The sequence below is a fragment of the Hemicordylus capensis genome, chromosome 3, assembly GCF_027244095.1.
Source record: "Hemicordylus capensis ecotype Gifberg chromosome 3, rHemCap1.1.pri, whole genome shotgun sequence".
NCBI lineage: Eukaryota > Metazoa > Chordata > Lepidosauria > Squamata > Cordylidae > Hemicordylus > Hemicordylus capensis.
This window is the reverse complement of record NC_069659.1, coordinates 169,807,246-169,951,424: the sequence shown is the minus strand read 5'-3', so window position 1 is coordinate 169,951,424 and position 144,179 is coordinate 169,807,246. Positions and strand designations below refer to the sequence as shown.

At 43.9% G+C, this 144,179-nt stretch overlaps 2 protein-coding genes and 1 long non-coding RNA gene across 9 annotated transcripts; 2 read left to right on the top strand and 1 right to left on the bottom strand.

Annotated features, from left to right (window-relative positions):
• The first annotated feature begins 48,421 nt into the window (after positions 1-48,421).
• LOC128348896 (uncharacterized) lies at positions 48,422-50,118 on the top strand. Its single transcript, XR_008318410.1, has 2 exons — positions 48,422-48,510; positions 49,835-50,118. It is a non-coding gene; the product is annotated as an uncharacterized LOC128348896 (long non-coding RNA).
• Positions 50,119-101,088: 50,970 nt separating this feature from the next.
• MZT1 (mitotic spindle organizing protein 1) lies at positions 101,089-111,540 on the bottom strand. Its single transcript, XM_053310696.1, has 3 exons — positions 111,103-111,540; positions 109,699-109,844; positions 101,089-102,480 (listed from the first exon to the last, which is right to left on the bottom strand). The coding sequence occupies exons 1-3, from the start codon at positions 111,149-111,151 to the stop codon at positions 102,457-102,459; spliced, it is 219 nt and encodes a 72-aa protein (XP_053166671.1). The 5' UTR covers positions 111,152-111,540; the 3' UTR covers positions 101,089-102,456.
• A 132-nt stretch (positions 111,541-111,672) lies between these two features.
• BORA (BORA aurora kinase A activator) lies at positions 111,673-143,871 on the top strand. 7 transcript variants are annotated; one of them, XM_053310690.1, is made up of 13 exons: positions 111,674-111,830; positions 112,739-112,779; positions 113,671-113,835; positions 115,759-115,865; positions 116,068-116,113; positions 117,649-117,730; positions 126,593-126,658; positions 127,747-127,803; positions 128,435-128,655; positions 128,985-129,138; positions 131,496-132,079; positions 133,102-133,233; positions 142,983-143,871. In XM_053310690.1, exons 3-13 carry the CDS (start codon positions 113,686-113,688, stop codon positions 143,070-143,072), a joined length of 1,689 nt encoding a protein of 562 aa, XP_053166665.1. In that variant the 5' UTR covers positions 111,674-111,830; positions 112,739-112,779; positions 113,671-113,685; the 3' UTR covers positions 143,073-143,871. The 7 variants fall into 7 exon arrangements, with proteins under 7 accessions (XP_053166667.1, XP_053166665.1, XP_053166668.1 ...); XM_053310689.1 differs by lacking the exon at positions 111,674-111,830 and adding an exon at positions 111,832-111,890; XM_053310688.1 differs by lacking the exon at positions 111,674-111,830 and adding an exon at positions 111,897-112,124.
• Positions 143,872-144,179: the final 308 nt, after the last annotated feature.

Genomic DNA, 144,179 nt, shown 5'->3' with positions numbered 1-144,179 from the left:
CGGGAGTAGGAAGTCTTACCACTGTACAAAAAATCATGACTTCGGATGAGAGTTAATAAACTTAATTTTTAAAAAAACAACCAAGGCAAGGATACTATGAAAAAAATAATTGTGCCCTAACATTGATTGTCACCAAGGTGACTAGCATTAACTGAAAAGCAAAGCTGAATAAAGGAGCAACTGGTAGTCCTGAAAAGAGGACCATCTAATGATATTTGAAGAATTTTGAGAGAGCAGCCAATAGGTCAATGACTTCCAAGGCAAACTCACCTTAGAGCCCCAGGTGAGAAGATTTAGCCAATCTAGCAATATACAAATGGGTTCATGAGGACAACATTTGAGGCCAGGGTACCCTCCAGAGGTTGAGGCCCCTAATGGCTTTTGAAGACCATCCTGATTGGCACTAATGGTCCTTCTTCCCATTTCCTAGGGGTGGAAGCATTCAAAGGCATCTAATCCACTCAAACAAGGATCTTTTCTGGTTTATTTCTATGGTGCCAGTGGTTGTCTCTTCCACATACTTAGAGCTAGGAAGGGAAGGCAAGCGCAGTTTTCTCTAACCCTCAGAGTTTGATGCGCACACACCTGCTTTGAGAAACCCTTGCTCATGGAAATGAATAAAGGCAGGAGACTAGACTTTTGAAGTGGAAAAGACAAATTAGGTGACAAAAAGCAGGGTGAAGTACAGCCCAGGAGCTGTCTGCACTATAACAGAGAGATGAGTTAGAATACTTGTGCATTTCCATTTCTACAGGTGGGGGGCATCAAATTATGCCTCTGCCTGGGCTCCAAATACATCTAATCCAGCCCTGCCAAGAAACAGCAGATATATTTCCAAATTGTCAAATAGGAGGAGCACAGGGCACCTTTAAATCTATTTGTTGCGCTAACACCCATTTGAAGTTTGGACTACTTGAAAATTCAATGGTTATTACAACAGATAAATTGTGTCAAGTTCTCTTAAGTTATATTTTCCACTGGAAAGGAAAGTTTTACCCTTGCTGTTCTGAAAACTACTCCAGGAGCTCTGTAAATCCAGTGTAAACTAGGTAGGGCTCTTACAGAGGTGGTTCACACAGTCAGTTTGTCACTTGATTTCTTCATCATCAAGTGGTGACTTGCATATGTGAAGTATGCAATGTTGTGGTAACTAATACAGATGGCTTTCATTTCATAAATTACGTGCTGAGGCTCTTTCTCTATAGTACATCTCAGGATTGTCCACCTTCAGCTATACCAGACTGCAGCCTGAATGCCATCAACTGAGCTTTGCTTGACATTAATTAGTTTGGCCCCACCCTTTGAAGGAATTGGGTGTAGAATTTCTAAGTGCCAAGAGGTTGAAGGGTAAAGGATGTCATTTATTTATTTAAGAATTTATAGGAACATAGGAAGCTGCCATATATTGAGTCAGACCATTGGTCTATCTAACTCAGGATTGTCTTCACAGACTGGCAGCGGCTTCTCCAAGGTTGCAGGCAGGAATCTCTCTCCGCCCTATCTTGGAGATGTTGCCAGGGAGGGAACTTGAAACTTTCTGCTCTCCTCATTTACAGCTATCTGATTTTTAATTCTCAAAACAGATAACAGCAATAAACTGATAGTACAAGTCATACAAAATAAGATCAAGCTATAACTGGAAAAGTTACACAATGTATTAAAACAAGGATTGCATTATAATAAATGCAGATACAGCTCCCAAACTCACTCATAAGTCAAAGGCCAAAGATCTAAAGGTTTTTACAGTTCTTCTGAACTGAGTAGTCAAACCTGACATAGATAAATGGAGTTGTGCAAGTGGGAATTAATTACTGAAAGGCTGTGTCCACCTTACCTCTGATGATGGTGGCACTGGCAAGATCTCATTATTAGAGCACAATGTTTGGTGCTGCCTGACTCAGGCCATATAGGCCTTTAAAGATCAAGGCTGGCACATTGGATTTACTCCAGCAACAGATTGATTGGTTGGTTGATTGACTGACTGACTGACTGACTGATTACATTGATATTCCTCCCTTACACCAGGTTTGCACACATGGTTCTCCCGCAACTCCACCCCCCCATTTTATCTTCACAACAACTCTGATAAAATGGTAGGTTAGGTTAAATGGTAACCTTCCATAAAATGGTTAAATGGTAACCTACCATTAAAAAAAATGGTTAAGGTTGAGAGACATTGATTGACCCAAGCTCACCCAATGGGCTACCTAGCAGAGTGTGAATTTGAGCCTGAGTCTCCCATAGCCCTAGTCTAATCAATATGCTACACTGACTCCCCTGGTGACCAGTGCTAGTACCAATGAAGCTGCTGAAGTTTCAGACCAACTGCAATTTTCTATGAGATGTGCAGAACAGGCTCTGTGTGTGATTCTGGATAGATCTGAGAAGGGGTAGAGTTGGATCATCTAAAAAATATCTTTCAGTTTCGGGGAGAAGGGAGGGACTCGATACACAGGGAATGTAACACTGTTCTCAAGTAATTCCCTAAACATTAAGATGGACAGAGTGACCACACCTTTTGGACCTGCTCCCAGATGTCAATGCACCCACTGGCCATGTCCTCCTGAATTCCCATTCACATGGAGTAGATGGACAGGGCCCCCTTCTCATGAAAGCCGGTTTGGTTCAATTGTTAGGGGTCGAACCCAACCACCCTCTGTTCGGTCCGACCTCGGACCGAACCACCACTCCCCAGGAGTTTGCTAGTTGGTTTTTTAAAAAAAATTAATTAATTTTTTTACACTTACCCCCTCTGCAGGAGTTGTACAAGGCAGGTTCTCCTTCCCCCCGCCAGCTTCCCTTATTCCTGAAATCAGTCATACAGCGCTCTTTGGCCAGTTTTCGGCCTTCCCCCTTGGTGCAGTGGCCATTTTGGAGGCTGCCGTGCCTGTGCAATAGACCTCTACATGACCTAGGTCATGCCGATTTCAGCAATAAGGGAGGCTGTTGGGGGGACCTCCGTGGACCCCTCCCTGCTGCTTTGGACAACTCCCCTAGAGGGGCTAAGTGTGATTGATAAATAAATAAATAAATAAATAAATAAATAAATAAATACTCACGGGAAACCCACCCCCAGACTGAACTGAACAAGGGGGGATTTGAGAGGGTGCTGGACCGAACTGGCCTTGTCCAGTTTGGGTCCAGTTCAGACTCAAACCAGACCGGACCAGCCGGTTCTGTGCACACCCTTAGTCAGATCTGGCTTATGAGCCACCCATAAGTGGCCATCCCTGCTTTTCATAGTATTTGCTGTAATAAATTTTGACAATTTATTCATTTGGTGGTTATAGCAAATCTAACATATGAAGCTACCATCTACTTTGGCCGACTATTTGTCTATCTAGCTGGTATTGTTTATATCATGGATTCTCAACACTGGGTCCCCAGATGTTATTGGACTTCAACTCTCATAATCCCAGGCCCAGTGGCCTTTGGTTGGGGATTATGGGAGTTGAAGTCCAATAACATCTGGGGACCCAACGTTGAGAATCCCTGGTCTACATGACTGATGGCAATTCTCCAGGATTTCAGATGAGGGTCTTTCCCAGCCTTATCTAGAGATGCCAGGAATTGACCTTTGGCATGCAAAACATGTGCTCGACCACTACATTCCAGTCTCTCTGACAGTAAAACATAAAAACTTACCTTACCTACATGTTCTAATTTACCCGCTACTCTTTATCTTAAAATAGCTTTAAAAGAAGAAGAAGAAGAAGATCCGTTCATGTCTATAGTTCCACAAGCAATAGAATTCCTTAAGGAAAAAAATCACTGGGGGTGGGGGGAGGAAGGGAGGGAGGGAGACAACAGACGGCAACATGTTTTACATTCATCTCATTAATAAGCAAGAAGCAAACTGTTAAAAACTTTCTCCAAGCTGTATCCCCCTAAGCAGGCACCAAAAGAATGTTAATGTTGGGTGCAATGTATTAACAGACTGCATAAGCCTCTGGTTGCTACCACAGAATATCCTAGATGGAGAAGGAGCTACTATATGCCGAACAAATGCTATGTATTTTAAAAAAGAGAGCTTAAAATGTACATCTGTTCCTGAAGCCAGACACTATATTCTCCACAGGCCCAGTTTGGAAATGCTAATGTGGGCAAGATGTTCATGACTAAATAAAAATGCACCAGGGTCGTGCATCCTATTAAAGTCAGTATTTTTAAAACTGCTTGCTTAAAACATTTACCTTGACATCGTAAATTATATTTAATACCAGAGCCACCTCTTGTGAAGTCAACCTCTATTTGAAACAACTGTATCTGATGTATGATTGATTTTTTTTTATTTGCACAAAAAATATGAAGCAAAATCAAATTTCAGTCCATTTAAAATTTATGCTTGCAGAGACAACCTTTGGCAAGATGCAATATTAGATGTGCATTACTGTTAGAGGAGATCCTACAGGTGCCTTGTTTAGAGTCCTTCATCAGATAACCTTAGATCCCACTTGTGCTTTTCATTTAAGTTGGCCAAATTAAAAAATATATAGCATCCTTGGTGCATCTATTGAAGTAAATTGATGTTTTCTGTGCTAGCCTGATATCAGCTTTATTTCTTGCTGAATTGAGAGTACAGTTGGGGGGAAATAGGCTAATTTGAAATTCATATATATTTCAATGCTTCACATATTAGTTCTCATCTTATACCTATATTCCACAAATGCTAACACCTCAATTAATATAATAATTTTACTACAAACACCCGCCTCCTGATCAAACATCGCACTCTGGTATAATAGCCTTCCTAGTAAAAATGCCCCTTTATGGCCTACATCTTTGACTGCCAAAGGCTATGTAGAAGCCCCAGTTGTCAGCTCTATAGTTCTTGCCACCATTCTATTAAAGCTCAGGGGCTACGGCATTATTCGAATCATTTAATCTTAACCCTACTAGCCACAACCCTCTGCTACTTGTTCAAAATTCTTGCCATATGGGGACTTATTATAACCAGTGCCACATGTCTATGCCAAACAGACTTGAAATCACTCATTGCCTATTCATCTATAGGCCATATAGGATTAGTAATTTCGGCCATACAACATCCACTTGAGAAATCCATGAACTCCTCTCAGAACAAAATAAACTTCTAATACTCCCACTGTTAGAACTATTATTAGCAGCAATAGGAAAACCAGCCCATTTCAGCCTCCATCCATGACTTCCTGCCACCACAGAAGGACCAACCCCAGTGTCGTCATCATCATCATCATCTACATTTTTTATCCTGTTCCTCCTCCAAGGAGCCCAGAGCGGTGTACTACATCCTTAAGTTCCTCCTCACAACAACCCTGTGAAGTAGGTTAGGCTGAGAGAGGAGTGACTGGCCCAGAGTCACCCAGCAAGTCTCATGGCTGAATGGGGATTTGAACTCAGGTCTCCCTCGTCCTAGTCCAGCACTCGTAACTTACTCCACGCAAGTACCATAGTAGCAGCTGGCATTTTCCTACTAATCTGACTTCACCCGCTTCTAGAAACAAATACAAAAATCTTATCACCGTGCCTTTTCCTCAGGGCAATCACAACTCTATTCACCACCATTTGTGCCCTTACCCAAAATGATATTTAGAAAAGCATTGCCTTCTCAACATCAAGTCAACTAGGGCTAATAATAGTAGCAATCGGACTAAACCAACCACAACTAATGGGAACTGGATTTTAAAAATAAGATAATTACTGAACAATAAACATTAGGTATGCACAAACTGATTTGGGTACAAATTGGTTTGTACCCAAATCTAGCTGATTCAGGTAATTTGGAGACAGAACAAATCACCCCTGTTGTCCATTGGCATGATTCAGGTCCAAATCAAATAGTGCCTGATTCAATTCAAATTGATTCGAGATTCTGATTCCTCCTATTAATTTCCCAGATTCCCAGCTTTCTTTAAAAAAAAAAAAAAAAAAGCTAAACTCTAGCCCTTGTAGAAGTAGAGTTATGGTGCAAAATGTGTGGTCACTATTTTTCAAGTGTTTGGAATCTTCGGTGCATAATAACTTTTCCTCAATGAATTCCTATGAGGATTCATTACACACCTTCATTTCTTCTATTCATTATGACTGTCTTTGGACAGTGCCAACTGTCAACTGCCATGTGCCAACTACACCTCCCTCCCAACCGCAAGGCAGTGAGGCACTACTCAGTTTATGCTCCAGGAATTTTTTCAAGTGTTTAGACTCTTTGGTGTCTAATAACCTTTCCTCATAATGAATCCCTATGAGGATTCATTACACACCAAAGAGTTGAAACACCTCAAAAATACCTAAAATATAAATTTTAGTACCCAGTACCCAGTAGCTTGCGGGTTGGGGGGTAGTTGGCACATGGGATGCCACTAATTCCCCACCCCCACCCACAAAGCAGGGGGGTCAAAATGAAAAGAAGAAATGAAGATGTGTAATGAAGACAACAAAAAATCTAAACAATCTAATCGAAACAGGCTGATCCTAACATACACACTTGGACAAATGTGTTGGTACCCCTCCACGAAGAAAGAAGAACCCACAATTGTCTCTGAAATAACTTGAAACTGACAAAAGTAATTGGCACCCAGTATTGTTTATTCCTCATTTAACAAAAATCAGACTTTGCTTTAGAGTTTTGATGCAATAGAATATTTCAAATAATAACACAAATGAAAATGGCATGGACAAAAATGATGGGACCCTTAACTTAATATTTTGTTGTACAACCTTTAGAAGCAATCACTGCAAACAAGCAATTCCTGTAGCTCTCAATGAGACTTCTGCACCTGTCAACAGGTAGTTTGGCCCACTCTTCCTGAGCAAACTTCTCCAGCTGTGTCAAGTTTGAAGGGTGCCTTCTCCAGACTGCATGTTTCAGTTCTTTCCATAGATATTCGATAGGATTCAAATCAGGGCTCATAGAAGGCCACTTCAGAATAGTCCAATGTTTTGTTCTTAGCCATTCTTGGGTGCTTTGAGCTGTGTGTTTTGGGTCATTATCCTGTTGGAGGATCCATGACCTGCGACTGAGACAGAGCTTTCTGACACTGGGCAGAAATTGTGGGACACACGATGATACCAAAGAGCAGAGTGACTACTTTTCTCTATTTAAATAGGCTGAATGACTGATTGCATGATTGGAGACATGTGTGATACTAATTAAAGAAAACAGCTAATTTGAAACATCACTCTAATCCAATTATTTATGATCTTTTCTAGGGGTAACAACAAATGTGTCCATGCCACTTTAGAATATCTTTGTAGAATAAGCAATACTTTATATCTTTTCACACTTGCTTTACTTTACTCGATGACATATCAAAGGCATGCAGGTATACATGGGACAATTGCTTTTCATTTAATCACATTTCAGGAGGCATAAAACACTTTTTCAATGAGCTGTAAGGGTACCAACAAATTTGTCCACGTGTATATCAATTCAGAAGTAGGTCCTACTGAATTCATAAGCACAGTTCTCCAGGACTGATATGAACCAAATCAGGTATAGTTGTAGAGACAGATAGGGACACCTCAATAGCGTCATTTGTGATGATGTCATCCACGCTGATCTAAGATGGCAGATGCGTTAATCCTTTTGAGGCACATGTGGGCTAACTTGTGAACTGCATAACCAATTTGAACCAAATTTGATACAGCTGTAGGGACACATAGGGATGCCCTAAGGGCATGGTGTGTGATGATGTCATCCACTCCAATTCAAGATGGAGACTGTGTGAACATCTGAGGCACAAGAGAGCTAGTTTGTGGACTGTCTAACCAATTTGAACCAAATTTGGTACTGTTGTAGTGAGTGACACACAGGGACACCTCAATGGCATAATTTGTGATGATGTTATCCACCCTGATTCAAGATGGTGGAACCATAAAACTTTTGAGGCACAAGTGGGCTAACTTGTAAACTGCCTAACCAATTTGAACCAAATCTGGTGCAGCTGTAGAGCCATATAGAGACACTTCAACGGTGTAGATTGTGACAATGTCATCCACCCCAGTTCAAGATGGCGGACACATAAACTTTTGAGATGCAAGTGCATTAAGTTCTGGACAGTCTAACCGATTTGAACCAAATTTGCTACAGCTGTATGGACACATAGGGATGCCCCATTGGTGTAGTTTGTGATGATGTCATCCACCCCAATCCAAGATGATGGATGTGTGAACTTTTGAGGCGCAAGTGCGCTAACTTGAGGACTATCTAACCGATTTGAACCAGATTTGGTACAGTTGTAGTGAGTGACTCATAGGGAGACTTCAGTGGTGTAGTTTGGATTGATGTCATCCACCCAATCCAAGATGATGGATGTGTGAACTTTTGAGGTGCAAGTGCACTAACTTGAGGACTATCTAACCGATTTGAACCAAATTTGGTACAGTTGTAGTGAGTGGCACACAGGGAGACATCAGTGGTGTAGTTTGGATTGATGTCATCAACCCAATCCAAGATGGCGGATGCATGAACATTTGAGGTCCTAGAGATCTAACTTGTGGACCTCGATTTGGACCAAATGTAGTTGAGTTGTAGAGACAGTGAAAGGAAAGTAGGCTGATTAGTTCTTACTCGAACAACTTGTTTTCATATGTGTGCGGAATGGGTTTTGTTCTGGGTGGCAGTATTAAGTGTGTGAGCACTTATATTCAGCATGGGGCCTTCCTGATTCAATCTGAGCAGGATCTAAAAATAACTGAGTGGACATTAAAAAAAAAACTTGTGTCCATGTGCACGCCTTAGAGAGAATACTGCACAGGATGGCTTAAAGCATACCATTGGGGGCTGGTATGCATGTTCCAGCACCATATGAACTGATCAGAACAGCAGCATTCTTTTGCTCTCCACACACAAAAGGCCACCACTTTGACAGCTCATCTGAACTGACCCATAATATCATTCCAAGGGGCTTCTTGGAGAAAATGATGGCTGTCAGTGGGCTTATTTTTTAAAAAAAAATTAATTTATTTATTTTTATTGTGAACCATCCTGAGCCATTTTTGGATGAGCCAGCATGGTGTAGTGGTTAGAGTGCTGGACTAGGACCAGGGAGACCTGAGTTCAAATCCCCATTCAACCATGAGACTTGCTGGGTGACTCTGGGCCAGTCACTTCTCTCTCAGCCTAACCTACTTCACATTGTTGTGAGGAGAAACTTAAGTATGTAGTATACCGCTCTGGGCTCCTTGGAGGAACAGCGGGATATAAAAATGTAAAACAAACAAACAAACAAATAAATAAAATAAGTGAAATAATAATAAATAATACTAGCTGGGCCGGGCACACAGCATCTGTACCTCTAATTCTCCCCCGCCGCCACCTTCTCCTTTCCACCCACCGCCGTTTTCTCTTCCCCTGCCGGCATTTCCTCCCTCCCCCCGCTGCCGCCATTTCCTCCCCCCGACCAACATTGTTTTCCCTGCCCGCTGCTTCCTTCTCCCCAGGCACCCACCCACAAGCCTCTCCAGTGCAGCCGCTTTCCTCTTCCCCTGCTGTCAGCTCACTTGCAAACTCTCACGAGAGCTGCCACACATGGGATTAGTGGTGGGTATGCCTAAGAGAAATATATATATAGATTGACCCAGCTTTCAAAGGTTGCAACACTGGCATGGAGAAGCGCCAGATAGGCTCTTCCCATATGACCCAGAGCTTCTAAGTATGTGTACAGCTCCAAAAGGAACTGTCCTGGAGTAACTCCCATGCCATCATAAAGGTTATATGAGAAAGCAATCTCCATTTTTACTCGTAAAGCTTTAGTAAAGTACTACAGCTTTCTTCTCCAACTGTCAATGATGCCTCAGGGTGGCTGAATGATGGCAAAACAGCAATACTAATACCTATTACTATAAATCCAGTTTACAGCATCTTAGAAGAACCTTGAAAAAGATAGTACTATGGATTAGCTTTTGTGTTATTTTCCATACTGGTTTAAAAAATTTTCATGAGACCTTTAATTATCTCATTTTCCTTTTTTTTTAAAAAAAAATTATCTTTGTCATGCCAATGTTTTCAAATAATTCACCCCCATCAGCTCACTTCAAATTATTCTGCAGAAATCAGAGCACTTTGTAAAGAATATTTTTCATTGAGCGACTAAGCTTGTAAAAACCAAATCTACACAGCAGCAACTCCATTAACAAAAGAAAGGTGATAAGCAAGTATGTTATAAAGTTCTCAAGCCCTGGGCCATCTATTGTACTTTGATAAATTTGTGTTACGGCACAAGGCCACTTGACTAGAAAACTCCACAACTGTCAAGGGATGAACCAATATTTCTTCACACTATATTCATGATATGACAGAGAACGAGAAGATTGTATACTATGACAAATGCTTAATGCATCCAGCTTGCCTGTTATTTTCTCAGTAATCCTCCATGTCCAAAATAAGAAATAGTATTGAAGCTGCTTGGGAGGTCGAGATGGAAAATGAGTCATGAATGTCAGAAGGAGCTATCCATGTAAAGCAAAAATAGAGCCTTCACTCTTCAATGCAACATTCATTATTGTCCAGGATTCCAAGGGCTCACTTATCCAGGCTATCTGTAGCACCCCGACTTTGCCAGTTACTCTGTAAGTCCTCATAGCTGTACGTACCCATACAAAACCAGTAGCTTGGCATCCAGTCCACTTGTAACAGTTGGTGAAGACATAGGAGTAATAACTTTGCTCGGAGAAAACGATGGTAGGGCAAAAGAGACAAGGACTTTCACTCCATCCAGTCTGCTTGACATCATTAAGAGGCCATCTGGGTGCCAAATAAAATGAAATATTATTAATATGACTGCAAATTCTAAAATATTGGCTAGGCTCTAACAAGCAGTTTCTTGATATAAAAGTTACCTGTAGCTTTGGGGAATGAGAAGAAACCCAACACAAAGTAGGTCAACAGGATCTTATCTGCCTGCCTCCCAGGCCTGCCTCAAATCTAAGGAATATGCTGAAGGAATATGCTAAGGAATATGCCCTATACAGATATTACGTTCTATGAGTGTACAGAGGGAAGTTTGTGTACTCATGCATGTTTTTCTGTGGATGACTCAACCTGTGTTTATTTTAAAAGTGAACATGTGTACAGGCCCCTCAAATGCATGGTACACACAGGAAATGTATTGCTGTACCTATGCTCAACATAACTGGTGAATAAATGTATCTGTGTAGAGATCTTACTTGCATACACTTTACACATATTATACTAGTGTTCAACACAACGGGGCCATTCAAATAACCTACCAGGCTGGTGGGCAGGCAGGGAGAAGATTCCCAAACTTTGCCTTCCCCCCCAGATAATCCTTGTTAGCTTGGTGGGAACAGGCTCTGCGTTCCCACATGATCCCTGGTGCTCCATGCATCGTGAAGCAGCATGGATTGCTCTGAGGCCAGGACTCATTCAGCCTTCAGGAATCCCACTGCACACCAAACGCAGTTCCCTGGGCAATTCCCCCAGGGGACGGGCGCCTAGTCTCTGTGTCAGCACAAGCTGCTGACACACATTTCTGGAGCTGAGGTTAAGGGTGTATTTGTGCCCTTAACCTCAGCTACAAGCCGGACTGCAGTGCTAGGTTTAGTGCTGCAGCACCAATGGGATCCTCATGGATCCCGGCGGTTTTCACAGACAGCCAAGCCCAGGGTTTGGCTTGGCTGCTTGTGAGAACAGCCTCAAAGTCTGAATAGGGCTTAAGTCATGCCCAATATGTGTATACATAATAACACAATTAGGTAATTCACACAATCAAAAAATGTGTTCCACCCAGGTTTGGGAGCTGTGTGTGCTCCCAGCTTTTGGTTGTGTGGAAGCAAGATAACAGGGAAACCTGGGTAGAAGTGATTGTGTGGAAGCAAGGTAGCAGGTTTTCCTCCTACCTTGCTTCTACACAACCAAAGGTTGGGAGCACACATAACTCCCAAACCTGGGTAGAATACAGTTTTTGATTGTGTCAATGACCTCAATATGATGTATCAGTTGCACACATGGCAGGAAGCTGGCATATAAGAACTTTCATCTCCCTTCCCACAACAGCTTTCTGTATCCCCCTCCTGAGGGTCAAGGGACCTATCGAAGGGGTGGATTCTGGCATGGGCACAGGTGTTCCAAGTAGGCAGTCTTCCTGTATCTGCCTTCTAGCACAACCGAAGGAAGGGCACCACAACGGGCTAGGGTGAAGGCCCTTCTGGGTTTGGGGGCTTCTAGCTGTGTGAGATCTACAGCAGGATATGGAATGTATCTTAGTCTTTCATTGATGAGGAAGTTCAGAACCCTGTCTAAATCAGTTTGGCACTCTAGGTCTGTTATGCATTGTTTGATGAGTGTTTTTGCCTTTTTTTTTTTTTTTTTAGCCCATGGAAAGTAGGAGGGGAGCCCCAGGGATGACATTTTTTTGTCAGAAGTGTCCATTTCCAGGTGAACTGGTAGTTGTCCTCTAGTGTTGTGGAGGCTAGACCAAGTAGGATACGGGATAATCATAACCAGTAACTGAGTATGGCCATCCAAACTCTGGCCTCTGCTTTCACCAGACCTGCTTCTAGATATCGAGACTCTCCACATGAACAGTGTGGAGAGCCTTACCGGGCTCTGTGGGAGAGTGGGCTTAGCCTGCTCTCCCTGCAGACGAGCAGGGAGCCATCCCTGGGCAGTTGGACCGGCTGCCCACTACTGGCTCCATCACAGTGCCAGTAGGGGTGGTGGGGAACAGGACCGCCTAGCCCCCGGAAGTGCCAGAATGCCCTGCACAAGTGCGCGGGGCATTCTGGGGAGACCCCTGAGCCTGCGAGGCTTGTTGGAGCCTCCCGGTCGGGGGTCTTCTCATGGTCGCCATGGTGCGGAGCTGCGCTGCAGCGTCTCAAGATCAGATAAACCAGGCTAACTCACTCCATTAACCTGGTTTAAGGGGAGGGGTATTTTTGGAGGTTTGCTGTCAGCACATGACCACGCGGAACCGGAACCAACTCCCTTAGCCCAGTTCCATGCGGTCATGGCCTCCCTTAGCACAGTTCCATGCGGTCATGAGAATAGTCTTGTAGGCTAGTGTTAGAGACACACCATGGTACTTTGAGAACTGTTCTTAGGAATTTGGGCACCATCAAGGAGTTGCACCAGCGGCTTGGCTTCAAACAGTTTAAAGGCCAAAGGTATGTAGTGGCCTCCTCTTCATTGGAAGAATTTTAGGATGGCAGCAGCACTTTTCTGTGCATTTTGGTCACTGTGAGAGCCATGACCTTTCTGGCTCCAGAAGTGTGGAAGACCACCCACAGGCATTTAAAGCATGGGACCTGCTCGATTTTGTGCCCCTTTATATGCTAGTAGGGTCTCTTAATAAAGGGCATGATTTTGGTTTTGTGATAGTTGATTCCAAATGGTCTTCTTTGCAGTATTGGACAAGGGCCCTCAGAGCTCTTCTGAGACCTATGGGGGTCCTATAGAGAATTGCTACAACATCTGCATAGAGCAGAGTAGAGATGTGTCTCCCTGCGAGCTTGGGAGGGTGCAAATCTGGTTTATTAAGGTGACCCACCATGGCATTAATGTGGAAGTTAAACAGGATCAGGGCAAGAATACAGCCTTGTTTGATGCCCTTACAGGTTGGAACGGCACTTGATAGATGACCTTTGGGGTTGCACCTTGCTTTAAGGGGTGTATCATCATGTGAGATACGGATGAGGTATAAGAGGCGCTGGTCAGTTGAGGAGGCTTCCAGTTTTTCCCACTGTCTGAATCATGAGATAGAATCAAATGCAGCCTTGAGGTCTATAAAGGCAGCATAAAGGGAGGTTGGAGTGTGGGTGGAGTATTTATCAATCAGATGCTATAGAATTAGACATTGGTCAGTGATGGATTGTCCCTCCCTAAAGCCGGCCTGCTTTTCCACGAGGAGTTTTTCTTGGTCCAGCGAATCTCTATGCTTCCAGTATAGATATCTAGCATAGAGCTTACTGACTGTGCTGAGCAGGCTGATTGGTCTGTAGTTTGCTGGGTTGTCCTTTCTGTCTTTTTTGAAGATGGGGACAATGACCACTAGTTCCCAGTCCTTAGGAATACGGCTATGTGTACTGATAAATGTGAATAGCGAGGCCAGGATAGGGGCCCACAATGCTCAGTTGTTGTTTTATTAGCTCTGGGGGAATTAGTCATCTCTAGGGGCCTTCCCGGTTCTTAGCTGAGAGATATGTTTCTTGATCTCAGATGTAGTCACTGGTAGCCATGTGGGCAGGTCCTCTACATAATTCTGGGGGCAACCATGTTCTGCAGCTTCCATGTTCATACAGATCATAGAAGTGTTTTTCCTCAATCTCTGGTGCGGGGTAGCTGTCCAGGTGTGTCGGGCCATTGCTGGGAAGATTCACTGTAATTCACCAGAATGAGGCTAAGTCATTGGATCTGACTGCCTGGATGAGGTGTGACCAGGTGGCTTTCATAGCGTCTCTTTTATTGCGTTTAAGTAGCTGTTTATATGGCCTCTTCTGCTTAAGGAGATCCTGTGAGGACACTGATCTTGTATTGGTTTTGTAGGTTTAGTACTTGGAGATGAGCACTTTTGAGGCATTAATGCAGTCAAACCATTGCTTAGAGTGGTGCACGTGCTGTTTTGGATGAGTGTTGGTTTTGCAGGTTAGGCGCTTTTGTATTACCTGCATTTGATTTTATAGACCTTGACGGTTGAGTCAGGGGGTTCTGCTGTGGTCAGGGAGAGTCGAATAAGCTGGAAGTGTTCTGCAGTAAGTCTTTTGGTTATTGCTTTGTCTAAGTGTGTGGACCATTTGGTGTGGCAAGCTCTTCCCGCTGGCAGAATATGAGGCTGCTATAAGTCCTCAGTGTGGGAATGCTGGGTGAAGGGTTTTAGTCATAAAAAGATTGGAAAATGGTCACTGTCAAACTGGGGGATAACCTCAAACAGAACAGCAAATGGGAGCCAATGACACTCATTCTGGACCCGGTCCAGAAAGTGAATTCGGTGGGGTGATCATTTTTGAAGGAGCCATTTAAGATAAAGCGATTGAGTCTGGTAGTCATTTGGGCCAGGCAGAGTCCTGCATAGTTTTCCTGTCCGAGTGGCAGGTGAGAGGGAGTCTATCTGCTTTGGGATTTGGCAGGCAGCACTGATGTTGTGCATATAAGGCAGGCCTGCTCAACTTCGGCCCTCCTGCAGATGTTGGCCTACAATTCCCATAATTCCTGGCTATTGGCTGCTGTGGCTGAGAATTATGGGAGTTGTAGTCCAAAAACAGCTGGGGGGCCTAAGTTGAGCAGGCCTGATATAAGGTGTCATCGTTGGGGCCCAGCCTGGAGTTGAGGTCACCTCCTAGTACTATGTGCACATTGGGATTACAGGAGAGAGGAAGGCTCTGTGGGGAAAACGGCTAGGCCGCTCTCCCCACAGGCAAGCAGGGAGCCGTCCCTGGGCAGCCAGATCGGCCATCCACACAATTTCCAGCTCCGTCATGGAGCTTGTAGGGGCGGTGGGGATCAGGAGCCGCCCGGCCCCCAAAAGTCCCAGGATGCCCCTGGCTTGTTTTAGCCTCCCTCCCAGCAGGGGTCTTCTCATGAGTTGCCACGGCACAGAGCCGTGTGCTGTGGCGTCTCCCAATTGGGTAAACGGGGTTAGTGGAGCACGTGCTCTGCTAACCTCATTTAAGGAGAGGGGTATTTTTGAAGGTTTGCTGCCAAGAGCTGCATGGCTCCTGTTGCAGCTCGCAACTGGGAGAAACTGGGCTAGGCTCCCTTAGCCTGGTTTCCCTTGGTCGTGGGAATAGCCTCAAGTTAGTTTCCCAGTTCAGACCATAGATTTCTGACCTAGGATTTCTGATACTGTGGGGGAAGGGAAATGTTACTTAGTAGTAGGGAGCAGTGTCTGAAATGAAGTGTCTGCTAGAGCATAATGCTTGTATGGAGGGAATCTTACTGGTGTGGCGTGCAAGGCAGAAGAGATTAGCATCCCCAGTCCGCCTTTGAGTCTGCCCCATTCTGCACTGGCTTCTGCTGCTAATGAGTAAGATCTGTTAAGTGTGAAATCTTCAGTTGTCCAGGCTTCCTGTACCATTATGATGTCATGATGGGAGATGTAGAGCTGGGTCTCACGATCTGTGAGACCCGGTTTTATCGGGTGAGTGGGGAGGGAGCCCTGGGCGGCTGGACTGGCCACCCACATGATTGCCAGCTCCATGGCGGAGCCAGTGGAGGCTGGGAAGCTCGGGGCCACATGACCCCCAGAAGCTCCAGTATGCCCTGCACGAGCGCGCAGGGCATACTGGGGAGACCCCAGGAGCCTGGAGGCGGCTTTTCACCTCCCCTCTGGGGGTCTACTCATGAGTAGGCATGGCGCAAAATCGCCACTCACAATCCAGAAGACCAGGTTTGCAGAGCGCTCGCTCCGCAAACCTGGTTTTGGGGCAGGGGTTCTTGAGCGGGTTACCCACTCTAGAACCACCGGGCTCGCAGCCAAGCCCGGTGGTTCTGACGATCAGAAAAAATCAGTCTAGAATTTCCTAGCCTGATATTTCCCGATCGTCAGAATGGCCCCATAATCTGTGAAGGAGACATCTCTGCAGCTGGTGTGCCAGCCTGCCACGTTCCAGGACAGAATGGAAACCTTATGCTGGTCACTTGGATGTCAGAGTGTACAGGTAGTGCTGTGAGCTGGAGCCAGTGTGGTAGGTCGCAGTGGGATATCCTGGGGAGAGTTGGGGTGAGTGTGCAAGCCCCAAGGTCACTGGAAGTGTTCACATGGTTGGGTTCTGGGACTATTGACTCCAACTGCATTCTATGGTGTGCACTGGGCAACTGTGCTCCTGAAAAAATAGGAGTGGTGATGTGCATGCATGTTCTTGCACTCTTGAATCATGGGCTGCCAAGCCTTTCTCTGAGCATGCAAACTCCACAAAGGGAGCCGGCAGCTCCTGCGACTTGGGCAAGCAGACTGGGGAGATTAATGCAGTGATGTCATCAAAAAGGGGTTGTTGGCGAGCAACATTTCAGGGCCCAGGGCAAACGAGGCGATGTCCCTGGGGGTTGTGTGTGTGGCGACTGTTGCTACTGGGGCGGTGAATGTGATGTTTGGTCCCCTTCCTCTAGGGTAGCACTTTCTGTATGTGAAGGCATAGGTGGCTGCCTCTTTGGCAGATCCCCTGGAATTGTGAGTAGTGTTTGCAGCTCATGGGAATGTGCAGATGATACGAGGGCCTCATCTTTTGGGGCTGCAATATCTGTGATTAGTGGCTGGGGGAGTGGCTTGTGCAACATTAAGTCTTATTCAGACATTATTATTTGTTATTTCTCTTTGTAAACCGCCCTGAGCCATTTTTGGAAGGGCGATATAGAAATCCTATTATTATTATTATTATACCACCCAGTTGTAGCCATGTACAACAGGGTGAAGGAGGAGGAATCCCTCACCCTGCCACGTCAATCAGCAGTGCGACCCACCACTCATGTATACAGTAAGGCTTGTTTGAAGAAGGAAGAGCTGTAAGCAAGATGACAGGCACTTCCATGATTGCAAGACTGGCTCAGTCCAGTCTTACAATCATGGAAACGCCCACCATCACACTTTGGGTTTTTCACTCTTCAGACAAGCCCCACTGTGTGAGTGGCGGGACATGTTGCTGATTGAAGTGGCAGGGGTGGGACTTCCTCCTTTTTCACCCTGTTGTACATGGCTACCCCTGGGTGGTTTTATAATGTCTGAATAAGACTTTAGTGTTGCACAAGCCACTCCCGCAGCCTCTCTTTACCCCACTGTACACAGCAACAGAGGGACGATTTTATAGCATCTGAATGAAGTAAAACTCATAATCCTTATCCCTTAAACTCAGTGAGTAAATATGCCATGTTTGGGGCCTATGCCCCTTCAATTCTTTGCACATAAGCATCAGGTAGAATTTAAATTTGGTGCATGGAAACAAGGTAGGCACAGGTTCTGGTCATGCAAGAACATAAGTGGAATGGGCAGGCATGAATGTCACCACCCTATCATATTTTATTTTAGTTATTTAACATATTTGTATACCGACCACTACCAAAGTCTCTAAGCATTTTACAACAATAAAACCAAGAAATATAAAAACAATTCAAACATATAAAAAGTTCAAATTAAAATAACCACCCATAAAAACTGCTAAACAGCTAAAAAGCTTGGCAGAAGAGATGTTTCTTTAGTTGACTGAACAGACATCCCCAAATGTGTCTTCATAAATCTATAGTAAATATGTTAGCAGAATTAGAGAATTAATTGCACTATGGTGCCAAAACAGTTAAAGAGGAAAGTGCACATAAAGTAATATATATTTGTTTTGACATTTCTTCATTATTTGTATTCTTCTCCAGAGAACTTAAAATTAGAATGATTCTAATTTTGGCATTAAAAGTTGAGCAAAATCCATTTTTCCTCCATTCCTCATCCAGCATTCGCTTATCAAGTTAATTATTCATCAAGGAAACCCTTTATCTTGAGCATTATGTGTCATTCTGAGAAAGTGAGTTTATGAATTTTGTTTTGTAAAATATAGGTGGCAAATGTGTTGATGTTCTTCACATTAGTGGGCTGTCATATAGTATGCAAAAGCACTGGGTTTGGAGCACAAATGAACTGTTAGAAGCAAGGGGGGAAGCCATATACAGAGAAGCTTTGTCTCTTTAGCACAATGGAATGTGGGACAACTGTTCCATTCAAAGGAAGTGTATCGGTCCAATATTTAAGTCTCAAATTATGGAAGGATGTTTCCAAAGAATCATGCACACAGTAATCGTGTCCTGTTTCCAATCGTCTTTTGAAGTTTTAATCTCAGTTCGTGCTATTCATGCACCATGAAGGTCTATTTTTAACTTGTTCTCAACAAAGGGGTTTGTTTTGTTTTTTGGAGGGGAGAGAGAGAGAGAGAGAGGATAGAAGTATCCATTTTGGAGACTGACATATGTCATTAGGAATGTGGTTGTTTGTTGTCTACTAACTTTTGTCTACTAAAGTGTTTTGTTTGAAATGTTTTTCAGTTTCTGTTTTTCGGTTTCGTGTTCTGTTTCCCCTCTCTATAACATTAAAAACAAAAGGCAGCTAGCTTTTTGAAGACTAAGGGCACAATCTAGGGGTGTGCATGGATCAGAACTCGCAGTTCAGTTTGAATTTGACTGGAACTGCATGTGGCAGTTTAGCTATACTTGTAAAGGGGGATCCCGTGAGGGATGTGGAAATCTACAAAGGGGAGGCTGGAGGGGGCAGTGAGAAAAGTAATGTAAAGTCTTTACCGGTTGGTAAAACTTGGTAAATACAAATCGCTTGGACAGCTGGGTGGGGGGAGCGGCGGTAAGGATGTCACATTACCTTTCTCAACCCCTACAATGTGGAACCAGGCCACTCGAACCAGGCTTGGTTCAGTTCGATCGCGGACCGAACCAGCCTCAGTTCAGTCTGCGATTGAGCCACCAAACCGGCCCAGATCGATGTGAACCAGTTCATCATCAAACAGTTCATGCACACCCCTAGCACAATCCAGGGAAGTCACGCATGTTTGTGTTCCAATGACTGCAGTGGGAGAGAGTTAAGGATGTGTGTAATTTTTCCTTTGAGGGGAATGGGGCTTAAAAGAGCCTAACTTTGACTGGGTGACATGTCCTAAGTGTGTTAATGTTTACATATCTGGGCCCCAGCATATGTTTTAAAGTCACTTTCTTCCAGAAAAGAAAGAAGACAAAAAGCACTCCTGGCACTGCCTCAACCTGAGGTATGAGAGAGATGTTTGGATCCAGGAGAAACTCCCAAACTGTGCACTTGTTCTTTATTACTATATGCTTGGCTTGGTTCACAAGTATATTTTTCACATGATGATTATAAAATCAAGTTATGATTTACACGTGTGAATGAGACACCCTAGACATAACTTTCACATTACTTTGCATGATCTCACACACAAAAAGGCTATACTCACGATTGCAAGGTGGGGCAGAAGGCAGGGTGGAACCTACCTTACCCCCCAGATAATTAATCTTTGTTCCCTTTGGCATGCTGCTGCACACCCACACAATCCACACTGCACAGATCTCCAGAAGCTGGAACTCATCCTGGCCTCCAGGAATCCCACAATGCACCGTGTCACACGGTCCCTGTGACAAGATCTGTGTATCGGGGGACTCCCCCAGGAGTCGGGCTCTCTGGGAACCTGTGCATGCTCAGGCTGCAAGCAGCCTAAGCATCCACACGGCCCTGGCGCCAGGCTTAAGGGCTCACTTGGGCCCTTAACCCTGGCAAAAGGCGGAGATCAAAAGTAGAGTTAGGCGGGCGGGCAGAGCCGGGATCCATGCAGATCCCAGCACTGCACATAAGCAGCTTAACCCAGGCTGGGCTGTCCTAGCCTGGTTTAGGCTGTTCATGAGAATAGGCTGATTGCGATTTCATGAAGTCAGCTCACACATTTAGCTGCCTGTTGTCACAAGTGTAAAGTAAACGTAAAGTGTGCTGTCAAGTCGATTTCGACTCCTGGCACCCACAAAGCCCTGTGGTTGTCTTTGGTAGAATACAGGAGGGGTTCACCATTGCCTCCTCCCGTGCAGTATGAGCTGATGCCTTTCAGCATCTTCCTATATCACTGCTGCCCGATATAGTAGCAGTGGGGATTCGAACTGGCAACCTCCTGCTTGTTAGTCAAGCATTTCCCTGCTGCGCCACTTAAGTGTACAATAATCAAATGTAGAGAAATCAAGTGATACATAGGAACCAGCCCTAGATTTCTATACACAGGTTGGGCACCAGTTGTGGCCCATACGCTGCTGGTTGGCTATCTCTGCTGTAAGAGAAATTTTTTATCTGTGTTCCTCTCATTTAAACCCACTACTCCTTTTTCTTTCCTGTATGTGTAAGAACAGTTATTTTTTTTCTTTGTGGATCACTTCTAGACTAGGCGGAATTACGAATTATAGGCTTAGCCAATCAGAATTCTTAGCTTTATTTTCTACTTATGAATCTAAATATATTTTACATAGATTTCTAAATTATATGCCTAGTTGCCCACAGGAGCCTCTCAAATGAAATAAAAACACCCAGGAAAGCTGATAAGAGTCTCAGCTGGGAATCATTCGTTACATACGGCAGTGACTCTAATCCGCTCTTGTCACATACTTCCCACTCTTTGGGCAATTACTACATGTATTTTTCATCCCATTTGACTAACAATAATAGGTAGTACCAGTTGTTAAATGGTGGTACCATTTTTCATACACAGTAGATGTCAAAATGCAGTCCTGGTGGTTAATTGAAGAATCTTCCATTTGAGTTGATTCTATGTACTAATATGTACCTTCTCCTCCAACCCAAGAGAGTGAATTTCAGTCTTAATACACTCTTTGTCTCTTTTTTTGACGCTTTGAGCATCTTCTTCTTGAATTACAAAAACAAAAATGATACCATCTCTGGGGGGTAGGAAACAGATTGCAACATCTGTCTTTTGATCTAACTTTGCAACTTGGTGAGCCATCCTTACTTGTTAAATTTGTAGAATTGCTAATAAAAGGCATAATGTACCAAATGGTGGTAATTTAGATGGAACAAGCATATCAATCACTGTGAAATGGGCTCAGAGCTCTATATTCAGGCAGAATAATTAAACAGAATTATGAGACTAATGCACGTACACTGAAAAGCAAGCTTCCAAAAACTTATTCTACAGAGGGAAGAGTTTTCTGACATTTGTATTGCCGAAGAAAGCCACATGAGATGGACTTTCAAAAGTTCTGTGGAAGTTACTTCAAATACAGTCTTTCATTGCAAATCAATGACTTATGGAAACATTAAAAATAAATCCTAGCAATCAAAATGTTTTAATGTATTCTTTGGTGTGTGTGTGTGTGTGTGTGAGAGAGAGAGAGAGAGAGAGAGAGAGAGAGAGAGAGAGAGGAAGGAAATGAACCATGCAGTGTGTATATGTTGGTCAAGGAGACATTTGCAAATATTCATTCCTAACTTATCTTGTAGTATGTTCCTTGTTTCTTCTTCATAGGGAAACTGCAACAAGAGAAAATAAGAAGTAACATCCACAAATGTCCTTCTAAACACCACATAACTCCACACAATATGGTGTTCCACTATCTAGTTCCAAATACTGGAAGAATAGAAGACACATAAAAAGAGGCCTAATTACAAATTATTTCTTCAATCCAGAAAGACATTCAAAAGAACACCTGAATAGAAAATAACACCGGCTACCCAATAAAATTCTGTACATTTTTACAATGTCTAATGCACAATGTATCTTGGAGAAGCCGCTGCCAGTCTGTGTAGACAATACTGAGCTAGATGGTCTGACTCAGTATATGGCAGCTTGCTATATTCCTATATAATGATGCCAGTATTTGTTGCCTAACATTATCCTTGTGTTCTAATTTCACTCCAATACCTATCAAATGGTCACCACTTTCCCATAACATATCTGTTGTAGATGCCTCCCATAAATATTCAAAAATCAGTACATTTATTTATTAGTAACACTAGTCAAATGCTCCTGCTCCAGATTTCTATTGCAGGGGCTTCCTTGTTCTTCCCAATTTTGGCCATTATTATTTGGCTGCAATTAATAAATTGCCTATAATGTATCTGTGCTCTTTCTATCCTTTACATATCCCAGTAGAAACACATGTAGATTCATTAGAATTTATAAGCAATAATCTTTGCCAAAATTTGCTTATGATCCTACAGTGCTACCGCATATGAATAACATCTGCAGTAGTTTTTGCAAAAGGAATAGGGACTTTTTGAAGTCTCATGTACATGAAATAAGAAACTGAAAAGCAGAGTGCATATCAATGAATTTGTCATTTTAAAAGGTCTTCTGGATTCAAGCAAATATTAAAATACTAATATGTATGAGCAACTCCAGGGTGCCAAAAACTGTATCTTCATTTAGAAACATATTCTTCAGAAATGTAGAACTAACGACCTGGAAATCTGAACCAGAAAATAATTTTGAAGGGAAAGGTCCAAATAATTTTAATTTTTTTTAAAGAGAGGGAGATGTCATTGACTTGATAGTATCAAGTTGATACTAGTGATTGTTAGAAATGGCTTTAGAATTATGACACTAATGTAGTGGTACTGATATGGCCTTAAATTAGGCATGCATAAAGTTGTCTACACCAGTTAACCTTACCTACATGCTCCAGAAGGCATGGCTGGCTTTGTTTGTTTGTTTGTTACATTTATATACTGCCCCATTCAAACAGCTCTGGGTGGTGCACAGTAACAAAAACAAAATCCATGAATAGGTCATTTTAAAAACAATCAATACAAAACAATTTTTAAAACAGTTTGAAAAACCATTAACAATTAAAACATTTAAAATAGTTTAAAAACCCTGGAAGACCAGACCAAACAGATGGGTTTTAAGGGCTCTCTTGAACGCCAGTGCTAATGAAGAAACCAACTATAGGCCCACAGAGGGTGGTTCCTTCCAGTCCATTGAAAAGCCGGAGCTCAAAAAACGTGCACAGAATTCAAACCAGGTAAGAGAATAAAAACAAGACCACAGAGTCGGCCATCACAACATACATACATGATGCAGAAGAGGAACAAAGAATCTGGAGAACGAGCAAGCAAGAGGAATGAACCCCTCCCTATCCCTCCCAGGAGGCAAGTCTGGGTCCAACCCCAAGTGGGCATGAGTGACCTCCATAACACTGGCAAAAAAAACCCCTTCATGGTGAATACCGACATTCCATTTTCTGCCAGGGTAGGAGATCACCCATTATGGGTAATACCACAGCTCACACCCATGAGAGGGAATGAGCCTAGACCAGAACTGCCCTGGGAGGACCCTTTGCAGGACCCTCTGGCCAAATGCCACCCTTGAGGAGGCATGCGTATCCAACTTATAATGTCTGGAGAATGTAGACAGGCACTTCCACCTCTCAGCCTTGTAGATCTCCTCCAGAGAGGCTCAAGAAGAAGGAGTGGCTGAGGTGGATATGGATCGTGTAGAGTGCACTATCATGCCCTTCAGTGAAAGTAAGCGCTGAATTTCATATGCCATTGTGATACAGAAACGTACCCAATAGCCAATGGTAGATGCGGAAACATTCTGTCCCTGGCTACGGCCTTGAAAAGAAACAAAAGATTTCTGTCTAGACAGACACGCAGAGCCCTACACACATAGAGCTTGTGCCACTGTTTCTCCTTCGCATGTTGAGGTATAGGAAGTCAAGAAAATATCAGGAAGGCAAGAAAATATCAGCAAAACAATAAAAAGAGGAATTCAAATTCGGGACAAACAATGGTTCAAGAAACAGGCACATGGTATCCTTGGAAAAAATACATAGCTCATCCTTTAATGACAGAGCTTGCAATTCCGACACCCAGTGAGCAGATGTTATAGCCACAAGGAATGCCACCTTGTATGAGAGAATGCAGAATGGGGTCTCATGCAGCTGTTCAAATGGCTGCTGGTGCAGAACTCAGAGCACCATGTGTAAATCCTATTTTGGAAACCTATGGCAAACCATTGTATAGATATGTGTTGCTCCTCTGAGGAACTTCTGAAGAAGCAGATGACAAGCAGACCTACCCAAATCATCTGGAAACACCATATGTGAGAGACAAGCAGCGTGTGGCTTCAAGGTGGCTGCCTTCAAAGCTAGGGAGAGGCCTTCCTGAAGAAATGCCAATCGACCATGCATCCTACAGTTCGTGACTGGAATCTTCTGCTTGGCAGCCCAACATAGGAAACTCCACTATGTAGTTTGCTAAATATGATTGGTGGAAGGCTTGCATGAGGCCTGAACTGTCATGACTACCTCCCTAGAGAGGCCCTGGGAAGTTAGTAAATCTGTTTCAACTTCCACACAGTCAGTCTTAACCAAGCTGAATCCAGATGGAAAATAGGCCCCTGTGACAGCAGGTCCATCTGAAGCGGCAGGTGTATTGCTCCTTTTATGCACAGGTTCACAATGTCAGGGAACCAAGGTTTCTGAGGCCAGTTCAGAGCAATTAGGAGAAGGGTCGTGTTTGAATCCCTGAGGCATCAGAGGCAACGTGCCAGTAGTGGAGTAGGAGGAAAAGCGTAAAGTAGCAATGGAGGCCATGGTATTGACTATGTGTTCAGCACCTCTGCACCCCATGTTGGACATTGAGAAACAAATCTGTGTAGCTTCTTGTTCTCTGGGGAGGTGCATATCAATTTGGGGGACTCCCAGCTGCTGCATTACCCACTTGAAGACCTGAGGATGGAGACTCCATTCTGCTGGAAGAACGTCCTGACGATTCAGCCAGTCCACCTGGGTATTGGCTACTCCGCTGCATGCTGGGCTGCGATAGACTCCAGGTGTTCCTCTGCCCACTGGAGTGTGGATGTTGCAAGAAGATGCAAGGACTTGGAATGTGTCCCGCCTTGATGATTGATGTGTACCTCCATGGTTGTGTTGTCCTGACAAGGACGTTCTTCCCTTTCAGGACCTACAACAAAGCCAGCTCTAAAAAGTTGATACTGTCACTTCATTCTGTCTCAGACCACCTGACCGCCTGCCCTGTTTATGAAGATGAAGGCAATGAGCCCTGCCCCCAAGTCAGACTTGCATCTGTTGCCATGTAATTTTGGAGCTCAGAGAATGATTTCCCCTTGGAAAGCTTTCCGGAGATTGGCCACCACCGAAGGGACTGTCTCAAATGGATTGGAAGACGGACTAGGTGATGGCATTTTGAATACAATGTGCAGTTGGAAAGGGAGTAGGGCAGACTGCAAGGGTCGGAGATGTGGCCTGGCTCAAACCACTGCTTTTATGTTGGCCACCATCAGTCCCAGGACCATGCCAATGGAAGAAGTTCCACCATCTTGCTGCACTAAACGTCCCTGGTTAAGTTCACCACGGCTCCAATTCTGTCCGGAGGTACTGTAAAAAGAACCTGGACATAGTTGTATCAATAATCATCTCCAGATTTGGAAGCCTCTGGGATGGGGTGAAGTTACTTTTTTCCTTGTTTATGAGAAAAATATGCAAACTGGTAGTGCTTTGTCCTATAACAGAAGTGAAGTGGGTGTCTGGATGCATCGGAATATGAAAGGAAGGCCTCCCTCAGGTCAATACTAAGAAATCGCCCTCCTGAAGGGCCTCCACAACAATTCTGAGGGTTTCCATTTGGAAATGTCTCTTTACTACATATTTTTAGATCCAGGAACGCCCTCAATAATCTGTCCTTCTTTGACACCATGAAAATGATGGAGTAAACCCATTGCTCTGCCTGAGTCAAGGGCACAGGTTCTACTGCCCCAATGTGAAGCAAGTGTTGAATTGACTGAATCAGACTGAGGTCCTTTATGGGCTTTCTGAATCATGGGGTCAGGCTGAATTTGTTCCCTGGAAATCTGATGAACTCTATTTTGTATCTGTGTTCCATGACAGACAGCACCTACTAGTCTGTGGTAGGTTCCTCCCAGATGTGCCAAAAGTCCCTGAGGTGTCCCCACCACCACTGGAGGGGTTGTGGCATCAGGATTGCTGTTTAGGGCCTTTGGCCTGGGAGGAAAAACAAGGCCTTGCTTGTGCATGGAATGATTGACAGCCCTGACCTCTAGGCCTGTTCCAAGAGGACCCGCCAAACCTTTGGGAGTCTCTGTTGCGAAAGGAGGGGCAAAATGCTCTAAAGGACTGGTTAAATCTGTGTGTAGGCCCCCTATCCTCATGTCTGGAAGACAAAGAGAGTGTTTTGCATTTGTCTCAAGATACGTCCAAAATGTCCTTAAGGGCTTCGTCCCTAACAGTTTGGCCCCCTTGTGTGGGACTGCAGTAAGATTAGCTTTGGAAGTGTTATCGACCTACTGGTGCCTGAGCCATATATTGCATCTGGCTTAGACGTTGGAGCGTATGGCTCTAGAAGAGTACTTTATGCTATCCAAGTTTGCATCAGAAGTGAAAGCGGCTGTTCTCTGTAAGCACCTGAGCTTATGTCTTAGTTTATTAGGATCTGAAGGGTAACTCAGATTCAGTAACTCATCTAACCACAGTATAGAGGCTCTAGATACTATAGATGCTGCGGTATCCACCCTGATAGCCAGGGCTGAGGGCTGATGTGACCTGCACATAGCAGACTCAACGGGGTTTTTTTGTCCATTGGCTCGTTTAATGTGGAATCCCCATCTCTAGGTACCACCTCTCCACTGAGAAGAGCTACTATTGGTGTATCAGTGGGAGGAACCTGCAGCGAATCAATTACAGACCCCTGAAAATTATAGCATTTGTTGGCAATGGTGTGTGTGCACTCTGAAGAAGAAGGCTTCTCCCATTCCTGTTTAATGGCACTAATGAACCCTTCTGGCATAGTAGTTCTGGCACAAGTGGACAGAGGGGCTGGAAAGACCAATGATCCTTTAGACTATTGGTCCTGAGGTTCAGGTGGTAAGGGCCTCAGTCCCAACACAGCAGCTGCCTGGGACATCAAAGGGCCAAATTCCTCTTGTAATAAAAGTCTCTGACTAAGCATTGCTGCTGAATCATCTAGCAGCTTTCCATCTTCTGAGGCAGAATAGTCCTGGCCTGAATCAGCATGCTCTAGAGGCTTCATGGGTCTCAGGGGTTGGAATACATCTGGGAATTCTCCCCAGATGAGGCAGATGAATGGTGGGTGGGAGAGGCTTTAGCACACTTCCCCTTCTCCTTTGCTGACTCCCTTCTCCTCTTTACAGGTCCAGAAGCACTGGATGATAAAGAGGAACTGTGCCCCCACCTCCTAGATTTGCCATGGCCCTTATAAACTGCGAGATTGGCCTGGACAGACAATTTAATAGTACTAGCCACCCAGGACTGCCAGTCTGGTGGGGGATTGAATGCCCCCAGTATGGTTAGAGGAGGGGGGTTACCCTGGCATGGAGGGCCCATTGGAAGGGACAGTTGTGTCTCTAATTGAGAAGCAAACTCTCCTGGAGAAAGAGCACACTGGGTCTTTGGTGGGAGCTTGTTCCTTCTCTGATGCTCCTCCACTGTCCACTGGGAGTCTGTACCTCCCAAAGTGGCAATTGTGTCTCTGGAACCCCCTCTATTGGAGCAGAGGGCATCCTGGGGCAGCAAGAGTCTGAGGTCACCCTCCCATGTGGTGGGCTGTTCCTGCTCACCATCATCAGGATCTGTTGTTTTGTTTTTTATGTACTACATTTCAGATCCTTCACTTTGTTGTTTTGTTGTTGGGGAATTCAGGACCACCAGTGATAAGGCCTGAGATCTAGCCATGCTTATGCCCTTCTCGCGTAGAGAGGCTTGCTTCCCCTGGCTGGGAGAGGAGTGGGTCCACTTATGCTTCCAACCAGCCTGCAAGCCATGGAGAGGGCTGCATGCAGCAGTGGGGCCACCTCTGGCATCCCCTAGTGGGAAGTCCTCCTGCAGTTTGGGCAGGAAAAGCTGGTGCTTGACATTCTCGGCCCAAAAGGCCAGGACGGTGTTCTTCCATTGCTTGCCCTCCATCAGGGAGAATTAGAGAGGTGGGGAGCAGTGGCAGAGAATCAGGAGAACAATAGAGAAATAATCTAAGAAGTAGTAATTTTAAAAAAAAATTAAAGGAGAGCAGAGATAAACAAAAAAAACAGTGAAGAGACTAAAGAATAACCAAAAGATGGAAAGAGATCGGAGGAAGGTAGGAATTAGAGCGGAAAGAAAGAGAAAGAAGGGCTGCAGGCGACCAGGGGCGTAATTATAATAGGGCAAGGGGAGACAGTTGTCTGGGGGTCCAATGCCTTGGGGGGGCCACCAGAGGCAAGTCACATGACTGACTTCCCCAGCCGCAAACCCGCTGAAGGGCTTCCTTCAGTTGTATTCATCCTCCAAAATTGATGTGAGTGTTAAGACCTGGAGCTACCAGAACAGCATGTCTTTCTCTAGTACCATTAAATGACTTGTAACATCCACAATTTACAAAACCTTTTCAAAAATAATTTAGGATGATGTTCTAGGGGGCCCATTTTAAAATCTTGTCTCTGGGCCCACTCCAACCTTCCTACACCTCTGAGGTGATCCATGTCTTGCTGGAGCAAAGGTAGGGCATAGACTGGAAGGAACCGTCCTCTGTGGGCCTACAGTGGTTTCTTCATTAACATAAGCCCTGCCTTCTGGAGCATGTGGGTAAGGTTAACCCACAATGGGTGACTTCCTACACTGGCAGGAAAATTAAAGGTTCACTGAATTCAAAAATTTCTCTCTACTTTTGCAAATGGGAGAACATTAAACCTGGCCATTAAACCCGAAAAAGCTCACTTCAGGTTTTTGCTGCCCTAAGCAGGCAGCAAAAAAAGGAGCTTGCTTACACCCTGGTAAACGACCATGCATGCCTGGTGGGCTACATCTGTCTTGGTGTATCAGACCTTATGCAGGCCTGGTTTACATCTACTCAGCTTCACATAATGACATTCTCTCTCTCTCTCTCTCTTCTCTCTCTCTCTCTCTCTCTCTCTCTCTCTCACACACACACACGTAAACATTTGCAAAGCAATGGTGTTAAAATATTAATAGAACATTTTCTATTCCAAATGGAAATATTCCTTGCATTAAATGTTTCATTTAAGTAGCAAGCAATGTGGCACTCCACATTTTACATAAACATGTTTTTAAGCTTCAAAGACAAACAATTACAATAAAAAATGATCATGTTTAATCTGCAAAATAAATACATTTGATTTTAATTGCTTGGATAATGACCAAGCCAGTACATCAGACTCATCTCTTTCTAGAGATAATGAAAGGCAAAGAGGCCCAAACAATATCCCAAGAATAGCCCAACTGAGAGCATCTCTGAAGATGGCTCTGGTAATGAAAGTCATTCTTTTGCAAATGACTCTCCTTCTGAAGATCCTTCTGAAGAGAGGCCAAAAGATGCTGAAAACAGAATGATGCATGTGGAAATGGAGTTAATCAATATGAAGATGAAGAACAGGGGTCTATCACTGAAGAGCTGTTTGATAATAATGGGACTGAACAAATTGCCAGTGCTACAGAAACAAATGAAAACGGATAAAATGTCAACGATAATAATGAATCCAGAATATGAACATGAACAGGAATAAATATAAGAGCTGGAATGTATCAGAAAATGATACCCTTTACTAAAGGATAGCTATATATTTCCTTGTTGTAGCAAAACTGAGACCTGTTGCACCTTAAAAACAAGAACACAATGGCCAAGATTGCTAGGTTTGGAAGACATGCTCAGTCTCAGCATATCAGAACTTGGAAAGGAAATAGAGGTTCGCACAGGGATCAGTGACAGTGTGTATTCCTGGGGCTGCAAGTGCTCACGTGAACCTCAGGTGCTGCCATTGTATGCGATGCTGCCCATTGTCTTCACTGTGAATGAAGCTTGAGTATGTTGATGTGTTCAAGTTCAAGTCATTTATCATTACCTATTATTGATCACGTGTGTATTTTTGCTTTAGAGCAAACATATGCACACATATGCAGTATTTTTAGGACAATTTTTAGGTGGAAGGGGAGACACAGCTTTTGTACCTTTAATACAGAGGGAGAAGGGGGAGTTCCTATCCCTGCATGACAACATGCTGAACACATTGAAATTCCATCCTCTGCACAGCTATTAAAACCACAGGAGCCCTGTCCTCCTTTGCATCTAGACACCTTGAGGATTATTTTGGAAGCAAAACCATGGTGCTGGAAAGCCGCTATCATCACAGTTATTGTCATGCATTTGTCATGGCAACTTTGGGAAGACATCTGTCATTATGAGCAAAGGGAAAGCAGAAATTGAGCATTTCCCCCATTATGCCATGTACATGCAAAACCCAAAAGCATAAAAGCTTCTCTCTACTCTTTTGAAGCACTAAAATGCCTCTAGGTCTTTGCATTAGGAAACACAACATCCTTACAAGGATCAGAAGGCAACATCCCATGGGGAAAGCCGATACCTCGTAATGGAGTAGCACTTGCCTTTTGAACAAGTTCAGTATAAAAACGCATAGGACAAAAAAGATCATTTTACATCTCTTAGAAGGGCAGAGTCAAAAACAGAGGAGCAGTGTTTTATCTGGGAAATGATTTGCAATTGTAGACTAGCCCTCTCTTAGCACAAAGGCAACTTGCTAAAGAAGGATGTCCTCACTTCAAAGAGACGGAGAGGAAACAGATACCCCAAACCAGTACAGGTGTGTGTAGTAGCTATGGAACTGATCACATAAGAACATAATAACAGCCCTGCTGGATCAGGCCCAAGGGCTGTCTAGTCCAGCGTCCTGTTTCACACAGTGACCCACCAGATGCCTCCGAGAAGCCCACAGGCAGGGGGTGCCATTGCTCCACTGCAACTGGTATTTAGTGGCATATTGCCTCTGAGGCTGGAGGTTGCTTATAGCCACCAGAGTAGTAGCCAACGATAGACCTGTCCTCCATGACTTTGTCTAAGCCGCTTTTAAAGCCATCCAAGCTAGTGGCCATCACCACATCCTGTGGCACAGAATTCCATAGGTTAATTATGCACTGTGTGAAAAAGTACTTCCTTTTGTTTGGGATGTGCAAACACGTTCAACATCTAACGTGTTCGACATTGAACCAGTCCGGTTCGTCTGTTTGGGGTCAAACCAAACTCCCCCCTGTTCGGTCCGACCTCTGGACCAATACCGCCCCCCAGGGTTCCCACTCCCCCTGCTTCCCTCCCTTATTTTTCAGTTTTCAGCCTTTCCCACTTGGCACAGTGGCCATTTTGGAGGCAGGCTCTTGAACATCAAGAACCTGGAAGAGAAAGAACATTACAAATACTTGGGCATTCTCCAGGCTGATAACATCGCACACACTGAAGTTAAAAGAAAAATGGGAAGTGAATACATCAGGAGAGTTAGAAAAATCCTCAAGTCCAAACTCAATGGCGGGAACACCATACACGCCATAAACACCTGGGCTATACCTGTTATCAGATACACTGCAGGAATAATAGACTGGACCCAGGCAGAGCTAGAAACGCTAGATCAATCATGCTCTGCACCCCTGCAGTGATGTAGATAGGCTATACCTCCCTCGTAGTTCAGGTGGAAGAGGAATGCTGCAAGTCCATCAAACAGTAGAGGAGGGGGAAAGAGGCCTTGAAGAATATATCAAGGACAGTGAAGAAGATGCACTTCAAATGGTCAATAATGAGAAGCTATTAAACCCCAATGAAACAAAGCGGGCCTACAAGAAAGAACAAGTCAAGAACCGAGCAGAAAAATGGAAAAATAAGCCACTGCATGGTCAATATTTGCACAATATAACTGGAAAATCAAGCATCACCAAGACCTGGCAATGGCTTAAGAATGGCAACTTGAAGAAAGAAACAGAGGGTTTAATACTGGCTGCACAAGAACAGGCACTAATAACAAATGCAATAATAGCAAAAGTCGAAAAATCCACCACAAACAGCAAGTGCCGCCTTTGTAAAGAAGCAGATGAAACCGTGGACCACTTAATCAGCTGTTGTAAAAAAATCACACAGACTGACTACAAACAAAGGCATGACAAGGTAGCAAGGATGATACACTGGAACATCTGCAAAAAATACAAGCTACCTGTAGCCAAAGATTGGTGGGACCATAAAATTGAAAAAGTTGTAGAAAATGAAGATGCAAAATTATTATGGGACTTCCAACTACAAAGAAATATCTGCCACATAATACACCAGATATAACTGTAGTCGAGAAGAAAGGAAAACAAGTCAAAATAATTGACATAGCAATACCAAGGGATAGCAGAACAGAAGAAAAAGAAAAAATCACCAAATACAAAGATCTACAAATTGAAATTGAAAGGCTGTGGCAGAAGAACACCAAAATAATCCCAGTGGTAATTGGCGCCCTAGGTTGAATTCCAAAACAACTTGAAGAGCACCTCAACACCATGGGGGCCACAGAGATCACCATAGCCAATTACAAAAAGCAACATTACTGGGAACAGCCGATATTCTGCGACGATATCTAAAATAATAACAGCAACAACACTGATAATAAAATTCAGTCATCCCATGTCCTTGGGAAGGACTCGATGTCTGGATAAAACAAACCAGTCAGTAACACCTGTCTGACTGTGTAAACAACAGCAACAACAACAACAATAATAATCACGTTATATTCAACACATGTACAAACTATGTACTGTACAGTGTGTGCACATACAGATCTGTATGCATGTCCACAGGTTGTGTTCAATACAGTAATACATTTCCTATCTGTAGCCTACATTAGAGGAGGCTTCTACCCAGGTTCACTTTTAAAGTGAGCACACATACAGCCATTCACACAAACACATGTTCTGTAGCACATACAATGCAATGTAATGTCTGAACAGGGTATTCTTCTTTGTGAATGTCAGTATTCTGCAGATATTCTCTGAATGCTTGAACATTTGCAGAACATTCTCCAAATATTTGATATCTGTGTTTGCCAGTTATATTAGCTTTCAATATTTGATATCGGATCATTGATATTTGACATTGAATTAATAGCTGACAGTATGTTGCAAGGTTTTTATACCTTTCAGTGACACTTCTTTTATACCAGTCTGTCAATCAACAAACCAAAAATAGAAAATATTTGCCTCATATGCTACAAAGGATTGTGGTACGGTTCACACTCCAGTCACATAGGGCACTGTTTTAAAACTTGCCCTCCATTGCAGATCTTCTCATTAGAAGGCTCTGATAATTTTTTAAAAAAGAAAAAGGAAGGAATAAACCCCCAGTTTACCTGAAAGTCATTTTGAAAACTACAAACTAATATTTGATGATATTTGATTACTGATATGTAATGATGTATTTTGTCTTATAACATTTGATAGACAGCAGGGAATGGTATAGTAGTATCAGTCAGTGTTTGATACATGCAGTGGTGGTTTGCATTTGTCCGGTTACAAGATCTCGTATTTAAACCCTGTCAAATTCTAAACTATTAAGAAATGCTGATGAGTCTAATGCGTTGACATTCCAAATTTTGAGGGAATTTCACATTTAAAATATGGATTTGACTTTTGGATTTGAAATCTCTCATTCAAAATTTTAATAGTAAATTGGAAAGTTGGTGAATTTACAATATTTGCCAATATTCATTTCATCACTAACATATGAATGTTCTTATGCCTGTTGACAAGGCCATTAAGATCAAGCATTATTCCAGTTTTGTTTGCTTCAGTTATCTAATTTGAATATACCATGAATCCTTACTAAAGAAAACCCTAAGAATGTTTCTGATTGTGTAAAGTATGATCAGAATAAATAGCCAGGGTTGCCAGGTCATTAGTGTTGGATGCAGGAAACCCGAGACTAAATGCTAGATCAGTTGCAGTAGCAAATCCAATTAAAATGGCTAACCATTTTTCCCACTCGTAGCACCCTACAAAATAGATACAAGGCTAGAATATTGCTCTGAGCTTCCAGGAAGTTTACAAATGGGACACAGATGAAATTCATGAAATTCATAAGGGTTTCCTTATATTCTTGTGGAACCCCAGAACTGGGCCCAGGATGGAACTATGCAAATTCCCATGGACCTCTTCAAGACAAAGTCAAAGAGTAGCAATCTGGACTCAATGATGATCCCACATTTTGCTAGCCCTCTTATTTTCTCCCATATATAGGCGAATGACTGCCATTCATGCCTGTGGAGAAATTAAAGCACTGAGGACACCATTGCAGTGGATACCAAACTTGTTATTAAGCTGGGTTGCCAAGCTTCCAACACCTCCACTGACAGGAACTCGGGGGTGGCGGATGTGGGTGGCTCAGTGCGCTAATACATTTTTTAAAAACCCTCACTTTTATGACAGAGAATTGAGGGCAGCAAATTACTTGAGAAGTCAAATGGAACTAGTTTGGTTTCTTTCATCAGGGAAGGGCCTTTGTGAGAGAGAAAATGTAATTGTCTTTTAGTGCACCTGTTGCAACATCAAAGAGACTATTATTTCCAATTGAAGCCCATTCAGGATTACATCACAGACAGCTGGGATATTTTAAAGCACAGGGCAGCTTTGGAGGGAGTTTGCACAGGAGTTAAATTAAATTTCCTACTCGCTTTGATAGAAAGAGGATGTGTTGTCATCTAAGTGCCCCAATTTTAAAAAAAAAATCAGCAAAAATACAAAAAAGTTTCAGTTGCAAACATATATTGAAAGGATAGTAAAATAAGAGTTCCAAAGTAACAAACGACTCTCAGACCTGGTTGTAACTTAGCTGCCTATACTATCCTTCATTTATTAAGCATTATTCTCTGTGTATCTAATGTGTTCATCTCTCTACCATTTCAGTTTTCAGTGGCTGCATCTTTTATCATGTACCTTTACTGTTCATGACTGAGTTATGTAATGCACTCTGTGGGCCTGACTTTAAAGGCAGTTTGGAAACTTCAACTGAAACTTTTACACACAGCAGGATCTATCTATCTATCTATCTATCTATCTATCTATCTATCTATCTATCTATCTATCTATCTATCCATCTATCTATCATATTTTTATACCTCCTGATATGTACATCTTTACTGCGGGTTTACTGGGAGACTTTACTGCGAACCCGAAGTTGTCCCCCAAAACCAATGCAAATAGTGGACTTTTTTACCCCAGATATATATGTGCCGTAAAAATGTACTCTAATGTGCAATGAAAAACCTGAATTGTATGTGAACTGCTCTCCAATTACTCGCAGGGACTTCAGGGTAAATCTGGATGATATATGAACACACCCCCTCCATTCCGGAGGAGATGCAAGTTAAAGGGCTTTAAACGCCCCATGTCAAAAACTTCCAGGTGCGAAATGTTCTGCATGAAGTGTTATGATCATGTCACAACAATTCTGCACCAACTACATTGGCTACCTATTTGTAACTGGGCCCAATTTAAAGTGCCACTATTGTCCTTTAAAGCCCTATACTGACTGGGATCTGGTTACCATAAAGACCACATTTGCCCATAGGAGCCTACCTGGGCCATGTGATTGGCCTCTCAAGCTCTGATCTCTGAGCCTTTGATGCATATTCATTTGGTGAGTACCAGGGGCAAAGCCTTTTTTATGGTGATGCTTTATTCCTTCTTAGGGATAACTGTCTGGCTTTCTCCCTCTCTGTTTTTAGCTATTGATCTTAGCTGGCAATTTGGGACTGGTTGCTGTTCTTCTGCCTTTATTTATTTATTATTGTTGTGATTTTGTCTATTTTGTTGTTTTATTGGTGGTTGTTAGCTGCTCTGAGAGGAATTTTCCTAAAGCATGGGGCACAAATGGTTTAATAAATAAATCATTGCGACTGACTGTTGATAATACACAAAGGGGTTAGTGTAGGTTTGATGAAGGGATGTGGCAAGGTTGCTGGTAGCCCGAAGACAGGCTGCCAAGGCCACTGTCACCGAGCACTCTGTCCCATGTCAGCCACACCCCTTCCCCCTGTGTCAGCATGCCAGTGCAGGGGGTGTGGCCAACACAGGACACAAAGCTCTCTCCAGCCAGGAATGTCCTATGTTCACTGGCTAGGTGCTTCCCTTTTCTCCTTTGCTCGCTATGTGTGTGTGTGTGTTTGTGAGAAACGGAATAACTGGACCAACATAACAAGGAGGAAGGTGCTGTGAATACATCGGGACTGGAACTCGTTATCAATCAAACTAAATGCTGCTGACCAGTCATAAATGGCAGCCCACCAGGGCCTTGGGAAATTTGGCTCTTCTGCCTACATGGGAGGGACTCAAAAACTGGGGCAGGGGTGCACACGGCACAGCTAGGACATAATATATGGCTGATGGTGCATTTAGCGTGGTCATCACAAGTTATGCAGGCCTGCACTACATCCTCTCCTGCTTTTAAAAGCGTAGGCAGAACATTTTCCTTGACAACTTGGAGTAATGGTAAAGGTATACTTACTTTATTTTGAACCAAGTGGAGGTGAGCTGAAAAGTCATGTCACCATCAAGGAAGACCAGCAAAAGGAATCCCTGATCCACCCTCTGCAATAGAGGGTGTTGTTTTCAGCAGACTTTTATTTATTCATTCATTTCTCTTTAATTTCCCATGCATGTTAAAAGCCATGTATGACCATAAATTCTATAAAATTCCTCCATTCATCCACTGCAAATGACATAGAAATGTCCTCAGAAATTTGGAAAGTAAATGTTGAAAGTAAGACAGGCAATTCCTCCATTAAGAGCATGCTCACTCGCTCTCTCGCTCTCGCTCTCTCTCTCTCTCACACACACACACACACACACACAGAGGGACAGTCTAGTGTCAATGAGGCTTCAAGGACATCCTCCCTGTTCACTTTTTAATAGACTCACACAGGGTACATATCACAAATCCTGAGAATTATATCTAGTTGATAACATACACATCCCATTACCATATCAAAGACTGGATAATGAACAAAAGCATGTTTTGCATTGTTTACTTCACTCACAGACAGTTGTGAACACTGTCACTCTGACTGCTCTTTTCTGGGGGAAAACACTAAGCATCTTCCATTAATGCTAATGATATAAGGATTGTGCTTCTATTTTAGTTTTGCTTTTGGTTTTTTTTGTTATTTAAATTATCTTAGTGTGCACTGCATTGAAAGTTTTTGCTGAAAAGTAACATGGAAATAATACAAATAATAACAAACCACACCATTGTAACGTCCTACCCTTTAAAAGGATATATTGATAAGTTTGTGTTTCTGAATGCACCTTTAGTGAACTCATGCATCACATATGACTTTGTATCGTAAGATATTATTTTGAGAAAGTAGTTTCAATGAACGGTTATACCTCTGCTAGCTGGACAGAGGCACCTTTTAAAATGCTGGTTCTCATATTTAGCAGGGGGAGAATAACTGTCACTATTCAGCCCAGCATATCGTCTCTCCACTGGCTGTTGCTGGCATCTCTCTTGTATCACAATGGCCGCCGCCAGCCTCCCTACACTGTTGCTTCCAGTAAGTTTGTTCTGCTTGTGTAAATTAGGATCCAATCAGAAACCCACATATATAAAGGATTTGTCTCTGTTGCACTTTTTCATGATCAAGAACTGGATCCTAGGCTGGGACTGTACAGATAAAAGACCAGTTCTATCCAGATAGGAGTAGGCTTAATTCTCAGCACGGTTATTGGGGGAGGTGAAACCTCCAAAAATGCTAGGATCAGCAGGGACAAGGAACAAGCCACTGCCAGTCTGTGTTACTGAGCTAGATGGACCTATGATCTGACTCCGTATTTGGCAGCTTCCTATGTTCCTATGTATACCCTACCCCATTTGTGGTGGCGCAAAGGGTTGCAGTGGAAGAGGGGAACCCCAGGGAACAGAAAAGGTAAAGGCACCTTCCAGTCAGGGGCAGAGCCACCATTGGGCAAATAGGTTCAAAATAGATTCTTTGAACCAGTGCATCAACCTTTTGCACCAACTATCCTAATGACCTCATTGGGTGTAGAGATAGTGAGTAAGGGTCTCCCTAACTGTTCTACCTGTCTCTACTCTCCGACCCCTGATATGACTCTTCTGGTATTTCCTGTGCTGAGTTAGAATCCCTTCCTTTCCTCTTAGAGAGCAGATGGAAACATCTATCTACCTATTCATTATGTAGTTCTATAGATTAGGATTAGGTCCTTCCTATCCAAAGTGTACTTCACCAATATATTTACTTAGTATTTAGTTCTACAAGAATCTCCATGTGTCTTCTCTAAATAGCTGCAACAACTAAACTCTGCATTCTACTCTGTAACTGGGTAGCTTCTTTAGTCAATGCTAATTAACTTGGGGCTAAAAATTACAACCCGCAACAGCCTTGATTCCAAGGGCATCCTGGGGACAGGACTCAGCTACCCAGGGCTCAGCTACTTCAGCCCTCTCTGCTCTTTTGCTCTATGGTCCATGCCAAATTCAAGATTCATAAGGGGTCGCAACCAAGACAAAGCCTGTTGCAATCACAATATGTTGGATTATGCAGCAGTAAAGTGAAGAGAGACCATAATATGAGAGAGTGAGAGCTATACTCTTCTGTCATAGGCAAAACTCCTCTGTATTTTGGGAGGGTGCTGAGAATTTTGTTAGGCATCTGTAGCCCCCTTCCATTTAACTACAGTTCCCAGAGTTCCTTGGTGAGACAGAATGACTCTATATGCTGTTGGAAGCTGGCTATCATAAAAAATAAAAACTATACAGTTAAAAAGAAAAAGCACTGGAAATAAAAGCCTGAAATAAATAAATAAATATATATATATTTATATTTATATATATATAATATACATATATGATATACATATATGATAGACATTTATATATATATGATATACATATATATCTCAATGACATTCTCTCTCTCTCTCTCTCTCTCTCTCTCTCTCTCTCTCTCTCTCTCTCTCTAATGTCCTTAAGTTTTTTGAATTGTTCTGAAATCTCAGCTCCATTACATTATTGCTGGCTTAATAACATTTGGTTAATGCTGTATAATTTTATGTCAGAACAATATGCTGTAGCACTCCATTGACACAGATAATAATTGAACAGAAATATGAGCCTTTCTTAAGTACACATGGCTTTGCTTCATAAATATCAGAACATACACAATGGATCCACATCCATCTACAGTTGCAATGTACTCCCTGAATTAGGCTAATCCAATAGTCAGTGTACAGCATATTAAGCAATTATTTGTGCATGGGAACATTAGAAAATTGTTTTTATTATATTCTGTTATCCATGGAGTTTATAGATGTCTGTGAGAACTATCCAAAGACAATCAGTTGTGTGTAAATCTCCACTGGAAGTAATAGCACTTAAGCTCTTAATCATGTTCTTAAATATTATTGTTTTCAAAGGGACATGTCTTCATTTCTCTAGGTTACACCCAGTCACTCTGATGCAGATCTGTGTGCCAAAGCAGGTTTTTTTCCATGCACACACTCCCTCATTGCATACATAAAAGGATGCTTCAAAAGGTGAGCTCTCACTCAGCCCGTTGCATTGATGGTTCTGGTGCTAGTACAGAGGTCCATAAGCTCGACACTCTAGTAGGATATATGGTCATGTTGCTCTTATAAAGTCTTCACCACTTGCCTTTCATGTTGATGGGGTGAATTAAGAGCAGGCACCCCTTTGACCTTCTCATTGATAATTTGTTTAGTGAAGGAGACAGGGGCCCCATGGCTGCTACAGCTGTTTGGGTTTGTGGATCAGGGCCATTAATTACAATTGCATTGGCCATTTTTAAGTCTGTCATTCTAAAGCTCGTGGTATTTTTCCCAGCAGCAACAAAATGTGAAATTTGAGCCAAGATTCAACAAAAATGTTTGTTCATTATATTTCTGTACCATCCATCCAAAATATTCCTGGACAATTTACACAAATTATTAAAATCAACAGTTAAAAACAAAATTAAAACAGTTAAAACTATTAAAACTATTAAAACAACCCAGCACCAAATGTCTTGTTCTAAAAGTTATGTCTTCAAGGCTCTTTTTAAAACTGGCAGGAAGGTCAAACCCCACATCTCTGCAAGGAGCACATTCCAAAGCTCAGGGCAGCAAACAAGAAGGTCTGTCTGTGAGTCAACACCAGACAAGTTGGTGGCAACTGCTGGTGGACCTCCTCAGATGATCTTGATAAACAAAGAAATCTTATATAAATTTAACTAAGAGTTTATTCAGAAACAACTCCATTTTCTCCTTCTCCTCTCCCTTCCTTTTCCTTTTTGACTCCAACCCCTACACACTCTACAGGATCTACACTGGGACAAACTTCTCAACAACAAAACATAAAAGATTTCTAGATAGAATACAACAATGCAGAAGAAGAAGCTCTCTTAAGAAAGGCAAACATGGATCCCCCTGCCCCCCGCAAAAAAGTTAAAAGGCTTTCATTCCCGCAATGTTTTCCTATTGCTTGTCCTTTTCAATTAGCCTTGATATACTTCAACACAAAATTGTTTTATTGATCTTTTCATTTTAGTTTTTCTTCTTTTTAAATCTGTTGTACCTATTTTAAAAAGTAAGATAAAAAGAAACATCTTACAGCAATCTCTAATCTTTTAAGCATATCTTCATTTTTTTTAAAGTATCTTTCTTTTTTCCCAGATGCACTCATGATTTTGATGAATATGGAAGAAAGAGAAAAACTGGTCTTTTAACTTAGACTAGGTACAGGTTTAACTAGGAAGAGACTAGTTTCTCTCCATAATTACCTCTTCAAATGGGATCTGCCCTGTCAGGCTCTGAATGCACATGCTTAAAGGAGAAAATAAATAAACAGGATCAAAGAACGTTCAAGAATTAAGAGCATGCCATTTTAATCTCTGAAAATTGCACTACATATCAAAGGCAAAACATTAGAATGGTTAATACCGAAAAGTTTAATATCTACAGTTTGAACACCATCTAGAGGGCCGAGGTGACATTGTGTAACATGTCTGGCAAAAACTTTAAATGCTGGGTAAAGCCATTTTGTTTTATGTAGCATTACATGATAATGAGCTTGGAGTCCATCTAGACATTTTGACCCCAGTCCAGTTAATGTTAGTCATATCTAAATCACAATCAAGGTCAGTTGCTTTCAATGGGATTTAATCACAACAAGATGGACTTAAGATGGACTAGGACCTAACTATCTTTTAGTTTGGTAATAAAGAGTGTGCAAAAGCATCTGGCTATATATGGATTAACATTACAAGAGCAGAGCAAAAGCTCCATCCTCACAAGGAGCAACTAAAAAAGGGCCACTGATGGCTTGGCTCCGCTACTGACAAGATGCCTCTGGGAAGTCCACAGCCAAGATTTTAGGGCATGCACTTTCTCCTACTGTTACTCCCCTGCAGCTAGTATTTACAGAATCTTGCCTCTGAAGCTTCATCTTGCCTCTGAAGCCTATAGCCCTCAGACTAGTAGCCATTGATAGACCTTGTCCTCCATGAATTTATCTAGGCCCAACTTAAAGCCATCCAGGCTGTTGGCAGTCACCACATCTTATGGCAGAGAATTCCATGGGTTGATTATTCATTGTATGAAAAAGTACTTCCTTTTGTCCATCCTAAATTTCTTCTCAATCGGTTTCATGGGACGACCCAGAGACCTCGTGTTATGCAAAAGGGAGAAAAATTTCTATCAACTTTCTCCACACCATGCATGATTTTATAGACCTACAGGTGAAACTCGGAAAATTAGAATATCGTGCAAAAGTCCATTAATTTCAGTAATGCAAATTAAAAAGTGAAACTGATATATGAGACAGACACATTACATGCAAAGCGAGATAAGTCAAGCCTTAATTTGTTATAATTGTGATGATCATGGCGTACAGCTCATGAAAACCCCAAATCCACAGTCTCAGAAAATTAGAATATTACATGGAACCAATAAGTCAAGGATTGAAGAAAAGAACAATATCGGACCTCTGAAAAGTATACAGTATACTGTGCTTGATTGGCCAGCAAACTCGCCTGACCTGACCCCATAGAGAATCTATGGGGCATTGCCAAGAGAAGGATGAGAGACATGAGACCAAACAATGCAGAATTGCTGAAGGCCGCTAATGAAGCATCCTGGTCTTCCATAATACCTCATCAGTGTCACAGGCTGATAGCATCCATGCCACGCCGCAGTGAGGCAGTAATTGCTGCAAAAGGGGCCCAAACTAAGTACTGAATACGTATGCATGCTTATACTTTTCAGAGGTCCGATATTGTTCTATTCTTCAATCCTTGTCTTATTGGTTCCATGTAATATTCTAATTTTCTGAGATTGTGGATTTGGGGTTTTCATGAGCTGTACGCCATGATCATCACAATTATAACAAATTAAGGCTTGACTTATTTCGCTTTGCATGTAATGCGTCTGTCTCATATATCAGTTTCACCTTTTAATTTGCATTACTGAAATTAATGGACTTTTGCACGATATTCTAATTTTCCGAGTTTCACCTGTATATCATGTCTCAGTCATCTATTTTCTAAACTAAAAAGCCCCAGGTGTTGTAGTCTTGCCTTGTAAGGAAGGTGCTCTAGGCCCCTGATCATCTCGGTTGCCCTCTTCTGCACCTTTCCCAGTTCTACAATGTCCTTCTTTAGATGTGATGACCAGAATTATACGTAGTACTCCAAATATGGCCACACCATAGTTTTGTATAAGGACATTATAGTATTAGCAGTTTTATTTTCAAACCCCTTCCTAATTATTCCAAGCATGGAATTGGCCATTTTCACAGCTTCCACACTCTGAGTCAACACTTTCAATGAGCTGCCCATCACAACCCCAAGATCTCTCCCCTGGTCAGTCACCAACAGCTCAGGCCCCATCAGTGTGTATGTAAAGTTGGGGGGTTTTGGCCGAGTATGCATCACTTTATACTTGCACTTGAAAATGTATTAATTGCAGCTAGATCACTACTTTCCAAAAAATAAAAATAAAAAATAGAGAAGCAAATTGATTCTAGTAGTATAAAACTGGGGAAAGGGAAGAATGGCATGTTATACTATGACTAGATTTGCTTATGTTAGATATATATGAGAGGGTTAAAGGTACTCTAATATGTATTTTTCTAGCAAGAGGCAACCTTCCATCACTTTTCACAGTAGATTCAAACCAGATCAAGCCTCTCCTCTTCTCCAGGAGAGGAGAGCTGGTCTAGGTAGGAAGATAGGAAACTGCCATATACTGAGTCAGACCATTGGTCTATCTTGCTCAGTATTGTCTTCACAGAATGACAGTGGCTTCTCCAATGTTGCCAGCGGGAACCTCTCTCAGCCCTCTCTTGGAGAAGCCAGGGAAGGAACTTGAAACATTCTGCTCTTCCCAGAGAGGCTCCATCCCCTGAAGGGAATATCTTACAGTGCTCACACTTGTAGTCTCCCATTCATATGCAACCAGGGTAGACCCTGCTTACCTAAAGTGACAAGTCATGCTTGCTACCACTGGACCAGCTCTCCTTTCCTCATAGACCCTTTGAGGATTTCCAGTGTTTGTTTATCATATGTTTATACTGCCTGATATGCATATCTGTTTAGCCAACTCCATCTCAGCTACTGCTAGCAGCAGAGTTATTAGATCTTTATGAGGTATATTTTTGTGAGTACTTTTGTAAATGGATAAAAGTGCTAACTCTTGATCCAACTGAAGATCAAGTTGGACTGTTTCAGAGATTATATGAAAAATTAGCTGCCAATGGTCTTTTACGTGTGTTTGTTTTTAATCTAGCAGAATCTTTTCATGGGAAAGAAGATAACTGTGGAAGCACATTACACCATTTTTGCAGATTTTTTTCTTTTCTCTCCCTTGTACTTCACAACAGAAGGGTCTGTTTAGTATTTGTTGAAATGTTATAACCAAAGAGAAAATATTTAGAAAAAATGGTGTAGGATTCTGTCTCTGCTATATTTTCAAGGTAAAATGCACGTGGTGTGTGTGCATAGATAAATCCCAGTTTGAATATTATGTCAGGGGGAAACTGCTATTTTAAATCTAAGCAAACAGCAGGTCACCTGCTGAGTCCGATGTTAGTCTAAAGTTTTCTGTCATTTAAAAGCAACCTTCTGACTTGACATACAAAATCAGCAGTTTATTTGGTGAATCACAAATCTCCTGCAAGCTTTTTAAACCCTTGGTCAAGTTTGAAATGCAATGGGGTTGGAGAAGCTTTGTTCAGAGGTCTTGGAGCCTCACTGTGCAGCAGTATATAGCAGATCAGTGATTGTGTACTGGGCTGGCTCTAGCGTCCTGTTGACCCTCAGGCAACACTGAGCCCCCCACTCTCTGGTGATTTAGTGCCCACAGGAGTGGCTGGGCTGAACTTGGATCCAAACAGAGAGGATAGGTGAGCACGTGGCAACTTCCAAATATCAAAGATCTACTTATAAGTGACTTAGAAGTCAATACCCACCCATATTTCATGAAATACAAATATCATATATATTGCAAGTTAAGACACTGAGACACAATCCACTGGGAAATTCTCTGGCACAATCCCCTTCAAAAGTAACTCTATTTTTCTCTGCCATAAACCTTTCCACCCGGAGACAACTGCTTGTGTATGTCCCATAGTAAAGGATACCCTCCTACACTGGGGAAGAAAATAACATTGATATTACTTACCATGAAGGTTCTTTCTCCACAGTGTATGGATGGTATCCTTTACTATGGGTTGTGTCACACCCACTTGTTCCCAATAGACAGGATTCTCTATGCAGATTAGAACCCATCCCAAGATGCCCTGGTCAAGCTCCTCCCAGTTCTGGGACTGTCTTGTGAAGCTGCCATTGTGGGAGGCTCCAGATGAAGAAATGCAGGAATATAAGGGAAAGGACACACAAGAAAACTTACAGAAACATAAGGACATACAAAAAACACAGATTCAAGGTCAGCCAGAAAGGCAAATGTGAGGACAACTGCCAGAGGCAACAACAGCAGACAAATAGGAGACATTTCCCAAAAAGAAAAAATAAGGTACGATCCAAAATAGACCAAATCATACCTAGGTGTATGAGTATACACCTAGGGTGGGTTGGATACCCTCCATAAACTGTGGAGAAAAAACCTTCATGGTAAGTAATATCAATGTTATTTTCTTCCCCAGTGTAGGAGGGTATCCTTTACTATGGGACATACACAAGCAGTTGTCTCCGGGTGGAAAGGTTTATGGCAGAGAAAAATAGAGTTAAACAGAGACCACATGTTGCAATGAGCCCAAAGCTGGCTTGAGCTGATTGGTGAATGTCTAGCTTATAATGCCGACAAAGGGTGATACTGGTGACCAGGTAGCGGCCCTGCATATTATGGAGATAGGTGTAATCACCGAAAAGGCAGCCAATCTAGCCACACTCTGTGTGGAATGTGCTGTGATTGTGGATGGAAGATGCAGACAAGGACTCATAGGTAAGAGAAACGCAAGCCTAAATTCAAAATACTAGGGTAGTTTTAGATGGCTACATTCCCATAGATACAGGATGAAAGGAGATGAATAAGGTGTCAGTCTTACGCAAGTCTTTAGTGCGCCTGAGGTAAGTCGTGAGTGCTCACTTCACATCAGCATATGCCAGACCTTCTCCTTTGGATGATGAGGAGAAGGACAAAAGGTAGGCAGGATGATGACCTGGTTCCTATGGAATGGAGTGGACCTTCAGGCAGAAGGTAGGGTCTGTTTTAAGGACTACTGAGACCAGCTAAAAAAGGCAGAGATGTTTGCCAATGGAGAGCGCCCTCAGTTCCAACACCCTATGTGCCGATGTTATGGCTACAAGGAATAAGACCTTATTAGTCAAGAGCTTGAGTGGAGCCGTCTTAAAGGGTTCAAACGAGGGCATCATCAGAGTGTTAAGTACTTTATTTAAATTCCATAAGGGGAAGCTATGCACTGAGGTAGGTGTAACGTTAGATGCCCTCTTTAGGACCCTCTGGGCATCAGGATGGGAAGCCATAGAGGTCTTGGATGATGGATGAAGAACAGATGAGAGCCGACAACTGTCAGCAGAGTGTACTAGGCCATAACCTCTTGCCTAGGCTTGTTTGGAGAAAAGAAAGGTCCTGAGATCTTGATGCTTTCAGAGGTGGAATCTTTTTGTACTTGGCCCACTTGAGGAAAACCACCCATTTAGTCTGATATATTCTGACCATGGACTGGCACCTGGAAGCCAGGATAGTATCTTGGATATTCTTTGAGTAGCCCTTGGCAGCTAGTAGGATATGCTCAGTGAGAGCTGGTCATGTGGCAGCAAGCATGATTTATCCTCTTAGCTAAGCAGGGTCCACCCTGGTTGCATATGAATGGGAGACTTGATGTGCGAGCACTGCAAGATATTCCCCTCAGGGGATGGAGCCACTCTGGGAAGAGCAGAAGGTTTCAAGTTCCCTCCCTGGCTTCTCCAAGATAGGGCTGAGAGAGATTCCTGCCTGCAACCTTGGAGAGGCCATTGCCAGTCTGTGAGGACAATACTGAGCTAGATGGACCAATGGTCTGACTCAGTATATAGTAGCTTCCTATGTTCCTGTATTCCATGTGTGAAGCTGAAGCCACGAGGGTCCTGGGTGGAATAGAGGACCCTGTTTGAGCAGGTCTGGATGGTCTGAACAGGGTCATGGGGGTACTACAGCCAGGGCCATGAGATCTGAGAACTACAAGCGTAGCCACTGAAGGTGTTTGGAATGCCATTAGACCCATGGGAACATGTCTATGTGCGAGACCATGGTGCCAAGCAGCCTGGCCAAGGTCATTAGGTCTGCTGAGGGCTGGGCTAGGATCTGTTGTGTCTGATCTTGGAGTTTGTCTCTGCTTTCCTGAGAAAGTGTTATCCTGGATTGTTTTGTGTCTATGGTCACCCCCAGATGGTCTGTATTGAAAACATTTCAATATGTTGACTAAGAAGCCATGCTGGGCTAGGATGGTGGTGAAGTGGCTGATATCTGATTCTGCCGACTGGAAGGACTTCAATCTGATCAAAAAATTATCCAGGAAAGGATAAATGTGCAGCCCCTGCATCCACATATGAGCTGCAAGGGCCACCAGGACTTTAGTAAACGCCCTGGATGCCGATGAAAGGCCGAAGGGAAGGGCCCTGGACTGGAAGTGTGTGTATGAAAATATGTGGAAGCACCTGTGTGCTGGAAGAATTAGGAAGTGGAGGTAGGGCTCCATCAGATCCACAGGAAGTCATTTGGTTGTATGGCCAAGAGTATGATGTGTAGTTTTTCCATTCAGAACACATGCTTCATGATGAGCTTGTTTAGGTGCTCCAGGTCAAGGGCCACTCTCCAGGATCCGTCTCTTTTGGGGGCCAAGAATAAAATGGAGTAGATGCCTCGACATGCATCTGTCGATGGTACTGCCTCTATCACGTGGATTTGAAGAAGTTGGTGAATCGCCCACGTCATGAGGAGGTGTTTCTTGGGATTCCTGGAGAGGCGTGGATAGTCTGGAAGTCCAGTGAGTAGCCATCTTTGATAGTGGAGAGGACCCCAAGGTCCTGAGTTGATTTTTGCCAGGTTGCAATGAAATCTACGAGCCTTCCTCCCATGGGAGGAGCGGGATAGTCATTGTTGTTGCTGCTGCTTGTTGATGTTTCTGGAGAAGGCAGCACTGATCAAGTTGCAATTAGCTGTCTGCTGTCTGAAGGGCTGCCGGGGCTGGAGTTCCATGCTGGACGCCAAGGTGCTCATGTGCTTCTGTTGTCCCTGGATTGGGGGGTGGGGGGGAGCCTCTGTTATTGCAAAAATTAGACTGCATACATCTGAAGGACTGTCTGGTGAATGGCATGGCCTTTTTCTTATCTCTAGTCTCTACAACCAGGGACCAGAGATTCCACAAATAGTTTGGCTCCCTTAAAAGCTGAGGGGCCTAAGCTGAATTTTGACTTTAAATCCACATTCCAAGATTTTAACCAAAGGGACCTCCTAACAGCTACATTGGAGGCCAGGGCATCTGGGGCATCTACAAGAGGCACAGAAAGCACGGCTGAAACATCAACAGGTATGTTGTAAAATTGCTTGAGTTTAGGAGGGGAAAACCTCTGAAGCTACAGATTCCGTGGTAGCCGTGGTGACAGAGTCAGTATTGGTTTGCAGGGTCTGACAGGCCTTGGAAAGGAGGATTTCAAAATCTTCATGTTTGAAGAGCTTGGGTATAAAAGCAGCTGGTGAGTGCCTTCACCAATGAGGTAACCCCTCCTTAGTAGGTGGTAGTCTGGCTGAGTAAGCCCATTCATTAGCACTGGCGATGGGGTGTGAGCCAAGTCTGCTCTGGACTGAGTAGTCTGAAAAGATATTGTACAGAAATAGGCCTAGCTGGCAAAGGCAGGTCTGTGGGTGGAAAAGGGTGGGTGGTAGCTCTAAGCTGCCTGGCCACAGTGGTAGGAGAAGGCCTGGCCAGTCTAAGGATATCAGGAGACCTGTCCCTGCTACACCGCTTCCTGGAGACCTACACCTGTTGTGAGATTTGGAATCTCTGGTGGGATCTGGAGACTGCTGGTCCTCAGAATCAGATTATCCATTTCTAGTTCTGTGCTGCCTTGGAGATCTTGGGCGGAATCTACCTCTTTCACATTCTGGTATAGGTCTAGACAAAGCTTTCCCACCTAAAACTGGATTGCCCCCTACTGGTAACTGGAATAACCCAGTACTGGGTAACTGGTGCTGGAGGGAGTGTTGGCTCTGCTGGCAAGATTGGCACTGGAGGAAGTTAAAGGGGAGGGGGGTTCTCTCCTTCCTGGTTCTTGGGCTATCAGGTCCTTGATCCACTGAGAGCATCTGGAGGTAGCCTTTCCCCATGCGAGGAGGAGGGAGCAGGCTATAAGTCTACAGAAGCCACAGGCACCAAGCCTTGTGGAGGAGGCAACTAAGGTGGGAGGGGGGCTGAGGGGATTTCATGATTATCTCCTGAGGAACAGGAGTAATAAGAGCTATGGTCACTATAATAGGCTGCAGCAGAGGAACATCCATTTCAGAAGAGTGGGGTGACTCCATCTGGTCATCCGACTGCCCCACATTATCATCATGCCCTGAAGAGAACTGGTCAAAAGGCTGCAAAGGGGCCTTGGGTTCCTCCAAGCACGGCGGTTGGAGGGGCGTGCCTGGGATGGTGGATTCTCCCCTTGCAGCTGTATCAGGGAAGGCCTCAGGGACACTGGAGGTCGGGGCTATGTCCACCGCAGTGGAGGCTGTTTTGGACGGGGAAGCAGGCGCCCGCTCTACAGAAGCCCCAGCCCCGGTCTGGGAAGGGTGTGCTAGTTGGGCCTGATGGCACTTGTTGTGGCCTGCTTTGTCTGTTGAGTGGGCCATTTGAGTGCAGCCCCTTCATTTGGTTTGGTCTCTGCCGCTTTCAGCCCAAACAGCTGTCCAATCCTACTCTTTGTCCTCCGATAGGGAGGCTGTTAAATTTTGCATGTTGCATGGCATTTGAGAAGGAAGAGATAGTGCAGAAAGAAAAGTGAAGGTGTTTGGGGTTTTGTTTGTTTGTTTAAGGAAAACAGAGAAGGAAAGTACAAGAGCAGGCGAGGACTAAAGAAAACGGGAGAGAAAGCAACACGGAAGCAAAAGAGAGAGAGAGATGCTGGCAAAACGCTGAGAAAAGCTGGAGCTCTTTCAAGGTCCTGTGCAAGGGAGCAAGGCAGGACAGGAACTGGGAGGAGCTTGACTGGGGCATCTTGGGATGGCTTCTAATCTGCACAAAGAGTCCTGTCTATTGGGAGCAAATGGATGTGACAACCCATAGTAAAGGATACCTTCCTACACTGGGGAAGAATGAATAGACGTTGTATGGCTCCCTTTCATTTTCAGTTAGGCTTGTGCTGGATATTTTTGCAGTCGATTGTTCTTTTGGCCTTCAGTCAATCAATCAATATCTTTATTACGGTACTTGACCAGATTTCAGCATTATATACAGAGATGACATTCAATGCAGTTGGTCCAGTTTGTCAGATATTGCAGTTGCATTTAGGTAGAGGGAGTTTACCCATCAGGGACATCCTTACCTAACTGATAGTGGGGGCCTTCACCAATTTCTTGATGGATCTTGTATGTAATGCACAACATCTAACGACACAACAAGTAACAAATACAGTCTTATCTGCAAGAAGATAAGTTACATAAAAATCCATTGGCCTTCCTTGAATGTTCTCTAAAAGAGGTAAAATCAATTTGCTACGTGGAGTGCTGTAAAATTTACAATGAAGTAAAATATGAGCCAAATCATTAACTTCTTCTGATCCACAAGAACGCTTGCACTGGTTTTGTATCTCCCCTCCAACCAAGCTGATGGAAAAACATTATAATGAGCTAAGGTAGAGGCTCTCTGATGGGTTGGACATTTCAGATTATAAAGATAGCTTGCTGGAGCTAAAATTGAGGTGACACACCAATTCCTGATGCAGTTAGGGAGTTTGCTTCTCCTTTCTTGTGATTCAATATCTAAGAGACGTCGTTCTATAATTCTATTGGCTTGATCAAACCCCACAGCAATTAGAGATTCAGAAGAGAGTCCAACCGTCTGGAGTTTTCCCATTAACTTGGGTAACCACTTAGAGTGGGTCTGATCCTCCAGAACTACGGGGGCCCATCCACTTGATTGAAATTTTAGCTTTAACCAATGTTTAAAGACTGCCAACCACACTCCGGTCTCCACCATATTCACCCTGGTCTCCAGCCTTAAGTCTGAGTTGAATACACCTTTGGGCATTTGAAGAACCGTTCTTAGACATTTCGTTTGGACAACTTCCATGGGGATAAAGTTCAAATACGGACCCACCTGAGCTCCAAAGAGCAGCTGGGCTGCTTTGGGCCTTATATAGGACCTTCCCCATTTCTTATTGGCAATCCCAGCATTTATGAAAAGATGCAGCAGTGAACTGATGATATTTTGGATAAGGCCTAAGGCCTGAGCACATTACTTGCACCATGTGGAGACTGCCATTTACTGGTTTCTGCAATGTAACTTAACCTTGCTGCAGCAGTATTGTGCAGTCTGGTTATCACATTATTGTAGTGCTTGGTGCAGAAAAGTTCCATCAGCCATTTTTCAGAATTGACAGTACTGGTACAGAATATCACCATAGCAGGCACTAGAACAACAAGCTTGACTTTTGCTACATATTACAACTGTGGTAACTGTCATAGGCTTGCCACCTGTTCCCTGTTTCAAGAACTGTTCCTTTTTTAGGTTTAAAATGTACGGTTCCTTTTCAAGTTAATAAGATACCTAGTTTGTTCCAATATTTGGCCTTGGAGCTGGGCCAGGGCCACTGACTGCAGGACAGAGCACACCCGATTGTTGGAATTGTGTGTGCTGTACACAATGACAGGAAATTGGCTTCATGCTGCAGGCCTCTAGAAAGCGGTCTTCAGCCCTGTGGGCCAGACAGCAGACTGCAACTACAACTCCCATGAAGCTTTGGAGTCAGAACTTTACCCTTGCCCCTGCAGGTGGTGGGGGCAGGCGAAGCCATGTAGCAGGACTGGATTAAGAGATGCTGAGGCCCTAACCTATGTGAACCTTGAGGCCCCATAGCATTAAAAAAAATCTAACAAAAAGGATAATACACATAGAAATAATAAATGTTTACTTTTTTCATATATACTTGGCAAAGATGCAATGAAAAACTAATAATCTAAGAAAAACTTGCGAAAAACAAGAGCAGTGACACAGTTCAGCTACTAAATTGAAAACACAATGGGGGTGTCCCTAGGCCCATAAGCCCCCCCCCCTTGCTAGGAAATAGTCCACTCTTTGCTCTCCCCCTATACTTCCCACTCAATGGCAAGTTGCTGGCTCCTGATTGGAGTGTGAAGCATGTATGATATTATTTGCATAGGCGTGAGAGAGAGGACATGCCAAGAATGCTTCCCACCTCCAAGTCTATATAGTACTTCTACAGCAAAGTCTATATAGTTCTTCTACACCGGGGGGGGGGGCAGCGGGGGAGAGAAGAAGGCAGCGAGAGGCCCCATCTCCACTTCTTCCCCCAGGGCCCACATCAACCTTGCCATGTCCCTGATACACAAAGGGGCCCTTCACATGCTCTGTGTGAAGCGCCAGATGGGGTTCGGCAGTAGGTGCATGGAAGTGCTGGACACCGCCACATAATTCTCTTTGGATGTCAGTCAGAGAATACAATGACTTATAATACTCCTATAGATATTGGGGTGATTTTGCTTTAATTATTTACGGTCAGTGACCAAAAGAGAAATGTACAGTCATTAATAACTCAAAATCACATAAAATCCTTAAAATAAGAGTGTGTGTGTGTATATATATATTAAAATGTCAGTTTTTTTAAAAAAAGAATACCCTCATGAGTTTAAGACTCTTATTTTAAAAGCCACATAACAGTACTTAGCAACTGTTCTGGAGATTACTGAATCTTCATCGGCTAATAAGTACTTTAAAAGAAGATCCCCGGTTAATGACTGTACATTTCTCTTTTGGTCACTGACCGTAAATAAAGCTAGGGGTGATTTTGTTTTGTTTTGTTTTTAAAGATTCAGATTCCTTAAATCTTAATGTCTACCATAGGATAAAATAGTAATGCTGATGCTTAGCTCTATTTTTCATTCATGTTAAATTTAAAAAGAATTGAGTTCACACTAAATTAAATTCAAGAAATAAATTAAATTAGCTATAACATCACAGCAGCCGGCATTTCAATAGAAACACAGATCAGGTAATAAATAGCTCACTTTGATCATTGTTTTTAAAATCTCTTGAATCGTATTTTGATTAGTTCTATTTAATATTTAACATCTGGCGAGTCAATCGGCAACGCATACTGCTGGAAAAAAATCTGTGCTGACTAAATACATTTATAATGCTACAAAGCTGACGTGTAATTGATTTTAGTTTCCATAAAAGGATTATGTTAACTTTCCTTAATCCATATATTAGTATTTTGTGAAGTCCAGTGCATTCACAACAGGGAGTCTGTGTTTATTCCTTATCAATATTTTATGTGAAAATTATAAGATTATCTCTTAGACTAAGTACCAATTACTGAGGAAGGAGAGGGGGCCTCCTGCTGAAAAATAAGTACTAGATGGGGAAACCTTAAATAGTATCAACAAGAGTAATACAGTGAAGGTCAGCTGACATAGCTGTTTTTAATATGGAACAATGAAGTCCCCTAGGATCTGAAGCTGAATACATTTTATTCTATATTATTTTTATACCACCTATATTGAAGAATCATGGCCACATTAGAAATTAGGTACAGATGGGGTAACATCATCCTATCCCGCCCCCCAAAGCCATTCTAGAAAGGCAAGCAGAATCAAAGATTTTGGGGGGAGGTGGTGCTTAATCTCTTTCCCACCTACAATTTCCCCATCTCAGATCACCCCTTGCTCCAAGAATTCAAAATGCATTTAAGGACCACCTTCCCCCTCTCCCTTGTCCCACTTCCACCTTCCTGTCTGCCTAGAAGTTGCTCTTCTTCTTTTCTTTAAAGGGCCATTTTAAAAAGGATGGTCTGTGAATGAGGCAAGGTGAGGCGACAGCCTCAGGTGGCGACTGTGCCTGGGGGCAGAAAATGCAGGCATTCACCACTCTCGTGGGATGTTCTTTCACCTTGCCATTCTGTGCCACCCCCCTGTTTGTCCCCCCCCCAGGCACTGCACTGACCACATTTCTCAGCTAGGGAGCCACATGAATGGTTTCCTCACAGAAAATGAACCATCCATGAACCACCTGCAACCACATCTGTGAACCATCTATGAACCACCTGCAAACTTGGCAATGCTGATGGGTGGCACGTGACCTGCTGCTGGCTACATCTCCTGATGTGCAGGGGGTATGCCTGGCAGAAGGGTACATCAGGATCACCCAGTTTGCAGGCATTTGCTAGGGACTTGGATGGTTCCTTCTTCTCACATGCTATGAGCAAGTGAGGGAGGAAACCACTGAGGCAGGTAGTGAATTGCTCTCTAGCCAGGAAATGCAAAACAAGTTGATGGGTGGGTGCTGCCAACCATGTCGCTGATGTCAAAGTGCTGTAGGGGGGCATGGCTGGAATAGCATGCGCATACCATTAATAAGACAAAGGGAGATTAAGGTCTCTTGGCACACCGCCTCTGAGGGGCCCTCTGAGGCTCCCCCACAGCCAGTCCTTGCCCTCTCTCCAGCCCCATAACCAGGAGTGTGAGCTGCAGTCCCCCCAGTCGGAGTGGAGGAGAGTGGCAGCGGCTGCAGCAACAGCAGCAGAGAGGCTTCTTGAGCTCCTCCCCCACTCGGCAACTGAGTGCAGTTAGGACCGAGCTGGAACTGGAAGCTAACAAGCTGTTCAAGTGGAAAGGAAAGTCAAACTTATCTGTGTGGGTTTTTTTGTGTGTGGCTTTTTTTCCTGCTCCCCACATTTATGGAGTGTGTGTGTGGGGGGGGGGAGAGAGAGAGAGAGAAATTGTTTGTGCCCAAGCTATTTTTAACTTTTAAAAAATGATTTTCAATGATTGGGTTCTTCCCTCTAAGTCCTGATGACCCATGTGAAGTGATCTCCTTCCAACTTGCAATGAGTCATTTTCCTCTCTGTGGAAAGGAAAGGGGATGGTGGCAGGGGGTTTATTGATTGGACTTTGATGATGCCGTGGTTGTTGAAAATATATTCAATTTTTTCCAATCAAACAAGTTCTCAAAAAAATGTTCCTGGCTCTCAGAATGGCTCACAATCAATCAATCAATCAATCAATCAATCAATCAATCAATCAATGTGACTCCCTGTCCCCAAAGGGCTCACAATGTTATCCATCCATCCATCCATCCATCCATCCATCCATCCATCCATCCATCCATCCACCCATCTATCCACCCATCCACCCATCCATCCACCCACCCATCCATTCAATTTCTATACTGCCCTTCCAAAAATGGCTCAGGGCAGTTTACACAGAGAATGAATGCATGCATGCATGCATGCATGCATGAATAAGATGGCTCCCTGTCCCCAAAGGGCTCACAATCTAAAAGGAAACATAAGATAGACACCAGCGACAGTCACTGGAGGTACTGTGCTGGGGGTGGATAGGGCCAGTTAGTCTCCCCCTGCTAAACAAAGAGAATCACCACGTTAAAAGGTGCCTCTTTGCCAAGTTAGCAATCTAACAATCTAAAAAGAAACTCAAGGTATACACCAGCAACAGCCACTGGAGAGATGCTGTGCTGGAATTGGATAGGGACAGTTGCTCTCTCCTGCTAAGTACAAGAGAATCACCACTTTACCATTACAAACACATAGCCTTTACACTGATGTGGTGATATCAAATATTGGGCGGGAGTGGGGGCAGGTAATGGGCATTCTTTATTTGGGAAGAATATCTGGACTGCACCTCCATCCTTGACTTGCAATAGCAAGGAAGTTCAGAAATCCTATTTCTTCTGAAGAAAGAAATTAATCCCAGAGGCAACATGTCAGTGGGCAAATACCAGGCAAAGGCCCTCTCTTGGGTGCATTGAAGGTTACATTGTGGAAAAAACAGTATACATTGGGAGCATTTGTTGTGACTATATACTTTATAGGAATTATAACAATACTGAATAGACAGAAACCTGGGGTGGGGTTAAACAAAGGTACTGTACTTTTGATGTAGATATTTAGTATGTAAGCCAGTCAGTTGTTTACAACAGTATTTTTCACACCTTTTGCTTTCAAGAAACAATTTTCAAATTGATCTGCCTGCCACAGTACCCTTGACCGCACATCTGCCATAGCTCCCATGTGTGGCAGAGGATTCTGGGAAGTGTTGTAAGGCATACAGTCAGTTCATATAAGGCACTGGCCAGACCTGTTGGGTTTCATTGGAACTCTGGGTAAACTGAAGTATACCCAACACGACCCTGTGGCTCATTTATAGGGGATTAATGGTAACTTTGGGGAAAGCTTCTCAGACATTATTGAACTGTTCTATGATAAATTCCCAATAAACCTTTTCACATCCCCAGGATTTCCTGGAGTGCAATTTGCAACTATTAGTTTTATACCAACACTCATTCAGTGGGGCTGTTCTCACACACAGCCTAACCCAGGCTTGGATAGGAAAGACTTAATCCTAATCTAAAGGATTACATAATGAGGCGGGTCTCACAATCCGTGAGACCCGCTTTTGCTGAAAGTGTGGAGGGAGCGGGCTAAGCCCACTCTCCCCGCAGACGATCCCTGAAAAAGCCCTGGGTGGCCGTATTGGCCGCCCACACGATTGCTGGCTCCGTGACAGAGCTGGCGGGAGCAGGGGAGCTCAGGGGCTGCGTGGCCCCCGGAAGCCCCAGTATGCCGAAACCCCGAGCGCGCAGGGCATATTGGGTAAATCCCCGGAGCCAGGAGGCAGCTTTTCACCTCCTGGTCAGGGGTCTACTCACGAGTAGCCACGGCGCGGAGCCGCGCTGTGGCTACTCACAATCAGGGAGCCCGGTTTTGCAGAGTGCTTGCTCCGCAAACCCGGGCTAAGGGCAGGGGCACTTAGGCGGGTTACCCTAAGAGCCGAGTCCGGTGGTTCCCACGATCAGGAAAAATTGGGTTAGGCTTTCCTAGCCTGATTTTTCCTGATCATGAGAATAGCCCCAATGAATAAGTAAGGAGAGAGAGATGTTTCCATCCACTCTCTAAGAGGAAAGAAAGGCTTGTGACTCAGCACAGGAAGTGCTGAAGAGTCCAATCAGGGGTCATAGAGTAGGGACAGATAGGGGGACCCTTACTCACTGTCTCCACTCCCAATGCCCTTAGTGGTCATTAGGATAATTGGTGCAAAAGGTCAATGCACTGGAACTCCATCTCCAACACAGCACGCGGTGCATTGTGAGATACCTCGAGGCCAGGATGTGTTGTCCCGGCTCTCCAAAAATGCAGTGTGTATGAGCGTGGATGGCACTCCCAGCAACATTTTGCTCATAGTCTGGGGTGAAGGTGAGTGTAGCGAAGCCATTCCCCGCCCCCCTTAGCTGCCCAGTTGTGTGAATGATCTCCATGTGAAAAACCTAAAGTACTAGCCAGATATATAGGTACTCCTGAATCTATCTATCTATCTATCTATCTATCTATCTATCTATCTATCTGAATAATCACACATGACTGAAATATTGGGGAGCTTAAATGGCTCTCAGTTCTGCAAAAGAGTAAAGAAGAATTACTCAAGCCAAGAAGAATACAGTGTTCATACACTCTTCATTTTTTAAAAGTGTTGAGACTGCTTTTGCATAGTTGGGAAAATTGACCCTGAAATGACAGTAAAACCTCTGGTGGAAGCTTACATCTTAAGTGAGTGGTCAGTTAAATGCCTGTGGAGGCAAAAAGGACAGAAAGCATATTTCGTATGCTAATATAAACCTATTTACTGGAGAAAGTGACAAAAGCATCAATCATATCAGAAGAGGCTATTAAGGATTGTTAACTCCCCTTCAGATGAGCAATGATTTCTGTTGGGATGTAAATAAATATTCATGACAGAGACCAGTGACAGAAAATTTCAGTAAAGTTACATGATGGTAATATTTCTAGAACAAACCTTAGTTAAGAAATCTTTGGAATAAATGTAGATTTATGAAGCCCTAGAAATTGTTCTTTTTCCTAAATTCAAAGATTGCATTTTACCTCAGGCCCTACCAGTAACATAACTGAAAATAGCACAGTATACCATTCAATCTAATGCCAATCAACACTTCCAATCATTTGCTTTTATTTCACTTTTCCCCTTGAAAGCAAGATTCTGTAGTAGCCAGGGACGTATCTAGATGTCCATAACAAGAACGTGAACACAGGACCATTTGACCTGGATTTGCAAGTGTGATGGTATAATAATATAAAATGGGTTTATTGCTACGTAATGAGCTTACATTTTTCCCCAGGCATGACATTTATATTCTAAAAGAGCATCATCTGGAATACACTTAAAGACTAAGGACTATACTTTTAAAAAAATTATAATCTTCATTCCTTCATTTTTATCCTTCCCCCGCCCCCAAGAATCTCTCAATAGCATGGATGGTTCTGCATAACCTGCTTAACCCTCACAACAACCCTGTGAAGCACTTTATGCTGAAAGAGACTAACTAACTGGCCCAAAGTCATCCAGTGAGCTTCATGGCTGTGTTCATTCATTTCATTTCATTCAAATGAAAGTCTCCTCAGCTCTAGTCTAGCACTCTAACCACTATATTGCACTGATTGATTTATTGATTGATTGAGTGCCGTCAAGTCAGTGTCAACTCTTAGTGACCGCATAGATAGATTCTCTCCAGGATGATCTGTCTTCAACTTGGCCTTTAAAGTCTCTCAGTGGTGCATTCATTGCTCTCGTAATCAAGTCCATCCACCTTGCTGCTGGTCGTCCTTTTCTTCTCTTTCCTTCAACTTTTCCCAGCATTGTGGACTTCTCAAGGGAGCTGAGTTTTCTCATAATGTGTCCGAAGTATGATAGTTTGAGCCTGGTCATTTGTACCTTGAGTGAAAATTCTGGATTGATTTGTTCTATGATCCATTTGTTTGTTCTCCTGGCTGTCCATGGTATCCTCAAAAGTCTTCTCCAGCACTACATGCATAGAAATAGACTTCCACAATTGTATCTATGGTTGGCTAAGGAATCACAAATGTGCAGATGGGTGCAGCATGAAGAATTCCCTGCCCAATCTACCAGCTGAAGCTGTATATGTCTCTAGTTAAAAACTCTGATTAGCACCTATCAACTGTTTACAAAAGCAAGTGAGGGGCTGGTTTAATTCCCCTCCCCATTTTCCCCAAACCTTGAGTCCTGGCAGAAAGGAATATCCTGCCAATGAACCAGGCTGGATAGGGTCAGTCCAGAGCCTGAGAACTCCATGCCCAGCAAGGCTGCTGTTGTTCAGCTGACTGCCATACAGGGCAGCATTATGCAGGTCCTCTCATACAGGTAACTGTATGTTTCCTGACCCCAGGTTCTGGCCTGTTCCTCTGCTCTTGATTCCTTGTTTGGCCCTCTCAGCCCCAACTTCAAACTTTAGAACTCTCCACTCCCCTCTATGGCACACATCACCCTGGCATGCCACATGGTCACCCAATTTGCATAGTTCTTTTCCCTCAAAAAAAGAGACCACGTGCCTGATAATGCCTGATAAGCACTTTGAACACTTAGGATGCATTATCTGAATGCTAACTACTACCGTGCTACCTGCTCCTTCCCTGGGAACACACAATTTAGGAAGGGGATGAACCAAGAAAGGGATGCGCCGAGAGCACAACCACTTTTGTTTGCAAGCTGCTCATGGCCCCACCACTAATAGAGATCTGGTTGGTGGGGTCTAGAGACAGGGTCTTTTCAGTTGTGGCCCCTTGGCTTTGGAACGCCCTCCCTGAAGAGCTTCATCATACTCCCTTCCTCAGTGTTTTTTTAAAATTGAAAACTTATTTTAAAGAGGCTTTTTAATATTTCATCTCTGTTTATATCTGGTTAGTTATTTAGTTTTTATAGTTCTTAGCTTTTAAAATAACTTAATTTGGAACTTCTTGCAACATTGTAATTTTAGATTTGGTTTTAGCCTGGTTTTTAAACTTTATTAATCTTATTAATCTTACTTTTAATCTTTTTATTAATGTTGTGAGTTGCTGTGAGCAGTAATGTACTGGAGGGGCAGGGTATAAATATTTTGAATACAAAATAAATAAATAAAAATAACCATCACAGCATCTTCCATAGACACCCCAACACCCTCCTGCTACATCCCTTTATTGCATGAGAGGGCTGTTCATCTGAATAGCCTCTCTACATGCACATGAGCAGCACCCCCACCACACACACAATAAAGGGACGTGCCAAGAAAGTGCCAGAGGGTGTTACAATGAGTGCAGCTTCCTAACTGGATGAGCCAGCAAGGTATTATCCAAGCTGATCCAGGGGCCTGGTCTGTACATGCAACAGAGGTGAGTGGTGAGATGGCAGCGTGGACAGTGTCACTTTGGATTGCAGGGAAGTGATCCAATTTTTGAATGCTCTCCTATATAAAAACTGCTGGCACACAAAAAACAAACAGGGAGAAGGCCCATCTTGCAAGTCTTCTGCTTGCAGAGAGTTTGTCATGTATGCAAGTTTTCAAAAATGGGACCCCCACCTGCCTTCTCCTTTACCTGCAACATGAGTCAACCCTTCAATCCTGATTCAGTGAAAGAGTTGCTTTTGCTGCTAGCTGCTGTGTTATGAATGCAGGTTAGCTTCAACGTCTTCGTTTTGGAGACAAATGAAATTCTCCTCACAGCGAAGCTTTCCTATTCCTTGTGGGCAGGCTAGGATAGGCTGCCGAAATCAGGCAGGAAACAACCAAACAAGAAAGAATTGTTTTACATGCAGCAGGTTTGTTGTTTTAGTGTCTTGAAAGCAGGCTTTCATGTTGCTACAGATATACATGGTAAGGGGGTTTAATATTACAGTTAGTGAAAACTGGCACCTTTACAGTTATTATTTTTGTCATATTATTGAAATCAGGTTTTTTCAGAATATGCCTTCCTAAGGAAATAAAAAGCAATGCATGCTTACAAATAGAACAATTCCAAAGTTTGTTATACACACACATACGTGTGTGTGTGCGTGCATGTGTGCACGCACACACATGCATGCGTGTGTGTGTGTGTGTGTGTTAGGGTATGATCCAACCAAACCTAAGCACATTTAAGTCCCATTGATTTTAATGAATGAATGGTCATTGCAATGAGAGAGAGAACCTCTAACTACAGCTGGTCCAGTTTATTGCTTCCTATGTGAGCCTGCCCACTTGTTAAGATAATCAGCAGCAGGCCCTGCTCCATCCCACTACTTTCAAATGATAGCTATTTCTGAATAATCAATACAAGCGTATGGAATTTCTCCAAGGCAGTGTTGCAATTCTGACTTGTATGAATTCCCTTGGTTTCTGTTACTAAACTTCCCTCGTCTTACAAGCAGATATTCTGGCTGCACTTTATAATTAGTATGATACAAGATTATCTGAAAAGAGGGTCCATAAAGGCAAGAGTTGGATGGGACATCTAATGCTACAATGCATTTCTTGACTATTAAAGGTGCCATAGGACATGTCTTGGATGTCCTACTGTGTGTTTGTGTGTGTGTGGCCACTGAAGCACTATCAGAAAATCTAATGCCACCTTTCCAAACCCCAACTTTGTTAACACAGTGAATATTCAATAAGAAAAGAACAGCAATATTTGCACAGATTAACACAGCAGATTCTTGCTTTTACAAATCCCACTATTGTTGCAAAATTAGCTTTCAATTTCACTGTTAATTGGCCACATCATATTCCGAAGCATATTTTGTAGAAGCATTTTGCATATAGCTTATCTCTGTTATTACGCTGAAATGCCTGAGATCAGAGTATTCTGGCAAGGCAGAGTACTCTGCTTATATTGAACATGTTTTCCAAAGAAAGGGGCTTTTACTGGAGAGAAATAAACATTTGCCATAGAAGGGCAATGACAGATATTCTGAGCCTTGTATGGAAGTCAATCCCATTGACTTTAATCAGGGGACTACTTCTATACCTGAGTTCAGATGTACAGGATAACCACAGTTATAGCTGGTCGAGGATGTAACTGCAGTATGCCTGAATGTGCGGTTACGGACCAAAAGCTAACTCAAGTTTGCTGCACCAAACTCCAATTGGAACCTTTGGCTATTTCTAAGTTTGAGCACTAACTGAGGTTTTGCCGCCAAAGCGTTATGCCCAAATGCTGACTCAGCTATAACCGTGGTTTCGTGCCTATTCCAAACTCCAGGCATAGAGGCAGCGGGAATGTGCCTCAGCAGCCGGGCAGCAGGGAGGGGCTTCCCTCTCCTTCAACTGGAGTTTGGCTGGCCATGGTTTGGTGAACGTCTGTGGTGAAATTTGGAGTTAAGAATTGAAACCTTAGCCATGCTTAACTCCAGTTAACTTGTATGTCTGAACTGGGCCTATGTATATTTATGACTGAGGTGTATGACTGCTATCTGGAGCCAAGTTCTGCATGATCATATCCCATTGGTTTGAAGTGGGTCTCGGGATACACCCCAAAGCCCCGTGTTTTGTATGCCATGCTGTTATTTGAGGAAGGAAATACTGAGCAAGTCAAATGCTTTGTTTTGTGTGATGAACCGCAGCAAGGCAGTGTAACTATATACACCATCTCGCGTTCACACATGCATGCATGATTATCACAGGTAACTTTCTGGGTGAATGGGACCTCATGGTATTAGACTGCAGGGAGAACTTTCAGGGAGAACTTTCCCCTCACACACAATGCTTTTCAGGGGAGTCAGTTCATCCATTCTGTGGCCAATCATCAAGGCCTGGTGCACACATCCAGGAGGTGCCATCATTTGATGACTGCAACATCAAAACAGAACATGTATAATATATGAATAGACCATCACAGGATAACTTTCATTTCATTTTGTAACACCTGTTCTTTACTACATTGTATACAATATGGAAAACATCCACGTTCTTCTTATACAACCAGAATAAGTGAGAAATAGGTTAAGCGAATGTGTGTGTGTGTTTTCATTCTCTGAGCATATGTTGAACTGGCTGTGTGATTCCACTTTCCCACCATGGAGCCTCGTTTAGCCACACCACTGCTCAGCCCATTTTCCAAAGCTTTATGATTGTGTGATTAATCATGGTAAAGCAGTGCCATGCCTGCTAAATTCTCAGATGAGAAGGAACACAAGCTACATTTCATCAGCAAGGCCTTATATCATGTGCCTCCTGTCATGGCAGTTAGATTGGTGGCCGTATAAAGCAAGATCTATTTGGTGGTGGCACCATATTTATGGAACTCCCTCCCAAGAGAGATCCACCATGTTCAGTCCTTTGCCGTTTTTAGGAAGTTGTTTTATCCCTTGGGTTGACATGTTTAGCTCATGCCTGATGCAAGTAATGAGTAGGATCCAGACTAAGAGCCAGGTCTCATGATTAGTGAGACCTGGTTTGTGAAGCTAACAAACCTGTCGGGTGCTCCCCATGTTGTCTAGTCCCAGGCAGAGCCATGTGTGGCAGTCAAGCGGGCTAGGCCCGCTCTCCCCACAGACGATCAGGGCGGGAGCCCTGGGCAGCCAGATCGGCCACCCACACGATTGCTAGCTCTGTGATGGAGCCGCCGGGGGCTGCGGAGTTCAGGGGCCGCACGGCCCCCAGAAGCTCCAGTATGCCCTGCACAAGCACGCAGGGCATACTGGAGAAACCCCTGGAGCCGGGAGGCAGCTTTTTGCCTCCCCTCCGGGGGTCTACTCCGCACCACGGCTACTCGTGATCAGGAAGCGCGGGTTAGCAGAGCACTCAATCCGCTAACCCAGGCTCAGGGGAGGGCTAAAAAAGCAGGTGACCTGCTTTGACTCAACCAAGCTTGGCTGCAAGCCCAGTGAGTCTCACGATCGGTCGAAAGTGGACTAAGCACCCTTAGCCCACTTTCCACTGATGGTCAGAATAGCTCCTAAGTTAGTCATGTCTAAGTCCCATTGAAATTAATCCATTGACTGTATTTGGGGGGCTTCTTAAATTAAATTAGTCATACCTCATGTTTTTCAGTGGTGCTTAGTAATGACTCTCAGCCTGAATTCTGCCCAACGGTTGACATTCTGTGCAGTGTAACCTTGGTGTTTGGAAGCTGCCAGGTCTACAGTGCCCATAAAAGCCCATGCCGGAGCTGTCGTGGAAGCGGGCTGTTGCATGTCTCCTTCATGCTCCTTCCATTGGGAACAATGTGTGCCGCAGCCCTGGCGGCTTCCTAACATGAAGGTTACACTGCGCAGAATATTGACCACTGTCTGTTATTGTATCATTGATTGTATTAGTGATTCTATACTTTAACTCTTATTCTGGTTTTATTGTAAGCTGCCCTGAGTGACCTTGGAAGATGAGTGTTTTTAACAACGCAAAAACCAAGACGATAAAGAAGGAGAAGAACCCATGCCTCAAAACACTCACATAGGCATGCCCCATATGAGACTTGAACCCACACAAGGCCAACACAGCTTGTGACCCAAGCAGCCTAGCATAGCACACCAGCCATTGGGGCGTAATAGGCTTTTAGCCTGTCGGGTGCTCCCCATGTTGTCTAGTCCCAGGCAGAGCCGTGTGTGCCAGTCAGGCAACCTACTGTGCATAGCCAGCAAGCCATCAGGGCCTGCTGAGCTGCATTAGACTTGGTAGATCACAAGTCATACAGGCTCGTATTGGAAGAAGAGCTGTTGCCACCATGTCGCTAGGTCAGAGCGCTGGGTAGAAACGCACGGCAACTGTGTGCGGATTTTCAAGCTCATCAATTACCCACTATAAATTCCCTGCTGTTGGAGAAGAGACAGGATCTCAAATGCACATAGATACTTTAGCTATTAGAAAGTATAAACCGAGTAGTGATAAACAGTGACTATTTGTTGCTTAGATATATTTGGTAGTACAGCTGAAGGGGCAGCATTGAAAGATGTATCATTTTTAATCTCGGTGCTTTGGCTACTGCCAACACCAGATAGAGCATTGCATCACAATAATTCAAAGGCCTCTCTATTAGTTTCTCTCCACTCTTAAAAGTAAATGAAGCTGTTACAACAGGACACATTAGAAGTGCTCTCTAATTGTCCTCCAGGCTGAGACCTAAACATATTTCATGAAAGAACTGAAAATGCACTGTTTTTTCACTTAACAGCATTAGTCTTTTAAAAAACAAAAACTATTGCTGCTTAGTACAACATTCCAGCTATTTGTTTTTCTCTAGCGAGAGATAAACTGCTATGTTTGTTTCCACGGTTGGAAATGTATGAGCCATGATAACCTATTAGCCATGGCGACAGCAAATGAAATTCCCATGTGCAGAAGCCTCCAAAGGCCTGATGTCAGAGAGAAACAAGGGGATGGCGCTCGTGCTCTGGTTGTAAATGCCCCATTGACTGGCCACTGGTGGGAATCAAATGCGGGGGTGGATGGTCTTTTGGCCAGTAGCCCAGTAGGACTCTTCCAGTGCTCTTCTTCTTAAGGATCTGAGGGCAAAACTGAACGAGATGGTAGTGGTGGACCTGTGACTGGATTTCCTGCAGGTTTTTTAAATGGCAAATGCAGCCACAGACGGCCTGCTTCAGTTTACAGCACCAGGACAGGAAGGCTTAACTAGTTCCTGACATGCATTTCCCCATTTGAAAGTTCCTCTCCCAAAGCTGTTGTTTGCCCCACAGGGCAACATATCCATATACTGGTATCCAATGACCACATTTGCCATTTTAAAAACACTGGGAAGACCAGTCACAGACCTCTCAGTGTCTCATCCAGTTAGACCCGGAGACTGTAGTTCTCAGCAAGCTAGTATCCCATCAGAGACCCGAGAGACCTATGGGAAATAGATTAATTAGATAACTGAACATTTCTGTGTTTCATCCACAGTAGAGGCTGTCCTTTCCATCTCTGCATGATTCACTGCCCTGGCTTTTCCTCCTTCTGATTACATGTAATGGGTGTGGATAATACTACTACTCTCAGCACTGAGTGCGATTGGATCCTGGTGCAGATTGAGTGGACAGGCTCCTCTGAGAACAAGTCACTTGTACACTGAAACACTGTAAGAGTAAATCTTTGGGGGTGTATGCATCATGAAACATGCCTCCAAAGGCTGCTGATGCTATCACAAGTTTAGGAAACATTGATCTAATGCTCAGCTGTAAGGAACTTGGGGAAACAAGAGTCACATTTGCATGTACTGCTTTAAAGTCATTTGCTGTTTGAAAGTATTAACCAGCTGAATCAGCTGCAAGGAAAGCACCTTTCCAAAAGAACAATGCTGGGGGGAAAATCATTAAGTGTGTTTAGTGAAACAATACTGTGTTTCTCTCTCCATTGTTTGGCCTTCTGTCTGCATTACAAACCTCTCAGGGTAGTTCTTATCTTTGACCTTGAGAGGACTGTAGCTTCCTTTGAGATCAGAGATGACCTTCAGCTGATATCATTGGGCCCTGACCTGCCTTTGGTGTGATCTGCTCACGTAGGGTACATATGCTGAACAGAACTGGTGTGTGTGTGTGTGAGCTGGAGGGGTAAGTGAATTATTTACAAAAATTTGAGTTGACACCTTTTATCAAATGTGGAAAGATGAAGACAAAACAGCTGCTATTGCTGTCGTAAGCAATCTGCTGGTGATTGAATAAAAGTGTCAAGAAAATGGCTGCTTGATAGCCTTTTGTTCTCTCTCATCCAGCTTGATGTTAGTTTGAGCTGTCAGTTAGGAATCACGGTGGTGTGATTTATCAATACGCTGAAATGACCTTCTGTGTCAGCTTGTGATAGAATATGAAGGGAGCACCCTCTAGTGGCAGCACGTTGCACTTCTACAAACAAATCCATGGCTTGTACACCCTGATACAATTTCCATTCTGATGACTACAAGGGTAGTTCTTCTCTATTTATCTGTCTGTTGCAGAGCTGCACAACACTGATCCTCCAGCTGCTTTTGGACTACAACTCCCATAATCCCCAGCCACAGTGGCCAATAGTCAGGGCCAGTGAGGGCGCCGGTGGAGGGGCAGCAAGAGGCACCTTTAAGAGTAAAAGAATGAGTGTTTACCTTCACTCTCGCTGCACCTGAACGCTGCTCGGAGAAGCAGCGTGCTGCCCAGCACCCCCTGCGGCAGCAGATCGCCTCTGCCACTCACCTGGCCATGGGCGGGGGATCAGCTCCGTGGAAGCCTGGTGAGTGGGAGTTCTGCATCTGCAGGAGGGTCAAAGTTGTCCAGCTGTGGTCTGACTTTATTGGTATCCTCCGAGGAGCTCAAGGCAACATAGATGGGTTTCTGACACACTGGGTTTCTCCCACCAGCATTTTATCCTCATGACAACCCTATGAGGTGTGTCACCCTGAAGCCAGGCCTTTATGTTTGATGGAGATCCAGGTCTGAGAACCCCGTGCAGTGCCAAGCCCCAAGGGGGAAGGTACAATGTGAAGCTGGAAGTGAAAGATAGGGAGGAGATTCATATTTATTTATTTATTTATTTATACATTTATATGCCGCTCTTCCTCCAAGGAGCCCAGAGTACATGGTCATGTTTATCCACACAACAACCCTGTGAGGTAGGTTAGGCTGAGAGATACATGACTGGCCCAGAGTCACCCAGTGAGTTTCATGACTGAATGGGGATTTGAACTCAGGTCTCCCCAGTCCTAGCCCAACACTCTAACCACTACACCACACTGGCTCAAGATGCCAAGATGCTTAATCCTCCCCCATGTATTGCTTTCTTCCAGGAATGGAGAGGAACAAAAGTGTTCCTGAGCTAAGGGAAGGCCTCATCTGCAGTTTGTAATTAAAAGAAACAAAGAAGCAATGGACGGTGGCTGACATGATGCATAGTGGTACAGCACCACTGCACACTGCATAAGCATGAGGTAGCCCCAAAGCTGAATGGTCGTGCAATCAGCGCTGCGCTGATTGCACAACCATTTGTGACAATGGGAATAAATGCACTAGAATTGATTGCACAACCATTTGTTCCCTGCAGCATCAGGGTTGCCTTATAAGGCCACAACAACCCTGATGCAGAGGGCAGTGGCACCATACTGCTGCACATCATGTCAGCCACTGGCCCATCAAAAATTATAAAAACTAGCTGTTATCTGAATCTGTCCTTTGGTCCTGACTAGAACCTTTTTAAGGCAGTCAGCAGAAGCAAAGACGAACATGGAAGTCTCTATATTACCAACGTTGGAGTTAGACGGGAGATGATGCACTACGCAATAGCCCAAAGTTCTCTCCAAAAGCTCAATGAAACATAACAGTCTGAAGCATCCTCCTGAGTATCAAGACAGAATTGGCTGGGCTCACTGTTATATTCTACCTAGCAGTCCTTTATGTTTTGTCAGTTAGAAGTTTGTCCCAGTGGGGATCCTGTAGAGAGTGTGGGGGGGGGTGGAGTCAGAAGGAAAAGGGAGGAAAAGGAGGAGGAGAAAATGGAGTTATTCCTGGAATAAAGCCTTCGTTAAACAAACTTAAGATTACTTTGTGTCTATGAGGGAAGCAGCTATAAAACACTCAGTTCCCTTGGTAGGGAGTTTCAGATGCAAGATGCCGAAAAAGCTGCAGCCATGCTCCTGGAAAGCATATTGGGAAGCATCAGAAAATGCTCCTTCCCCATGTACATTGAATGGTATATGTCATAGGACACAAACAGCTTGCCATAACCTGGGCAAGGTGGGGGGCTACCATGCAAAAACACTTTGATGGCTACCATGTGCCCAGATCATTGTGTGAATTGACAGTCATGTTCCTTTCTGATAAGAAAGTTCCAGATAAATCCCCACTGAGCCTATGGCTGGAAGATAGGATGACATCCATAGACCTTATAAAAGAACTTTTAAAAATGTATATTGAAGCAGAGGTACAACTCACCCAGGCTCCTGCTCTTCTTTTAAATCTGCTACAGGCCAAGTCTTCACTGCAGTAGAAAAGAGTCTGATGCTGCTTCTAGGATAAAGCAGGAGTTTTCACTTCTCCTGCTGGGAAATGAAGGATAATCTCTGCGTCTCAATCAGAGGTACAATTTCAGGTTCCAAACCGGGAGCGGGGGCAAGGGGATGAGATGTTCCATAGGGCTGGCTATATCTCAGCAAGGTTTTTAAGGCCTGCTATTGGATACATGAAAGACTACATTGAAAATAAGTTGGGCATGATCCATCCTCCTGTGTGTAGGTGGATTAGCTCTCTATATGGGAGACTTGCATAGACTCTCAACAGCAGGGAAAAGCCAGGCACGTTGCCGTGTGCTGTTGCTGGGCAAGAACTACTGGAGAAGGGAGGAGAGAATGAAAAAGACTGCACTGAGCGCTCTATGGGAATCCTCGCTCGTATTCACGAGCATCCGCAGGACTTTTTCTGGGTGGAGGGGGCAAAATATGCACATGCACAGTATGTAAATAGAAATGAAAACACAACAGGTTGTATCCAATGCTAATATTGGCTTGATCCAGTGGGAAGGACAAATGCCCCCCTTGCCCCCTCTTGGAATGCCCATGCCCTTGCCTGTCATTGTACACTCAGGAGGAGGATTGTGCCCATTGCCATTGAAGAGGGTTTTTGGGGGGATTTTCTTAACCCACAACCAATGACTATAGCAGGGCAAACAGCACAGAACTGTTAAAGGTCCATTAGCATGAGAACCAGGTTCTTAGGCCCATTTGGGGTTTTTTTTAGAACAATATCACTTAATATCTAGAACCAGTGGACATGTTGCACACTCTTATGCTGGCATTTCCAATTGGCCCATGCAGCAGCAGGTGTCTAAGGAATTGCTGGCAGTCTTGTGCATGAGTGCAGGTGTGCAAATACTTGGAAGTCGTGCAGTGCACTGGTACTTTGGGAATGCAGCTTCCATTGGAAACAATAGAAGAAGCATTCCTGAAATACAGATGTGCAACTTTAAGGATTTGCACACTTGCACTCTTGTGCAAGGCCACGAGTGCTTCCTTAGACTCCCACAGCAGTTCAGGCCAATCAGAAAGACTGCACAACATATCGTATACAAAAATATAAGTGCTCCTGAGAATAATAGTGCAGGGTGTGGTTTCCTATTTTGGCTTTGGGGAGGCTTCTGACTATTATGTTTGCATATACATAGTGTTACTTCTGCTTGGGTCAGTCCAACTTTATGGCTGCACACTGTGGTTGGAATTATAGAGAGATACAGTACTACCCTCCTCCAATTTCCTCTCTAAATGGCAACTCTGTGCTCAAACCAAGATCCTTTCTGTTTCTTTCAGAAGGACTGATAAATCTTGGTGGAAGAAGACTTACATGGGATAATCTTGGGCTTACCCATCACACTGAATGCCACAAGACAATGGAAATCATGAAATGTGTAAAGTATCATGTTTAAAATTCAATGAGGCTGTTCTCATGAGCAGCCAAGACTGGGCAAAGGCAGCTAAGTGAAAACCAGCCAAGTGGCTGCCTGTGAGAACCTCTGGGAGCCAACTGGCTTCTGATGACTCCCTCGGCAGCAAACCTGCCCAAGAAGCCTGCCAGTAAGCCGAGATTAAGGGTTACACTCATGCCCTTAACCTTGTCTAACTGCTCATGTGTCAGTGCTGGCAGCTTGTAGTTAGTGCTGAGATACTGCGGGGCTCCCGGCCGGCACCGGGCGGGGGGAGGATCTCCACAATACGCCACACACTTCCGTGGAGCATTCTGGGATTTCTGGGGACCTCCGTGCTGCCTGGGACAGCCATGTGTCATCGCACGCCCAGGCTCTTCACGTCGCTTATCTGCAGGGGAGGTAAGGTTAACAAACTTTCCTCCATGCCTGCCCGCCTGTCCTGGTTTGGGATCATGAGAAAGGGCCCCATGTTTTATACACCTTTACATTTTAAATATATATTTTTAAGCGCTTATGTTTTGGATTGTTGAAGTATTGCTTTCCTAACAGTTGTTTCTCGGGGGTGACACAAAAATGATGATCATGATGGTGGTGATATTCAAAGAAAGAGAAGAATGGACTAAAGTATGTATTTTCACGTACATTAACAGTAATATATTAACAACCCTGTAAGGCAAGTCAGTGTGCCATTATCACCATCTTGCACATTGTGACACTGCAGCTGAAAGCTACTAGAGGGCCAGGCTTGGAGTTGCAGAGGTGAAATTTGAGCTGGCAGCTTCTTAGCTCGCACTCTTAGTGAGTCAACAGGGGTTTTATTTTGTTAGAAACACTGAATTATATCCAGCCATAAAATTCAGTGCTTTGTTTACATTTTCAGTATTGTAATTGGTCTTTCCCCACATAAGACTAATACATTTCATTGTGGTCTACGTGCTTGAAAAGAAAACCTAAGGAGAATGAATCATTCTGAAATACTTGGCATGGCTGCTATTGAGGAGAGCATGGAGTCCTGTTTTCCCCTACCCCTCAGGCTCTTATTTCGCAAAGGTCAATTATGTGTTTACATCAAGAGGTTTCTAACTTCCTTGGGGAAGTGATTCTTCACATTCACATTTATGCCTCCCTCCATTTCCCCTAGAGTATTAAAAGGATTCTGCAGTCTTTAAGTACAATTCAGTACTTCTAAGTCCTAAGGAGAGATCTAAGTAGAGGTTTAACTTTCTCTTTGACATCAGTGGGATACTTTAAGTTTGTCTGAGCCAATAATAATTCAATGAACATCTGCAAACTACCAACACTTATGCTGATATGGTGATATGGTGGTATCAAATACAAGAAAGCAAAACAGTTGATTTGGGGACATTTGATTGTGCTGGATTACTCTTTGTTATAGGAGTAATGAAAACTATTGACATGTCCTTTGGTGGCATTCCCTTATAAGGAGGCAAAAGTAGAAATTTTTACCTGCTGGACTACCAACAAAGCCCTGATCTGAAGTGGCTCCCAAGTTCCAGATGACAACCATTCAAAACCTAGTCATTCCAGATTTAAGGAGTCACCCTGAATGTGTCCACTCAACCACTTCTACTATGAATATGTATATGCTGCTCTTCAACCAAAGTTCTCAAAGTGGTTACATAGCAAAATAAATTATACATAAATAAGAGTGGTCCCTCTAATTTTTTTCATCTCTGCACAGAATGAGTTTTGTTCTGGGCAGCAGTATCAAGGTAGTGTGTGCACATGTGCATTCAGAGTGGGGCCTTCCTAATTCAACCTGAGTGGGATCTAAAATTAACTGAGCGGACATCAGAAAACTTGTGAGCGTGCACACTTGCGTACGCCTTAGAGGGAACAGTGGATGGTCCCCTGTCCCCAAAGGGCTCACAATCGAAAAAGAAACATAAGGCAGATACCAACAACAGCAACTGGAGGGATGTTGTGCTGGGGTTGGATAGGACCAGTTGCTCTCCCCCTGCTAAATATAAGAGAATCACCACCTTAAAGGTGTCTCTTTGCTTACTTAGCAGGGGTATCTCTAATGGATACCACATTCTGTTATCCATCCTACACTGGGCACTGGACATCGGTGTGTGTGTGGGGGGGGTCATAAAGCTAAGCAGCTGGCCATATTGTACAGTTTAGTCTCCGACCCTCTTTTCTAACTCATTCCAAGAATGTGATGGGAGCAAGATGCCTAAGTAGACATCTGGTTATATGGGTGCTAATCTCCATCTCCAGAGTAATGTTTAGGAAAAGAAACATATGCCATGACATAAATCCAGTGTTTCCCTTCCTCCTGCCTCCAATAAGCAGCCCATGTATTGGAGCGGGAGGTTGGGAAATGCAATCCATAATGGCATCACATCATGTGTTTATTCTACTAGATCAGGGGTTTCCAACCTGTGGTACTCCGGATGTTGCTAAATTGTAGCCATGGGTGATGGGAGTTGTAGCTCAGCAACATCTGGAGTACCACAGATTGGGAATCCCTGTAACAGATGATATATGGGAGAAGTGTGGGTGAGAAGCAGATCAGCAGCACTCTGCATTTAATTAGACCACAGGCATTAGAGAGAAAACTTAGTTATCCAAGTGGGTAATCACAAGTTCAAAGCGAGGATTCATTCTTGGCCATATATATTATTGTTGTTGTTGTTGTTGTTGTTGATTCGATTTCTATACCACCCTTCCAGAAATGGCTCAGGGCGGTTTACACAGAGAAATAATAAATGAATAAGATGGATCCCTGTCCCCAAAGGGCTCACAATCTAAAAAGAAACATAAGATAGACACCAGCAACAGTCACTGGAGGTAATGTGCTGGGGGTGGATAGGGTTTGCCACCAATTGTCCTGGACACTGCTCTTTAAATCTCCAGATGAAGCCAGAGAAAAAGCAGCTGTAGCTTCTCTGTGGCTTCTGCCACCCATTCCCTCTATGTTCGTGCCATCAGCTGCCTCTCACACCTGCTGTCTGGGCCACTTGATCCAGCCAATGAAGGAGCAGGTAGATGACAGGACTTGGGAGAGGAGTAGATGGGAAGAGCAAAGGAGGAGGTAAGGCCACCTTTTCTCTTGCTTCCTCTGAAGATTTGAAGAGCAAAGTGAAGCTACTGGGGCAAGAGGGGAGCAATCCTATCCTATCCAAACAGAAATGCATTCACAGTCAAGTAAACAAAAATGGGGGGGGGGACTGGACTAAGGCAAATCAGTGGCAAAAACCTAATTCTGCCTCTTGGTATAGCAAATCAGTGGCAAAAACCTAATTCTGCCTCTTGGTATAGCAAATCAGTGGCAAAAACCTAATTCTGCCTCTTGGTATAGCACTAAAGCCCTGTCAGAAACATCCAAGAGTATTTAAAAATTAAACCACCAACACCTGATCAACCTCCCCCAAAGCCCAAAATTCAGCAGTCACATGGCTTGAAGCAGCTGGTGATGGGGCATTGTAAATAGCAATATAATACCAATTGTGTGGCATTTTGAATTCATGGAAAAACAATATGCAAGAAGATACAGTAACAGAGATTGCTTGAAATTTGCTTGGCATCTTTTGCTCCACTTGCTATTTGTGTTTCAGGAGACTTCTGGAGACAGAGATGCAAAGTTCATTCCTGAGAGTAATGATTTCAAGGGGTTAAAGTCCCACCGCCCAAGCCTACTATTTCATGCAGTTTTCATTCTTCATATGCAGGGCTACTTTTTCTGTCTTAAATCTCATGTACGTCCACATCACAATTTCTTCATAAAAGGTCTGTGGGAATGTTGAATAATATGTAAATTTTATGTTGTAATGAATTGGGTCCTAAGAACTTTAAAGGTCAAACACCTGATATAATACATCATGTTCTTTAATATCAAACTACAAAATAACTGTAATAAATTTTGTGGCTGCTGCCACCACACATCCTCACACACTGTTACCCACAAGGAAGCACCAGAGGGAATATCTCATTTGTCAAAACATGCAGGAGAAACTGGCATGTGTACAAGAAACTTTGAAAGTATAGCTAAGGTTAAGGCTGGTTCTGCCAATGTAGAAAGGCTGCAAATATTATGAGGTGAGTCTTCAGGAGATGCAAGGCACTAAGGAAGATTCAACATACCCATCAAAAGCCACAAAGCTATAATTCTGGAAGCAGCAAATGCCAAGTGCTGGGGGGAAATGTGGGGAAAGGGGAAGTGGACAAAGCCAGAGGGGAGAATCCAAGGCCAAGGAAAAGAGTGGAAGAGAGGGTGGTGTAGAAGGGATATGCACGGAATGAGTTTGAAGGCCCTTTATGGGCTTCCAAACCGGTTTGAAAGGCAGACATATGGCGACGGGGCTGCTGCGTTAAGAGCGGGGAGGGTGCACTTACCCCTCCTTCCACTCTTCCCCTGCTGGCGCTCCTTTTTTCCAAAGTTCATCAGGGCGGCAGCATATCTCCCTGCCACCCCGTTGCCCCCGCTGACCAGATACAACTGTAAGTATCCAACATGCCTGTGTGCGCCAGCACAGGTGCTCACATATCTTGCACGCACAGAGTGTGTGTGTGTGTGCGGTTGTGTGACGTGTGCGCGCCTGTGCTGGCACACACAGGCATGTTGGAGACTTCCAGTTGTATTTGGTCAATGGTGGGAATGGGGCAGCAGTACCGCTGCCACCCCGATGAACTTTGGAAAAAAGGAGCACTGGTGGGGAAAGAACGGAGGGAGGGGTAAGTGCACCCTCCCCTGCTCTTAAAGCAACACGCTTGCCACCATCAAACCACCCTTGCCTGGTTCCGTGCATATCCCTACAGTTCATGTATCAGGCACGGAGCCAGCTGAGCAGCGGCCTGGGTCCAGCCCTGCCCGGCGGCCCCTTTTGAAAATGTCCCGTGCACATGACATCACACGCACGGGCGTGACCTGAGAGAAATCCCCTCCCTGCCCAGAAGCAAGTGCTTGCTCATCCTTTTCAGGAGGCGTTTGCTGCCTGAAAGCATCTATTCCCCTTCCCTCCCTCCGGAGAGGGAGAGGAAGGGAGGATAGATGCTTTCAGGCATCAAGCGCTACCTGAAATAGCAATAGCAATAGCAATAGCACTTACATTTATATACCGCTTTATAGCCAGAGCTCTCTATATAGCCAGAGCTCTCTATATACTTTATAGCCAGAGCTCTCTAAGCGGTTTACAATGATTTAGCATATTGCCCCCAACATTCTGGGTACTCATTTTACCGACCTCGGAAGGATGGAAGGCTGAGTCAACCCTGAGCCCCTGGTCAGGATCGAACTTGTAACCTTCTGGTTACAGGGCGGCAGTTTTACCACTGCGCCACCAGGGGCTCTGTGACAGGAAATGACAGGAAATGGCTCGCTCAGGCTCTTTGGAGCTTGAGCCCACGCCCCCTTTGTGTGTGATGTGAAGCCGGGGGCTTCAGCGGCCCCTACCATTAGCGGCTCTGGTTCTTTGAACCCGTTCACACAAGGGTGGCTACGCCCCTGTCACGTATAGTAACTGTAGCTTCATCATCTCACATGTCTTCTCTGTAAAAGAAATCCAATAGTTTTAAAGTACATTAATGATTCCAGAGTGACACAAAAACATCAGTGCTAGTCATCCATACATTAAGCTTTTTAAAAACAATTATTTCACCCTAGGTCCCCTCCCCCACCCCCGGCTGCCTTTTTCCCAACAAAGGAAATGGTGCTGTATATGTAGGAGATTAAAGAACAAAGAGAATAAATTATGTGTGCAAAAAAGGTTCAGACATAACCTAGATCCAGGCCGTTAAAAGAATTCAACTTTGAGAGCTTCTGATAAGTGTTCATACTTGCATTGTTATAAAGCAGTGGTTTTCACACTTTCTACCTTCTGGGAACTCTTTCCCTGAAAGGGAAAGGGGGGATTGAGTCCATGCATTATGTCTCACATATACACACACCAAAAGCACCACATGAACACCAAGGTACCTGGAGTATGTAGCCAGTCATTTCACACACTGCTGCTGCTGAAGTAGGTTTTGAATTCTTGATCATGTATGTAGGACAATTACATTTTTCTACAACAGGGATGACCATCCTGGGGCTCTTCAGTGGCTGTTGGACTGAATTCCCATCAGCTGTGAAATCTTGGAGGATATAGATCTGTCAGAAGTAGCAGTGACTAATACCATTGCTTATATATTAACCACCTCTTAATTTGGATAGCATGAATCTTAACCAATGTATTCGGTTTTTGAATATGTGATATAAAATCTGAAACTTTCTCTCAATGTAAAGGAATAGCCAGGCTCCCTATCTCGCAAAAGTCTTCTGCAATAAATTAATTAGTTTAGCACTGGCACAGCACTAGCTGCAGATGAGATATATTTGGCATTATTTTTATTCTCCTTCTCCCTCTGCAGCCAGAAATGTAACTAATCTGCATAAAAGGAAAGATGAGCTCTCCATTAGTGTAAAACAGATGTATAATATAGGATTTGTACTGGAAGGTGATCATTTAATTTTGCCGTTTCATAAAGAAGTCATAATTTATAAATGTTAATGACACAGGGGAGTAAGAGGGTTTCCTCCTGAGAAGTATTAGACTTTATACCAGACTGTATATTTGTTGGACATAGTTAGCTTCTGACTTTATTATCACACGTATTTAATGAGTTTTTAAAGGTGATTTAATTCCTTTTGTGGCAAACGTTTTCCGTTAAAGAGAAAATTATGGATTTGCAGTGAACCAATGCCAGACTTTATTATAAATACATATATACATACATTTCTTAATACAAGCATTAGCATCAGCTAAAGAAGCATATCAGATCATATTAAGGTATTGGAAACAATCTTTAAAAGATTGTTTTTCCTCTGTTTGAGTGTAGTAAACTTAAATAATCTTATCTGAAAATTGTTATCAGTTTTGCACTGGTAAGAATATGGTATTCCATATTCTTATAATATTCAATAGTTTTACCAACTCAGAAATTTTCCATTTTATCTACATTAATTTCAGTTTAGAAGATAATTTAGTGGTTTTCCAGTTTATATAGTCATTTTAATTATGCAACTGTCAAGATAATTCATAGTTAGATCTAAGTTTTGCATCTCTACCAGATCCTAAAAACACCAATAGCTCCATAAGCAAAATATTCCTGATTACTTTGATAAATTACTTGTTTCCAAAAGATTTATATTTTTTAACCACTGTAGCTAGTCACTAACACATTAAGGTCCATCACATGATCATCTGGGGGTATTTTGGTAGAGGGAAGAACACCTACCCTGATTCTTGATCAGAGCCTCCATTTAGCTCTGCAAGCATACCCTGGAGACAATTGCAGCAGCAGCAAGCATGAAACACAGACAGCCCTCTCGAACCCGGGAGAACCTTCCTGGCATGCACATCTGTGTGGACAGGAGGTGGGAAACCTCATGATGTCAGTAGCTGCACTCTGATTTTCCAGGAGAGGGCAGGAGGCAGGTCCAACCCTATTCAAGCCATTGCTAGTATGGGACCATAGAGTGGGCTGTGCAGGGTGACATTCATCCCCTGTAGTCACACTTCTCTCTCCCAAACATAGTGGCTGGCTGCTAGGAGCTGCAGAGAAAGGGAAATAGTGACACCCGAACAAACACCGAAGTAGGAGGCTCCTCTTTTCATCCTACCTCAGTAGAAACTCAGGTACAGGATCTGGGCTACCCAAACTTGAGTAGCCTGAGTTGTTCCTGTGGGTTCTCACGGGCATTGCTAGCTGAGTTTGCTGCCTCCTACCCTCCAAATCTTGGTTGTGTGAATGGGCTCATTATTTTAGAAGTGTCCCAATTAAGTTAATTTGAACTATGCTAAAGTAAATGACTTGTGAACTATAGCCTACAGCTCCATTGTCCTAGCCAATTACACAAGAATACTTGGATTTAATCCAGTTTATTTCCTTTAAAGAACTCAATGGAGTTCCATCAGTTTATAAAACTAGTAACTGTACCTTAACTGATTTGTGAATCAAGCTCTAACTGCCTTCCCATTAAAGTTTTTGTGATGCTCAGAATAATTTTTGTGATAATCTGTTCACACTGAAACTTGCTGTTTCATGTTAGCTTGAGGTCTTGAGTGAGAAATACTCATTGTATAGTCTACTGGTGCCATAGTGTTGGTGCTTCACATATGCACTGGTTACAACACATATTCATGACAAAATGCAATATGGCAATTTTATTTGGACTCTGCCACATTGAAATATGGACTCTCTCATTTTGAGATGTGGGCCCAAGGCAACCCTCTTTGGATTATAATCCACCCACTGAAGCCACTGAAGATATATGATGGTGGCACACATTGCTGTGAAAGAAACCCTCAAAATTTAGCTAAGATTTGGGGTTTTGTAGGAAACTTCAGATATTCAATGGGAACCATCTGTGGGTAGCAAGACTCCACTGGGTAAGTCAGCCACCTGGCTGTGGATGTTGGAGACAGTGGAACGCAAATGGTGAAGGTCAGGAGGTGGAGCAGATGGACCGTAAACAAGAACAAACCTCACTTAATGGGAATAACTGCTCTAATGCACTATTTTACCACTGCAGACAATCTCTATATGGCAAATGCTTTCACTCCTACATTGCTCCAATGTGTAACACATATACTCCTAAAATATTTTTTCAACATTTAGAATTAATTTCAGTTATAGGTTTATCAGTTCCTTGTTATGGTCCAGAACTTGTATTAAATTCTGTGATCCATAAAACTTTTTTTTTCTTTTTGAATGACACATAGTTTAGTTTTTCATTTAGAGGCTATTAAAGTGTTCACAAAAGTTATGTTGGGGAAAAAATGATTGAAAGCGCTAAAACACTGTACAGAATATAAAATCCTTTCATAGGCTTTTTATGACACATGAAACACAAGTCTTAAAGGTTTAATGTTACTGACTTTTATACAGGGCTTTTTAATTCTTGATTCCAGTTATGGTTCTGCAAATGAACTGTGACATTAGAAAGAACCAGGCTGGAACTGTCAGCTCCACATCTTGATGGGCCTGAACTGGTTATAAAGGATTCCAATAGCCTGTCCCAGTTTGTCCACATATAGGCCATCACATAGATTTGAGCTTTGCACACTCAGTCAAGATTGACCCAACATTCCACTGAGGAGTGATTTTCTCATAATATCTGCTCGTGTTTAGCCATGCATTTTGTTCACCGTTAAAATATTCATATTGTTTATATCACCATACTGTTGAAAGTGAAGAAAGGATGCTATCCAGAATTCTGTACAGATGCAGCAGGATGAGGAGTGGATTCACAAGGAGCCAGTATAGCTCCCCTCCCACTTCTGTGTGTTTCTGTCATGCCAAACACACTATGGGCCCATTCAGACATAGCGTGAAACCTCGGGTAGACGAACCAGTGGTTAATCTGTGAAGCTGGGAATCATTCCACAGACAATCATTCAACTGCAGTTTTGCAATCTCTGGCTTGTGGGTAGAGGGATCCCCTGGTGAGAGAGAGAGCCCCTGGTGGCGCAGTGGTAAAACTGCCGCCCTGTAACCAGAAGGTACAAGTTTGATCCTGACCAGGGGCTCAAGGTTGACTCAGCCTTCCATCCTTCCGAGGTCGGTAAAATGAGTACCCAGAATGTTGGGGGGCAATATGCTAAATCATTGTAAACCGCTTAGAGAGCTTCCAGCTATAGAGCGGTATATAAATGTAAGTGCTATTGCTATTGCTATTGCTATTGCTATTGCTATTGCTATTGCTATTGCTGAGGCTGCTTCTCAACAAGCTCCATACCACTCACATCGCCAGACTGTGCGCAAGGTGTCAGGATGTCAGTAAAACGCCCACAATTGGCACTGATTGGAAGGGGATGATCAGTGCAATTGTACCTTTTTGGCATTGATTACCTGCCCTCAGCAGAGAAAGGTCATGATAACCCTTTCCTCAAACCACTTGTACCACTGTCTTTGCAAGAGCTCCGCAGCTATACTGTCTCACACAGCACAATTATTGATACCGGGGGATGGTGAGGGGCACTTGCAGATAGTGATGGGGTATCAGGGGAGAGAATGACAACAGCAATGGAGTTTTGATTCTGAAGTAAATGTACATAAAGGTAGGGGAACTGGAAGTAGGTATGTGTCAACAAATCCCAGGAGAGGACCCCAGGTGGCAGACCAAAGGGAAGTCCGAGGTTAGTTATTCCAAGAGGGGATCTCACTTCTTAGGAGAGCATATGTATATGAGGGCAGGCAAAGGATACTGGAGTTTAGCTCATCAGCTCACTGTGACAAAGGATGCCCTTGGATTTGCATACCCGGTCCCAGCAGCTGAGGAAGCCTCAACACACTTACTTATTTATTTATTTATTTATTTATTTATTTATTTATTTATTTATTTATTCCCTGCCTTTCATTAAGAAAATCCCAAGCTCATAATAAAATTTAAAAACAAGATTATAAAAAAGACACATTAAAATATTGAGCTAAAAAATATAAAAACAAATCTGATTTTTTAAAAAATTAAATTAAAATACTAGCATAAAAACAGTATTTATTTAATCCTTGCTATGGCCAAGACTGCATTCTTTCATCCCAGGGGAAGGGGCTGGGACCTCCTTCCCTTACAAACTGGTACAAAAAAATAGAACAGGATCACGGAAAAAACTAAGGGCCTTCTTTAAAAGAAAAAGTGCACAAAACCTAGGTTATGGCAGTGGCAGCATTCAGACGAAACAATGGCCCTTTGAACCTGAGGTTTCAGCAGCGGAACTCACTACAGTCTAAAGGTTCAAATTCAGGTTTAGGAGTGAAAGTGGAGTCGTGGTTGGGTGATGAAACTGCACTTCATGCATTGGGACTACCACAAACTCAAACCTCTGATATGTTTAACTATGGTTTTGTGTTATGTCCAAACACAGCCTATAACTCAGTCTATTCAGCTGTCAGTCAAAGGCAGTCAGAGCCTGAAGGCAGGACCAGAAGGGCCCAGCAGAGGACCAGGAGTAAGAAAACTGACTGGGGACAGAGGTCAGGAAGCAAGCCACGAGTCAGCCTGCCTTGATCCTTGGAGCCAAGGGTCATATCTGAGCAGACAAACAGGAACTAGGAGCAGAAGACAAGAACTAACTGCTTATGTGAAGAAACTCCATTTACTTCTGCATACATCATGTGCTGCTTTGAAACATCAGTTCTTCCTTAAGCATCTTTCTAGGATTTCAGGGTTTTGTTTTGTCTTGTTTTAAAAATCTTAAAATACACCTTTTAAGGAGGTTTTTTAATGCTCCATTTTTTGTTATATTTGGTAGGTTCTTTAGCTTTTTATAATTTTCAGTTTTTTGCTTTTAAAATAACCTTTAATTTGAACCTAATAATTATTGTGTTTTTTAATCTGAAAACCTTTTTGTTTAATTTAATTGATTTTATTACTTTTATTGAATCTTGTATCTATCTTATTGTTGTGAGCCACCCTGAGCAGTAGTGCACTGGAGGGGCAGGGTATTAATATTTTAAATAAATAAATAAATAAATAAATAAATAAATAATAAGATTTCGGAGGATTTCTATGAGACTTTTCATTTGAGGCTTCCTTGTAATTTCATACTTGGTGATTGTTGGTTTTGAACATCTTTCCTTGACAGACTGCTTCTGTGTGGTGAAATTGCATCCTCTAACCAAGGGATTCTCAACGTTGGGTCCGCAGATGTTATTGGACTTCAACTCCCATAATCCTGAACCAAAGGCCACTGGGGCTGAAGATTATGGGAGCTGAAGTCCAATAACATCTAGGGACCCAACATTGGGAATCCCTGCTCTAACCTCTTCAACAATAATATTTTGATGCTGGGAAAATTTGGACTCCCAGCTAGCAGTTCAGTTGCAGTCGAGATTACACTAGAATGTGGCTATGGGAATGTCTTGAAGCCAGTGCAAGTCTCCTATTTTTCAGCCCTTAACAAGTGCAAATAGCTGCTTGCTTATGGGTCCATTTTTGTGAACAGTGGAACATCAAGAGGAGCTGCTCACAGAAGATCACAGAAGTTAATGTGCAGTTTCCTTTATTTCAATGGCTTAGTTAAGCACATACTTATCTCCCTTGTATTGGAATGAGTGGGATATAAAACAGCTTAGTGTTAGTGAAGTGTACCTGTAAGCCTTAAGGAACTGTCAGTCATCGAAACCTTGTCAAGGGCTTTTCAGAGCAAGTATGAATCAACTGGTCACAGCTTCTTCCTCCAGGATATTCTGTAGAGGAGCAGGTGAGGGGATGTGGGCGGGGATGTGGAATGGCTGTGGTCTATAAGGATAATATCTCCCTTACCAGGGTTCTTGTCAGGGTATCAGACCATATTGAATGTGTGTACTTGAGTTTGGGGACCAGGGATAGATTGGGTCTTCTGTTGTGTACTGATCTCCCTGCTGCCCAACGGAATCCCTTACTGAGCTCACGGACTTGGTTACAGAACTCACATTGGAGTCTCACAGACTTCTGGTGCTGGGGGACTTCAATGTTCATTTCAGGACCAATTTGTCCGGAGCAGCTCAGGGGTTCCTAGCGGCCATGACAACTATGGGCCTATCCCAAGTGGTCTCTGGACTGATGCATATTGCAGATCACATGCTTGATCTGGTCTTTTACTCTGATCAGGGTGGTGTTCTGTGGGTGGGGACTCCTACGATCTCCCCGTTGTCATGGATGGACCACCATCTGGTTAAGGTCAGACTTACAGCCACTTCCCACCTCCGCAGGGGTGAGGGGCCCATTAGAATGGTCCGCCCAAAGAGGTTATTGGATCCATTAAGATTCCAAGAAGCTTTGGAGGGATTTAATGTTGGCTCTGCCAGTGATCCTGTTGATGGCCTGGTTGAGAATTGGAACAACTTGCTCACCAGGGCAGTAGACACGATTGCTCCTAAGCATCCCCTCCGACCTTCAAATGGCCCCTTGGTATACAGAAGATCTATGAGGGCTGAAGGGACAAGGTAGGTGGCTGGAGCACAAGTGGAGAAAGACTCGACTCAAATCTGACAGACTATGTCATAGAGAACATTTGAAGATCATATTTATTGATTTATTTGATTTGATTTGATTTGATTTGATTTGATTTGTATACCGCCCTTCCAAAATGGCTCAGGGCGGTTTACAATTAAAACACACCACTAAAACAGTAAAGAGCTAAAACAAATTAAAAAGCAATATAACAATTAATTTAAAAACATTTTAAAACAACAATTAAACTATTACCCCCAAAATTGGGTTTTGAATTTTAAAATAAACCAGAAATTAAAACCCCCACAATTTAGGAAGCTGAGAAAGCTTGGGTGAAAAGAAGGGTTTTCAGGTGTTTTTTGAAAATTGCCATAGATGGGGAGGATCATATCTTAGTAGAGAGCACATTCCACAATCTCGTGGCAGCGACCGAGAAGGCCCGTCTCTGCGTAGCCACCAAACGAGTTGGTGGTAACTGGAGACGGACCTCCTCAGACGACCTCAATGGGCGGTGCGGCTCATAACAAAGAAGACGCTCTCTTCCCAGGGCCTAAGCCGTTCAGGGCTTTGTAAGTTATAACTAGTACTTTGTATTTTGTCTGGAAACCTATTGGCAGCCAGTGTAACTCCATCAGTAAAGGAGTAACATGATCTTTCCAAGATGATCCAGAGACCAACCTGGCTGCTGAACCAACTGAAGTTTCCAGACTATGTACAAAGGCAGCCCCACGTAGAGCGCATTACAGAAGTCCAGTCTGGAGGTTACCAGCAGATGTACCACTGTTTTGCGGTCACTGATCTCAAGAAATGGGTGCAGCTGGCGTATCAGCCAGAGCTGATAGAAAGCACCCCTGGCCACCGCCTCAACCTGAGAAACCAGGGAGAGGTGTGAATCCAGAAGTACTCCGAGACTGTGAACCTGTTCTTTTTGAGGAAGTGTGACCCCATCTAAAACAGGTAGGTCAAAAAATCATCTCTGGAGTTCTGACCCCACACAATTACCTCTGTCTTATCTGGATTCAACTTCGGTTTATTCTCCCTCATCCAGCCTATTACTGCTTCCAGGCAGGCATTTAGAGAGGATATGCCATCTCCTGAAGAAGCTGACATGGAGAAGTAGATCTGGGTGTCATCAGCATAGTGGTAACACCCAGCTCCAAATCCCGTGATGATCTCTCCCAGCGGTTTCATGTAGATGTTAAAAAGCATTGGAGAAAGTATGGAGCCTTGAGGGACACCATAATTAAGCTCAGATTTTGAAGAGCAACAGTCTCCAATCGACACCATCTGGAATCTATCCAAGAGGTAGGAGCGGAGACAGATCTCTCAGAGATCTGCATTAGATCTCTCAGAGTTGAGCAACTATAGGCCTGTCTCCAACCTCCCATGACTGGGCAAGCTAATTGAGAGGCTGGTGGCCTCTCAGCTCCAGGCGGTCTTGGAGGAAACCGATTATCTAGACCCATTTCAAACTGGCTTCCGGGCAGGCTATGGGGTGGAGACTGCCTTGGTCTGCCTGATGGATGATGTCTAGTTGGGAATTGACAGAGGAAGTGTGACTCTGTTGGTCCTTTTGCATCTCTCTGCGGCTTTCAGTACTATCGACCATAGTATCCTTCTGGAACGTCTGAGGGTGTTGGAGGTGGGAGGCACTGTTTTACAGTGGTTTTGCTCCTACCTCTCGGCTCCTACCTCTTTAATGGGCTGGATGAAGGAGAATAAACTGAAGCTGAATCCAGATAAGAAGGAGGTACTTATTGTGCGGGGTCAGAACTCCAGAGACGATTTTGACCTACCTGTTCTAGATGGGGTCACAGTTCCCCAAAAGGAACAGGTTTGCAGTCTGGGAGTACTTCTGGATTCACACCTCTCCCTGGTTTCTCAGGTTGAGGCGGTGGCCAGGAGTGCTTTCTATCAGCTTCAACTGACACATCAGCTGCATCCGTTTCTTGAGATCAGTGACCTCAAAACAGTGGTACATCTGTTGGTAACCTCCAGAGTGGACTTCTATAATGCGCTCTACGTGGGGCTGCCTTTGTATGTAGTCCAGAAACTTCAGTTGGTTCAGAATGCGGCAACCAGGTTGGTCTCTGGGTCATCTCGGAGAGACCACATTACTCCCTTGCAGAGGGAGCTACACTGGCTGCCAGTTGGTTTCCGGGCAGAATACAAAGTGCTAATTATAATTTATAAAGCCCTAAACGGCTTAGGCCATGGGTATTTAAGCGAACGTCTTTTTTGTTATGTGCCCCACCGCCCAATGAGGTCACTTGAGGAGGTCCGTCTCCAGTTACCACCAGCTCGTCTGGTGGCCACATGGAGACGGGCCTTCTCAATGGCTGCCCCGAGATTGTGGAATGTGCTCCCTGCTGAGATGTGATCCTCCCAATCTCTGACTATTTTTAAAAAACATCTGAAGACCCATCTCTTCACCCAAGCTTTTTCAGCTTTTTAAATTTGCAGGTTTTAATTTTATATTGTTTTTAAATTGTTAATCTGTTTTAACCTTTTATATTTGTTTTAATTGTTTTTATGTCATTGTTAACCGCCCAGAGATAAAGGTTTGGGCGGTATACAAGTTAAACAAACAAACAAATAAATAAATAAATTCTGGCCAAGGACTATCCCTTTCATACTAATCAATAGCCATTTTTATTATATTAGCAATTATTTAGTTTTAGATATGCTGACATGAAAACTTCCATTTGCATTGGCAAGGGTTTGACATTTATTTTTCATCTTATACTGACCTGAAATAAAAAAGATCAGACTCCTCTTTATATCATCAAGCAGAGAGGAGGAGTAATGATGGAGCTCTGTATCAGAGGAGCCTATTGGAGAAGACGTGAGCTTACAAGCGAGTGTAGTGGAGTTCCAAGGGCACAGAGTGTAGTGTAGTCATGCAAAAGTGGAGAAGTCCCTGGTTCGAAGCTAGCTGACAGTCATGAAGTCACTAAAAGCAGGCCTGCATAACAGAGCCTGGGGATCAGATGAGGCCCACAGGGACTTTTTTGTTGGCCCACAGGTGGGAATAAACTGCAGCAATAGCAGGAGCCGTGAAGACAGAGGTGCCAAAGTCCAGGACCTCCACACCCTCTGGGATCCCCCAAATCCTTTTTAGTCTGTCCTGGGTGGTGTGGTTTGTGCCCTCAAGAACCAATGTGTTAAAAAATGATGTTTAACTTGCAGTGGGGGGCGGGGTCTCCAAAGGCCTTTAGGTCCAGGCTTCACAATTACCTAGGTTCACCTCTGCATGAAGAGCTCCTACTGATGAGAGCAGCAGCTCAATGCACTTGGCCACGAGACTAGATGCCCTCCCTGGGCCAGAGCCTAATGACACCAACCCTATTTCCCCTGACTCCACCTCTCTGTCCCCTTAATATTAGTGTTATTAATATTAGCATTAATATTGTAATACATATTTTAAAGGTAATAATTGATGTGCTGAAAATTAACCTCGGCCCCTTCACACCAAGTCATAGTTGGTTGCCGCCCACCAGGTTATTTGCATTGTGCACCATGGCACTAGAAGTTTCTATTAATGGGACTTCGTGTAAGGCAAATGTGCATCGTATTGCAGCCTTAATTAGTCATACGTAATAGTCCTGGCACTGATAAAGGACAGTTATCTATGCGCGCGCACACACATAATTACCTACTACCACCCCATCCTTTGATATGAGACAATACTGGAACTGGGGAGAATTTTTTGAGTGAAAACACACATAGGATTGTGTTCCAAGCTTTTAAAACTATTTCAAAGAACCCGGGCCACTGCCCCTCAGGGGCCGCGCCTCGCAGCCCCAGCACACACACACACCCCGCGTCTGACATCAGATGCAGGAGGGCTCATTTAGCTCCCGAACGGAACCGCAAACAGGCTGCATTCTAACCGGGCCGCATTCAAAGTGCAGCCAGGAGCGGCTCTTCCGGCCTTAAACACAATCGCAGCGCTGGCCCCAGTCTAGATCTCGAACGGGGCCGTGTGGCCCTATTTGGGAGTTAGATGGCCAGTGCCGCATTCGCAGCACAGCCGGCAGAATCTCTCTCTGCCTTTAAGGCAGGGAGAGCCGCTCCTGGCTGTGCTTCGAACGCAGTGCTGTCCTGGATCTGATTCCCGAACGGGGGCCACGTGGTCCTGTTCGGGAGCCAGACCACGCGCCCGCCACGTCTAACACCAGGTGTAGGGCGTGGGGTGAGCAAGGCCCCTGCCGTAGCCAGACACAGGCCGCTGCTGGCCTGGCTCTGCTACTGTACTGTGCTACATCAGCTTTGGGAGCATTAACAAAACCTGTAAAATGTGTTTGACCTAGAGCAATAGTGAAACAACCACAAAAGAGTGTACACACAATGGACAATGATGACTCTGTCACACCACTGTCGACATTGGGCGGCGGGGGGCGGGGGGAACACCTGTCTCTAGCTTAAATATTTAAGCTCTTTCCTCACTAGTTTCTCATCTCCGTCTTTGTGAGACATGAAACAAGTGAAGTTATGATATGTGCAAATTGCTGATTGAAAAGAGAAGCTTGCGCGGCCATTAAGCTTGAGGAACTGAACTGGGGTGTTGCCAGAGACCCTATATTTAATTTTAGTGCCTTGACAAACGATCCTAATGGCCTAATGGCTGGATGCTGCTGTTGCTAATGTTGTTCAGCTATCTTGGCTTCAAAGCATATCAATGACTCCTCTTAAAGTCATAAGGTTTCAGATTACAGCCTTTAAACTGGATGTGATCTCTAATGGGAAAGAATGGTTAAAGCAAGCTAAGCCACTGAAGTCAGCAGAAATGGTACAGACCCCTGCCTTCTCATTGTAAAGGAGTGAATAAATAAATTACATTTAGTCCATAAATTACACACCTGGGATGATAAGCAACAATGCAAATAACAATCCATTGTTTTTGTAATTAAATCTAAGCTAAACTATCATTTGGACACAAAGAGAATTTTAAAAAGAAAGAAAGAATTATAAATATGGTCATGGGATTTGAATAGAAAATTGCCTCATAGCATTTTTTTTCAAAAATGAATGCATATCCAATATTGATCCTGATTTGTGCATGTTAAACTATGGCTCCTAGGGTAAAAAACATTCTTGAAGAAGTCAATAATAGGCTGTAATTTCATATGACACTAATAAAATAACATAAATGAAAATTCATTTTGTTTACTTGTCTCCTCCTTAAAAGATTGATACATTTCGTTTATATTAAAAAAATCCAAAAACAAGAGCACTGTGCATACAAAGCATATTTATAAAACAATTCTGATTGATTTTGGAGTCACTTTAAAAAGAAACAATTGATCGCTGGGATTCTTTCCCAAAATGCACTTCTGTAGTCAGTTCATAATTGCTGTGAATCTCAGGAAAGGAGTAATATCTGATATTTGCGGTGCAAGTATGCTGCCTACTCTTTTTATAGGCTCTAGGCTTAGCATTGCATGCATCCCCCCCCCCGCCACACACACACACACACACACCACAGAGATCAATATTTAGCCCGTGAATCTTGGCCTTTGGAAATGTGTGTCAAGGGTTCACTGACTTCACAAGAGCCCAACATTACTTGCAATGGATTTTTAACTTCCTGTCCCAGGAGCTTCAAGAAACCATTGTGCCAGAAGTGTCAAAAGAGCTAGGAAGCCAAGCAACCATTTTCTGACCACTTTGACACCTTTCCCTTGGGGAAGGCTCTCCAAAAGGAGCAGGAAAGGAGCAGGGTTAGGGCTTTGCCACTTGGACTCCATTGCTCAACTGCGCAAGGTGGGATGGTTTAGTGAAGATTCATCCTAACTTAGAGTTCAAGCATATGAGTAGCTCCACTGCATTTCAGCCAAGTGGAAAGGGGTTAGCTTTGGGGCCAGCTTTGCAGAGTACATATCTAACTGGAACATTTTAATATGATGCAGTGCTTTTTAAACTTCCGATGATCAGGGAACCCTATTAATATTTATTCCTCAGCTAAGTAACCCTCTATATGACTGCCACAGCATGTTGCAGAGGATTCTGGGGTACATTCCAAGGCACCAGATCTTGTGGGGCAATAGCCAGGCCTCTGAAGTCTCACTTAAACTGGGAGTGTGATATAAAATTCACTCGACACTCAGTCCTGCACATGGCAGAAGTAGATTGGTAGCACAGGGAAAAGTAGCTTTTCAGGGAAGCGGGTCTGTCATTTCCTGCTCCTGGAATAACTATGAAAAAAGGTGCAAGCAAAACTAGAAATGTGCAGAACTGGTTCAAAGTGAACTGGGTTTGAGTCAAACTGGCCCAGTTCAACCGGTTTGAACTTGATCCAAACCAGCCTCAGAAAAAGGTGGCCACGGCAAACACTAGTCATTTGTATAGTTACCCCTATAACATCTATAACAATTTATCTTGTGTCCTGACATTATTACAATATATGTTCTCCCATGTCTGCCAATGGAATTCAGTGGTGTGGAGAAATGCACAATACCGTGATATGAGGGTATGCCGTGATAGCAAGGAGCATAGGAGCATAGGAAACTGCCAGACCATTGATCCATCTAGCTCAGTATTGTTTTCACAGACTGGCAGCGGCTTCTCCAAGGTTGCAGGCAGGAATCTCTCTCAGCCCTATCTTGGAGAAGCTGCCAGGGAGGGAACTTGGAACCTAGATTCTTGTTCCAGAGCAGCTCCATCCCCTGAGGAGAATATCTAACAGTGCTTATACATCAAGTCTCCCATTCAAACGCAACCAGGGTGGACCCTACTTAGCTAAGGGGACAAGTAATTCTTGCTACCACAAGACCAGCTCTCCTACATACTTGACGTTATAGAAGATGATGTGAGACCTAGACACATGGCTGCCTTTTTCAGTGGCAGCTGCGTATATGCTGAAGTGTCTAGTTCTGGTGTGAAAATCTATTCATTTCAAGTTTGTCAAAACTCAATTTGAGAAGCAACATAAATTGAATGCATCATGGGCACACCATAAAACTAAGATTAGATGTCATCCTGGTAGATATTTTTTCCTTTTGCAAATACGAGATTGCTGAACACGGAAGATAGTTTTTTCTGTTATTTCTCAGTCTGTGGACAGAACTAGACATGACACTAGATGTAAGTTTGCCACCAAACAGGCCAGCCTCATTATGCTTTCTCTGTATGATGTTTAATTCCACATATGCAAGGCATAAGATAATCGCATTGTGATTTTATCTTTCCCCTTACAGAGACAGCATAGTCTGCTACATACACATACACAAACACAAACACACACATATCCCACTCTTCCCCCAAGGAGCCCAGAGTGCATACATGGTTGTGTAAATCCTCACAACAACCCTGTGAGGTTGGTTAGATTGAGAGATAAATGACTGGCCCAGAGTCACCTAGAGTGAGTTTTGTGGCTGAATCAGAACTTGAACTCTGCTCTCCCAGGTTTTAGGCCAATAGGAAAATGTGCATGATGACATCACCTGATGTATTTCAGAAACTAAATGTTGCAGGGAGCAGAGAGGCACTGGTTGCAGGACTGCCATTTCCACAGCAATCCTGCGTTGGAGGTCTCACATCTAGCACTTGCCTTACACGGTTCAAATTGTCAAAATGCATTGCTGAGGAAGATACCGTGGTATTTCAATCTGGCATCACTTGAGAAATCTGAGCAGCTGAATTAACATTCCACCGAATGGGATTCCTTGCATTTCTTCCTTGCCTTCACATCTCTGCTTGTCTCAGGATTCTACAAATTCCAGCCTGGATCAGTCATGTTCATTAAAATCCCCCCACTGTCTCCTTCATTATTTGCGCTTCTGACATCTTTCCCCTGAAACAAAGGGGCAGATTGTCTGCTTCAAGGGACACCTGCAGGAAGGTGCAGAGCATACAAAGGCGGGGATTGAACAGTGTCCCTGGTGTAGGCAACAAGCAATTACTTTCGCTCGCGATAGCAGACTGTCAGCTTTGAGCCTGAGACATTCCTCAGGAAGATTAGTCCAAATTATATTTTATTGCAGTGGTCTGCTCGGCTGGCCTAGACTTCATCTCGTTCCTAGCCTAATGGAATTCAATCAAGGGTATTAATATATTGTTTATGACATGTTTGGAGTTCTTGCGTTATCAGCATGGATTCATGAGAGGGGCTTCCAACAGTATCAGATAACAGTGAGCTGGATGCTGCACAGCAAAGGGGATTTTATCATCTTGTTGAACCAGTGGCAGTGCTTAAATTAAACTGTCTGAACAAAGCTTTTGCATGTCAGCCTGTTGAATGGCAAAATGAAAGAGTGACACACTTCAAAGATCAGAGAGTCAGAGAGAGCCCCAGGGTTCTGTAACTTCCCACTGATTATGGGCCACTGAAGCAAGAGTTAATTTTCCTTAAAGTTATTCCGTTCATGCCATATAAATTTAATGCACCAATCTGTACCTTCCGCTGGACCTCTTAAACAGGTTTCAAAACAATCTTTATTGATTGTAAAAAGGCCTACTACCTACTGGGCCTCTTAAACAGGGGCAGGGCCTATTTTCTAACGGATGTGATGTTTGTATTTGTACCCTTGCTAGATGTAGGCACTTGGTAGCCATACTGTTTCCCACTGCCCACTTTCCATTGTGGTAGGAAAACCCAAGGAAGGGAGAGAGTGCTGGAGAGCTGTTGTGGTGTTTTTCCTAATATCTGTTTGTTTACAAATATACAAGTTGAGTAGGACAGTTCTAAAGAGCAGGTATCCAGGCACGTTTTTACACAGCATCAGTCCCACAAAAGCAATTTTACAGTTCCCTCAGGTAACTACATGCCAGAAATGCAGATCAATTTGCCTTCTTTTCTGGCCAAATTCAAACTGCTTCTTTCCCTGGTCTCCTGCCACAACCCCTCTCAGAAAGATCACCCTTGCAGAAGAGTGTGATCTTTATTTAGGGTTGCCAACCTTCCAGGACTGGCCTAAATGTTCAGGTTACTATTGAAAGCTATCCTGCAGAGTTTAATGGCTTGATATCCAGAGAAAGATACTGAGGGGTGGGTGAGTTCAAAGAATAGCTTCAATCAGAGTTGGCAATTTCTGCTTTCTTTCCAGAGACTTGGGGCATCAACTGATCATCAATGCCCACTATCAAGATAGACACATACCCCAAATATGGCCATTTCTTCACTTTGGACAACAAAATAGAATGTCACATAGAAGCATCTATTTGTCTAGTGCAATACTATGTCTTTTGCTTGGGAACTAAATTGCAGTTTTGCTAGTAGGTGTGAGTGCTAGCTGAATTTGAACTTCTGAACCAGAATCCAAGATAAAGAGGTGTGGCAATTAAAACGTATGAATGCTCATCTAAATGTGACCATGGTTTTTGAAAGTCAGCAGAAAATGTTTTTTTTAAAAAAAGATTCTAAGAATGGGGTTTGCTCATTTGGCTTGCTTATTGCCAAACTACCAATTCCTGGTACACCTGATGTAAAAAAACCCAAGCACACAGTATCTGATTTCTTCTTTCAAGCGGTGGAGAATATGCAAATTTGCCTCACACACCTCAACATTTGCTTTTCTGTGTGCTCATTTTAATGAAGATTTCCCAGTGAAACCTGTTCCCCTGAGGTAATTGGAGATTGCATCCTGCAGTTGCATGGCAACCATAAAACTCGTATGCTCTGTTTTTTCACAGCTGGCAAAACTGTCACTTGGGTCTTCTGCAACAGTAGCAACAAACATTGAGCCCTTTCTCACGATCATTGAGAAAGGGCTATAGGGTCAGTGGGGAGAAAGCCTTGGAAAGCTTCTCTCCCTGCAGAAGATCCTCACAGAGAGTCTGGGCACAGAGATCACACACCCAGATGGGCAGCTGCCTCCTCAGGCAGCATGGAGATCAGGGTACCAAGAAGTGTTGCCCCACCCCCAGAACCCCCATAATGCACTGCACGAGTGCATGGGATCTCCCATCCCCTCTCCAAAGCCTGCTGGGAGCCCTGTGGACTACCAGCCTTGGCTGCAACCAGCCAGGACTGGCACATAATTATAAAAATGAGGTTAAGAGAGTGTTTGCTGGCTGGCTTGGAGGGTTTTCCACCGAGGCACCATCGGGATCGGGATCAATCCCAGTGGTTCTCAAGTGTGAGCAAGACCAGGCTTGGCTTTGTTAGCCTGGTTTTGCCTGTGTATGGGCAAACCCCCATAGTGTCATAAACCCTCATAGTGTCCAAAGCAGGAGCTCAAAGGCCTGAAGCCAGGAAATGACTAGGACTTTGGAAACCCTGCTTGCTGGTCACCACGTAGGTCTGCCAACCATTTTACCTACCCATTTTACATTTTTGCTGCTGGTTTGGTATCACATATTTTGTTGAATAAGCGGAGCATTTTGAGAAAGGAAGGTTTTCTTCTTTAACTTTTATTTTTTTATAAAATACAAGTGCATATTGCAAAGTAAATATTTCCAAATATCGGCTCCATAGTCTGATCTGCCAGACCCCATCACTGAAGTGCCAAAATTGACCAAGCTTCACCTGCCCCAAACTCACCAGCCTCCTCTCCCGCTACTGGCTATTGTCGTAGGCTTACCCCTGACTCTGCCTGATGTCCAAGCAATTTTGACATCTCAAAGTGGCAACCCTCTCCCCATCCCTACCACACATTATCTAAGGGTGCCCCAGGAGGGCATTGGGATGTCTATGGAAGTTTGCTCATTTGGTTCATTGGGCAAGTGTGCTGTGATTGTTTGAAGTGGACCACTGTTGCTTTTAGCTGACCTGATCCCTCTTGAATATCTAGCAGTGTCCGTTTGCTTAGTTTTTCAAACCTGGGCTTTCTGCTTGAGACTGCCAATCTAATTTTGGGCTCAGTGTTTATTTTTGAATGATAGTTGTTCTTTATAGTGGCAATTGCTAACAATGAGACTAATTATTTTCATTGCTTTCTCACTAAATTATTTGTACTCATGCACCAATCCAAACTTCAGGAAGAGACATTGTAAAGCAATCCCGAAGAGAGCTCCAACATCTCGTGGTAGCAAACATGACTTGTCCCCCTTAGCTAAGCAGGATCTACCCTGGTTGCATATGAATGGGAGATGTGTGAGCACTGTAAGATATTTCCCTCAGGGGGTGGAGCCGCTCTGGGAAGAGCAGAGGGTTCCAAGTTCCCTCCTTGGCATCTCCAAGGCAGGGCTGAGAGAGATTCCTGCCTGGAACCTTGGAGGAGCTGCTGCCAGTCTGTGTAGACAATACTGAGCGAGATGGACCAGGATGCTGGACTAGATGGGCCATGGGCCTGATCCAGCAGGGCTGTTCTTATGTTCCTATATCCAAGGCATGGAGAAGCAGACAGGGAGACAGGAGCCAACTATCAATCACCTGGCTCCTCCACTGTTCACAAAACTGAGGGCTGGCACATCAGTGGCTTTCCCTTGCCCAACGGGCCAGAAGAGAGTGCCCTCTCAGAAGACACTCACTAGAGCTCATCTTCTGAGAAGAGAGGGGACTCTTTTCTGGGCCATTGGACAAAGAGGTGCCACTGCTATGCCTGCTGTGGGCTTTGTGGGCACAGAGCAGCTGGGTGTTGCAAGTTCCTATCTCCTCCTATAAGGCTCCTGCCTCCTGACAGCACCCTCGGGACTCCCAACCAACCCCCTTTAAAGTTGCTTGCAACCTCCCAGCAGATCCTGACCCACAGTTTGTGAACCCCTGAGCTAGAGTAGTCTACTGTGGAGCATTACATGAAGCAGCTCTGCCGCTGCAGCTGGAATGGCATCTAAATAATGATTGACCATTAAATAACCCAATGACTATGTCAGTAATGCCCAAAGTGTGTCAGATCATGTTCGTATGCCATGAGAGGGGCTGAACTGTGCCTTGGAAAATCAAGTCACCAAGTCAAGTCATCCTAGATGCATCTACAGCCCTATACCCATTGAAGTGAGATAGTTGTGTGTAACAATGAGGTCCCCACGGCTTCCCTCTCTGGTATTCCTCCCCCCACTTTCCTATCATTTATATATTGCCCATCCAAAAATGGTTCAGGGCAGTTCACAAATAAAATAAATGAAACCATTTAAAATTAACACTAAACTCATTTAAAAAAACCATTACAACCACTTAAATATTATTAAAAGGCTGAAAAGGGTTTTTTTAAAGGGCTCTTTGAAGGCCTCCAGGGATGATAAACCTCTTACACCCATAGGGAGCATGTTCCACAACCTAGGGGTGACTACCGAGAAGGTCCAACCCCAAGTTTCTGCCAGATGAACTGGTGGCACCCAAAAACTGACCTCTCCTGGTTATCTTAATGAGCAGTAGGGATTCTGCAGAAAAAAGCGCTCTCACAGGTAACCTGGGCCTAAGCCATTCAGGGTTGTAAAGGTAAAAACCAGCACTTCATATTTTGCCTGGAACATACTGGCAGACAGTGGAACTGTTTAAGAACAGGCATGATATAGTCTCTCCAGGATACCCTGGAGACCAATCTGGCTGCTGCATTTTGAACTAACGGAAGTTTCTGGACTACATACAAAGAGTATGAAGAGTGGATTGCAGTAGTCTAGCCTAGAGCTTACCAGCTGATGCACCACTGTTTTGAGATCATTCTTTTCAAGGAATGGGTGGAGCTATCATAGCAGCTGGAACAGCTAAAAGGTTATCTTGGCCATAGCCTCAAGATGTGGCATGAGGGCAAGACCAGGATCCAAGAGCACTCGCAAATGAAGTACCTGTTCTTTCTGTGGGAGTATAAACCCATCCAGAACAGGAGATCCCCATGCTCCAGATTGTAACCCCCACCTTATTTCAATTTGTTATCCCTCATCCTGCCCATTACTCCCTGTAGGCTGACATTTAGAGAGATAATACAATTTCCTGATATTTATGACATGGAAATATACTTGTAACACCCAGCACCAAATCTCCTGATGACCTCATCCAATGGTTTCATGTGGATATCAGAAAGCATTGGTGACAGAATGGGGTCCATAACAGCTCCTGTTTTGAAGAGCAACAATCACTAAGTGCTACCATATGAAACCTACCTGAAAGGTAGGAGTGGAACCACTGCAAGGCAGTGCTTCCTATCCCCAAATCTATTGTTGATGGTATTGAAAGCTGTCGAGAGATCCAGAAGAACCAACAGAGTCACACTGTCAATTCCCTGGAGACAGGGGCGTAACTATAATAGGGCAAGGGGAGACAGTTGTCCAGGGGGCCTACTGCCTTGAGGGCCCCCCCGAGGCAAGTCACATGACTGACTCCCCCAGTTGTGCACCCGCCTGGGCTTCCTTCAGTTGTATTCAACCTCCAAAATTGATATGAATGTTAAGATCTGGAGCTACCAGAACAGCATGTCTTTCTCTAGTACCATTAAATGATTTGCATTGTCCACAATTTACAAAACCTTAAAAAAATATATATAGGATGTTCTTTTGTGGCACATAGGAGATAGATAGATAGATAGATAGATAGATAGATAGATAGATAGATAGATAGATAGATAGATAGATAGATAGATAGAACTATACTTTTTGTTACCACTATTCAGCCTCATTTAAGATTTCTTTACTTCATGAGCTGAGCTTCAGTGAGGGGGACCCATTTTAAAATCTTGTCTCTGGGCCCACTCCAGCGTTGCTACGCCCCTGCCTGGAGAAGGTTATCTATCAGGCCTACCAAAGCTGTCTCAACCCCATGGCCCACCCTAAAGCCATTTTGAAATGGGTCTAGATAATCCATTTCTCCAAGACCAATTGGAGTTACCCAACACACTCTCGATCATCTTACCCAATTACAGGAGGTAGGAGACTCCACTATAATTATCCACCACCAAGGGATCTAGTGCAGACGTCTTAAGATTCAAAGAATAGGTGGTAAACCATACAATTCCAAACAGTTTGTCCACATCATCATTAGTCACAGATTGAAACTGATCCAATACCTGGACAGTGACATCATTCTGATGGAGGAAAGGCAGCTCATGCAACAGCTTATAGGTATGTGGGAATCCCAGAAGCAACACCTTTAGCCAGAAGGAAAAGTCCTGTCTTTTAGCTCTGAGCAACTAGGGAAAGCAGGTTGTGGCTCAGAGGGGACTGTATTAACTGGAATATTAAACTGTTGTGTTGCAGGTCTTTAAATAACAAACAAAATTTTATTCAACTGGGCCCTCCATGAACTTAACACTATGGTGTTCTAAACTGAATCCTCACAGATTAAGGGAGCCATAAGAATCAAGCTAGGAAAACATACAAAAGAGAAAATTCAGACCTGCACAGTTGTGATTGTCAGTTTAAATACAGAGCATCCAGGCATGTTCTATGGATTGCCAGATGTTTAATAGCCCCCCTCTGTTGTAAAAAAAAAAAGTGTAGCTCTAATGGATCTAAATATGGAGTTTGCCGCAATACTTAACTTTAGCTGTATACCCTTTGATATTTTTAACAGGCAGTTTTGCTAACAAACATAGATGATGCCTACAATCATAGTGCATATGATCGAGATTTATACAGCTAGCTAGCTAGTTAGATGTATACGATTAGTCATTATATTTAATCCACTGAAGCACATATTCCATACATAATCCAAACTAGCATTAAGTTCCTGCTATAGTATTTCCTTTCAGCAAGTGTTTTTCATGGTCATCAGTGTTTGACTGCCATCTAGTGAAGTAACATAGCCAATACATTTCAACTTGCCTGCCCTATTTTTTCAAAAATAAAAATGTAATACATTTATTAAATTATTCCACCCACCCACCTCCCAAAGTTTGTGGACTAAAGCAAACAATTAGTTTCTGTGGCCTATGTTCTAATGTTGTGTGTGGGCAAGTTAAAACAGCATATGTGCAGTGAATGTGTTCCCACTTCCATGTGGATGCTTGTTGGGAGACTAGGACGAGTTTTGCCAATCTACTCTGCCCCCAGAAGCACTCTGAGGAACACACAAATATGTCCCTGAGGGTCACACAGCCCCAGAGACATATTTGTGCATTACACTCAGCACTTCTGGGGGAAGGGGAGATCAGTTAAAATCACTGCCACATGATTTTAACCACGAGTGCTCCACTGCACATGTGTTTTGTTTGGCTGTGCATGCTCAGTATTCAATCAACAATAAACTTAGCCAATAAAGTGCTAAGAATTGATTTTAAAAATACTGGCCATTTGGGAAGCTGAAGAGCAGAGCCACCAAGGAAAGATTAGGCAGAAGAGGTCCTGGAAAAATTCAGTAGCTTAGGGTTCGTAAATCTGATGGTCTGTTATGCCAACAGAAACTTTCATGGGAAATAATTTGATTTCAAAGGAAAAGCTGATGAAGGTGCTTGGAAAATAATGGTATTCCACCCTAATATTGTAAGCACACTTGTAGATATAATTTATAGCCTACATGTTTTTATCAATATGTTACTAAATATAAATAGATATGTTTTACCATTTATTTTAGATCATAAGATTTTGAAAATACTTGATCACCTGCTTTTGAAGAAAAGAAAAAAAAGGAGGGAATGGGGGGGGGAACCTCCAGGTGGATGGGCAGCATAAACCACAGCTTGCTCTTTTGATATAACTGTCAGCATCTATCTTTTAAAACATTTCCAGCCTGCATGCAGATATAAATGTAAACATAATCCCAGTGTATTCCTAATTTAGAAAACAATCAGAATAACTTCCCTAGTTCTAAATCTCAGGATTTAAAAACCCACATTGATTTTATGGATATTCATAGTTTTGTATCATACCCAAACTCTCCAACATTGAAAGTGGCTGCCAAATTGAACTGAAGCGGGATTTGTTTCATTTTCCAACAAGCCAGAACTTGGTCTCTGACAACTAAATACCACACAAAAAGATGCAGCTTGCAAGGGAGAAATGCAGATGGATTGTAAAAGATCCCCCTCACTCACTTGAGGTTTAAGTAGATAGGAAGATACAACTTGGCATATATTAATCCTTTGGCTGTAGCACCTGAAGTTGTTGAGCCACAGGTACAAACAAAAACAACACACAGATTTATAAACTTATAAATGATATCAAGAAAGTACATAGAGAGAAATACCATCTTCTCTTACAGTATTAGAATTTGGTGTCATGCAATGAAGTTGATTGGGAGTAGGAAGTATTTTACATAACACATAATTAACTTATGGATTTAGTAGCCACATGTTGTGTGTGGAGTTAGTAACCACATGTCACCATGCAAGGTTCTCACATTCTCGATGTAGCAGTTATTTTTATTTAGACAGACTGAAGTCATAACTGTGGCAGGATTGTTTTCAAAGCCATTAATTCCAGCAAGTAATACATTCTGACCTACAGGTTCTTTCCTCTTCTAAAATTCAACCAATTTGAACAAATCACATTACATGAATGTGTGTTACATGGTACCAATGGAATTTGCTCATGTACATACTTGAGCAAGCATTTTCACTTCCAAAATTATGTACAGAGATCATTTAACTGATGATCTCCAGACTGGATGGTTGTTTTTCAAAAATTCATGCAGAAAATGGCACAACAGCCATCAAAGCACTTCAGATCACAATCTGCCATTCTAATGTAGCAACTCTTCACATTAGTATTATGAAAGTATGCAGATTATCTGTAGATATCCATTTATGATCTGTTTCTTGTGTGCAAAGCTGGAGAGATTACCAGTAACTTGCAGAAGTTTTCAGCATTGATCATTTGTATATGTAAATAGAATCTGTCCTCACACAAGATGGGAGATGCCAGCACTATCCACCTCTTCTGTAATGTGCACTCAAGGCATCAGTCCAGCAAGAAACTATCTATGGCACAGCTGGTGGATGTGGGGTGTGTACTCAAACCATAGAACACTTTTGTGCATGCAGGGCCCAATCCAGAAAATGTTCCAGACATGGAAGCCTGTTTGTGCCTGTAGCTAAGACCAGATGCAGGAAAAGCAAGGATGAGAACATGAACAGATTGGGTTGGAACAGGCTACAACTTTATTTTTAAAGCTTTGATCAATGTGGGGTTACAGGGATAGTCCAGTGCTGCTGAAAGCATCACTACACATTGGTGACCTGGCAGGAAGACTGGCTTAATACAGAAAGCATGAAGCTCTCAAGCTGCTGCCACCACTGACCCAGGCTGTATGGCACATTGTCACTCCCCACAGTCAACTGGCCTGTTAGCTCAAGCCCACTTAAGGGGAGGTCCCCTGTGAAGCTTTGCAGATGCCCATCCCACTTAACCCACAACTATGGTACCTGCCCAATGCCCAGGAACCAGCTGCAAAGAGAACCCTTCTTTCTTCCACTCCATGTTTCAATCACCTGCTAAACAGCAGGCGGTTTCTCCCCCCCCCCCCCAAACTGCTACTTCTCTCCACTTTGTAAGCACCCTGCCTTTTTACTGGCCTTCTTAGTATTCTCTTGCTCCTCCCACAACATAGAGTACTGCAAAGTTCCTTCAGACCTCTCTCTTGCATCACTTTCATGTTTATTCTTCCCTTTTCCCCAAGCGTTGCTCTCTACCTACTCTTATTTCAGATCATTCTTTCTTACACCACTACCTACTCTGCACCTTTGCAGCCTCCTTGCCTCAGAGCTCCTTGTCTCTTAGAAGCCTTAGTTCCTGGGACCTCTTCCTATTTCTCGGTAATCTCCTGTTCAACGCTTGAGTTGCAGCCAAGCTGACAACTTTCCCAGCCCTCACTAGGTGTGAACAAATTATTTAGCTCACTGGTTTTCAACCTGGTGGCCTCCAGGTGTTGCTGAACTACAACTCCCATCATCTCCAACTACAATAAATTGATAGGAACTGTAGTTTAACATACGGAGGCACCCAGGTCAGAAACCACTGATTTCAGCTATTTATTTGTTTATTTTATCATTATACCACCCTTCCAAAGGCCACTCAGGGCGGTCGAGCAACTGAACACTCCAAGCCATCACAGTAGCTCAGTTAGAATTCAAGGCTTCACTGCCATATGAAATATCTCATTAAGAAAACACTTATGTCGGCCATTAATGATTTAGAACACCACCACAGTCAAATTTTAAGTCTGACCAATTAAGGCTTTATAAGAAATAAAACCAAACACACAAAAGGTCTTTAAGCTTTAACATTAAAATAATGTTACAGTGCCAATAATAGATTCCAGGAATCATACTGTGAAAATACTTTTACCCCTAAACAAAGCAAGGTTGTTTTCTCTCAGACCTTGTACAACCTAAAATATGAACTCAGACATCTCTCCTTCTCCTTATTAACTGCTTACAAAAAGGATGCCATTTCTTCGTTGGCTCTTTAAATATATAGAATACATGGGGACTGCAGTCCATATGAAAAAGTGAAATACAAAAGGAAGGAGACTGTAGAAAAAACAAAGAAAGAGTACAGGTAATCATTAAACACATAAAATGTTCTTGTGATGGTGACTACTACTGCAGCTCACACGTTTTCTACCCTTGATTTATGTGCAATCTTCCCACTGTTATTAAATGAAATTCCATAGTGAAGCTGAAAGATCACCCTACCCCCATAAATAAAAATGTAATTTGATCTTCCCCAACTAAGTTTGATAACCTTTTCAAGGGACTTGGTATAATAATGTTCTATTGTCGTTTGTTTCATGCATAATAGCAAGTAAGAAAAGACATAATAGTTAGTAATACAGAGTATGATCCAATCAAAATTAAACACTTTTTGGTGCCATTGATTTCAAACAGAATAAAGTCAACCATGTGCTCAACTCTTCCACTGAAAGCAATGATAGTAAATATGCTTTGGCCAGATGTTCACCCTACTGCACAAGAATACTCCCGTGCAGTGAACTCCCTTACATATGTGCAAGATATTGTGTATGCGTATTTTAAAAAATAAGTAAAGCAGTTTCCTTCACAATAAAGCAGGTTGCTTAGTGTTAAAGCAAACATTTTAATTATAACCTAAAATGTATAAAATGTGAAAATAATTTAAATAAGTTGCATACATTTAATAAGAAAGTCTATTATAACTCCAGTCCTTTGTAATGAAGTCAGCACATGTCAACAGTAATATAAAAAATGGTAACATTTTAGTATACTTTCACTCTTTTTAGGGACTATGAAAGATTTGAAAGCCAATAAAATGAGGTCCCCAAATTGCAGAATGCATAATTACAATATTTCTAGATCACAATATCCAATAAAAGCAAAAAGGCAATTTGAAGGATTATTGGTTAATAAGTGTTTTCAAATCATTTATACATCTTTAATTTCTTCTAATTCTTCAGTGTAGATTTCAGAAGTGCTTGGAATCCAACACACACACACACACACACACACACAGTTCTATAGTCCTAAGTAACAGAAAATCTTCAAGTCATCTTCTAGCCTCTCACATCAAGCTTTATCTCAGTCAGAAGATCTTCTACAGTCAGCTTGTCATATTTTCAGTGGCCTAAGAGTAAGTTGATAATAGAATAATGAGAAACAATTTTAAAACATTTCTTTTCTTTTTTTAGGAAACAGAAGAAATATCTAAAATTAAAGCAAAATGATAAATAATAAAAACCAATTGTGAGCATTATTACAACCACGTCTAGGTAGTGAAATCATCATTGTCTTGTAACAGATGCTGAAAAGGTTGGTGGAGATGGATCCACTAGTCAGAGTGATAGACCTGTCATAGGCAGATGATCACCTGTTTGTCAGTGCAGTTACCCTGAAATCAATCCACAGACTCCTCTTACTCAAACAAATGTTCAGCACTGTGAGACAGCTGCTCCTAGACAAGGGGACAAGGCTATCACAGAGCTGTGAGGTTAGACAGAAAACAGGCCACTTCCTCCTGTTCCAGACAACTGATGATTCGTGTTATGACAGTCCCACTTAGCAGTGGAATTTCTACTCTGGTGAGGAGCAGAGAAGAGGGTCAGGGCAAAGTCTGGAACAAGTCCTGATATTAATTCTCTAGCTACCACAGATTGCAACATTTAGTGGGTACGTTCATCACCACTATGCATGTATTTTGTCTGCAAATGCATACTTGTGTTTGCAATGGTTGAAACATAACTCTCTGGATGGAAGGTTTGTTGTTAGGTTTTGCATTTTTGTTTTGACACACACAGGTTAAGATTCCAATAACAACAGTACAAAATTATTTCCCACAGATGCTATGTAACTACCATTCGGCAAATATTGCATTGAGTATGTCTATAAACATATTAGAATAAGAGCGGGGGGCGGGGTACGACATCATACTAGGACAGGAAAGAAGTACATAGTCCTTATCGGGAAGGCCCTTGGATACCAATATCTGATTTCATAATATTTCTAAATCCTTTAAAATAAAACATTATTTTACTACACAATGTGTCCTGCAATTCTGATCAGGGAGTCAAACCAAATATAAACTCCAGAACAGCTTCACTGAGGGTTTTTTTTCCAATGAAGCAAAACTGAACCTGAAAATCTGTTGGTTTCCTTGGAACTACGCTGAACCCCTGAATAGAAGTATTAACTGGCTCAAAACCAGTTCAGTAATCAGATACTCAGGAAATCTTTTTGGAGGAGATCAGAGGGGACAATTCTGCTCTAATTATATTTGAATGACCTATAGTTTTCATTAAAAAGGGAGAAAAAAAGAAAGGACAAGAGGGATTAGTATGCAGGCTTTAGGACTAATAGCCCCTCTTGCCCTAAAAGTATGGATGCCGACTAATATATCTACTGGCTATTATCCAGCACTAAGGCCTCAGTGTGGAGATTCTTGTAGAGGCTGGAAGCTTCTTGGGTTTCCTTGGCAAAGCAATGACATTTCCTTTCATTCATATTCTCATCATAACACATCCTGACTAACCAAGTGCTTTTGTAACAAGCAAAGTTTCATTAGAGCAAAAGGACTGCAGTTACTTTGAAGAATTGTGCTAGAGTGTTCTTGCACAAAAGTTCCTTTTAAGTGAGGCATGCAATGGGCTGTGCAACACTAGTCTGGAATGCAAGTAGCTGGCACAATGGATCTGCATTAGCACAAGTCCTTCTGCAAGCGTTTCATCAGTCAGGATGTCAGCCATCAATTTAAGGTGTTTTTCTACAAATATATTCTGCATGAAATGCATCTAAACTGACTGAAAGTATCTGAACTAATTAGGGGGGGGTGGTGTCTTGTGGTAGCAAGAATGAATTGTCCCCTTTGCTAAGCAGGGTCCATCCTGGTTTGCATCTGAATGGCAGACTACATGTGTGAGCACAGTAAGATATTCCCCTTATGGAATGGGGCCACTCTGGGAAGAGCATCTGCATGCTTGCATGCAGAAGGTGCCAGGTTCGCTCTCTGTGATCTTCAAGATAAGCCCGAGACTCCTGCCTGTAACTTTGGAGATGCCACTGCCAGTCTGTGTAGACGATACTGAGCTAGAGGGACCAATGTTCTGACTTGGTGTAAGGCAGCTTCCCATGTTCCTAACCACTTTTAAAAGTCAGTGTGGTTGTTCTCACAACTAAAAAGTTGTGACTGGAGGGAAGGCAGGATCCTACCAGTGTTCCCTCTAATTTTTTCCATTTGTGTGCAGAATGGGTTTTATTCTGGGTGGCAGTATCAAGGCAGTGTGTGAGTGGGGCCTTCCTGCTTTAACCGGAGTAGGATCTAAAGTTAACTGAGCAGACATCAAAATGTGCTTGTGAGCACTTGCACACACCTTAGAGGGAACACTGGATCCTATCACCCTGCTCCCAGATGACCAGAGCCTCCTTTGGCTCCATAGCTTGCACGCCCACATGAATGCTGCAGGGGCGGTCTCCAGAGCTGAAATCAGGAGCTGGACGCCCCAGCTATCCCACAATGTATTGCGCAAGCAGTGGAGAGGCAGCCCTTAGTACAGCAACAGCTCTCCTGTCCCTGTCTTTGCTTTATGGTTAACATGGCCACTGACAGCCTGGAAACATCTTAGGTAGGTGTTTCTGATTGTCTGAATGTGTGAAGCTGCAGTTCCATCACCCAACCATCGCTCTCTTTTTGCCTCCCAATCTGAATTTGAACTCTCTGACCGTAGCGAGTTTTGCTGATGAAACTGGAGGTTCTGACACACCATTGTGTCATCCAAATTCTGCATCCGCTGTAACTTGGGTTTTGTGAGGAAGATCATCCCACTACCACGAAGAAGTCAGCTCGGAGTAGCTCAGAAACGCGTCTGTTCTAGGGCGACTGCATCTCTCGCTAGCTATCTCTCCGAGCGAACGCTCCACTTCTGCCATCACCTCACCACTCCTGCTGCTGTTTGGCAACAGGGATGCTGCCTCCCTAGAGTTCCTGCATTTAAAGGGACAGAGCCAGATCAGAATAAGCTTGCTTCCCCCCAACTTGCTTTGGGCCAGATGTGTTCCTGAGCAAGAAAAGGCTGGGAGGAAAAGACAGAGACAGCAGGAGAGAGTCCTCAAACGTTATCATTTCAGTGTTTATGTTAAGGAGACAGTAACAATACAGACACACACAGATCTCTGTGTACACACAGAGCGGCTGCCCCTGTACCCTCACAGAGGACTCAGAGCAACAGCAGAGAAGTGCAAGCAGTAAGATGAGTTTCCTGCAGATATATCTGGGAACATTTCCCCCGACTCCACCCCAACAGCAGGAAAGACAGCTGCAGGGTGATGAACTAGCACTCCACATTTAAAGTGCAAAAGACTCAGATGCTGCAGCTGGGCACAGTGCGAGTCCAGGGAAGCTAATGCAGGAACACTACCACATTAACCCCACCTGTGGTCTTGTTCATGTTCCGTTAATGAAAGAAAGACAACCTTCCTTTATATGTGTGGTGTGTAATTCTGTTAATGGCACTGATAAATTCACAGTTGGGCATGTGTGCTGGCATGGGCGGCAGGGAGGCTAGAAAATCAAAGGGTGTGGCCCTGGTTTGCCATAGGAAAACCACGGGTTTTAAGGGCAAAGCCTGTCTTGTTTCCGAGGGGAAGGGGGCTGGATTGGGGGATTATTAGTGCTGCATGAGATCGATGCTTGGGCACCCTCCAAAACACCCCTTAGTGAGGTGCCTTGCATGGAGCACCTCTACTAAGAATTCCTATTGAAATTGATGTGAAAGCCTTCAGGGACAGAAGCAGAAGAGGCAGGCATGCGAGAAACCCTTTCACGGACCTAGCACCTGATCTGGGGTAACTATTTCTGAACCCATTCTGTGGAAGGAATTGCATGTGTAGTCTGACTGGACACCAGTACACGAGTATCTAGCATGGTTGAATGTGACATGTATGTTTAAAGTGCCCATGCACAGGTAACAAATTACTGATTTGTCTGGTACCCATCGTAAATAGCAATATTGGTCATACATTTCTCAAGGTACAGCCTGCTCCTGTTTTCATGAGGTCACTCAGAAGGATGCAATACAGTCTGTTGCTGCCAAGGAAACTTTCTCCCAAATAAGGTGACCCCACTTTTGAAGTGGGCATGCAATCTTCTGGAGTCATCCTCGAGATCCTCAGTTGTACTTCACCTATCTATGCTCCCAAGATCTTCTTGCAACCCCATCACCCTGGAAAGGTAATTTAGCAGGTGCTCCATTCCCTTCCATTCTGGGGACTGAGGAACCCTTTCCCCCATTGTTAAATGAATCAGTGTGTATGCAAAAACAAGTCCACTACAATCAGGGGCAGGATCCCCAGGTTAAGTCTACCTTTCACTAGTACAGGTGGGAAGAGAGGGGACCAAGTATCTCTTCCCATGGGAGGGAGGGGGCCCCAAGACCCTCCCCAACTGAGGAAGACAGTTCATCTTTCCCAAGAGAGAATAAAAGAGGACCCCCAAAGGGGGTATGCAGGTATCCTCGTGACAAACTATTTCCCCCAAATGTTTAACTTAGTCTGCCAAACCATCCAGATTGGAATCTATGTGCAGCAATGCTGCAAGTGGGTTACCCCTAGGAAGATTCTACTTGCTGGTTGTAGGCTCCTTTCCAATGTTTGGGTATAGGTTTGCACCACAATCCCTGCTGAGGGGAGTCTTGACGACTACCCTTTCAAGTCTAGGGAGCCTGCATGAATTCTATGAAGCCCCCTTGCTCTTTAAACTAGGGTGCATTGAATCCAGATTATTCCTCCTGACAAAAGTGGCACTTTTGGCTTTGCCAGGCACCACCTTCCTGGCCAGGTAACAGGTCCCAGAACCACCCACTACAACTGAGATCTGCTTTAGACACTGGTAGCAGCTGTGCTGCTATGTCACAGCATGAACTCTGCTGAAACGTCCTTTCTCTCATCCATCCACCAACCACCCCCTCCTTCCCATTTCTTAGTGAGTCTTCCAGTGAGTTAAGTTCTGGATGGCAGTATCAAGGCAGTGTGTGCACACATATATTCAGTGTGGGGCCTTCCTGCTTCAACTTGAGCAGGATCTAAAATTAACAGCACGGTGGGGAAGTAACTTACCTAGGGAGCAAGAGGTTGCTGGTTCGAATCCGCCTGCTTTGTTTCCAAGCCTATGGGAAACACCTATATCAGACAGCAGCGATATAGGAAGATGCTGAAAGGCATCATCTTATACTGCGCAGGAGATGGCAATGGTAAACCCCTCCTGTATTCTGCCAAAGAATACAGGATGTCATCTGGGGATTTGGACTGAGTTGTCAGCAATATGCAGATGACAGCTCTATCTCTCCTTGTCACCTGATCCTAGGGAGGCAGTGGATGTCCTGAATCGGGGGCTGGAGGCTGTGATAGGTTGGATGTGGGCTAATAAACTGAAATTGAATCCAGACAAGGCGGAGGTACTGTTGGTCAGTAGGAGAGCCAATCGGGATGAGGAGATTTTACCGGTTCTGGATGGGGTTGCACTCCCCTTGAAAGAGCAAGTACGCAGCTTGGGGGTACTACTGGACTCTGCTCTGCTTTTGGAAGCTCAGGTGGAGGCGGTGGCCAGGGGTGCCTTTGCACGGCTTCGGCTAGCGCACCAGCTGTGCCCCTTTCTCGAGAAGGCAGATCTGGCCACAGTTACCCATGCCTTAGTCACATCATGGCTGGATTACTGTAACGCGCTCTACGTGGGGCTGCCCTTGAAGAATATCCAGAAACTACAGCTAGTGCAAAACGCGGCAGCTAGGGTTTTATCTGGAGCTGCCTGGTGGGAGGACATCACACCCATTCTGAAAGAGCTGCACTGCCTGCCAGTTCGTTTCTGGGTCCAATTCAAGGTGCTGCGTTTGACCTTTAAAGCCCTTAACAGTTTGGGCCTGGGGTACCTGAGGGACCGCCTGCTCCCAAGGGTTGCTGCCTGCTTGACGATGTCATCTGTGGGGGCTCTGCTCCGGGGGCCAACAATGAGGGAGGCCAGGTTGTCGTGCACTCGGGACAGGACCTTCTCTGTTGCTGCCCCCAGACTCTGGAATGCTCGACCAGTGGGTATCATAGGAAACTGCCATATACTGAGTCAGACCATTGGTCTATCTAGCTCAGTATTGTCTTCACAGACTGGCAGCGGCTTCTCCAAGGTTGAAGGCAGGAATCTCTCTCAGCCCTATCTTGGAGAAGCCAAAGAGGGAACTTGAAACCTTCTGCTCTTCCCAGAGCGGCTTCATCCCCTGAGGGGAATATCTTGCAGTGCTTACACATCAAGTCTCCCATTCAGATGCAACCAGGGCAGACCCTGCTTAGCTATGGGGACAAGTCATGCTTGCTACCACAAGACCAGCTCTCCTCTCCACTCCTCAGTCTCCATCACAGTTTTTAGAAAGCATGTCAAATCATGGCTTTTTACCCAGGCTTTTATATGATTGTCTCTGCTGCTTCTTCTTGTATTTTATACTGTTTTTATGCTTGTTTTTCAATTTTTTTATTTTTTTATCAGATTTGTTTTTATATTTTTTAGTTCAGTGTTTTAATGTCTCTTTTTTATAACCTTGTTTTTAAATTTTATTGTGAGCCGCCTTGGGATTTTCTTAAGGAAAGGCGGGGTATAAATTTGACAACAATTAAATAAATAAATAAATAAATAAATAAATAAAAAGAAAACCACATGGCTCTGTGGTCTCCAGGAGTCGACTCCGACTCAACAGCACAACTTTACTTTTACATGCTTACAACTGCTCAATCACCTTCTAAATTTTAAAAAGCCACCTGCTGTGCATCCTTATTCTTGCAAAATGGAGGTATGATTTATCCTAAAATGGAGAAGTTATTGCCACCATTATTGTGAAGTCCTTGATACTCACTTCCAAATAAGCATGCATAAGATAACTCTGAATATTAAAAATGAAATTCTTTTTACTCAAGTGATGATCATCTTTCTAATCCTGAAGGCTCTCAAAATAATACAAATAGAAACTTATGGTGTCTGCATATACAAGAGACATCACACCCCCACATCCCCTGGAGGCCCCCAAATCCTCTTTAGTCTGTCCTGGGTGGTGTAGTTTGTGCCCTCAAGAACCTAAGTGTTAAAAAATGATGCTTAACTTGCAGTGGAAGTGGATGGGCGGGGCTCCAAAGGCCTTTAGGTCCAGACTCCAAAATTACCTAGGTGCACCTCTGTTTGGAGGAGTGCTCAAAAACTAAGGAAGTTTCAGTTTGGGAAAGTAAGATAAATAAATGCATGGATAGTTTGGTGCTGCTTATGTTGCGATGCTCTGAGAGTTCTGAAAGGAGTCTGCTGGCTTTCATAGATGGTCCTTACCTTTAGGGCTTCTGTAGCCTTCCGTAGTTCCTTAATTACTGCAGACAATGCCTCAGGATTTATCCCTTGTTCACAAAGCCGTACACAAATCGACAGGGTTTCCATATCTAAGCCAGTGTTTAATATTCTTGATATCTCAAGCAGAACTGCAAAAGAATGAAAGCTGGATGTTTGAGGTGGGCTACCAACAAAAACGTTCTTTTCAAATGCATATTCACTGGCACCAGTAAAATGCTGAATGTAAGTACTACACAGAACTTCCTAATGGTTGCTTACAATCTATCCATAGAATTTTATACATTTTACCCTATCAGCTCTGGAAACATGAAGACAGAAAGTGGTATGCACAGGATCTCATGAAAGTAGCATGGCGATTTTCACTGGACTCCCAGAATGGCAGGTTTAGTTACTCTGCACAGGATCAAAAGGCCTTTGGATCTTAAGTTAATAAAAGCTTATAAGATAAGAAAAAATCAAAAGGGAATAGTAACTCATTACAATCTCACAGGCAAAATGTATTTTGGCCAATATTCTATTCAAGTTATTTTCAGAAAGAAGAGATGCTGTGCACATGTTGAAAGTCACACAACCCTAAATACTCTACTTACTTGCACACTCTCTCCTTTTATAAATAAATAAGTAGGCAAGAACCAGTCCAAGAGACCGACTGAGTTCAGCAAGAGATGTCTACTACTTCAGCTGAAATCAGTGTAGCTTAAGACTGTCCAGAGTTTACTCCCTATATGATTTCTGGGAGATATTTCCCCTCTAAAATAACACTCGAACAATGCCCTGCCACATTTCGGCTTCCATGGGAGGTCAGAGATCTGGCACCAATCAGGTTCTGTGGCATCTTCGAAATAGAGTTAGGCAAATAGCACAGTGGTTAGAGTGTTGAACAAGGACCAGGAAGACCTGGGTTCAAATCCCTATTCAACCATGAAACTCAGTGGGCCAGTCATATATCTCTCAGCCTAACCTACCTCACAGGGTTGTCCTGAGGATAAAAATAACCAGTACTGAGCTCCTCGGAGGAAGAGCGAGATATAAATGTAATAAATAAATAAATAAATAAATATGCATGATGTCGGATGGATCTAACAGCGGCGACTAGCCACAACTGCTAAAAGGAACCTCCCTATTCAGAAGCAGAAAGCCTCCGGAACAGGATGTTGGAACAGGAGGACCTTTCGTCCAGTTAACAAGACGTTCACAGCACCGCTTCTCTGCTTTTTATCAAAACAAAACCCCAGGAATTCAACACAGTTAGCCAGACTAATGGGAGGAGCCTCTCCACGCTCCCTCGCAGCTTCCTTCCCGTCTCCCTTGAGCAGAAACGGACACCGCACCTCAAATCGAACCAATCTCCCTCCCTGCTTCCCTCCTCAGCCAACAAGCACTCACCGTCCATGGTCTCCCTCACAGCGTTTAAATTAGCTGCCGTATTCGCCATGATGGAGAAGGGCAAGACCCAGAAAGAACTCGAACCCAGAGCTGGCACCAGAGAAACCGGGGGTAGGAGCCACCGACTTCCGCGGAGGTCTTTAGGGCCAGGTGGGTCGCCCCTTCAGTCCTCGGGGGGGTACTTCCGGTGTCACGTGGTTGCCGCGCCAATTGCAGAGCGCCTTCATTCGAGAGACGTAAGGATACAGCAAGGTCTTTACTGAGAAGCGTGGCCAATTATTTTTCAGTGTAGTGGCGGAAATGCAGACTGTATGTCACTTTAGTCTTTTTCTGTCTCTATGCTACCTCTAGGAAGCTCTCGTTCATAAGCGTAACCACACCTCTTTCCCGGCCACCTTGAAGGGCGCATGCGCAAACTCTGTTGCTTGCTTCTGCTTTTGTTCGTGTTTCCCTTGTTGGCTCTCGCTCCCTGGAAACTCCTCCTCCTAGACCCAATTTACCAATGAAGAGGCGATTTCTTTTGAATGAAGCCACGCCTCTCGAATCTACTTCTCTGGCATTCCTTTTACTCTGTCACGAGCCGGTAATAAGGATGGTTTCAAATGTATAAAAAAAAGCTCCCGCTCTGAGCCGCGATTGGCGGCACCTGGGGAAGCCGGGCGCGCTGATTGGCCAGCGAGGGAAGAGGAGTTAAAGAGCTGGAGGAACCGGGCAGAAACGACAGGAGGGTAAGCCTGAATGAACGGGGGTGGGATGCGCGAGTTGTAGGGGTATCGTGGGGGTGACAGGTAAAGTCTACCCGGGTTCAGTTCCCTTAATGGTATTTTGGCTGGACGATGCTAATTTGCATAGAGATCAGGGCACCTGTATATTATTTTTTTTTAAACGCTCCTTCATTTAGTATGAAGGTGGCCTTTGAAAAGGCACCTTGTTACCATGCTGCGCCTCTATTATTTATTTAAAAATATTTATGCTCCGCTTCTCCAGTGTACTACTGCTCGGGGCGGCTATTACTAGTCCAGGTTGGTTTATTAGATTTGGTTGCTACTCCATCTCCAAGCGACACTTTTCTTTGAGAGCAGCTTCTAACCCCGGTAAAAAAACAAAACGACTGTGCACAGCAGTTCTGTGCACACTTTCTTGGGAGGAAGCATTATGGGAAATGACGTTTATTTCTGAGTACACATGGATCGGGTCGGGCTGTAAGGTTGTTGTCGGTTGAGGCTCAGGCTGCAGTCCCCGCGGAGATCTTCAGGGGGATGTAAAGGTAAAAGGTTGTGCGGTCAAGTCGGTGTCAACTCCTGGCGACCACAGAGCCATGTGGTTGAGATGATGCCTTTTAGCACCTTCCTATATTGCTGCTGCCCGACGTAGGAATTTCCCCTATTTTGGGAAACATACCAGAGGGGATTCTAGCCAACAGTCTCCTGCTCCCCAGGCAGGTTGCTTCCCCGCTGCGCCCCTTACTTCCGACTAAAAGTGCATGTTGTTAGTCATGCTGCTAGAGTTTCGTAATTGAATCCTTCTGCACCAGAACCTAGGCATGAATATGCTTCTGAGTTGAGTTGAGTTGCTTCCTCTATTAACAGTTTATGGAGTTGCAAGAGATCATGTGAGAACGTTCTTCCCTTTTCAGGTTTCTGCTTTGAAGAGGACAAAAAGCTATCTTGTAGCAAGGTGCGTGGGCATTTAACTCGCCCAGCTGCTTACATACATACGTTATCGTTATTTGACTGAATATTTATCTAAAAGTATTCACTTTATTAGAACAACAGAAAAGCTACTCTTAATCCACAGGCTTGAGATTTCTGTCTTGTAAAAAGCTTAACTGTTGGGAAGCGATATAATTATTTGAAAACTGGCAATGAATTGTAACCTAATAGTTCTAGGTATAGATATCCTATAGATGTGAACAATTCAATACTAAACAGTTTAGGGTGGCTTTTAAAAAAGTTTTTATCCTGTCAGTTATAATTTTATTTTTGTTAAAAAAAAAAGTAATACACCTATTAAAACATAAAAGTAAGCTTTAAAAGGCAGCTGTAAAGGTACTAACTACACAGCGGCATTCTTGATTTCATTGAATATTTGGCCATCTTTGGCCTTGGTCAAATAATAGGTGGTTTATTGGCTAGCATGTCAACCTTAAGAGTTACCCTGGGATTGAAAACTTTAAATGGGAGGCTATTATATCCCATATCCTTATATTTATATTTAAAACACTTCAATCCTGCCTTTCCAGATGCACAAGGTGGCTTACACTTCAAAGCAGATGAAGCTTTTATTATTTTCTAGAAAAAGCTTCACTGGCCAAATTTCTGTTTTGTCATAGAAATAGTGGCCAGTAAAAGATGGCAGTCCTATTTGGGCTTAATAGGCTGCTCTGGCACCTAGTATTTACCAAGAAGGCATCCTAGAATGTGCCCCAGAAACCCTCACAAGCAACAGATTGATGTGGCAGGAGCTCCCTGAGGATAAGATGTGTGAAAGCTGTTGCTCTAAATCTGTACATATATCTTTAAATCTGTAAAGATCTCTAATAAAAAAACTTCCTTATTTACCTTTTAGGTGCATGCCACTGTTATGAGTGATGAAAAAAAAATGCAGATTACTCCAGATGCTCCTGGATGGGTCTCAGTCCAAAACCCTTTTGAAAGTCCAAGTGATTTTAGTCATCTACAAGAGCAGATAGTGTCAAGTCCATCAGTTTTCAAGTCCACCAAATCCTCGGTGGTAAGACTTACGATTTTCCAGCATTGTCATACACAAGTTCTATTCATTTGATTGCAGCTTTCCCAGAATCCCTACACACACACACACACAAGTCATGAGAGTTATGATTCCTCTGGCAACAGGATCTGTCCCTGTGACTGGCAACAGAACCTCCTCCTACATTTTTGTACATGGCGTATCTTGTAATGGTTTTAGAAACTAGTTCTGCGCTTCTGTTCTAAACTGAAATTTAGTGATGGCTGAGGCAACTTCAGAACTGCAGAATGGGCGAGCTGTAAATCCATAGTAGACTATGAGGCTGTCCTCGCAAGTGGCCAAGACCGGGCTAAGCCCAGGCTTGGCTGCCTGTGAGAACCACCAGGATCCACGTGGATTCCCACGGCACTGCGGTGGCAAACCCGCCTATGGAGTCCACCAAGGTTAAGGGTGCAAGCATGTCCTTAATTCAGACTAACTGCTTGTGTACGAGCACTGACTGCTCCTAGCCTGTGCTGGCACAGGAGTGGGCTCTCTGCCATCGCCAGGGCGGTCCCCATGGTTCACCACGCAGTTGCATGGTGCACTGTGGGATTTCCAGTCAGGGATGATGTGTCCCAGCCTTCATGCTCCCTCATTCCTCGGGGCAGCAGCAGACCATCTGGACATGCGATCTGCACACCCAGACAGTAATTGGAAGTCTGTGGGGAAGGTGGGATTCTGCAGCCTTCTCTGTCGCCCAGCCTGGTCGTGAGAACTACCTCTATGTTGCTTAGGCCTCACTCATGCATGGATATCAGCATTATGATACTGTTGCAAAAATATCCCTGACCTCTCTGACCTGAGGTGAAGGTGGACTGCGTGTCCTGCCAGAATTAGCCGGGCCAATGCATGCCTGCCCACTGGCTTGCTCCTCTGCCACAGGGTTGTGGAGAAGAGATGTTTTATTATTTTGTGTCTGGCATTCAACAGGACCAAGATTGCATGGGAGGAACAGACCTCCACTTCTGAGCTAGTGAAGGAGAAAACACAAGGATCGTTTGTGATTTTCAAAGTTCTGGTTCAAGGGATATTAGGCCCTGCCCCCCTCCTCCCCCACACCTTTTAAAATTATTTCTTAGCACCCACAACATTCTAAAGGTAACATTACAGTTGTTCAGATACAGGACCGATAGCTTGTTTCTGAAAAGATCATATATGCAGACAGAATTATGGAGCAGGTTTGAATGCAGCCAAACAGCTGAGAATGTTTTCACACTCACTGCTGTGGAGATACCAGCTTTGGAACACAGTCAGTAAGCCCTAGCATGCATTACCCTGTTGTGATCTTATGAACATCGTAGGAAAATTAATCATCCTTCTGAGTTGCAGAGAAAGTGATTTGTCTTTTTTAGTTGGGTCATGAAAAAAGAGTTGACAACAGAGGGTCTAACACCTGAGTTGAGACTGCATTCTCAAATGCACCCAGTGTTCTCCTGCATGTGCATGTTGCAAGGGAAGGTTGGTGAATAAGCTGCTGAACAAACTCAAAGAAGCTTGCGTGCCATAACTGATTTTTCTCAGTGAGGAGCCTCTGATAAGCCCCTGGGTTCCACAGAAGACTGTTTGAAGACCACTGTAAAAGAATCTATTTCTTCCTACTAGTATCTGTAATAGTGCAAATTTTCATGTGTTTGCATGCTCTGTTCTTGAACGGGGAAGTCATTCACACAATCAAAAACAGGTTCTACCTGGGTTTGGGAGATGTGTGTGCTCCCAATTTTCAGTTGTTTGAAGCAAGGTAGGAGTAAAAGCTACGCAGGTTTTCATCCTACCTTGTTTCCACACAACTGAAAATTGGGCGTACAAACAGCTCCCAAACCTGGGTAGAACAACATTTTTGATAGTGTGAATGACCTCAAGAAGTCAAGAGGTGCATCTCACTGTGGTGATCTTTCTCCCTCTTAGACTCCAGGAAAATTTAGGTGGTCTATAGATGAACTTGCCTTAATAAATCCAGTGGAAATTGATTCTGAAGACATACACCGTCAAGCATTGTTTTTAAGCCATGCCAGGTCAGTGGATTTCTGTTGCGTGGAGCAGACTGAACTGATTATCCAGATAATAATTTTTCATTCATATATATATGCAAATGCCTTCCCTGGACTACTAACCTTCTCCAGTGTCACAGGAGGCATTAGTTTATTCCCCCTATGCAATAAACTAATTTTCACTGTTATCTGTGTTTCTCCCTCCCCTTTTGCTCACACGTTGTAGATTAGATAAAGAGATGGAAGAAAAAAGACAACAAGCCATTGAAGAGGTAATTATCAGTTCTTAAATTGGACAGCTCAATTTTACTTGGGTTAAAGTAAATTGCACTGCAGCTTAGGTAATTGGAGTACAGTTCTAAGATACAGTGTTAACCAAATACAGCTCACTCTTCACAAACAACTTGTAACATAGAAAGTCTATTCCTGCACTGTACTACTTCAGACTACAGATGAGGGGAATAGCTTTTCTGAATTTTCCTCTGTATTGGTTGAGGGGCCAATCCTCCATGCCCATAGGAAAGAAGATGTTGGAGAGAAGAGTTATAGCCTAGCCTTCTGTCTAACATGCTTGATTCCTACATATAGAATTGTGTGGTGGGACTGTTACCCTTTGGTCAGGGAGTAGCCAGACTTGCAGTTCCTCGGCTGCAGTTCTCAGAAGTGGCACAATCCAGGAACTGCCCTGTAATGTGATCAATTGTGTCTAGACTGGCTAGTGTTTGGGGGTACAGTGTGTTGAGTACCATACTGAGATAATGCTTGTATACACTTGCAGTAAGGCAGGGCTGCACAACCTTGGCCCTCCTGCAGATGTTGGACTACAACTCCCATCATCCTTGACAGTTGGTCATGGTGGCTGGGGATGATGGGGGTTGTAGTCCAAAAGAGATGGAGGGCCAAAGTTATGCAGCCCTGCAATAAGGAGAAAGCTCTGTCAAACCTTTATTAGTTTTTACATGGAGGAGGAGTTGAAGAAATGTTTTCTTGTCCCAGTTGGCACTAGTGTGTCAGTGGGTAGAATCAAAGCTGCTGGCCTGTGTTCTTAAAAACTAGTTTTTGTTGAGGCTTACGAAAAGCACTATACAGAATAGCTTGCACTATACGGAATAACTTGCTTTTCATTCACTTTTTAACATGGCCATTCTCTGTGTATGTGGTTGTTGTTTTTTTTGCGGGGGGCGCGTTGTAAGTTAGGCATGGCATCTGGAGCATAGGAAGCTGTCTTATACCGAGTCAGACCAGTGGTCCATCTAGTTCAGTATTGTCTACCCAGACTGGCAGTGACTTCTCTAAGGTTATAGGCAGAAGTCTCTCTCAGTCCTGTCTTGGAGATGCCAGAGAGGGAACTTGCAGATGCTCTTTGCAGAGCAGCTCCATCCCCTGAGGGAATATCTTACAGTGCTCATACTTGTCTCCCATTCAAATGCAACAGGTTGGACCCTGCTTAGTGAAGGGGACAATTCATGCTTGCTACCACAAGACCAGCTCTCTTCTGGACATAGCAGTTTTTGGCCACTTAGGGAAAACTTGTTGGAGACTAAATAAAAGTTACTTTGGGGTATAATGTTCCCAGTAAGGGATTGTCTTTGGAAATAATGCTATGATCAAGGGCTTGAGGCATTTCACTTGCAATTTTAATGCCTTTAAAGTGTCTTAGTTGGATGCAATGTAATGGAGTGTGTGTCTATATATTGGATAGCATCCATAGTTGACAGTAGTTTAGAATAAGATTTAGGACTTTCATTCCAGACTAAGGAGAAATGTTGATGCTACCCATATACAATCTGTCCTCTTGTTCTTTTAGTTCTTCACCAAAAGTATCATTGTTCCATCTCCTTGGACCAATCAAAATGGAAAACAGGTTTCTCAGTTGAATTCAACTCGATGTAAGTATTGTCTGTAGTAAAAGGTTAATCCTTGCTATTTTCAATGCATATCTTGCTGTACAAACCACTTAAGACTCTGTATTTAATATTTAGTTAGCTAGGTCAGTTGAAATGGAACCAAATGTGCTGGGCTGAGGAAATCCACTCTTCTACTAGACTGTGACAAGCGAAGAAATCCTGATGGATAATGTACCAATATAGTCTGAGGTCTGGCACCCTAACCCCTGCTCCGTTTTTTGTTGCCTTGGAGTGGCAACAGTCAAGGCATCTGGAATGAGAGCTGAAATAGTTGTGATTAGCAGCTGCTGCAGCGAATAGAACACATGGAGGAAGCAAAGCAGCAGGGGGAGGACCTGGAGGATATGGATGTGCACGAACCGGTGTTCGGATGGTGTGGCAGGGGAGTTGCCTTTAAGGAGCAGGGAGGGTGCCCTCACCCCGACCCCCTGCTGCATTTCCTCTGCTGGCGCTGCCACCAAAACTGCTGGTGTGAGGCTGCTGCAGTCAGCGTCATACCAGAAGTGGCCGGTGCGTGTGCACACGTCATGCGCGTGCACTGGCCACTTCCAGTAAGACACTGGCCAGGGCTGCAAGGAGGTATGCAGCAGCCCCGCACCAGTGGTTTTGGCGGCAGCGCTGGCGGGGGGAATGCCAGGGGGCAGGGTAAGGGCACCCTCCCTGATCCTTAGGTAAACCAACCCTTCCACCTCCGCTGGACCATCCGAACATCGGACCTCTGAACCAATTCGGTGGTTGTAAAAGGACCACCATACCAGTTCTTGCACATCCCTACTGGAGGAAACTCCCTGTTACACAAGGTGAGGCACAGCTGCTTGCTCTGAGTTCTTGCATTGTTTTTGTACTGCCTCAGGCAGGCAGCAGTAAGTTTTGTCTTGGGCAGAAGTGGTGTGTGTGTGTGTGGTGCTGCCCATATCCCTCTTACTGACTAGCCACTTATAGATCAGAACAGGCTGGCCCTGGCCAGCAGCTTCCAAGGGCACTTGTGAGTCTCCTCCCTTGAAATATATTGACTTGGCACCCTGAGCTTTGGTGTGTTCACAAAACTTCAGAAGGGTGAAGTGTAGCGAAGTGTGGGGAGGCTCTGGCTCGAGAGCACGAGCTCCCTCGAATGCATATTAGCATATTCTGAAGTAAAAAGCAGTGCCTTCAGTTTCAATCCCGGCAGGATTGCCCATGAAGAATTTTGTTTCTCCAGCTCTGTAGGAAGAGAAATTATTCCGAATTTAATGTACTGCCATAGCTCGAGGAGTCATCTGACTAGTAAAAATTTTTGTCCGGCTGGTGAACTGAGCCAACATTTCTTCACCCCTGCAAATGTGCATGTACATTAAATGGGTTATGGATTTTTTTTCCCCTTGCAAGTTATTCATAGGCTTCCTCATAGTTACTTACGGTGCTTTTCTTCACCTAGGAAGTCTTGTGTGCCTTGGGCTCAGTGGCTGACATCCTGGTAAATTTGTTAGTTCTTTATCGTAACCCCTGAGTACGACTATTGAGTAACTTTAATCTGGATGGCAGCTGCTGAGTGACTACCATTGTGGCTACTTATGGATGCTTGTCCATCTTTTTCCAGATAAGTCAGGGTGATATACTTGGGGTTTTTTCTCCCCTCCCCCACCCCCTTTTCTTAAAAAACAAACAAATTAAAAATACAAAACCCTTCACAACAGGTTAGGCCAATAGAGGCTTGACAAATCCAAGGGTCCAGAAAGCCATGGCACCTATAAATTTCACTGTGTTGCCTAGACTGGGATACTCAGAGGTAGTAATTTAATCAAATCTTTATTTTGTCCCAGGCAGCCCTGTTCTTGTTTACAGCATGTTACTGGTAAAGGGGATAAAAAGAAGTCCATTGACCTGACTCTTCCACAATATCTGTTACTAAGTTTGGCAATTTGGTCAAGTGTCCTTTATCTGGCTCCTAAATGCTTGGGCTGGCTCTTAGATACAAAGAAAAATTGTTAAGGCCTGGGCTAAGAGAATATGACAGCCAAAACTTCATGACCCATGGAGCTTCAAACTGTGACCTCCGCTCCAATAATATCCATGGCACCATTCTGGCTGAGATTTCCAGAATATTCTAGCACTGTCACTACCCATGATACATGTTCATCTCTTTTGTATATCTGTGTCCTGGACCATGAGATTTTAGTATAAAGAAATAGACCATACAAGACTGAGGCCAGCACAGTCCTGCCCTAGCAGATGAGACTTGAACAAAGAAAGGGATGTGGAGCAAGGTGCGAGGGTGCAAAAGTTTCAGATAAACCAGCAGGGGACAGACTAGAACCAGGAGTAGAGCAGATGAAAGCACATGATAGCTGTCAGAAAGGCTGAATGACAGTAAGGGCGATCACACGCACAAACGCCAGGTAAGAGATGCTGTGTATAAGTGTGTCTATACCAATGCCAGAAGCCTCCAAGCCAAGATGAGCGAGCTGGAGTGCTTGGTTGCTAATGAAAACATGTATACAGTGGAAACCTGGTGGAACAGTGAGAACCAGTGGGACACGGTTATTCCTGGATACAAACAGTCTACAGGGAGGGGAAGATTGAGGGTGAAGTAACTCTGTGTGTTGAATCCAGCATACAATCCAACCATGTAGAAAACTCTGAAGACTGGAGTCCTTCACAGAAACATGGGTGACAATATGAGGACTGAAAGGCAATGTGTTACTGGGGATGTGCTATCGCCCTGCTGAACAAAACACTGAGAGTGACCTGGGGTTGGATAAGCAAATCAGAGAGGTGTCAAAGAGACAGAGCTGTAATAATGGACTGCTTCAATTACACATATACTGTGCAAATTCACATGCAAATACTGACAGATAGGCCACATTTCTAGACATGCTAAATTTTATTTATTTATTTGAAACATTTGATATACCGCCCACTCCGAAGACTCCGGGTGGTGCACAAAAACATGCAAACAAGGCAACATTAAACATTACATTCTAAATTAAAAACGTAAGTAACTAACAAAAACCAAATAGGTAAACTACAGGGCAAAAGCCTGGCAAAAAAGATAGGTCTTCAATAGAGATTTGAAGATCAGTAAGGAGGGGACGAAACGAATCTGGAGGGGAAGAGTTCCAAAGAATTGGGGCAGCAACCGAAAAGGTCCTTTTGTGGGTCCGAGAGCCCCAAATCTCTCGGAAATCAAGGACCAACAAGAGGGTCATCTGAGATGATCTAACTGGACAGGATGTAACTGGATGGGAGAGGCAGGTCTGTAGGTAGACAGGCGCCAAGCCCCGCAAGGCTTTGAAGGTCAGAACCAGGCCAGTGACTCTGACATAGAACAGTTGGTTGTGGAACCAACCAGAGAGAAGGCAACCTTAATCCTGAGTGGTGCCTAGGATCTAACCTGAGTTGTTGGATCTGTGGAACCATTGGGGAACAGTGACCATAGTGTGATCCAATTCAGCTTTTATGTGAGTGGGGCATTGCTAAGGAAGTCCAACACAGATGCATTGGACTTCAGAAGAGGAAATTTCTCAAAAGGTAGGGGACTGATAATAAGGAAACTGAAAGGAAAAGTTGGGAGCGTCAAATCACTCCAGAAAGCATGGAACTTATTTAAAACCACAATAATAGAAACTCAGTTGGAATGTATACCTAGAAGGAGCAAAGGTATCACCAAGTTCAGGAGGATGCCGGCATGGCTAACAAACAGAGTCAGGGGAGCTATAAAGGGGAAGAAGATTTCCTTCACAAACTAGAAGTCCTGCCCAAATGAAGAGAACAGAAAAGAACATAAACTCTGGCAAAAGAAATGCAAGGAGACAATAAAGGATGCAAAAAGAGAGTTCAAGGAGTATATAGTTAGATGTGTCAAGGGGAGTAACAATTTTCTTCACATACAGTATATTAGAAGTAGAAAACTGGCCAGGAAATCAATTGGAGCCTTAGATGAGGACATGAAAGGAATTGAGGAGATTGCAGAGAAGCTGAATGAGTTGTTTGCATCTGTCTTCATGGCAGAGGATACTGACCATATTCCCGCTCCAGAACTGAGCTTCTCAGTCTTGGAGGCTGAACTGGGCCAATCTGAGGTGACGAGAGGATGTTCTAAATGGTCTTGAAAAATTAAAAATTTAACACATCACCAGAGCCAGATGGCATCCACCCAAGAGTTCTGAAGGAATTCAAATCTGAAGCTGATCTAGCAGAAATTAGTAACTTGTCCCTACAATTGGGTTCTGTTGTTCCCAAAGAACTGGGAAGTAGCAAATGTAACTCCAATTTCTGAAAAAGGCATCCAGGAAACTACAGGCTGGTTAGCTTAGCTTCTGTATTGGAAAACGTACTTGAAGACAAAATTGTTAAGCACACAGAAGAAAAGGCCTTGTTGAAGGGAGAACCAGAATGGCTTCTGCAAGGACAAGTCTTCCCTCACTAACCCTTTGGAGTTTTTTGAGAGTATCAACAGGCATGTGGATAAAGGTGATCTGGTTGCCATAGTATACTTGTACTTGCAAAAAGCTTTTGACAAAGTTCCCCACCAAAGGCTCTTGAGTAAACTTAGCAATCATGGGATGGGGACAGGTTCAGTGTGGAGTGGTAACTGGTTGAAGGACAGGAAACAGAGTAGGAATAAATGGACAGTTTTCACAATGGAGGAGAGTAAGAAGTGGGTCCCCTAGGGATCTTTACTGAGACCAGTGTTCTTTAACTTGTTCATAAATGATCTAGAAGTTGGGGTAAGCAGCCAAGTGGCCAAATTTGCAGTTGACACTAAACTATTTAGGGTAGTGAAATCCACCACAGATTGTGAGGGGTAGGGATGTGCATGAACCTGTTTGCCGTTCTAGTCTTAGAATGCCAAACAGGTTTGGAATCCCCACGTTCGAACCAGTACGAACCAGGTGTGGGCCTCCTTAAGGTGCAAGGGAGGGTGCTCTTATCTCCCCCGCCATCCTTCCCCCTCCGGTGCTGTGTTAAAAATCGCTGGGGTGCAGCGGCTTTGGTTGGAATTGGTTAGCTCCTCGCGATGCCGGCAACCGCCACAAGGGGGTACTACAGTCACATGCATCTGGCGGTTGTCGGCATCGTGAGGAACTAACGAATTACAACCAAAGCTGACCTGCGCAGGCGCAGAACCCATCAGTTCTGAATTTATGGAACCACTACCAGATCACCTGTTACAGGTAAGCAACCTGTTTTTCCCTCTTGCTGCCCCGGTCAGCGTAATACCAGAAGTGGCATGCGCACTTCCGGTATTACGCTGACTGGGGCAGCAAGAGGGAATACAGCTGCCCTGCCCCAGCGATTCTTGACGCAGCGCCAGAGGGGGAGGCACAGTGTGGGAGGTAAGAGCACCTTTCCCGTGCCTTAAAGAGACCTCCTCCTGGTTGTGCATGGAACTAGTTCTGTGCACACCCCTAGTGAGAGGCTCCAAAAGGATCTCTCCAAACTTGATGAATGGGAAAGAGAATGGTAAATGTGGTTCAGTGTAAGCAAGTGTAAAGTGATGCATATTGGGGCTAAAAACCCCAACTTCACATATACACTGATGGGGTCTGAGCTGCCAGTGACTGACCAGGAGAGAGATCTTGGGCTCGTGGTGGACAGCTTGTTGGAAGTGTCTACTTGGTGTGTGTCAGCTGATCATTAGAAAGGGGATTAAAATAAAAATGCTAATATTATAATTCCCTTATATAAAACTATGGTGTGGCCGCATTTGGAGTTGATTTATTTATTTAGTGTTAGATTTATATACCGCCTTTCATTAAAACAATCCCAAGACAGTTTACAGCAAAATTTAAAAACAAGATTGTAAAAAAGACACAAAATATTAAGCTAAAAATATAAAACAAATCTGATTAAAAAATTAAAATAAAAGCAATACAGAGTACAAAGAGTAGCAGCAGAGACAATCAAATAAAAGCCTGGGTAGAAAGCTACCATTTAACATGCTTTCTCAAAGCTGTGATGGAGACCAAGGAGTGAATAGCCGCCAGGAGAGCATTCCAGAGTCTGGAGGCAGCAGCAGAGAAGGCTCTGTCCCGTGTGCACAACAACCAAGCCTCCCTCATTGTCAGCCCCCGGAGCAGAGCCCCCTCAGATGACCTCGTCAAGCGGGCAGCAACCCTTGGGAGCAGGTATCCTGGGCCCAAACTTTTAAGGGCTTTGAAGGTCAAAAGCAGCACCTTGAATTGGACCCAGAAATAAACTGGTAGCCAGTGCAGCTCTTTCAAAATGGGTGTGATGTGCTGCCACCTGGCAGCTCCAGATAAAACCCTAGCTGCCATGTTTTGCACTAGCTGCAGTTTCTGGATATTCTTCAAGGGCAGCCCCATGTAGAGCGTGTTGCAGTAATCCAGCCATGACATGACTAAGTCATGGGTAACTGTGTAGTTGTATGTACAGCTCTCCTTACCATACTCCAGAAAGGACACTATAGAACTGGAGAAGGTGTAGGAGAGGACAACCAAGTTGAACAAGGGGCCTGGAGTACTTTCCTTATGATGGAAGGCTACAGCATGTGGGCTTTTTAGTTTGGAGAATAGGCAACTAAGGAGAGACATGATAGAGGCGTTTCAAATTATGCATGGAGAGAGAGAGAGAGAGTGGACAGTGTGTTCCCCCTCTTTCACAACAAAGGAACCAGGGGTCGTCCCATGAAACTGATGGCCCAGAAACTTAGGACCAACAAGAGGAAGTACTTTTTCACACAGTGCAAACTAATCTATGGAATTCTTTTCCACGGGATGTGGTGATGGCCACTAGCTTCGGTGGCTCTAAAAGTGGCTTAGACAAATTCAGAGGACAGGTCTATCAATGTCTACTAGGCTGGGCACCATTGACTGCCTCTGAGGCAAAATGCTTCTAAATACCAGTTGCAGGGGAGCAACAGCTGGAGAGAGATCATACCCTCAGCTCTTGCCTGTGGGCTTCTCAGGGGCATCTGGTGGGCCACCATATGAAACAGGATGTCCCCACCTGGGCCTCCTCCTCCAGCCGCAGCGGGGTTGCCCTGGCCGGCGGCGCTGCTGCCGCCGGGTCCCGCTTCTGCTGCGCCGGGGCCGGCTCCACTGGATGGCTTCTCTCCCCCTCACGGAAGCGGCAGCGTGCCGCCTTGCGGCCTGGGCCCTCCACCTCCTCTGGCCGAGGCCGCGGCTCCACCGCCGCCTCAGCCACACCTCGTCCTCTGGCTGAGGCCGCCGCTTCCCTTCCCGCCGCCGGGCCGGACCCGCTGCCACTGCCTCGGCTTTCCCCGCGGCAGGGCCAGTCCTGCCGCCGCCGCCTCTGCCCTCCCCGCAGCCCGGCCGGTCCCACGGGCGCCGCCTCCGGCCTTCCCGCAGCCAGGCCGATCAACCAGCCCACGTGGCGGCTGGCGCAGGCGCCCGTGTCTCCCTCAGCTCTTCTGCGCACGCGCACCATGCACACCCAGAACGTCCGAGGGAGACACGGGCGCACATGCCAGGGAAGACACAGGCACACACACTAGGGTTTTATTCTATAGGATTAAAATGTTATAAACGGTTAATGGCAGTGTTTCCTGATTTGCTTCTCAAACTGCTATTCCTGCATGATCTGCTAGGATAACAGACTTGCCCTGTGAAGTTTTCCTTCTCCTTCTCCTTCTCCATACTTTATCAACATTTCACCACAAGATTTGGTGACAGCCAACAACCTGGATGGCTTTAAGAGGGGTTTGAATAACTTCATGGAGGAGAGGTGTATCAACAGCTGCTAGTCGGAGGGCTATAGGCCATCTCCAGCCTCAAAGGTGGCCTCTGAGTACCAGTTGCAGGGTAGTAACAGCAGGAGAGAGGGCATGCCCTCAACTTCTGCCTGTGGCTTCCAGCAGCATCTGGTGGGCCACTGTGCGAAACGGGATGCTGGACTAGATGGCCCTTGGGCCTGATCCAGCAGGGGTGTTTGGATGTTCTTGTGTTCTATTATTTCCTTGACATGACACAACTGCAATATTTGAAGGGACGATTGTTGCAAGAGGCAGTTCCTTAAATGCCTAGCAGCACCCAATTAATGGAAGAATGGGGCATACTTACAGACTCAATGAGTGTGTAAAGCCTGTTGGTGCTGCTTGCAAATGTGTAGAGCCTCCATGGCTCCTAAGAATTGCATCTGCTCTGTAGGTGGCTTCTCCCATTGGGAATGATGAGAGAAGCATCCTTCAGTGATGACACAACCCTTAAGAGCCATGGAGGCTCTGTGCATTTTTGAGCACCATCAAGAGGGCTTCCATACTTGGAGGCAGTGTATGCACCTTGTTTTTCCATTGGGGTGCTGCGTGGTATCAGTCACATATATTATTTCTCTTGAAAGCTTTCCGCTTACATCTATTCCTATTTGCGACATTTCTTGTGCAGAATTGGATGTTTCTTCCCTTTGTGGCTAACTAGCTTAGGTGAGTGTAAGTGACTCATGTATCATCTATTAGGAACATAGGAAGCTGCCATATACTGAGTCAGACCATTGGTCTATCTAGGTCACTATTGTCTACAGACTGGCAGGAGCTTTTCTAAGGTTGCAGTCAGGAATCTCTCTCAGCCCTATCTTGAAGAAGCCAGGGAGGGAACTTGAAACCTCCAGCTCTTCCCAGAGTGGCTCCATCCCCTGAGGGGAATATCTTAGTGCTCACATGTGGTCTCCCATTCAAATGCAACCAGGGTGGACCCTGCTTAGCTAAGGGGACAAGTCATGCTTGCTACCACAAGACCCAGCTCTCCTCTCTATTGAAATGTCTTGCACGGTTGTGTTCTTGTGTGGTTTTCTGTAGCTAGTTTCTCCCCTTCACAATTAAGAATATTATTTGCTATTCTATTATGCTTTTGTGTTTCAGCTGTAAACGAATAACTTAATATCTTACAGGTATTGATCTAAATAACGCTTCACCAGTTGGCAGAGAAGTAGCTGTGCAACCTGGGAAAAACAATGGTTTGTATGAAGCAAGATGAGAAAAGGAAACATGCCTGCTGCACCATGTTTGTATGCACATGTTATACATTGGAGTTTATGTGGGCTTAACGCTTAGCAAATGTCCATGAAATCAGGATTCCAAACTGGGATTCCAGAAAGGACCCAGTTTAGTAAGTTACTGTTGCAAGGAATGTATTTATCTTTGCAGATGTGGCAGTAGGGAGGTGACAAAGAGACTAGGGGTGTGCACGGAACCGCCAACTGCGGTCCGGCACTGGGGTGGAGGGTACCTTTAAGAGCGGCGGGAGAGTTTACTTACCCCTCCCGCCGCTTTCCCGCTCTGTTGCTGTAATGTCCAAAGTAATTGGGGCGGCAGGATACCTCCCTGCCGCCCCTTCTCCAACATTGCTGGGAAAACCTCCCAGCAGTCCTTTGTGCGCGCACGTCACAGAGACGTCACAGAAGCGCGCGCTCGTCTCTGTGACATTATGGCAACAATTACTTTGGACATTACGGCAACAGAGCGGGAAAGCGGCGGGAGGTGTAAGTAAACCCTCCCGCCGCTCTTAAAGGTACCCCCCACCCTGAACCGAACCACCCAGGTCTGGACCGGTCCGGAGGCCTTTTCAATGGCCTCTGGACCAGTCCGGGCCCATCCCTAAAAGAGACTGTCCCTAGTAGAGCGGAAGTGTTAAGAGACTGCAGTATTAAAAGCCTTTTGCTCCCTTCTGAATGTGTCATTTATTGGGTAGCACATTCTAATAAAACCTTGGGTGTTACTACCATTTTAGGAATATTCCCTTCTCTTTCAGAGAAGATTAAAATGTCTCATTTTAGTGTCTGCTGTGACATGCAAATACATTATCATGAACAGATGAATTAGTTTTCCCCTTTATAACTATTGTTAGAATTCATATGCAAATATATACTGACTTGATCTGCTGAGACAAATTGGTGACCATCCTAGAATTCTATACTGAATACCTAAAATTAGAGAACCCACATTTACACCAACTGTATGTTTCTGTGATGTGCTCTAATTACCTTTTCCCACACAGTGATTCTGTGATGGTCCCCTAACTTTTTTTTTTTTAAATTATTTTCAGTTGCTTGCCAGACAGTATTATCTCTGCCTGTAGACTTTGACCTGGAAAAAATACTAGGTATGTAACCTGGAAGAATGAATGTCTCAGTTGTGTCTTTGTAGAACTTATTGTTATATTCAGTAACAACTCCTAATACTCATGATATTTGGGATTTATATATCACTTTGAGCACCCCTAAAGTGCTCCAAATTACCCCTGTGATCATTGCAGCAGCCCTGTACAGTTGGTTGGTACTAATACCACCATACTGCAGGTGCGGGTATGAAGCTAGGAAGTAGCAAGTTGCCTAGGGCCAAATAGTAAATTTGTGACCTGAAGTGAAATTTGAACCAGCAACTTGGGGCTTAGACTTTTGCCTACCCTATGTAACCTCTCAGCAGTTTCAGTGGCAAGGTGGCAATGCATAATGTAGGAAAATGTGTTTGGATGCGATTGTTGTGTATTGACTTGGACTTTGGCTGAAATTCTAGACACTGTTAGATTACATAAACCCATTTGAAATCTGTAAGAGTTAAGAAGCCTAACTGTGAGATTGCAGTAGCAGAATATGCTTGAAAGGACGGGTTTTGTAATAACCTCTTGCTTGTGTCATGTTTGGGGGCTTGTTTGTGTTTTTCTTTCTTAATTTGACTTAATTTGTTTGGCAGCAGATTAATTGATACCAGTTGTTATATATGTGGCTGTCTAGGTGAATACTTTAAAGCAGATGAATTGGCAGACCAGTCTCAGGAAAGCCTGAGCACTTCTTCACTGAGAAGAAAGCTGTTCTTAGATGAGAATGGAAGCCTATCGGAGAATTCTTCCCCTTCTCCTCAAAGTCCACGCAATGTCCCAGCCTCGCTTGGAGTACTATGCTCAATAGACATATCTCCAGTCCGTTGTAGAAGTCCTTTAAACACATCTAGTTCGGTAAGGAGTTTGCATTGGATACATATGAAGGTTTGCTGAGTGAAATACAGTGAAGTGGCAGTATGCAATACAGCAGAAACGTTATTAATCCAGATCCACATGCCATACTTTGTACAGAAACGTATTATGCATAATTTGCAGTTATTTCAATTTAAGCAAATATACATCATTTTGAATTTAGACTTATATCTGCACGTGTGCCTTTCTTGGCTCTAAGAACTAATGGACCTAGCCTGAAGTCTCTAAAGTAGGAGTGTTCAAGTTTTAGATGCACTGTTGATATGCTTGTATATCAACATTAATAGGACTTTCTTCTTATATGTTGAAAGGGCCAATTTTCCTCTAGCCCTATTCAGGGAGGTACAAGGACCTACAGTCTGGGAAGCCTCACCAGCCCTTCAGTTCTAGAGAGAAGTCCTGCAAATGTTGCTTCTCCAACTTTCTCACCAATTGGCATTCAGATAAGAAAGACACCGTTATCAGGTATGCATTTAACTGGTGAAATCTATTTCTTAATTAAGACTGGGCTGAGATGACCTAGTACTAGGTTTCTTTTCAGAACCATCAAAAGGATCTATATTTTTCATAGTCGTTGCTGACACAGTTACATCAGCCCACATGTTCTTCAGGCTTATGCCAGCATTTCTGATCAAGAAGCACTGGCAGGCTTGTGCAAGAATGCAAATATTTATTACTTACTTACTTACTATGTTTATAAACCGCCCCATCCAAAGGCTCTTAGAGTTGTATGCCAGCACTTTGGGAACACAACTTACATAATTTTCAGTGCAAGCTTTACTCCTGAAGTGCCAGTGCACAACTTAAAGTGTTTGCACTCAACGCAAGCTTCCTTAGAAGCCTAGTGCAATGCAGGGCTGATCAGAAACACCCATGTAAGCCTGCACAGTAACAGCCTTTGTTGCTGTTAGGTGGACCATTGTTTGAATGCCTCTTTGTCCCCCATGGAACTTCTGCTTCATGGCACCGATTTGTTTCTTTGCTTTCACGGCTGTTTATTCCAGTTGGCCATAGGGAGCCACGTGACTTTATTTCCAAACATCTGTGATGTGATATAGCACCATGAAGTCATTGACAGAATCACAGGGCTTGCACAGACTACCCAATTAAACAGCAATAAAAATACTAAGCCAGAGGACAAAGTGGAAACTGGAGGAGGAGAGTAAAAGACGCTGACAGGCAGCATTAAAAAATGACTGTTTAGTGAGCTGCATTTTTTGGACCTTACCATATTTGATTCAGCTAATCCAGTTTAGATCCAGATATTGAAACTGACAAATGAATGGCTCTGCCATACTTTTAACAGGAAGCTTGGATTATAACCCTGTTCAAGCTCAAGTTGCATTTAAGAAGATGGGGAAATGCATTGCTGTAATGTGCCCTGCATGGGGCTGCCTTCTGAAGATTGTTCGGAAGCTTCTGCTGGTTCAAAATGCAAGAATGGCAAGAAGACTCTGGATCAGAGCAAGGTTGCTGAAGCATGTGGCTCTTTTATTAATTTTTTGTATCCGTTCCATTGGCTGCTGACCTTTTTGGGGGCACAGTGCTGATTAATACCTTTAAAGCTCTGGCTTGGAACCCACATACCATAAAGGACCTGTAAGACTCTGCCAGTCTGCTAAAGATGGCAATAGAGGCCTTTCTGCGAGTCCCACCGCTGTCTTTGGTGAGGTGGTGGCAACCAGGACCTTCTCTATGGTGGAGCTCCATCACTGTTAATTCATCCTCAGTTGAAGGTGCTCTTGTTTGACAGACTTGTGACCTGTTTCCTGGTTGATTGCTTGTTCCCCTCTGGAATGTGGTTTTTTTTAATAGTCTTCTGTGCCAATTCATACATCCTCTGCTTTCTGGGCGTTGTCCGTCTTTGACAAGCTGCCTGTGAGTTTGCATTCATTTTTCTTAGAATAAATGCTGCAAAGCCCAGAATATTTTGTTTTTGCATTGTATATCTTCATTATGAGCCCCACTGTCCATTGCGGTCGTCTATGGAGGTCCGTCTCCAGTTGCTGCCAGTTTGTCTGGTGGCCACACGGAGACGGGCCTTCTTGGCTGCTGCCCCAGGACTATGGAATGCGCTCCCTATTGAGATACGATCCTCCCCATCTCTGACAATTTTTTAAAAATACTTAAAAACCCATCTTTTTACTCAGGCTTTTTCAGCTTTGTAATAAGTTTTTAATTTTGTGATTGACTTTTAAATTGTTAGTTTTTTAATTGTTTTTATCTGTGTTTGTGTGTGTGTTTAACTGTTTTATCATTGTGAACAACCCAGAGACATGAGTTTGGGGCAGTACAAAAGTGAGAAATAAATAAATAAAAAAAATAAAATAAGGCGAGCTCAGATGAGACACTGCCAGTATGTAGAAGGGAACCAGAGGTTCCTGATGAGTGTATGCTCTTGCTGTGAGCTAGTACTTCTGCCCCTTTCCATGTCTGAATCCTGAAATGTTGGGTGGATGATATCTGGTTCCCTCTTCTGCCTGGCATCTGTAACCAAGAGTTGAAGTTGGGCAGATAATTTTGGATGGTGAAGGGAACCCGACACTGTTCACTCGGCATGGTAGGTTTGGACTACATAGAAAGGGGTGGAACTACCGGCTGGTGCCAGAAGTGCACGCTCACCAGGAACTTCTGGTTCTGTCCTACCTACTTGTAGTGGTAATCTAAACCTGCCTAAAATGTTTACAGTAACCATTTTGTGCATATGTAGGTAGGGGGAGGATTCTTTTTAGGAAAAATGAACCGTTTTCTATCTAACACATTGAATTATTTGATTTATTTTTTGTGGTTTCCCCCTGCCCCTCTTCTTTCCCAAAATGTAGAACAAAGACAGTTTACTTTTCGCTCTCCAGATATTCCTGCTGTGTCAACATCATGTCGCCCAACTCCTACTAGTACCCGATGTTCTTATTCTGAATGTTCTCCATTAAAAAATCCTTCTCCCATGAGACTTGTGGCATGCAGAGGATCCACACTGTATCAGACTTCCCTCATTCGTCTGCCTTCTACACCTGAAAGCGTCTATGAAGAAGACGATGACAAGGGAGCAACAACTTCATTTGCAGAAATTCCTCCACCGGTAGAAGCCAAAGTAAATCTGCACCATTTGCACGGAGATGCCTTCACAAAGAGCACCCATTTGGTGGTTGCCAAGGTGTCCATTTCGCCAGAGCATTCTGAAAGCAACATGCAAGGGTTGACGTTGCTCCATGATGTTGATTGCTTCAAGGAAAACCATACAGTGGATATGGATGATCCAGAGGAAATGTTGGATGAGAACTTGGTAAAAGGATCATCTGAAAACAATGGCATGCCAATGGCTGCACTTAGCATTGAAGGGTCTTGTATGTTCCTGTCACCTCTAGCTGAAAGCAGTGCCAGCCCCTACGAGAGCAGTAGCATTCAGGTAAGACTACTAGTGTGAAGCCCTTCAAACTGAAGAAACAGTCTCCTCATACTTTGTGGCCCCATTACAACCTCTGAAATTTACCAAAGGTAACATATATACTGCCTGGAGGCCAGCTCAATATCTATTTATTCGATGTCTATACCGCCCTTCCAAAATGGCTCAGGGCGGTTTACACAGAAAAATAATAAATAAATAAGATGGCTCCCTGTCCCCAAAGGGCTCACAATCTAAAAAGAAACATAAGATAGACACCCAGCAACAGTCACTGGAGATACTGTGCAGGGGGTGGATATGGCAAGGACTGCTTCACAACAGAACTACCCTGCGTCCAGGCAGCTTTAACCATGATGGCTAAATGAAGCCTTAATATTCAGAAACAATACCATATTTGTGGTGGTTTCCCCCAATTTGTTCCTGTTAAGTATTGAGATGCATTATGAAAGGTTATATAAAAATTGAACAATAAATATGGGGGGTGGGTTTTGTCATAGATTTAGGATTCCCCTTTGTTTGGGGTAAATACAGGTTATACCTGTATTTAGTCTCTGTCTTTTAGGGCATCGTCTTACATTCAGAGTCATCTTCTATTTTAGTAAATACGGTATACCTCTGCATACCAGATGCAGGGGTTACATAAGGAGGGAAGCTCTTCTTGTGATTGTGGTTTTTCCTCTTGCTTGCTTGGGCAAAAGGATCGAGAAGGATTATCCCTTAAGAATGTCTTCTACGACTGGATCCTTTCACATTTTTGGCGGTTTTGCTCCAGCTCATGTCACTGAGGAGGAGGAAGCAAGCTTGCATTTCCTTGAGCTTCCCAGTCATGGCCTGCTTTGAGCTGAAGGGTGTGTTGGCTGCTGCCACATCAAGCCATCTGGTTGTCCCCTTGGTTGCTCACCAGGGAGACATCTTGAAAAGTTTTTGCCGGGGTTTAAGCTGGCATGCCTTCCCTTATTCTCACTTTTTATAATGTGGCACTTACCTCCATACCAATAGAGCTGATCATAATTTATTGGTGCCAGGTGGACAGTGGCTACAATACCCAGACTTGTACCAGCAGCCTTATGGAGACAGCAGGAATTGAAACCAGTTGCAGAGAGAGTGATATGCACATGTATGAGACGCAGAACAAATTTCACTTTTTCAAAACAAAGGTAAGATGATCAGGGCTGTGTATAAACCACAAGATCGCTGTGTTCTGAGAATCTCAGCTTTTCAAACTGTGTGTGTGTGTGTGTGTGTGTGTCTGTCTGTCTGTCTGTCTAAAACCCCGAAATTGGGTGCTAAATGGACACAAGTTATAGCAGGTCAAATGCTTAAAATACCTCATAGTAATTTTCCAAGCTTCAGCTAGGCAGAACACCCATTTGGATTATGTGACCCCAAGTGCTCAGAGATCTGCAACAGCTACTGGAATATTTTTATCACTCTAGGGGTGCTCAGTTCATCCCGGCTGCAATTAAACTGTTTGTGTAAGGCAGGGTTTCTCAGCGTGTGGGTCCCCAGATGTTATTGGACTTCAGCTCCCATAATCCCCATCCCCAGTGGCCTTTGGCTGGGAATTATGGGAGTTGAAGTCCAATTACATCTGGGGACCCACACGTTGAGAATCCCTGGTGTAAGGTAAGGATGCACGTCGTGTAGGGAGCCAAACTAGGTCCTCATACCAACTTGGCATAGTTAGAAGTGTGCAAATTACATTCTTGAGGTTCACATTTCAGGTCACACATTGTATACCAAACGTTGTGCTCTGATTGGAGGCTGGAATACCCATGGTGGAGTAGAGGCTTTGGACCTGTATATTTGACTTTTGGTTAAAATTAAACTTTTACCCTTTAGAATGAACACCCTGGTTGTGGGTGGCAGCTTCCCCTCAAATTGGAAAAGCTCATTGGAGGAGAGGTTGCAGTCGTGTGCTTTCACTCCAGGTGTGCTTATTTCAATGGGCTACATGCGAGCTAAAGTAGTCCTCAGACAGAGAATACTAGATCTGGACCAACAAAACAGATCGGAGTCTTATTCCTAGGAATGTTTTCTTAGGTGGCCAACTTATTTTCTACAAGCCAGCTAGGTATCTCAGTCTGCTCACAATTCCAAAATATCACACAGCTCTAACATTAGCATGTTTTTTATTTATTTATCTTGTTTGTTTCTCTATGTAAACCCCTTTGAAAACCTTTGTTGAAAAGTGGTATATAACTTGTTGCTTTAATATTCTTCATACTGCAGTATTGGAAGGGAGATACAAGAACTTATTGTATGTTGAGTATTTTTGCTCTTGGAGTTCAGGGGCTGTAGAAACATTAGCCCATGTGTTACTTTACTATAAGGCTTACGGGGACATCCACCATGACTATATTCTACCTTTTTTGAACAAAACTTCCAGGTTGTTCAAACTCCTTCTATTTAAGCTATTTACTGTCTGACCAGAATAATAGCATTTCTTCCAGCATAGTCAAGTTTTGCCTTACTTGCAAGTAGGGTTCACCATGAGGTGACCACTACTTGTATATGATGGTGGGTTTGATGTTAATATCAGTGGGGTAGCATCAGACAGTAATTACCATCATTAATCCAACCAGTCAGCATTCAAATCAATCTGTTAGATGAGTGTATTCAGATAGATGTGCAGCTAGACAGACTAGTGTGATTGGATAGACACTAGTAACTCAACTGATCTGGATCGTGATCCGTTGATTCCATAATGTAAATGGGTTCTGCGCCTGCGCAGGCCAACTAAGTAGCTCCTCGCGACGCCCATCCGTCCTCTCGTGCTCTCAGCATCTGTTATATTGAACGGTTGGGCGTCTTCTAGTCAGTTTCTGTTTGACCGCCATAGCGTTCAGACCTTTGGGCTCCTCAGTAGCAAAAATTGTTGTGAAAATTGATTCTTACCACGGACTGTTGTTGGACTTCCTTTTGGATTTTGGACTGGATTAGTTGACAGATTTACTTGCCTACCTGGTACTTTGACCTTAGGACTGTTTCATTGGACTGAGATTGCGTTACGGACCAACCTTGTTGACAGATAGGACGGGTTATTTTTGGTTTACTGGACTTCAGATTGTCTTACTGAGAACACAGAGAATGGAGACCAAGACAACTTTTAAGCACTGTGTCAAATGCCGCGCGAAGTTACCATCTACTGACCACCATGATGCCTGCCTTCTGTGCCTCAGTGAGGAACACAGTACGGCAGCCTGCAAAACCTGTTGCTCATTTTCAAAACAAACCTGAATGAATAGAGCCTTGTGCCTACGGGCTGCATTATATGATGAAGCGCTCCATCCCCCAACTCCTCGCCCGAGCGTGCCATCGACATCGAGGGGAGATGGCTCAACATCGACACCCCCATTGAAGTCGGGACAGCACAGATCTGTGCAAAAACAGTCTAAAACTGTGTCTGCAGGCGAGACTTTCAAGAGGCCATTGGAGGTCTCCTCGAAAGGGATGAAACACAAGGACAAGAAGCGCCACCGTGACTCGGGAAAGGACAGTCAGAAAGAAAGGAGTCATGGGACGCCCTCTCCATTGTCAGCGCAGGAATCTGACGCTGACTGGAATACGGATGGTGATGGAAAGTGCTCAGTGTCAGCGTCGACAGCTGCACTTGGGCTACAGGAGTTTTCGATATCGGAGCACTCTAAACCCTTGAGACCGGGAACCATGTCGACATCGAGGGAGGAGCATTCCATCGCGAAGCCAGTGAGTTCTTCGACATCGACAGAGCAGCCTTTTTTGATTTCGCAAGCTGTTCCGATTGAGAGGCATTTAACTCAAAGGCGCCGATCACTGTCCCCAGCACGTACTCCTCAACAATCATCCTCTACTCCATCACTGGGGAATAGGAGAAAGCACCAACTATCGGAATGGAGTGCAACTACTACTCTTAAGGATTTGTTAGACTCTGCATCAAGTGCCCCTTTGGAGTCCACTTTCCAGGATTTCTTGAGCACTGGTCTTGATGAGGAGCAGGAGGAGGAGGATCTTCCTATCCCCCCACCCAAGACACCATCTATCTCGGCTAGGGGTGCAGTAGGAAATCTAGTTCAATCACCATTTGCGGTGGTGCCTCCGATAACTGGTCAATCGAATAACAACCAGGGTATCCGCCTACCTACAACGCAACCAACTCATTCGTGTGGCTTCCAACATTCGCTCCCTCATAGTTATGGGGATTACTTGAGATGGAAGGCACAGCAAATGCCTGCACCTCTAGAGCAGATACCACTACAGCATCATGCCATCAACTATGTGGAACCACCTTCTGGAAACTTGACAATACCACTCCAGCAGCCTCAAGCTGATCATTGCCAGCAGCCCAGACTTCTAGTCTCCACATCATGCCAGACTCAGACACCTGTGCTGGCACAGGAGAAACCAGGGGGCAAACGAAAGAGGAAATCTAGCCTACTGCCTAGCCCACCTCCAACACAGCGTTGGTCCCCTTCTCCAGACCAAGAACGTTAATATTCTGATATGGGAGACTCAGACTCGGACCAGGCAAGTCGTCAGACAGATCCGCCTTCTATGTTCCGCCACGCCTTTCAAGATCCCCCACAGAAGAACTAAAGGCATATCATACCTTAATAAGAGAGATTGCGGAAGCTTTAGAGATGGACTTGAAACAGCCGGAGATGGAGGTGTCAGACCCGGTGTACAATATGATGCGGCATGCTAAAACGTCACACCCCGTATCTTTGCCAATGATCTCTGCAATTGCAAAGGCTGCCAAGACAGCGTGGGAGACCATACAGACCTCTAACCCAACATCTAAATGTCTTGAGAATCTCTACAGAGTCCAGGAAGACGAAAATGCGTACCTTCTCTGTCATCCAGGTCCAAACTCCATGGTGGTAGATTGTGCTACTACATATAAAGGTGGCCGCCAGCATACGACACCTGCAGACAAGGAAGGCAGGAAGATTGATGTTCTAGGGCGTAAACTATATACTACTTCAAGCTTAGCTATATGCATAGCTAATTATGCGGCGTGTATGGCGTGTTATACTCACCTGCTTTGGGACAACTTACTGCAGGATTCTACTTCTATGACTCTGGAGGAACTACAAGATAAGTTCAATGAAGTTTATGATAAAACCACATTGGTCACAAGACAACAACTTAGTGCTTTTAAACACCTAGCTGAGACAGTCGAGGGCCATGGTTACTGCTGTCACCATGCGCCGCTACGCTTGGCTCTGTGCAACAACACTGCAACAAGATATGAAGGACCGTGTAGAAAACCTGGCTTTTGACGGGAAAGGCCTGTTCCATGAAGACACTGACACAACCATGGAGACGTTGAAAAAATCTAAATTCACAGCAAAAACCTTCATGGTTACTGCATCTTCATCAAGTTCTTGTAACCTCATTTATGCCCGTCAGAGACCATACCGATACCAGGATAAGAGAGATTTCAGAAGACAAAATAGACCTTACCAACGGTCGAGGGGCTTCAACAATAATAAGAATAAGAAGCAGAACAATTGCCCTAATAAAGACAGTTCCAAGCAGTCTTTTTGATTGTTCTGCCAGCCCACTGCATACACAGACAATATCCAGGACCATTGTCATCGGCCCTGTAGTTGCCAGCTCGACCATCAGACTGGCAAGCCATGCCCAGGCATGGCACAATATAACATCAGACCAATGGGTACTGAGAATAATACAGACAGGGTATGCAATCAAGTTCAGTGCTCTACCCCCGTTCTCAGGCCTGAGGTTTACCAAAGCAACACCGGTGTTGGAAGAAGAGATACAAGTGTTATTGGAAAAGAAAGCAATTGTTCCAGTGCAGTGGGCGAAGAGGTTGTCAGGATTCTACTCCCGCTATTTTCAGATACTGAAACGGGATGGGGGAATCAGGGCAATCATGGACTTGAGAGGACTCAACCATTTTGTCTGGGTTCGGAAATTCAGAATGACAACGTTGCAGGAAATTATCCTCTTCTTACATCAGGACTGGGTGGCAACGTTGGATCTAAAGGATGCTTATTTTCATGTGGGCATCCAGGAGAATCACCGAAAATACCTCAGATTTACGGTGGGAGAAGCAATATACCAGTATGCAGTTGTGCCCTTCAGCCTCTCGACGGCTCCAAGGGTATTTACCAAGGTCGTTGCTGTGGTTGTGGCTTACCTTCAAACACAGGGCTTGATTGTTTATTCTTATTTAGACAACTGGCTTCTAGTGTGCAAAGACAAAGAGTTGCTTTGCAGTCAAATCCAGATGTTGCTACACCACCTCCGGGAGTTGGGAATCAATGTCAACTGGAAAAAGTCAAAACTAATTCCAAGGAAACAGCTAAGTTTCATTGGAGCCACCCTCGACTTGGAACAAAGGAGAGCATTCTTGCCAAGGGAACGTTGTCACCAAATCAAGGCACTGGCACAACTGTTCTTTTGCAACCCCTGTCAAACAGCAAGGGAGGTTCAGAGGTTGTTAGGTTTGATGGCATCCTGCAACATGACTGTCAGATACACTCGACTCCGGATACGTCCCCTGCAACGGTGGTACCTGGGACATTTCCGACCCAATGTGGACAGCCAGAAATTGCACTTGCATCTTCCCCGAGCCGTGTTGAGTTCCCTACGTTGGTGGATGTCGGAAAGAAACCTGTTACAGGGAGTTCCATTCAGACCTTTAGTCCCAACAGCTTGGGTCACGACAGATGCTTCCCTACAGGGATGGGGAGCACATTGCAGACCACACTGCATTCAGGGGCGGTGGTCGCACCAACAAACTCGACGACATATAAATTACCTAGAACTTCTAGCAGCATTTCTGGCACTGAAAGCCTTCGAGCCACAACTAAAGGGAACAGTAACACAAATTCACCTAGACAACACAACGGCAATCACATACATAAACAAGAGGGAGGGACAGTCTCCCCCATGCTTTGTGTCTTGTCCATGAGGTTGTGGGATTGGTGCATCACACACACCATATATCCAATTGCAATTCACATACGAGGTGTAGACAATCACCTGGCCGATGATCTGTCGCACCAACCAGATCAATCAAAAACACAAATAGGAGTTCAATCCGCCTTGTATCAAACGTCTCTTCAAGATGTGGAACATCAGGTGTAGGGTCACTGGGCGACGCGTTTCAGTACGATTGGAGCAAGGGGCTTCTATACCTGTTTCCACCACTGCCACTACTCAATCGGGTGTTAGCCCAAATCCTAAGGGACAAAGCAACCTGCATACTTCTAGCCCCATGGTGGCCTTGTCAACCATGGTTTGCACCACTACTTTGACTAGGAAGGAACTACTACCAGTAACTCCAGACCTTCTCCAGAGGAAAGAGGGACGGATACTACATCCAGAGATCCAGACGCTACGCTTGACGGCTTGGAAAATAGGCTACTAAAGAGCATTCTGCTAAATAGTAGACGCCTATCAACTAGACAAAACTACTTTTGCAAATGGAAAATATTCTGAGCCTATGCTAAATTGCATAAATTCAGGGCTCTCAATGCTACGGTACACCAGGTGCTTCTTTATTTGACTAGTTTTAAAATGAAGGGCTTAGCTAACGTGTCTCTGAAGGTTCATCTGGCAGCCATTTCGGCAAGACTTCCAGGATGGGATGGAAAATCAGTTTGTACCCATCCAAAATGCAAGAGATTCATGAAAGGGCTAAATAATTTGTATCCCCCACTAAAGAACCCATTGGAACAGTGGAGCCTTTCATTAGTACTCTCAGCTCTCACAGAAGGTCTTTTTGAACTGCTACATTCAGCTAACTTCCGCATGCTAACACTAAAGACAGCTTTTCTGATTTCAATCACCACAGCAAACAAGTTGGAGAGTTGACAGCTCAAAGGGTGGATAAGCCATACACCCAGTTCTACCCGCACAAGGTGGTTATGAGATTGGACCCAAGCTTCCGCCCAAAAATAATTACAGAATTCCACCTTAATCAGGAAATAGTACTGCCTACCTTTTTCAAAGACCCACAGACAGCATTGGAAAGAGCACTGCATTCCTTGGATGAGTGCAGGGCTGTACTATACTATCTAAAAGAGACTAGAGGAATCAGGAAGTCAAAAAGACTTTTTATAGCTTACAAAGGCAAACACAGGGGCCGGCCAGCCATTGTCCCGACAGCGCTTGGCACACTGGCTGGTGGAGCTCATCCTGCTAGCATATAAGCAACAAGGGGTATCTCCCCCCAAAACCATACGAGCCCATTCAACTAGGGTGTACTCAACATCGGCAGCCCATCTTTCAGGGATCAAGATGGATGACATCTGCATGGCTGCAACGTGGTTGACACAGCAGCCATTCATTAGACATTATGAGCCCCTGGTGGCGCAGTGGTAAAACTGCCGCCCTGTAACCAGAAGGTTACAAGTTCAATCCTGACCAGGGGCTCAAGGTTGACTCAGCCTTCCATCCTTCCGAGGTCGGTAAAATGAGTACCCAGAATGTTGGGGGCAATATGCTAAATCATTGTAAACCGCTTAGAGAGCTCTGGCTATAGAGCGGTATATAAATGTAAGTGCTATTGCTATTATGCTATAGACCTGCGCATGGCGCGACAGGCAGAATATGGAAGGAGCGTCTTGAAAAGAGTGCTACCATAAAGTTCATCCTTCTGCACCTGCCTCCATGGTGGGGTAGCTGACTAATCACCCATTTACATTCAACGGATCACGATCCAGATAAACAGGTCGCTTACATTTAACAGGTGATCTGGAAGTGATCCGTTGAATCCATAAGACCCTCCCATGCCATCCCCACTGCAGAAGTATGGCTACAACCATAGCAGATTGTATACTACTGGCGGTCTGCACAAAAACTGAGTAGGAGACGCCCAACTGTTCAATATAACAGACGCTGAGAGCATGAGAGGACAGTTGGGCGTCGCGAGGAGCTACTTAGTCGGCCCACGAGGTGCCTGCGCAGGCGCAGAACCCATTTACATTATGGATTCCACAGATCACTTCCAGATCACCTGTTACAGGTAAGCAACCTGTTTTTACTTACCTTCAAAGTGTAATCAATGTAGCATCATTTTCTTGACTAAACTTCTGATTTTGTTTTAACTATGTTAGCACAGTTAAAACATAATTTGATACTAGCTTTACCGGCGTACAGCATCTGCATGCTAGTAGATGCTCTCCTCGCCATAGCCCCCTTACCCCAGAGACCTCCCCACCTTCCAGCGTGGCAGCTGCAGCACTACTTTCCTTCCCTGTGCCACCTTCCTGCTCCTCTTCATCATTGTCGTTGTCGTCTTCAGCAGCGGTCTGGCTGCCTCATCGGGCTCGCCCTAATTTCCTGGCCATGCCCGAGCTTTCCTTCCCTGCGCTGCCTCCACCTCAGGCCTCCCTCCTGCTCCTCCTTGGCTGCTCCTCTGGTTCCTCAGCTGCCCCCAAGCCGTCCACTTCAGCCACCATCATGCTGCCCCAACTCTCTTGCCACATATGCACATAGCACTGCATGGGTGAGGATATTTTATTTTATTATTTTATTTTATTTTTTCTATCCCGCTCCTCTTTCAAGGAGCCCAGAGTGGTGTACATGGTTATGTGTACCCTCACAGCAACCCTGTGAGGGTAGGTTAGGTTGAGAGAGACATGACTGGCCCAGAGTCACCCAGTGAGTTTCATGGCTGAATGGGGATTTGAACTCAGGTCTCCCTGGTCCTAGTCCATCAATAACCACTACCCCATGTTGGCTCTACACCACACTCATGCTTGCCACATGCCACCTAAAGGCGAATGGGTGGATGCATGGAATTTGTTGGTTGTTGTCTTATACTCTCTCTGGTCAGTGACTGTAATAAAGGATAATGACGACGAAGTTCATCATGCTTACATCCAATTTAAAATTAATGGAACTTTAGTAATGACTGACTAATTTCACTTATTTAAATAGTGCTTAGTCGTGACTGACTAGTTGGGATGCTGCCCAAAATAAAGTGGATGGTGGCAGCCTACTGTGAATCTCTTGCAGACAAGGATTCAACCCCAGTGAACTCCCTACTCCTCCTCTAGCTCTGGTAGGAGTCATGATACCAGATGATTTGGGTTATCCACACCTAATTTGGATGTACAAGTACAGAGGAAGCTGCCATATACAGTTCAGACCATTGGTCTATCTAGCTCAGTATTGTCTTCACAGACTGGCAGTGGCTTCTCCAAGGTTGCAGGCAGGAATCTCTCTCAGCCCTATCTTGGAGATGCCAGGAAAGGAACTTGGAACCTAGATGCTCTTCCCAGAGTGGCTCCATCTCCTAAGGGTAATATCCTACAGTGCTCACACTTCTAGTCTCCCATTCAAATACAACCAGGGCAGACCCTGCTTAGCGAAGGGGACAAGTCATGCTTGCTACCACAAGACTAGATCTTCTCTCCAAGTAAGAGTATCTTCCTCAACTGTTATCAAGCTGATTCTTTCCTTCCTCCCCATTGGGTTTTTAATGCATTAGTTAGTGGCTATTCATCTTTTTCTAATGTTTGTGGCCTGGTATGGTATAATATGCTGCAACTCCAAAATTGGCGGCCACTTTGGCCAAAAAAACCCCAAACCCACCACCTTTTTAATGTGAGCGCTGCTCCCCACTGTGCTGACCTCTGGGTAGTACTGTGCTTTTCTCAGTGTTGGACTCACACTGGCCCAGCAACGTCTAGTCAGGGAACTGCAGTTAATGGTTACAGTTAGGGTTGATGGAGGCTGCTGCTGGCTCCCAGGCCCTACAATGAAGAACACTAAACTAAGGATTTAGGTGCCATAAGTTGGGCCTGGCAGACTGAAATGGTGGGGGTAGAGTGTAGGGCAGGAGAGCAGTTGTTCTAAGTCCCTCAGAAGTCAAGTTTTATCCTGGTTTCTAATGAGCAGCTGCTATATTCTTAAGTGCATTCTTTTTTCTGTCCTTTACCCACAGCAAGGAAAATCCATCCCTAGATATTGGATCGAAAATGAACCTGTTACTCATTCCAGAAGCCAGCTTACAGAAACGCCCCTCTCAAAGTGACCATTTCACAGATTGCATATACTTTTTGTATGGACATGTGAAGAGCCTGAAACATGTGGAAGACAACGGGCACAAGTGCTCAACACACGATGCGAAGGGTTATGAAACAAAGGATAAGTGGAAACGGCTTACATCGGAGAATCTCGCTCCAGTCAAGTTAATGGCAGCCTCTCCCCAAGGAAATGTGCTAGATTCATGCTTTGGAGGGGTGTTCTTGCAGAGGTTCTGCTTGTGCCAGTGATAACTGCTGCATGAACAGCCCCCCCTATGGAGGAGTGTCTTCTCACAAATGACCCTTCTGCATGAATATTTCAAAATCATAGGGCCTGAATAGACCTTGTGTTCTTCCAGGCCATGTATGGGGGCTGCTGTTGGGCTGAACTGAGTGCAAGAAGTGCACAGAATTCTGCAGTGAAATATATACAATACAAGGGTAGAGACTACTTTGCTCATCTTATTTTCTGTGAAAACAAATCATATTTGTAGATAATTGCATTTATTTCCCCCCCCAGGTTTGTTTTTGGAAGATTGTGCAAAACAATATAGCGAGACATAACTACTTTTGATACAATTGTTTCTAACTAAATTGTGCCTTTAAAAAGAAGGAAGCATCAGTATTAAGTGCATAACAATGAATTTCTTAAATAAAACCACACTTTGTTTAAACGTGAGAACCCAGAAAGCCACCTTTAAATAAGAACAGCTAATACCCAATGATGGTTTACAATTTTTTAACTAAAGTTTTTAATATTGGAATAATTTTGATCCACATAATAAAGACTCTGCACACCAAAACTGAGAGTTGTCTGTCTCTGCAATCAATGCCTCTACTTAGAAAATGATCAGAAGCAGTGGTGGGCTAAGCCATGTTGTAACATTCCTAGACTTGAGGTTGCCATCTTCCAAAGCTAGATCACGTCTAATACTTCAAAAGCATAGTGGGAGGGGAGAGGGTGGCTGTGAGTAGAGTGGTTGACACTGAGCAATAAAGCAGGGGTGGCAGGACTTTAGAGAGAGCAATAAAGTCCTAGCGTGCAGGTGTGCTGCACAGGGCCAGCTAGTATCCTTTAAACTTTCCTCTTCCTACTTTTGCTGAGGAATCCTTTT

Excerpts from the sequence above, each read along its gene's own strand:
- MZT1 (XM_053310696.1), bottom strand. The coding sequence starts at position 111,151 with ATGGCGAATACGGCAGCTAATTTAAACGCTGTGAGGGAGACCATGGAC. Across the intron at positions 109,845-111,102 it reads TGTGAGGGAGACCATGGACG|TTCTGCTTGAGATATCAAGA; the intron begins GTGAGTGCTTGT and ends ATTCTTTTGCAG. Across the intron at positions 102,481-109,698 it reads AGGCTACAGAAGCCCTAAAG|GCCACTGAAAATATGACAAG; the intron begins GTAAGGACCATC and ends ACTTACTCTTAG.
- BORA (XM_053310688.1), top strand. The coding sequence starts at position 112,073 with ATGCTCCGCTTCTCCAGTGTACTACTGCTCGGGGCGGCTATTACTAGT. Across the intron at positions 112,125-112,738 it reads GGCGGCTATTACTAGTCCAG|GTTTCTGCTTTGAAGAGGAC; the intron begins GTTGGTTTATTA and ends TTCCCTTTTCAG. Across the intron at positions 132,080-133,101 it reads ACGAGAGCAGTAGCATTCAG|GTGGACAGTGGCTACAATAC; the intron begins GTAAGACTACTA and ends TATTGGTGCCAG.